Here is a 144,179-nt window from a genome sequence, read left to right as displayed (position 1 = left end):
GGGAAATTCTCAGTATATGACAGTCATTAACATTAATACAGGGTATTCTGTTCTTGCATAGCAAAATTCTTACTGCTAGATGTAGATCAACTTTACGCCAGGTTGAGATTTAGAACTTTTAGGAGGGAAGAAGTTTTGGCAGGTTTTGATTTGTGAATAAATCCTCACATGAAGGAAATTTTATATTTATGATAAAATATATATTTTAAACTATACCTGCCATGTTCTGGATCATCTGGTAACAGCATGGCTGCCAGATACTGTCTTCTCTCGTAATTCTTCTGAATGTCCACCTGGAACGCTTGTGGAATATAAAGAGATAGTATAAATAATAATCTCTTTCATGCAATATTATCTGATACTTAATCTTCCAATTATTGTACACAGTACGCTTACGACTTACTCTTTGTGAAGTTGTAGGCAATAGGGATATTTGCCTGAGGTTTAGGAAGAGAGAATGTCTCAAGTTCCTCTGGATCAATTCCCAGAAATCTGTATGCTACGAACAGTTGTTTTACTTTGTCATTGTCCAGGATTTTTGCACTATTGTTTAATGACAGGTGAGATACTGCAACTTTCACACTGTCAGTCTGTGAAAGGCAAGTGAAGAGAATTACTATGTATTTATTCTGCTTATTTCAAAGACTGAAATATGAACATTTCAAAATAACTTATTTAGAAAGAATATCAATGTAAAACATCATGTTTCAATTAATAAATAAAATTTTACGTACCACTTTACTGACGGTCTTGCCATGACGATTTGGTTTAGGATTCATTGCTACAATGTTTTCGCTGTTTGTCTCCACATCTAACTTTTTTTTACATACAATGTATTCCAATTCGGATGGATTTTTTTTTTGTGTGTTTCTTTTTGATACTCTACTTTCTCACTAATATTCCTCTCTACTTCTCATGTTTAGCAATGTAAAAACTTGGCCCGGTATTAATCATTTTAACGGCGTGTCTCCAGTCAAACCATGCAAAATGCGAAAAATGTCAAGAAACAAGGATTTAAAAAAAAACATTGTTTGATATTTGTTTAAAAACTTTAATCAAAATGTAAAAGTTAATTTACAGACAACATAGTTTAAAGCAAATGCGTTTCAAAGATGTTTTTTTAAATTACCTATTTATTTACCGAGGCCACAAAAATAACAGAGATCAGAACAGTAACAGACCAGGGAACCAATCAGTCTAATAGAAGTCTGAACAATTCATTCTCGCAGACATAGCACGATATATCCGAAAGTCTGTCTACCTGAAATTGAAACTCTATTATAAGAATACATGTATGGACATTCTGAATTTTTTCACCTGATGTAAGCAAGGACTATAGACTGTTTTATAAAATACCTTTTACAATTTATCCGGTAAACAGTTGCAAGGATCAGAAAGATATTTTCTTTGCTTCGTATGTCTCCATCTTACAAGTTCTCTCTCTCTCTCTCTCTCTCTCTCTCTCTCTCTCTCTCAGTATAATGATCGAAACTCTTTTTAAATCCGTTCTTGTCAACATTTAAAGCGTCTTCTACATTGAATTCAGTTTACATGACTCTTTATTAGCTTTCTAGTTATCACGTTTTAACTCACCAAAAATATTTCTGTCTCTCTAAGTCTACATTATCTCATATTTTCACAGTGAACATACAAATCTATTAAAACTGTACAGTTTATTTACAATTATTAGTGAACAACTTCAAGTGCATCTATTCTTATTTATTTTTCGACAAAAATTTGATTGTTTAAAATAAGACTTAAAAGTAAAATAAATATTTCATTTAAGGAAGAAAACATTGAGATAACATTAACTAAATTTACTTACAAAAATATCCATGCATTTACCTCTCCGGGATCTAATTTCCTATTCAGTCTACTTTCGATTTAAATGTTTGTTTCCAACAAACAAATACACGTACAACGAAGTTAGAATATAAATAATGGAGTCACTGTTGTCTGCAGTGTCGACCTAACTCAAAATAAACATAACAACGTGCAGGGTCTTTAAACCTCTGAAATAATCTGCTTTGAACGAACATGCATTAGTATATTATTCTCTGTGCATTGTAAACAAAGCATGACATAGACCCTGTTTACATAGAAAGGTTTGGAGCTCTAAATTTGTCTTGTATCTCGACAACTGAATTCAAATTTTTGATGACCGTTAGAAAGATCTTTGTTAATTATTTGTCAATATGGAAAAATTAATTTGAAATTTAAGCTGAAACTGTGTCTACGCCCCTTTAAGGACAAAACTACAAAAAAAAATGTATATTATCATTATAATGATTTATAAACTGAATAAAATTGTGAGGAATTGAACAAGTACAGATGCTATAATATCTTTTAATGCAAAACAAAAACAAAAAGACTAGCAGGAATCACGTGATTGGCAGCAATAATTATTGCCTGGCGTCACGGCGTCAGGCACTACTAAGGATCAATATTTCCTAGGTGCGAAGCTAAGAGGTCACAGTTAGTCAGCAAAATTTTGTGCATACTGATTATCATTGGATTTTGTTACATGCATTTCAGCAACAACAGTTAACAGAAAATAACCATATTGCTGATACAATACATTGATGTATTCATTTCCTTTAGCTTTTTGCTAGCAGCTATTAATTTCATGCGAGTTCTTATACGGCCATGTCAGTTTGACCTTTTTTTTCTGCGTTTCTATACTACTAGATTAGTCCATTTGTCTTCTAGGTAAGGGGTGACACAATCATTTCGCGCCAAAATGTCACGTGTATGTTTTTGCGCCCTTTCCCTGGACTATTCTATTGAATGGAAATAAAAACTGCATGAATTATATAAAGTCTTTTTTTTTTTTTGTCGGAATCCTGGTCGAGTTTTGGAACAAAAAACATATCGGTGATATTGTGAAGTGAGTTAGAAGTTACATCTTTTAAAGTAATAAAAACGAAATTAACAAAAACTTTTAAAGAGGATGAACTGACCAAATATACTTCTGATCATAACCCCCACCCCCACCCCTTCCAGGGGGTTTCCTCCACAGAGTAAAGACTTATGAAAGTGTCCTCTCACATTTCAGGACTGAGAAAACATGAACTGACAAATATTTTTGATGTGGACCCCTCATTCTTGGGAAAAACTTCCTGAATCCGCACCTGTCGCCGTAAGGTTTGTCGGGTCATTTAAGCATATATAGGGCTTTAATTATTTATCCCACGTTTCCAACAATCTTTGATGCTCTGGCATACCCAAGAAACTATTAAACATATTCTGCATGTCAGTCATAACCGTTGCAATTCCCAATTTCTTGTAGTTATCATATTTTCGGCTGTCTTCTTCAAAGCCTGTGTTGTATGCAGTTAAATCTAATCAATGCAACCTTTACATGTAGCCATGCTTTCCAGCATTAATCAATTACATTAGTGTTTTCCCTTATTTACTTCATCCTCTAAAACCATTTTAAGACTTGCGGAGTGAGGCATTCATCTTTACGTCGCGGATTCGAATCTACAGTGGGACATGTACACATGATTTCATTTTTTTAATTTGAGATACAAACAATACAAGGGGTGATCAAAAAGTTCGCGAACAAATTGAATAACATCCATAAAACAAATAAAATTAGGTTTCAGTGTTCATTATTTTTTAAAGTAGCCCTCTCTGATTTTAATGCATATCTGCCACCGTTCTACACATGCGCGAATCACGTGATCCAGGCGGTCACGTGACATGCCCTGAAGCATTCTGTTCATAGACGCTAAAATATTTTTACGAGTCTATTATTTCGTATCATGCAAGAACGGTCCATTTGTCAGAAATGACCAAATCTCGGAGATAGGAAGGTTGGATAAGGATATCCTTTCCCAGAAAAAACATGGTGATCATCACAACCCGAGATCTCGGTCTTAGGAACGTCGTTTATCAAATATGGATATAGCTGTTGGGGCCTTCTTTTGATCATGTTTAATATGTTAAAAGTCCAAATAAAAAGATATTTTAGGGATTTAATAATGATAGTATTGTTAAGATATTCAGCCATTTTTCAAACTGTAATTTCGCGATCTTTCATAACAAATTACCTAACAAAGGACACATATCTTCCTCAGCTTGCTTTCGCTGGGGGTACAAAACAGACGTCATTTTTAACCATCTGCCTCTCTTCACTAAAACAATCAATCCAATTTATGACTGAACGTCTGGAAAGTCTGTTGTCTTCATAAACCTTGTACAAATTATTATAAGATACATGTACTTCAAAGGAATTTCCAAGTCATACGTTAAACTTAACAGCCGTTCGTTGCTCGAGTAAGACTGTGACAACAATTTTTCGTCACGATTGACCTACATATTGACATCCTTTTCACATTGTGACGTCACAATGATGGAGAAAATCATTACTTTGCATATGCTATTTATAGAACATGTGCATGACTATAAGCGTGTCAAATTTCATTCTGATCTGAATCTTGGTTTTGAAAATATAGAGATAGTTCGCGAACTTTGTTTTATGTAAATGTGTTCTTTTTTCATGCTTATAGGTTCTATAGATATTGATGGCATTAGTCAGGCAAGCTTTTTAAAAAGCTGTTACTTGTTTCTTCTTAATATCAAGGAAAAAGGTAATGACTTGATCTGATTTAGCCTCAAATATAAAACGGTCAGATTCAATCTAACTAATACCATCATTTTGTGATATTGTCTTCTTGAATCTATGAAAATTTTATTTTTTAAATACAAGAAATATTAGAAGAATCCCTCTTTAATATTTTGCCAACATCGTTGTATAATGTTTACAGTGAAGATATAATTTTACAGAATAACTCTTTTCATTCCTTTGTAATGCAACTTTTAAATACGGACACATGCCACAACCCAAAGTGCATAAAAAACTACAATGTTTACACAAATCCGTGCTATGTTGAATTGTCGACGGATTTTCCGTTATTTCCCGATCATGACAAGGAGCACACGGCGGGTGTGACCGGTCGACAGGGAACGTCACTCCTCCATGGCACCTGTTCCCACCTCTGACTTTTTTGTAGGTTCGTATTTGCTTTGCTCCTACTTTGTATTGTTTTATGGACTATTGTGCTGAATACTGTTCGTTTTCTTCATTTCATCTCAAGCTATTTGTATAAATGCTGACTGACGTTTTTCATACTAATCGTTAGTCCATTATTTATACACTAAATTGACGACAGATTTTTCCGTTATTACCCGATTATGACAAGGACGATTTTCACATGCATGGTCTCTATTTTGATTTTTTATTCTATGTGAGTGAAACAAAATTGCAAGGTTTATCAGAATAAAAATCAATCAATTTTTCATTTATTGGTAGAAGTGAAATGATTCTTTACAATTTCTTATATTGTGGGTATACATTATAACTTCTCTTGATCGATCGGCTGTTGGATTTGCCGGATTAGATGGTGGCTGGTTAATTGAAAATTTGTCATAATGTAATGGTTTTTCATGAGAAAACATGATGGTGATTTTAATATACTAATATGATTCAGTTTTCATGAAGAATTTTACATTTGTAGCAATAAAAAAATTCACACAAACGTCTGCAGAGTAAATTTAGAATTAATTATCTGTGGGTTAGATTTTGAAGAAAAAGTTTTGTTCGAAGGATTTTGTGCAGAGCAAAATCTGAAATGAGTGACAAGGAAATTTCCGGCGGAGAAATGTATCGACCTGATGCGTTTTCCTCCACCTATCAATCCGAGGTTTGAATGGAGATTTTTTGAAATCGTGTATAGCTTTTATTAGTAAATAAACTACATAAATTTCCAACCATATTTTAAGTGACGAAAGTTATAGCGTCTAAGCGTATATAACTTTAATTAAATGGTTTATCTTTTTTTAGTTTTCACAAAATAAAAGCCGAGTAAACTCCCTTACGATAGCATTTATTCTACATTACTAACAATTGATGAAAACTTGTGCAGCTGCACTTAGGAATCGAACTAAGCAAAATGATACACTGTACATGTTATTTCCTCCAATGACTTTGAAAATGTTCTGTCTGAATAGCATACTTCAGCAAGATGTTTAAATATATACTGACACGCAAAAGAAACACAACAAGCAGTAATCTACAAATGTTTGATTTTTTTATCTTATGATTTTCAAAAGCGAATAAAGTATGGCTAAACTCATTTTGCAGAACATCAGAGATTTTATAAAAATGTTAAATGTTTATCTGTTTACTTTACTAAGTAAAATATGACTGTTAAAACACCCCCCTTCCAGCCATTCAAGTAAAACGTGCAAGACTGCCCTAAATAACGATTGCAGCTTAACTTCTACGATACAATAGGTTCATTATATCGAGATCTGAGTGAAGGAATAATTCTTTGACATTTTTAAATGCCCGTTTTTCATATGATTAGGTCGAATTTTCTCTAATTTAGGGCAGTGTAGCCACCCTTGGACTTCCGGTAACAGGACTGTCTTTAATGCATATGATACGGAGGACCCTGTTGAGGCGTAATGTAGTGAAATTTCCCATCAGCAACTCTCCATCACCTTTACATTGAAATTTTACAGCTAGAGCAATGGAAATGCGTACATAGGCCATTTTCAAGTAGCTTTAGCATCGTTACGGAAAAGGAAGGAGAGTTTATTTTTTGAAATATTGCTAAATTACTTATGATGAACAGTATAAAACCCTTAAAACTCCATATGATTAAAATGTTTTGTTCAACATGCAATTTTTGATTTCGCTTAAGCAGATCAAAAAGTAAAATAAGAGGTGCACAATGGCACTATGTAGTAAAGAATGTATTATTAAATTTTATTCAGTGATATAGGAATTGTGGATAAGAGATAGCATATAGCATATAATCTACAATACTTACAATCGACGAAAAATTGTGCAGCTGCACTAAGGAACTAGGCAAAATGATAGATGTTATTTCCTCCAATTACTTTGAAAATGTTCCGTCTGAATAGCATATTTCCGCAAAATGTTTAAATATACTTTAAGCAGGGGGAAAGAAAATCAAATCATTTTAGTGCATTCAAGAGATTATTAATAGTGTTGTCAATGCACACTTTATTACGTAGATACACAAACAACTTAAAAATTCTACCGTGCAAAATTTAAACATGGGCGGACAAATTCGGATGTACAAGTTCTACAAATGTATTTTTGAGAAAGATATTGAAACGTTTCGAAAGACGTGGCATCAAGCTGTGGACATAAAACCTAATCAAATTCGCTCTATCGTCCGCGTGGCATCAGATCAAGGATTTGTTCAAGGACTTCGCTTCATAGTACAGGAACAAGGTGCAGATTGTCTAGATCTAGATAAAAGTGATAATATGTTCCATGTTGCATGCAAAGCTGGACAAATTGAGGTCGTGAAGTACCTTATAACTCTGGAGGAATTTGACAAAAGTACGACAGTTTTCAATAATGGATTTTGGTATTTTTTATCCAGTTCGTCAGAGACAAATAATATCGAAGTGGTTAGTGTGTTACTGAGCAGTGGAAAACTTGACATTAATAAAACCTCCACAAAAGGCGTTTCTCTACTTTTTCAAGCAATTGAAAATCGCAAAAAACGATTTTCAGAATATCTCATTGAGCTGGGAGCCAAGGTTACATTTGTTGATACAAGTAAAGGAACGTGGTTAGGAAATATCAGCTGTATTTGCCTCTCAGCCAAAAAAGTACCATCTCTTCTTCCCGCTTTGCTTAAAAGAGGAGGAAATGCTAATGATGTCTACGAAAAAACTGGACAGTCAGTTTTGATGTTGGCATTTGAAAATGACGCAGATCGAAAGACGGTAGAAGAGATTGTTCGTGCTGGAGCAAATTTAAGCTGGAAAGACAAATATGGAAGAACAGTTTTTTCAATGTTAAAATCAATAGGTTTGGTTCATTTGTTTTCCAAGAATATGTCTGATCAGGGTGTTTAATAATAAAGCATTAAGTTTTCAAGTTTATAATTTATACTCAACATTTACTTTTTTTTTAATTTCTCCAGTGCTATTTGTCCGATTTCATTCAATGTTAAAGTAACATTAATTAAAAAGATGCAGGGGGTGTTCACTCCTCTATGGCACCTGATCCCACCTCTAATGTTTTGGAGGTCTGTCTTTGCTCTGATTCTACATGTATTTTGTATTGTTTAATCGACTTTTTAGCTTGAATACTGTTCGTTATCTTCATATTTCATTTCCTCTGTGGGAAAAGTTCATAGATGTTCAAAAATATTATTATTATTGACTTTCTATGGAACCAATGAAGTAACGCAATCGCAAAACATCCAGCAAGATTTTTTTCATATAGGAAATGAACGAGGAAAAATTTAAAATTCCGAGCAATATAAAAAAACAATATTTTACGAATGGTATCAGCACAGATACTTATATTCATGTACATACAAAACACACGCTCTTGTCGAACGTTAAAAGAAATTCATAATAACGTATTGAACAGGGAAGTCTGAAAAAATTTCTATGAAAGTCTTGAAACCGTTTCAAAGAGCTCTATCAATTCACTCTATATTCAAATATTGAATATAAAATTATTTAAAATGACAAAAAACATTAACACAATTGTCCACAAGGCAAAACTCAAACATCACAATAAATCGACGAGCTAAACAATGTGAAGAACTGTAGAAAATAGAATTAACAACCACTTTCTTAAATATCTTCAGTATTACTTTATTACTATCTAACATTCACAGCTATGCATTTTTTTCACAGGTCAGTTATATGGGGTATTGGATGCAGGGATCACCGTAGATGATATTGAAAAACAATATCATTTTTCTACGTTGGATTTCACTTTGTGCCGCAATAATGCAAAGAAAGATCTTTTACTACTTTTAGAGAAAGGCGCCAATCCTAACTTTTACTGTGACGGTGAAACTTCCTTGCTTACAAATGCATGCAAAGGTTTTTCTCGATCTGAAGAGAACGTTCGAATTCTTTTGCAGCACGGCGCAAATCCAAATCATGTTGATGAGAAAGGATTTTCAGTTCTTCAAAACATTTTGAAACTGGGTAATTATTTTCTTTACTTATTTCACATGTAAACAAAATTGTTATTGCATGCATTTATATATTATCATTAAACGTGTATAAAAATATAAACAGAAAACAGATAGTAAAACAATTTTGACTTAATAAGCAATATTCTTTCTGTAAGGTTTACTCTAATTTGGAAAGAAACCCACTGACTTCATATTAAAATCTTGGTGCATTTGATTGCACGTCAATAAACATTATAAGAACTTCTTCAATTTGCATGAAACTTGCTATATTGATGATCTTTGTAATTTTTATTTCCTAGAAATGTTAAAACTGGTATTATCAAACAAACTTTTAAAATTCTGGAAGATTTTTTTATCGATCTTGATCTCGGCAAAATTACAACTTACTAGGGATGGCAATTTGTAACTGGCTGATCGATTAATCGGTTGAAACGATGCTAATTGGTTAGAAAATCCGCAATCGGTTAGTTGGAATTCCTTCTGGGTTTTTTTAGAAAGGAAAACGCTGCATAGATTTTTTATGTAGTGTTTTCAAACATCTCATAATTAAATTTTTTGAGGTAATTATAGCTCTCCAGATTGAGGTCGCAGGGATATTGGTCAATTCGTAAAGTGTTAATTACTGTTTTAAAAGAACATGATATTAGCCGATAATCCTGTGGATTTTCAATGATATTAAAACATCCCCGTTAAGCACTTTTAATTATAGTATGTTTATATTTGCCGTTATCTATCAAATTATATTATTATAAAGAAAGTTGTATTTTAAATAAAGTTAGAGTTCAGACATAGTTCTAATTATGTTGACAATGCAGAATTAACTTCTTTAACACTCGATCAAAGGGGTATATTTAATCATGTTTTGGAGGTCTGTGTTTGCTCTGCTCCCATTTTGTATTGTTTTATGGACTTTTGATCTTGAATATATACTGTTCGTTATCTCCATATGTTTCATTCATGAAATCAAAATGTATAATATAGTGATAATTACGTACTTTAAAAAGTTCTTCAAATACAATTTTGTCAAACATTGATATTTTGTTTTGAGATACAAATTATATATTTATGTGTAATTTATAGGAAACTAAGGCACACACTAATTGGAATATATAGAATGGAAATTATCTAGGCAATCGCATGTTAATATGTAACAATATGTTATGAACCACCTGTGAAAGTTGTGCATTCAAATTTGATAACAATACCTATGGATATTGATTTAAACCGTAATGAATTCATGTATGAGCAAGATGATTTAGATATTCAGTGTGCTTTACAGTTGCTTAAACCACTTTTTTATGTCCAAAGGTACGAGTAGCAAAGCTGCTCTCCTACTTCTTGACTTTGGAGCAAAACCAGATGATAACTGTCTATGGACTATGGTGCAGGAAGCCTCAAACGATGACATGTGGCTTAGTTTAGGAAAGCGATTGTTAGAGGAGGGTGCAGATCCAAACGAAAAGTCAGAAGACAAACAATCTATTCTGTCAACTGCTATCGAAAGAAAATGCTTTGATTTGGCAGAAGAACTAGTAAAATACGGCGCCATTATCAACTATATTGACTATTCTGGTAGGTCTCCGTTGGATTATGCTTGTATATTAGGTAAGAATTTATATCTTAGACCATCTCAATTAATTGCTTACTAAAGAAGCAAACAAAATTAATTTTATTACCATAGATGATATATATGAAGTAGCTTTAGAAAATGATAATGTCTATGATATAGTTGTTTGAAGTCAAATTAATTTTATGTTGTTTTTTTTTTACACTTTATAACGTAGAAATAGCAAGATGTTTTATTAAAACACTGATGCCCTTGTACAATTTATGGTAGCTTATGGCAAGGGTTAAAATTACTGAAATGCAAGTCAAACTCAAAGATGAAGGTCAAAATTGTTGTTATCCAAAGGAAGGTCTTGTCACAAGGAAGACATCTATGAAAAATGAAAGCCCCAGTGCTTACCATTCAAAAGTAATGGTCAAGGTTAAAGTTAAAAAAAATGTTTACCTAACTTTAAGGTCAAGGTCAAAAGGTCAAAAATATTTATATCAAATAAAAGGTGAAGTATGAAAGTCCTAGCTCAAACTGTTCAAAATTTATGGCAAAAATAAAACCCTTTGGTACCAAAAGAAAAATCCCGACACAAGAAATACACCTGTAAAATATGAAAGCCATAGCCCCACCCAGTCAAAAGTTATGGGCAATGTTAAAGTTTTCAGACAATCAGACAGAAAGCTAGACAGACGAACAGACGGGGCAAAAACGATATACCCCTTCGTGAACTTCGTTTACGGGGGTATAAAAGTATATATAACAAAGTACAATATAAAAAATTTAAATGTATTTTGACGCCCTTAGACCACACGAGATTAAAACTTAAATTAATGATGTTATAATTCAATTTTCTGTATATTTCAAAAGTGAATACGTCAAGTGCATGTGTACGAATATTTATTTACAGGTATAGGGTTTAGAGAATTAAGATATTTAGGCACGGTCCTAAAATATCCAGTAAAGCTGGAGATTGGACACGTTTTCGAGCACATTGGTGTTCTGGGGAAAACTAGTGACAAAGCATACACTAGCAATAACCAACACATTCTAACTTTTGACGTAAAGGGTGTTTTCCAACTTTTCATCGCCGGCGCTGATTTGATGAATAAACGACCTGGGTAATAAAATATTATTATTGATTTTTAATATTTTATAAGGAACGAAGTGAAGTTTGTCTCAATTTACATGTATTTCTGTCACTTTATTCAGGATAAATCCAGTTTTAGATGACTTTGAGCGGGTTGCATACGTCATCATATTCTATGAGCGATGGATGGTTTTAGAAATTATTATAGTTATCTTATTATATACTAGTATGTTGTTTATTGCGATGAACCTATAGAGACCATAAATAAACATATTTTACTTTTTTTATTTTCTTTTTTTTTGCCTGAAAGAAACAGTCAGTTTTGAAAGAAAATGATTTGATAATAGACTCAGGTGACACACATGTTTCCTTTCCTCTAATTTATAGAACACATATTGTTATTTTGTATTTCAAATAACATGATCCCGAGAATCCCTTACTGTTTTTGTTTGATTTGATCTTAATTTTTATGATAATTTTGAACAATTGACATTTTTTGTATTCATAATGATAGCATTATTACAACGCAAAATGTAATAACAACGCGAAATGCAATAAACCTGGATTATTACATTTTGCGTCGAGATCAACGCAAAATGTAAAAAAGCAAAATGTAATAAGACAATTTTTATATAATTATTTTTAGCGTTATAACATTATGCGTCCAGATCAACGCAAAATGTAAAAATGTACTTTTTTGTTGTTACATTTTATTATTTTATTTTTGCACTGAAGACAAGGCAAAATGTAATAAAACAAAATACATTTGTTTGATTGTGTTTAACAAAAACGATCATAAAACTGATACAAATATATACATGTACCCAGCATGGGAAACACGCTGTACAAAATATTTAGAACTAAAACAATGAAACCAATGTTAGAGCTTTTACGGATATAAATACATCTAAATGTATCGTTTTTCTTACTAAGTTTAAGTGACTTGGTTATATTGAATACACTGTACTTAATCATAAAGCATTAATTTAACTTTGATTGGCATATTTGTTTTTGTTTGTCTACAATACTGCATGGAACAGTATGGTATCGTAATTGTCAATAAACCCCTTCCCGCTATATTTACACCTGCCAGTACAAACGAATAGTTTTTTTAAAGATTCATTGCATTTGTCTATATAAAAAAGCACACTGGTCAATATCCCCCCTCCCCCAAAACAACAATCCCACCCTCATGTACACGTTTCTAATTTGCAACACCTATACTTTAAATACATTTATTGAACTGATTTTAACTACATGTAGCTAATTAAATCCATATATTATAAAATTCATGAATTGTAAGAAATTGCATATATCTATCTTTATACCCCCACTTGAAAAGGGGAGGGTATATACTAGTAATCGGTATGTCCGTTCGTCCGTCTGTCTGTTACGCTTTGAGGTACTCATCTCTTATCCACAACTCTTCTCATACCACCGAATGCAATTTGATGAAAATTTCACAGAATCTTTGTTACATATTGCCATTGTGCACCTCCTATTTTACTTTTTGATCTGTCACATAGTTTTGGTTTCCAACAACAAAACATACTCCCACTATATTCATATTGGAGGCGGGGTTATCATTTAGTGAGCTCAGTGCTCACAGTACCTCTAGTTTTCCATTTCTTTTTGTCCCCCGCTTGAAAAGTGGGGGATATTAATTTGGGTCTGTCCGTCCGTCCGTCTCGAGATCTCTTTAAGCTTTTGCAATGAAATTTTGCATATCAACTCCCTATGGACTAAAGAAGAACCCTATTGATTTTAGGTCCAAAGGTCAAGGTCATAAATTCGCAAATTCTGTCTGTTATAACACTCTTGATTCCGCGCGATATCTCGAGAACCCTTTGAGCTTTTTACATAATTTTACATAACAACTCCCTGTGGCCTAATTATTTTGAGGTCAAAAGGTCAAAGTTCAAGGTCGTAAATTTATACATTATGTCTGTGTGTAACACTATTTTTTCCGGGCTATATTTCAAGAGGATTTTGAGCTTTTGCAAAGTAATTTTAGACCAAAACTCCCTAGGACCTCTCTCACCCCTCTCAAAGTGTCCCGTCCCGTTTGTTTTATTAGTATTTATTGTATTACATGTCGCTATTTTTAGCTCAGGGGCATGAGGGGAGTTATTACGTATAAAACAGATTCTCGGCGGACTTTATATTCTTATTACATTAGAACTGTTTAATAAAGGTTAAATTAGACACCATGCATTGTGTAAAATTTTGACAATATCGAACGTGAATATGTAAATACATGTATGTAACTTCATCTTTGCATATAATTTTTGCCAGCGTAAAGCAGTTCAGTGGTCTAGTGGTTTGTCTCTCGCTTCACATGTGAGAGGTCCATGGTTCGAATCCCGGACAATCCGTTTTCTTTTTTTTTCGAAATACTTTTTTTTACTAAATGATAGTATTCAATATGTGAAATGAAAAATTTATGAGGTTTGGCTTGTACAAACTCATAAAATCATCATCAGTGTGATAAATATTACATATAAAAAGAATCTTCTATACACATAATAAAGAATAAGCAATCAAATCTTTGTATGCATATTGACATACATGTATTTTATTTGCTTTAGTATACATGAATATATTTAATAATTCTACAAATTCAGTCAGGGGATCCGACTTTTTCCCTAAGCGGGGGACACGAATTCTCTGAATTAGCCAGTATTTTCTTTTCATCGGCCACTACTCTGTTGAAAATTGTACTCAATCTGGCTGACCAAAAAGTGTGTGATTATATTTTGCGTTCTTGCCTTTTGCTTAATCTCGACGCAAAATGTAACAACACAAAATATAATAATCCAAAAATGGTGTTATTACATTTTGCGTTGTTCTCGACGCAAAATGTATAACGCGAAATTTAATAATCCTAGAAAGAGTGTTGTTACATTTTGCGTTATTACATTCTGCTTTGATTTCGACGCAAAATGTAATAATGCAGGTTTATTATATTTTGCGTTGTTATTACATTTCGCGTTGTAACATAGCATTCCTTTCTTTTTTAGTTTGTTTCCCTTAGAATGTCTTAGAAGTCTCGCAATTTATGGATTATTTGAATCTATAAAATTTTTGATGCGTTGTGGCTGGAACATAGACACAGAAAAAAGTTGGATCAGAGGATTTGAAAATGAAGAAAATTTTAAATGTTCTTTTATCGTTGACGAATGCAACTACACAGCAGGAGTCAGTGTCGAAGACAGGGCTGCTCTTACAGCTGTTTTAACAGAAATCGAGAATGAACCAACAACTCTACAAATCCTTTGCAGATGTAGAATTCGAAAACAGCTTTCATCTCATGGTCAGAGTATTTTGCCATTAATTGAGGATTTACCAATTCCAACAAAACTGAAATCTTTTCTTAAATTTGAAGATCATGAAAATCCCAAAGAGGAGGAAGTGACAGTAAATGTTCAAAGAAACTACAGGTAAGTCGGACAACCGTCGCTTGATTGAGCACTGTGCACTAGCTTGATTTACTAACATCCGACATTTACGAAAACACACTACCTAAATGACGATAGACTGTCGACCGACTTAACAAATTGTCTTCCGATGGTCGGACGATGAGGTAGCAGAGGATAGTTTTTTGGCAATCAAAACGTTTGACTGACGGTTCACTTAATATTGAGCTGCTTTTAAAATATGCATTGGAAAATTTTAAATTCTCTCTACATGTAATAATTTTATGATCTAGTCCCTTGGGTAATTTGAAGCTTTTAGGAATAAAACATGTCCAACTTACACCATGAGCCCTAATAATGGCACACTGACAATCTCAAAAATTCATGTAATTCAATCCTATTTTCACTATTTCGCCGGAGCCGCAACTGTTTCCAGGCCCGTGCTAATGATCTAAGCTACCATACAAATTGCAGAACAACATTGTACATACCATTGAACAGCAAGGGATAATGGCTCAACCATCTTGCTTTCAAGCTACAATTCATCCTATGAACCCACCCCGCTTTTCTGGTAAAATACCGTAAGAGTGATTTTTATCTTAGTTTCGTATTTCTAGTCCACATCCCATAAACAGTAGTATAGTGACACTAAAGTGTCATATTTCAATAAAATATACAAGACCACCAATTGCTACCATAAAATATTATAATAGCTATAAAATTACCTATAATATACATTAAAACCTTACATTTCTCTATTTTTTATAAGTTTTTGCCGGTACTTAATCCTAAACTTTCCTCTGCCACCTGATCTCGTGTTAGTCGACGGATTATTCAACGACTGTTTAAATTGAGGGAATATATAATCGACGCAGAAAAGTTATAACTGGGCTAGGTCTATTGCATAGACCTCTCATAAATGTAACCTTAGGGTTTTCAAGGTATAGCCAATGCAATAGGAAAAAGATGTGATTTATAATCATAAAACATTAACTATTCCTTTTCAGCAGCTACCGTTATGATGATTATGATGACTATGACGATTATTACGATAATGATGACAATTATTACGATAGTGACCGCCAGGAGATGATTTTTGATACCGAATCAGATGAATGGATACCAATATGGTGGTATGTCATTGAATTAAAATCAATTTGATTTAAATAAATAAATATACACGCCCTTTTAAAAGAAAGTTCGTGCACGTCTGTCTATATGTACGTCTCTCTGTTACATCTGTGACTTGTTTTTTTAAACTCAAACTAATTTAAGCATTAGCCGACTAATATTTTGGGACATGTCTGGTGATGCGTACTTATATTGGTCCTAAAAATCGTAAGACGTGGTCTGGGAACCAGGATATCATCTTCCCAAGTCAAGTGTTCTTGATCTGCTCCGCTCCACATAAACACTTGACCGTCAAGGGTTTATGTAGAGCGGAGCAGATCAAAAACACTTGACTTTGGAAGAGGCCAGGATATGTATAAAAAAACTGTGAACTCATTTGTTCCCCATGGTAATACTTTATTGTATATTGTCAATAGAACATATCAACCAATCATTTCGAAAATTATGAACTAGCTACTACCAAAAATATAGGAAAAATTCAGGGAAGCAGGGTTTGGGAGAAAAAAGACTGTTTTAAATGCCCATTTATGTCGCAGAGTGGAAATAAATAATTCTATAAAATTATAATTCTGTACGTGCTCAAGGGACCCACAATCATATATTCCAAAAGTTTAGTTATCTACTGTCTAAAATGTAAGGAGAAGAAGAAGAAAGTATATCTAACAGAAATGGATTGTTGCAACCACTATTGAAATATGACCACTACTGAAATTATTATTTCAATAGTGATTGAGAGTCCATTTCAAAATAACAAACACAGATTGCAACTACTATTGAAATACGACCATTATTAAAGTAATTACATGTATTTCAAGAGTGGATGAGAGTGCATGTAAACACAATACACAGGTAGTAACCACTATTGAAATAATTATTCCACTATTGAAATAATTAGTGGTTGAGTGCATTTCAATAACAAACATAGATTGCAACCACTATTGAAATACGACCACTATTGACATAATTATTTCAAACTGGAGGCGATTTCCCAGTTTTAGTAATGGAGCCAGATCTGACGTTTTCCTGGCACGTAACTTATCAAAATCATAAAAAAGGCCTGGGAAATATCAGATATTTCGGATTATCGTTATACTTGCGTTATTCAAAAGAATCACAGTAATCAATAGTAATTGCAATGATAATTTACAGTTAAATCGTGATAATTATAAATTGTAACTCAAAGTTTAAAATCTTGTAGAGCACATTATTGTTTGTGATAATTATTTAATGAAATCATGTAATTTAACAACATACAATGTAGTAATTATCTATTTTTGGAGACTTCTTCATTTCACATAAAATATTTTGATATGTCATGTATGTACAACTTTTCCATTATCTTTGTCTGCAATATTTAATTCTTATTTGGTCACTTGAGTTATACTCAGTTTCGAGTTCTCAAAGACATGCACTCACGACAGTATCATGTTGATCTTTATAATAAAAGTTTTGAAAGTGAACAAAAGTGTGAAAGTTATCAATATAGTTAATTATAGTTAATTATAGTTTTCAATATTTCAAACTTGTCGCTTTAGAGTTGACGATATAGTTTACTTTGTTATCTACAGTTTTCCACATGTACATGTATATTTTAGCCGGGGCTTAGACTTCAAAATGCGTGAATGTACTGCAAGGTCGAAAGTTAATACCGTCAGGAGGCATTCAATATTTTACATACTCATGAACTACGAACAAAATGAAACACTTTTGGACAATTTTGTTTTACATCCAGTTGCAATAATTCGAGAGCCTGAAGTGAGAGCCTTTGCGAGTAGAAGTTTGTGTCAGGAGTGGGGTTGGTTTCACTGAAAATAGTATGTATGTTTAACCGCTATTATATGCACAAAAATATTTATTCATGAAACTTAAATATGATTTTGATATGAATATGTTTCAGGTAGAAGGACACAGGCAATATTATGAACGGATTCAATGAATGAAAAAGACTATACACCTGTAAAAAAGTAACGTTTTTGCTGTGGGGTAAAAACTTCAATGTTTTGATTCTGTTTGTAGTTTACTCTGGTAGCTGTGTTTACAATTATCACAGAATTATTAGTAAAAAGAATCGTATACATTATATGTAATTGTGTATTTTTATTAGCCCACATTAACTAAAAGCTCAAATGGGTTTTATACCGATATAACATGAACCTTTTACATTTACATCGAAGTGAAATCCAGACAACTTTGGCATTTTATTTATTATTAAGAGCTATTCCCTGTAACCACTTCAACTTTTTTGCTACGCATTGTCACTGATTTTGCTGAAACTTAGTCCTTGATACAAGAAACATATATCAAATAATATTTTTGCTATGGTAAACGCCGGAAAAAAAATGAAAATTGAGATTTTCAGCTACTTTAAATCTTAACTGAGCTTTAAAAACAATAAAAAGCAAACAAACTATTCTCATAAAAACATGACACCTTGTTGCCACTTATACAGTAAAGAATTCGAAACTGCTTGAAATATATCTTTAATTATGTGGTAACCAAGGGTACATTTGGAATGCATGTAAAATGCTAAAGTATGCTGAATAACGCTCGGTATTCAATAATGGAAAGTGTTACGAGCTCAAACTCAATCAACAACTAAAAAAATGAAAATGTATATATATACTAGGTATAAGCAATATTATTCAATAATTAACTTTTATGGTTGACATGGTAACACAGTGTAACCATGCAATATCAGTGACTAAGCTTGGTTTAATACTACTTTCTTAAGGAAAAACATGAAAAGTCAAGACTAGCAAATATGCATCCTATGAACCTTTTAATACCAACACCATAAGAAAAATTGGGATTAACCGCTACTTTGTGGTGTTATCGTGGAAACAATGTACCGATGGCTAAAAGTTTTTTTCTCCATTAAGAATTAACATTTAATTTAATCAAGAAACACATTATATGATTCACCTTAAATAGTACTTATCTGGTAGAACTAAAGTTAAATATCAAATATTGATAAAATTTTATGTAGAAAACCACACTGTAGCAAGAAGTCAACAATGATCGATTTTGTAAACTTTAATGTTAAACCCTATTGTAGCTTCTTGCATCCACTTAAAGATTGGATGATAGTCAAAATTAAAAGTCAGGTTAAGCGTTAATAAATATCAATCATAAAAGTTTTGGAAATTTTCATTTAAGGTACGTATAAGAAAAAACAATATATTTTTCTGATTTTTAAGCATATATTTTCTGCTTATTTTCTTAGCAACGCTCTACATAAAAATCTGATTAAAATTTTTTTAAAGGGAAAATTAGACCGCACCAAATCTTTCAAAATTGATCATCAGTCTGTTTAATATAAGATACTTTGAAGAAAATTTCTCTCACATCACAGGCAATGAGTGCCAGTCCCCTATTTTGAGAAAAAAAAATTGCTGAAAAAACATGTAGTTATGTATTGTTATAGTTTGCAATATGCTTGATTAAAAGTTGATTAATAGAGTATCAGTGCATGTGGATTTAGATAAATGTGATGTTCATGGTATATTATTGGTGGTGTATGCATTTGTTATATATTTATCTGAAAGCTTATTAAGTGTGACATTCACATGTGTATGAAACTTCTTTTTCAACTGTGGCATAATATTTCTGTAAAACTGGTTTTTTTTTTGTAATGTACATTCATGTAATAAATATTCTTTTCAATAATAGATATAGAAGTCACCTTTTCTTTCTTACTGAACGACGATTCTGAATTCGCATTTATTCTATATTTCATTTATTCAAAAAAGATGTTATCTTATAACATGGGTTTCCAAAAACCATTTGCTCCTGTTTTAGCTCACCTGAGTCACTCAGGTTTAAATTTTGAAACTATTTCAAAAACTCGTTTGGTTAAGCAAAAGGGTTTTTAGATAGTTAGAATATTGAACTAATATTCAAAATTCAAATCGTGGAATTTGATATTTTAAATATTTAAAGTAAAATTCTAAATTCTCAGTGTTTTGGGTATTTGAAATTGGAACATTTGAATAAAAATTCTAAATTTCTTAAGATCTACAACGTTTCAAACTTGAAATTTATAAGTTCGAAGTTAATTTTTAATATATTAACATTCTAAAATGTTATTTTAGAATTTTGAATAGTTAAGTGATACACGGACTGAGCTGATATGCTTATTTCTTTAACCTCTAAAGAGAAAATGTTGAAACTGAAATATTTTATTATGTAAGTTATCTAAAATTAGAATTTTATTTCTTGTAGTTATCACACAATAAAACCCGAGTGGGTTCTCTAAGATAGAATATACAATACAAACAATCGATGAAAATTGACATGATGCACACCAAGCAAAATGATATTTTCCTTCAATGACTCTGAAAATGGTCAGACTGAATAACATATTTCTACACAAAGTTTTTACTTAAACTTTTGAAATCAATATGCATTCAAGAGATTATATTACAGTGTTGTTAATGTGCACATGTTTACGCAGATACATGTACAAAAATATTATACCATCCAAAGTTTAAACATGAATGGTAAGATGTAAAAATGCTTTGTTCAAATAGTGTTATATAAGGGCAAACATTTAAAAATATAAATATATAACTTTAATTAGTTTCTCTACTGTAATTTTTTACAAAATAAAACCCGCGTCAACTCCCTTTAGATAGCAAATAATCTACATTACTATCAATCGATGAAAATTTGTTCAGCTGCACTAAGGAACTGAATAAAAATGATACATGTTAATTCCTCCATTTACTTGGAAATGTTCTCTCTGAATAGCATATTTCAACGAGACGTTTAAATATATTTTAAGCAGGGGGTAAGAAAATCATTGTCCAAGTGCATTCAAGAGATTATATAATAGTGTTGTCAATTTACACATGTTTGCGTAGATACACGTAAACAATTTAAATTTTCTATCGTGCAAAATTTAATTATGGGCGAACAAATTCGGATGGATATATTCTACAAATGTATTTTTGAGAAAGATATCAACACGTTTCGAAAGACATGGTATCAGAGAGTGGACATAAAACCTTACCAAATTTGCTCAATTGTTCGTAAGGCATCAGAACAAGGATTTGTTAAAGGACTTCGCTTCATAGTACAGGAACAAGGTGCAGATTGTCTAGATGTAGATAAAAGTGATAATATGTTCCATGTTGCATGCAAAGCTGGACAAATTGAGGTCGTGAAGTACCTTATAACTCTGGAGGAATTTGACAAAAGTACGACAGTTTTCAATAGTGAATTTTGGTATTTTTTTATCCAGTTCGTCAGAGACGACTAATATCAAAGTGGTCAGTGTGTTACTGGGCAGTGGAAGTCTTGACATTAATAAAATCTCTCCAGAAGGCGTTTCTCTACTTTTCAGAGCAATTGAAAATCGCAAAAAACGACTTTCGGATTATCTTATTGAGCAGGGAGCCAAGGTTACATTTGTTAGTACAAGTAAAAGTACTCGGTTAGGAAATATCAGCTGTATTTGCCTCTCAGCAATGAAAATACCAAATCTTCTCCCCGCTTTGATTGAAAGAGGAGGAAATGCTAATGATGTCTACGAAAAAAATGGACAGTCAGTTTTGATGTTGGCATTTGAAAATAATGCAGATCGAAAGACAGTAGAAGTAATTGTACGTGCTGGAGCAAATTTAAGCTGGAAAGACAAATATGGAAGAACGGTTTTTTCAATGTTAAAATCAAAAGGTTTGGTTTATTTATTCTACAAGAATATGTTTGATCAGGCTGTTTAATTAAGTACATTGTATTAAGTTTTCAAGTTCATAATTACTTAACAATTATCTTTCTTGAATTTCTAACATGCTACTTATCCGATTTCATCCAAAGTTAAAGCAATTGACCTGATCCCATCTCTAATGTTTTAGAGGTCAGTCTTTGCTCTGCTTCTATTTTGTATTGACTTAAACGACTTTTGAGCTTGAAAAATGTTCGTTATCTTCATACATTTCATTTCTTCTGTGGTAAGAGTTCAAATATTAGATATTCAAAAATATGATTATAACTGACTATCTATTGAACCAAAGAAGTAGTGCAATCGCATAGGGTTCAGCAAGATCTTTTTCATATAGAAAATGAACGAGTAAATATTTAAAAATCATAGTAATAAAGTAACAATATCTTTCGTATGGTATCAGAACAAATACTTTCCTTTCATATACATACCAAACACATGCTCCAGTCAAATGTTAGATGAAATTCATAGTTAATTAATAACGTATTGAATATCTTTAAGATTTCAATTAAAGTCCTGAAAATCTTTCAAAGAGCTCTGTGAATTCACTCTATATTTAAATATTTATTTGAATTAAAATATTCAAAATGACAATAAAAGAAAACCCAACACAATTGCGAACAAGCCAAAACTTAAAGCATCACAATAGACAACTGGGCTCAAAAATCTTAAGAATTGTAAAAATAAAATTAAAAGTCGCTTTTTTAAATATCTTCAATATTACTTGTTTACTATTTCACACTCTCAGCCATGTATTTTTTCACAGCTCAGTTATATGGGGTATTGGATGCAGGGATCGTGATAGATGATATTGAAAAACAATATAATTTTTCTACGTTGGATTTCATTTTGAAGTGCCGTGATAATGAAAAGAAAGATCTTTTACTCCTTTTAGAGAAAGGCTCCAATCCTAATTTTTACAGTAACGGTGAAACTTCCCTGCTTACAAATGCATGCACATGTTCATATCGAGCATTAGAGAATGTTCGAATTCTTTTGCAGCACGGCGCAAATCCAAATCATGTTGATGAGAAAGGATTTTCAGTTCTTCAAAACGTTTTGAAAAAGAGTAATTATTTCATTTACTTATTACACTTATCAGCAGAATTGTTTTGTATGCATTCATATATCATTGATTAAACGTGTATAACTACAGAAAATGATCATTGTCACAGTTTTGACTTTAGATAATAAATTTTTCTCGATTTTCTTCTAATTTGGAAAGAAACCCAGTGTCTTCAAATTAAATTTAAAAAAAAAAAAATTTAAAAAATGCAAAAATAAATTAGAAAATTTTTATCTGAAACTGTGTCCATGACTCTTTTAAGGTTGTAATTTTTCCTTCAAATTCAATTTTATTAAACTCTGATATTTTTTATAAGATGTTTTATGTGTGATATAAGAAAAATATAGGAAATGAAGGCACACATTTTTGCCCACACTATATGAAACACAATAAGCGAGGCCTAGCTAGCAGATCGTTGTAAGAAAAGGGTTTATCAAATACTATGTACATGTATTCCACACTTTGATGTGCATTTTTTTTTTTAATCTTTCTACCTGATATATAAGAAATGTGTTAGCTGCAGATCTTTAAGTTGTTGGTCTGGAAATTAAAATAAAATAAGATGGACGACCAGAGAGCTACAGTGTCATACATGAAAAAAGTGTATATTTGTTGTGCATCGAAAAATGCCTTCTTTCTCAGTTTATCTCTCCATATATTTAGGGTACTTTGATCTTCAACTGGGAAGGACAGCTCTTTAATTTATGATTTAATTTTTTTTTTTTAAAGTCCCAAAACGAAGCTTGAAAATTAAATCTTTTCAAGTAGCAATTTTCATTTTTATACCTCTGAATGTACCTCTATGTCCTTTAAAATTCTCTAAAAGGTATTTTGAAAAGTGAGAATTTTTTCAACAAGAGATTGTTTTAAAATAACACATTTTAAGAAATTGATTTTCTTTTAAATCTAGCTGTAGATACCAATGTTTATTAACATGATATGAAATTAGAAGTGATTTATGGTGTTTTGCAACGATAAGAAAATCTTTATACATATGCATTGTAAAATAATGGAAGTAAATAGAAGAAACTTAAATACAACTGCACCTTATAAATATAAAAATTGTGCAATTTTTTCAAAAGTCTGGATACCTAGATGATTTTTATATGTAAAATATGTTTGTTGATCAAAATTGAATCGGAAAATGCATAGTAAGTATTTTAATTCGCATTTCCTGAAAAGTTATTTGAGATTTACTAATTTTCCCTATGATATATTTTTTCTTTTATTAAAGTCATAACAAGTCACAAACATATCATAATATCAATATTAACACACATCAGATATTTGTCTTAAATAACGAAAAATCAGCTAAATCATGATAAATATTACTGCTAATCTGTCCAATTTTCCTAAGGACATCATTTTGAATATAAAGCATGGATTTCAGTCTATGTAAGAGATTTTTCTCAGAGAATTTTTCATTTTGTAGTCTACATTTCTTCTCATATTTGTACATTTTTTGAGTACACTGGGATGTGAAGAAAGAGGATCCGCCCATAGATTTTGAATTACCTATCACATGTTAATACGTTACACGTGTACAATAAGTTATTAAACACGTGTAAAAGTTGTGCATTGACATTTTTATTTTTATTCATTGTAACTGTATTGAATGAATTGATATCCAGAAAATGAGCAAGATATCTTAGACGCCATAGTGTGCTTTTCTATCTGTCACTTAAAACCATTTTTACACCAAAAGGTTCGAGTTGCGAAGCCGCTCTGCTTCTTATTGACTTTGGAGCTAAACCAAATGATAACTGTCTATGGACTATGGTACAGGTACCTTCAAACGACGGCATGTGGCTAAATTTAGGAAAACGATTGTTGGAGGCGGGTGCAGATCCAAACGAAAAGTCAGAGGACAAACAATCTATTCTGTCAATTGCTATCGAAAGAAAATGCTTTGAATTGGCGGAAGAACTATTAAGATATGGTGCTAATATTAACTATATCGACTATTCTGGTAGGTCTCCGTTGGATTATGCTTGTAGATTAGGTAAGAATTTAGACCATCTCAATTAATTGTTTATAATAGCAAATAAGATATACTAGTACACTGTAATTCATTTCATCGCTATAGATGATATATGAAGTAGCCTTGGGAATTCATATTTTCAATATACTTGTTTGAAGGCAATTTAATTTTATGTTCTTTTATACTTCATAGTACTAATAAAGAAATAAAATATATTTAATAATATAAAATACATGTATAGAGCATTTTAATGTATTTTAACGCCTAAAATCACATGAGATTAAGACTGAAATAAATGATGACGTAAGTCAATTCTATATACTAGTATATTTCAAAAAGTGAATACGTCAAGTGAATTTTAATTACAGGTATAGGGTGTAGAGAATTAAAATGTTTAGGCACGGTCCTAAAATATCCAGTAAAGCTGGACATTGGACATGTCTTCGAGCACATTGGTGTTCTGGGAAAAACTAGTGGCAAATTATACACTTGCAATTATCAGCACATTCTCAATTTTGACGTCAAGGGTGTTTTTCAACTATTCATCGCAGGGGCTGATTTGATGAATAAACGACCTGGGTAATGAAACATATTATATTGATTTTGAATAAATTATTGAAAACGAAATGATGAAGTTAGTCTCATGTTATTTCTTGCACCTTTTTCAAGACAAATCCAGTTTTATATGAATTTTTTGTGGTTTGCAAACGTCATCATATTTTAACAGCGATGGATTGTTTAAAAAATTATAATATTTATCTCAATATATTTTATGTATTGCAATGAACTTAATGAGTCCATAGATAAACATATATTCACTTTTTACCTTTTAAATTAAAGAATCAAACAATATTCCAACTACTCGTATTATTTCAATTTTGACTGCAAGAAATTTCGTTTGAACACTCTACATTTGTAGATCGCATATTTTTACTTTGGATTTCAAATAATATGCTCTTGAGAATGCCTTACTGTTTTAGTTGATCTATTTTTTATGATGATTTCGAACAATTGATACTTTTATTCATTTTCTGTATTTATAATGATATCATTCCTTTGTTTTAGTTCTTTTCCCCTAGAATGTCTATGAAGTCTCGCAAGTTATGGATTATTTGAATCCATTAAATTTTTGATGCGTTGTGGCTGGAACATAGACAGAGAGAAAGGTTGGATCAGAGGATTTGAAAATGAAGAAAATTTTAAATGTTCTTTTACCGTTGACAATTGCAACTACACAGCAGGAGTAAGTGTTGAAGACAGGGCTGCTCTTACAGCTGTTTTAAACGAATTAGAACATGAACCAACAACTCTACAAATCCTTTGCAGATGTCGAATTCGAAAGCAGCTTTCATCTCATGGTCAGAGTATTTTGCCATTAATTGATGATTTACCAATTCCGACAAAACTGAAATCTTTTCTTAAATTTGAAGATCATGAAGGTCCCAAGGAGGAGGAAGTGATAGTTAATGTTCACAGAAACTACAGGTAAGTGGGACAACCGTCGTCCGACCGAGCGCTAAGCACTAGTTGTTTTTTTTTTACCATCATCCGACCTTTACGAAAACCCAATATCTAAATGACGATCGACTGTCGACCGACTTAACAAATTGGTTTCAGATTGTGGGAAGATAATCTTGTTTTAGTCGACGGATTATTCACGACTGTTTAAATTGAGGGAATAAATCATCGACGCAGAAAAGTTATAACTGGGCTAGGTCTTCATAAATGTAACCTTAGGGTTTCGTAGTAAGACAATTCAATATGAAAAGATGTCATGCATAATCATAAAACATTTACTATTCATTTTCAGCAGCAACCGTTATGATGATGATGATGATTATGATGACTACGACGATTATTACGATAATGATGACAATTATTACGATAATGACCACCAGGAGATGATTTTTGATGCCGAATCAGATGAATGGATACCAATATGGTGGTATGTCACTGACCTAAAATCAATAATTCAATTTAATTTCATAAATAATTATACAAGCACTTTTCATAGAAAGTTGTTCGTGCATGTTGTTATCCTGACCCGTCTGTCTATCTGTACGTCTATCTGTTATATCTGTGACATGTTTTTTTTAACCCAAACTAATTTAAGAATTATAGCCGACTAGTCTTTTGGGAGATGTCTGGGGAACTGTATATGGGTCCTGAAAAAAGTATGACGTGTTCAGGGAACCCGGATATCATCTTCCCAAGTCACAGGTTTGTGATCCGCTCTGCTCCACATAAACACTTGGCGGTAAAGGGTCAATATAGTTAACGATTAATTGATTGTATACTGTTTAACGTCCCTCTCCAGAATATTACACTGATATGGAGACGTCACCATTGACGGTGAAGGGCTGCAAATTTAGGCCTATGCTCGGCACTTACGGCCTTTGAGCAGGCAGGGATCTCTATCGTGCCACACCTGCTGTGACACGGGACCTCGGTTTATACGGTCTCATCCGAAGGACCGCCTCATTTAGTCGCCTTTTACGACAAGCAAGGGGGTACTGAGGACCTATTCTAATCCGGATCCCCACGGGATTATAATTAACGATAGTTTACTTTTGTTATCTACAGTTTACTACATGTAACATATTTTTACTGGGGCTTGGACGTCAAAAATACATATATGTTCAGTTAGGTCGAAAATTAAAACCCCCACAAGACTTTCACTATTTTACATGCTCATGAACTAAACTCAAAGTGATACATTCTGGGAAAACTTTTACATCCAATCATTCTAGAACCTGTAGTGGAAGTTTTGCGTGTACTTGTAAGTTTGTGTCAGGAATGGCCCTAACAAAAAAAACTATAGTTAACTATAGTTATAACTAAAACTTTCACACTTTGATAAACTTTGGCGAAAACTTTGAAAATTTTGATTTACTATAATGATAACTAAAACTTTGATAAACAAGCGAAAACTTTGACACTTTGATAAACTTTGGGCTAAACTTTGAAACTATAATTAAAACTTTAAAAACTTTGATTAACTATAGTGATTACTTTAAAAACTTTGTCGAAAAGTTTGATACTTCGATTTACTAAAGTTAACTGTAGTAAACTAAAGTATTAGTAAACTATTAGTTAACTTTTTTTTTTTGTTGTTAGGGAGGGGACGTCTCAGTGCAAGGATATATATAGTTAAACTATTTGTATATGCACAATAAAATATTTATTCTTTAAAGTTAAATATGATTTTGATATGTACATGTTTCAGGTAGAAGAACACAGGCATTATTGTTATATGAGCGGATTCAAAGAATGAAAAGAAATACATCTGTTGGGAAAAGTAACATTTTTCGCTGACGGTAACAAAACTTAAACGTTTTGATTCTTTTTTTTAGTTTGGTAGCTGTTTTTACAATTATCACAGAAGTATTGGGTGGGGGTGGGGTGGGGTGGGGGGATCATGTACATTATATATATAATTGACCCTATTTGTTATACATGTATTTTTTTATCAGTTCACATTAACTAAAAGCTCAAATGAGTTCAAATTTATATTAATACGAACTTTTTTCATTTTCCTCTTTAAGTAATAAAATCCAAACAACTTTGGCATTTTATTTATTGTAAAAATGTCACTTACATGTATTGTTCAAAGAAAAATGAAGGGCCATGGTTCATTCTATGAGGAGATGTCACAGCAAATGCAAAATTAATATCAAGTCACATATTAATTTGCCCTCATTTAAAATCTTTCACAGAATGAAATACATTTTTTTTGAAGTCGTACTTCATGTATTTGTTTTTATCGTTTTCGATTTTATCGAGATGTTTAATATTAGATAATAAAAAAAATATATTTGGTGTAAAAACATGTAGTTATGTATTGAAATAATTTGTGATGTGTCTGTGCTTGATTATAAAGTTGAGTAAAAAGTATCAGTGTTTGTAGATTTAGAAATAAATTCATGGTAAAGCATTGGTGGTGTATGAAATTTTTATATATTTATATATTGACGCCTTCGGCGTTTATGCAGATTATCACGCAAGCCAATGGATTGATCAGATCATGAAATCGAAAAATTAGACACTTATTTCTTAAATAAAAGCTTATTAAACGTTGCATTCACATGTGATGTGAGAAACTTCTTTTCAACTATGAGAATATAATGTTTTTCTAATGTACATTCATGTGATATACATGTATATTTTTTTCACCAATGGCTAGAATTCATATTTTCTTTCTCATTGAACGATGATTATGAATTCGTATATACTCTATATTTCAATTATTCAAGAAAAACTATGTCATATTATATTAACATGGGTTTTCAAAAAAACATTTGCACTTGTATTTTCCTTAATAGATAAAATAACTTTTATCTTATTTTCGGTTTAGTATTTGGCAAAGCTTAAAATCTTGATTGGCTAGATAGCCTCGTCTTACGTTTAACTAAAAAATCTTATGCTAAGGTAAGATGTCCAACCATCTGTCTATATGATGAACATGTATGTACATGTAATTTTTCGGGTCATTTTGGGTGATTTCATTGTAACGGGAACGAACAAAAGAAATCATAACAACTGTGCATATATTCATGCACGATGAAAGTGCAAGATGCGTAAATCAAACCCGTCCAGAAAGTCGAAGTTTCAATAACTTCGAGATGAAAAAAAGATATTAATATTTTTTTCGTGTGAAATGCAATTGATATATATAAGTCGTGATATTGTATAGAATTTGAGAAAATATTAACTTCAAATCTGTGTCTATGCAATTTTAAAGACAAGGCTTTGAGTCCGACCAGGTTTTAGAACATGCGACGACGAGGAACTAGTTTTCCAAAAACTGCACGTGCTCTTTGAAAAACTGGACCTCGAGGTAAGATATACTGTTGATCTTTTTTATATTTAAGAGAAAAAAAATGAACTGTATTTGATTTCGAAGGAACAAAAATCGGGGATCAACTTTAATTTATACATTAATTGTTAATTAACATCGTTTTGTTTGATTTAATGTGTGTATTATACGTAGTAAATATTTCCCTTTATCATAATCCTGCTCTTTGTGAACACCTTTATATCAATTACCTGTACAAGTTACAAGATGGAGATTTGAACGACCACAGAAAAAATTAAAACATCAGGTTTGAATTCTTGTATGCATGATCCTGGGCTTCCTTTTTTTAATTTATCCAAAAAAAGTGCGGCTTTCATTAAATCATGTAACCGTCCTACCGACACTGTTGTACAGGGACAAAGCGGTTGTTTAAACTCTTTTTTTGCAATATCTTTTAGCCTAACGATGCAAACATTTAAACATCGATTTTTCGGATAAGATATGCCAAACATTACATACACCGGCGTGACGAGTGTTGTAGATCCTACGCCCCATTTATATATATAGAGTGACTTCCCCTGGAATTCTGGGAATGTATCACGATTATTAAATCCATTCTTTCTCATCTCCCTAGCCATATACTCCACTCCCCGAAAGTCTGATAACAAAGTAAGTCGTTTAAGGGGGGGGGGGGTCTCAAGAGCCTTTACTTCCTGCATCAATGAGGATTCTCTATGTAGAGTGTTACTACGATTCCTTTGTGGGAAGGCTCCCTCTAGATAGACTTTATCTCTGTTTGGTGAATTCTACATTTGACATACTTGATCACTTGTAACAATCAAAACATCAGCGGTCACCGTGTATATCCCAACATGCGGGGTGTATACTATGTTGTGCGCGGGGTGTATGCTTCCGAAGCGAGAGAAAAGGGGTCAATGTACGTTCTTTGTTCATTTTCTCAACTTACGGATATTTTTCGCCAGAAATCATATGCCTACGGAATGAAGCATTGTCTAAGAAGTATATGGATACCTGTGAATCCACTGGACACCTTCTAGTTTTATCAAACACCTCAACACAATTCCGAGGATCGGAGCAAGATTGACGCTACACTGTGTTTATGATCAAATATCAGGACAAAGTTTTCCTTTATAATCACTTTTATATTATTGTTAAATACATGTTTACAATATAAACGTTTGTACAAATTGTCTGTAAATAAAACAGTTCGTATATAAAGATATTAACGAAAAATCAATGTTGTGTCCGGGGTGTATGCAACATGTTGTACGCGGGGTGTATACCCCTCTTTTTACTCTATAGTATCATTGTCTGAAATGTCATTAAAAAATTGTTAACAACTGACTTTTGTAAAATTTCTATTAATTTATTTTTTAAATTATTCACCAGTTTTGTAATAGCACAACTTTAGGTTCATGAATTCGATTTACTGGAAATAAAATTGATACACGTTCGTCGTATTTTTGGCTTTGCATGCACATGGAAGTAAATGTACAGGGTACTTTGTTTAACTGTTTAATGTGATGACCAACAATTCATCCCTTCTTTCGATTTAAAGGCACCTTATTCAGACCCTTTCTTAATAAATGCTTCACACATGCATCATTTTGAACATTTAACATTTCCTCATAATTTCTGTTTAATTTTTTTTAATACTTTTTAAATGAGTTTGAAAATATTTAGCTTTTTGTAATGTCATAAACACCAGAAAAATGTTCTCATTCATGTAGTATTTATATGTTGTGTACTTTGCCCACAGGAGCCCATATCTGGCAGTTAACTATTTGTTTTGTATTTAGGCATTGTATTTTACTGAGTACATACTTTCTAGGAATGGGCCCGAGGAGGGTGTGTTTATGTCTTAGGTCATTTTTTTTGGGGGGGGGGGGTAACCTTACTACGTGTATATACGATAATAAATTAGAGGAGGGTGAACATAATTGATATTACTTAAACATCAACATAAAATTGTAATTGTACCAAAAACTTTTTTTTTCAATTGAGCATGCCCTCGGAAAATTGTCGTCTCTTATTACAAATATACATGTGCATTTTTATAGCCGGCTTTACAAGTTTATTGTGATTTGTAAAATATGAAATCTTTTCAGATAAGGAAAAATGAGTCCAATGGTCACATATTGCGAAAATTGAAAGGAAAATTAAAATACATGTATCATACAGACACGTAGTATCACCCCCCTTTTTGTTCCACTCACAACTTTTCACTACAGAAAATGTTCATCGAAAGTCAGGTTGCACCCCCCCCTTTTTTTTGTTGCAACATAGTCAAAAAATGGTTATGTAGTATGTTTAAGAAAAAAAAAGGAGAACTGGTACTGAAAAAGGATGGGACCTACAACCCCATCTGAAATAGGAGTTTGAGTTTCGATAAGCCCCCCCCCCCCTTTTTTTTATAGCAAGTCAACTTATGTCGAGGATTTTTTTTTCAGGTACCCCCCTTTCAAAAAAAGTTCTACGTCACTGTCATAAATGCTTAAGAATACATGTATTGAAAACATAAATGTTGCAGAAACCAAAAAAAAAAAAAAAAAAAAAAAAAAAAAAAGATTTATTCATAATACACCATTCATATAGAGTTTCTATTATTTTTAACAGGTGAAATATTTAGATTAAAACGAGCCAAAGAAAGGGCAAATTGTCCTCGATGCACGAATTGGGGGGGGGGGGGACGAGGGACCCTTTGGAGAGATTTTATGATTACGCAGATTTAGATCATTGCACCATCTACAATGTACCATTTAGTCAGATAACAATCGCTCCTTGCACATCTAGCGCCTTTTATGTTTGAATATGATAGTTTGTTTTTTATTCTTTTTTAAATTTAGTTGATTTGTTTTTTATTTCATTTATGGAAATTACTCTTTGGTTCGGCATTAGTATTAAGGTCTTTTATCAACACTATCTGTCGCTTTTAAACCTGTGTGAATATAATATCTCTATTGATTCTTTGCACTACACAATCATAAGAAAAATATGGGGTATACACCCCGCGTACAACATGTTTCATACACCCCGGACACAACATTGATTTTTCATTAATATCTTTATATACGAACTGTTTTATTTACAGACAATTTGTACAAACGTTTATATTGTAAACATGTATTTAACATAGAGAATAATACATACCCTTTTCCATATCACATCCTGTATCAGCCCGAGACACCAATATCAGCCAGAGGGCCGAAGGCCCGAGGGCTGATATTGGTCGAGGGCTGATACAGGATGTGATGTGGAAAAGGGTATGTTTTATTATATTTATTACATACTTAGTAATAAAATACAGAACACATTCAGTTGAGAGGAAAATAAGTAAATAATCATGCATGTACTTCTTACATACATGTACATAGTCTAATGTTTCATACGATTTGGGTTTGTTTCTACTTCTATTTCAATGCACTTGATCCGTAATAATTTGAAAAAAAAATCTATAGTATTACATGTATTTGTAAATTAAGATTAACCTTATTTTCAAAGAGTTAAAATCAATAGAATATGAACCCACCAAAAATTGTGTATGATCACAAGTACTGTTATTGTGGTTTAATTTACTAAGGGTGTGATATTGACGTCACAATAGTCGTATCAGCCCTGCAGGGCTGATATCGCATATGCAAAAAACCTGTATTTATTACTAAGTGTGTAATAAAAATAATATAAAAGTGATGATAAAGGAAAACTTTGTCCTGATATTTGATCATAAACACAGTGTAGCGTCAATCTTGCTCCGATCCTCGGAATTGTGTTGAGGTGTTTGATAAAACTAGAAGGTGTCCAGTGGATTCAAAGGCATCCATATACTCCTTAGACAATGCTTCTTTCCGTAGGCATATGTTTTCTGGCGAAAAATATCCGTAAGTTGAGAAAATGGACAAAGAACGTACATTGACCCTTTTTCTCTCGCTTCGGAAGCATACACCCCGCGCACAACATAGTATACACCCCGCATGTTGGGATATACACGGTGAGCGGTGGGATCAAGTGCTATGGTGGAGTGGGCATCCCCTGCTGACCGGTCACATCCGCCGTGTGCTCCTTCACCCCTTCTAATGTTATTGTGATTTAAATTCAAGACACGTGGTTTAGGTTTACCTATTCAAAGGTTATAGGGTAGATCCGGGTTTATAAATAAAATTGGCAGTAAACAGGAAATTGCTATAGTCTGTTTCTTCTGAAACATGTCCTGTGAAAAATGTGTTTGCACACCTTTCTGAAAGACTTTCATGATTTTCAACAGAAATGGATGGCGTAAGGAGGGGTGGTAAATAATAATTAATACATCTTATAGTTAACTGCAAAAACTTATAGCTCACTAGCAACCGATACGCTGGTAAAAAAAAAGTGTAATATCATCTTCACTGACAAACCTTTGTCTGCCCTACATGGCTATTGCTATTAATGCGCACAGAGGATCTTACCACGAGCAACTGACCAATTGTTGATTGAATACGTTTACGCCAAAAACATGTTTACATGTGGTTTAGGTCAATCTATGATCATGTAAATGGAGTGCAAAAAAAATGTTCTTATGAACAAAATGCATACATTAGAAACTATGAAAAATATCACGGGCGTTTTTAATTTGTTGTTAACTAGAGAAAAAAATGTTTAATAAAATGTATATGTAGTTCGTGTCAAGTTCAGAACACCAGAACTTCAAGGGTAAAGAAAACGAGCAGCTTCTCGTATGCATTTAAATGGACAAAACATTTTTTACATAACTATACTCGTGATCACGTGTGTTGGCCAGGGAATCCACCTGGCAACTGTATTCACCGATAGTACAATAAAGGAATTTATCAAGCGTAAAATTCCTGTAGTATTCGTATAGTAACCCATAATGTAATTCTCATTCATCTGATTTGTCAGTTAAAGTCACATTGCATGGTGCCTCAGATCATTTGCTAATCTGGCGCCAAAAAATATAGTCCCGGTTCCCATGCAAAATATTTGTCCAAAAAGACATTTTAATTCATGACAGCAGAAAATTGTATCATAGAGAATACTTAAAAATTATTCAACTTGAATGAATTCAAGAAAGATCGACTGAAGTACATTTCTACAGAATGATATTATACGGTGGTGAAAACTAAAACGCAACATAACTTTTCTGTTTACCATGTCTCCATGTGATAGTCACTTCTTAGCCACATTTCCGTGAATAATTTACCCTATCTCGCTGAAGTCTCGCTAGCTCTCGCCAGAGCCACTGTCAGAGCTACTCTGAACTCATCGGGTTTTATAATGTGCGGAACACCGAAAAATAAAAGGTTCCGAACACATTAGTAGGGGTGTCCTTGTCATGATCGAAAAATAAAGGAAAAAATCTGTCTTTAATATTATTCAGTGTATAAATAATTAACAATTAGTATGAAAAAGGTTGATATTTGACTCAATGATAAATAATATTTGCTGACAAGGTCATTGTATATCGACACTAGAACTTACGAAATGATGACTTTAAACACGAATTCGAATTCTTGATATAAAAAAAAATGGATTTCTTGATATCAAGAAATCTTGTTTCTTTTTAGCCGGGCTTATTGCTCAAAGAGCAATTGCCGGCTTATGTGATCCTGTTCAAGGCAGGATGTTAACCCAATAGTCGCCATTTTAAAGTTACGTGCAAAAATATAGTTCTTAAAGTTTTATCTATATAAAATAAACATTTGTAGTAATGACTTTGAAAACTTCATAAGTCAAAGAACATAGTTCATTAGCGTAAGGATTTTTGATAATCAGTGTTACCGTAGTTCTCTACACGAGGTAAAGCAGGAGAGGGAACCAGACTGGCCTGTTTGTTTACATTCAGCTGTGGTACCAGATTAATTCTGATTCTTACAAAATCGGACCTTGGTATTAGGATTGAAAAACTCACTGTCAGTGTCTTATCATTTATATTGATAGTTTTAAAATAATTTTTTCATCAGAATATAAACGTGATTCATGTAAGAAATCCATTCTACTCTGTAAATGAGCCCGGCTCTCTGTACTTCTGAGTACTTTGATTTAGCTCTACTGGTCAGACACCAGAAGAGCTTATGCGATAGTAATGCGTCCGGCGTCCGTCCGTCTGTCTGTCTGTAAACAATTTTTCAAAATGCTACTTTTCCTACAGATTTGGTCCGATTTCAATAAAACTTTGCACACAAGTAGACTACACTAAGATACATAATTCTGTGCATCGGTTTTTGATTTCAATGAACGGTTTTGCCATGGTTACTAAAAATAGAAATTTCTTTGAAATTCTTTCAAAATGCTCCTCCTCCTACAGTTTTGGTTCTATTTCAATATAACTTGGCATACAAGTAGACTACACTAAAATATATAATTCTTTGCATCGGTTTTTGAATTCAATGAACGGTGTTGCTATGGTTACTAAAAATAGAAATTTCTTTGAAATTATTTCAAAATGCTACTCCTCCTACAGTTTTGGTTCTATTTCAATATAACTTGGCACACAAGTAAACTAAACTAAGATGCATTATTCTGTGCATCGGTTTTTAATTTTGATGAACGATGTTGCCATGGTTACTAAAAATAGAAATTTCTTTATAATTCTTTCAAAATACTACGCCTCCTACAGGTTTGATCTGATTTCAGTATAACTTGGCACACAAGTAGACTACACTAAGATACATAATTCTAAGCATCGGTTTTTGATTTCGATGAACGGTGTTGCCGTGGTTACTAAAAATAGAAATTTCTGTGAAATTCTTTCAAAATGTTAGTCCTTCTACAGTTTTGGCCTGATTTCAATATAACTTTGCACACAAGTAGACTACACTAAGATACATAATTCTCTGCATCGGTTTTTGCTTTGATGGGTGGCAAGGATCATTTTTCTATTTATTTCTGTTTTTTAAGTTTCAAGTCGCAACTGCTACTTTTCTCTTCCTTTGTTTTAAGTATAAACCAGTAGAGCTACAGTCTCGACAGAGACTTCTGGTTTGATATCAGAAAATGATGTTCTGATATCAAAAATTCGAATAATTGATATCAAAAAATCATTTTCTGAAATCAGAAATTCGAAATTTTGATATCAGAAAATAAACAACATTTTTTTTATATCAAAAGTTCGAATTTCTGATATCAGAAAATCATTTTTTGATATCAGAAATTGGAACTTTTGATATCAGAAAATCATTTTCTGATATCAAAAAATCTATTTTTTGATATCAAAAAATCTATTTTTTGATATCAAGAATTATTTTTGATATCAAAAAATATTTTTTGATATGAAGAATTTGAATTATTGATATCAATGTTATTTTTTTTTGATATCAGAAAATACTTCAAAAATATTAAAACGGCTCCTCATCGAAAACAACGTGGTCAGGTAAACTTTTCTTGATAACTACAGACCCATTTATAAATTGATTTCTTCCTTTGTATTTTGATAATTTATGAATTATTAGCTGTCAGGGCGTGGCCAGTGAACATTGATTTTTAAGCAACTTTCATATTATGCATTTTGCATGCTGTGTCGAATAAATTTATAGTTTTCAGGCCTGAATATAAGAAAGAGTTATAAAATAGTTAAATCAATAAATGTTATGTTTGAAAGATTAGGAAGTTCCACCCCACCCCCACCAACCCCCGATATTACGTGCCTAAATTGGTCTACCTGAGTTCCTCGCTCGGTTGCTTGGGAGTAATAAATTCTATATATTGCAAAATTCACGTCATAATTTTGACAGAAATCGATTGCATCACTCTTGGATAAGATTTTTGATACCATAACAAAGAACGTGGGCGCTTTTGATGGGCATTCGGCAGGAATCTGGGCGTACTTGAAAAATGAAAATGTTATCGACATGTCACATGAAATTTTAACATTTTTTTAATTTATCGGGTTCCTGTGCAACAGGAAAGGAAAATGTTTTCCTGAAATTGAGCTCTGATTAGCTAAACCAGAAGTCTGTGTCGAGACTGTAGCTCTACTGGTTTATACTTAAAACAAAGGAAGAGAAAAGTAGCAGTTGGGACTTGAGACTTTAAATCAGCAATAAATAGAAAAATGATCCTTGCCACTCATCAAAATAAAAACCAATGCATAGAATTATGTATCTTAGTATAGTCTACTTGTGTGCCAAGTTATACTGAAATCAGACCAAAACTGCAGGAGGAGTAGCATTTTGAAAGAATTTCACAGAAATTTCTATTTTTAGTAACCATGGCAACATTGTTCATTGAAATCAAAAACCGATGCACAGAATTATGTATCTTAGTGTAGTCTACTTGTATGCCAAGTTATATCAAAATCAGACCAAAACTGTAGGAGGAGTAGCATTTTGAAAGAATTTCACAGAAATTTCTATTTTTAGTAACCACTGCAACACCGTTTATCGAAATCAAAAACCGATGCAGAGAATTATGTATCTTAGTGTAGTCTACTTGTGTGCCAAGTTATACTGAAATCGGACCAAATCTGTAGGAGGAGTAGCATTTTGAAAGAATTTCAAAGAAATTTCTATTTTTAGTAACCACGGCAACACCGTTTATCGAAATCAAAAACCGATGCACAGAATTATGTATCTTAGTGTAGTCTACTTGTGTGCCAAGTTATAATGAAATTGGACCAAAACTGTAGGAGGAGTAGCATGTTGAAAGAATTTCACAGAAATTTCTATTTTCAGTAACCACGGCAACACCGTTTATCGAAATCAAAAACCGATGCATAGAATTATGTATCTTAGTGTAGTCTACTTGTGTGCCAAGTTATACTGAAATCGGACCAAAACTGTAGGAGGAGTAGCATTTTGAAAGAATTTCAAAGAAATTTCTATCTTTAGTAACCATGGCAACACCGTTCATCAAAATCAAAAACCTATGCACAGAATTAGTGTAGTCTACTTTTGTGCCAAGTTATATTGAAATCAGACCAAAACTGTAGGAGGAGTAGCATTTTGAAAGAATTTCAAAGAAATTTCTATTTTTAGTAACCACGACAACACCGTTCATCGAAATCAAAAACCGATGCGCAGAATTATGTATCTTAGTGTAGTCTACTTTTGTGCCAAGTTATATTGAAATCAGACCAAAACTGTAGGAGGAGTAGCATTTTGAAAGAATTTCAAAGAAATTTCTATTTTTAGTACCCACGGCAACATCGTTCATCGAAATCAAAAACCGATGCACAAAATTATGTATCTTAGTGCAGTCTACTTGTACTGTAGGAGGAGTAGCATTTTAAAAAATTGTTTACAGACAGACAGACAGACAGACGGACGGACGGACGACGGACGCATTACTATCGCATAAGCTCTTCTGGTCTCGGACCAGTAGAGGTAAAAATAACTTGAAAATTAGCCAGATCAGACATTTGGTACAAAAAGGTAAATTTTTAGCTCTACTGGTCAGAGACCAGAAGAGGCTTATGCGATAGTAATGCGTCCGTCATCCGTCCGTCTGTCTGTCTGTTTGTAAACAATTTTTCAAAATGCTACTCCTCCTACAGTTTTGGTCTGATTTCAATATAACTTGGCACACAAATAGACTACACTAAAATACATAATTCTGTGGATCGGTTTTTGATTTCGATAAACCGTGTTGCCTTGGTTACTAAAAATAAAAATTTCTGTGAAATTCTTTCAAAATGCTACTCCTCCTGCAGTTTTGGTCTGATTTCATTATAACTTGGCACACAAGTAGACTATACTAAGATACATAATTCTGTGCATTGGTTTTTATTTTGATGAGTGGCAAGGATCATTTTTCTATTTATTGCTGATTTAAAGTCTCAAGTCCCAACTGCTAATTTTCTCTTCCTTTGTTTTTAGTATAAATAAACCAGTAGAGCTACAGTCTCGACAGAGACTTCTGGTTAAACACGTTTTTTTCTAAATTTTTCTATCTCTGGGTCTTCTCTCCATGATTTTGAAACGTTATTCGTGTGTACATGTATTTAAATTCACAGAAACGAATACACTTTTTTCAAAAATGGAGAGAAGTAGACCCAGAGACCACGAAAAATTAAGTTTTCCCAAAAAAATCCAAATGTGTGAATGTGGTGCTTCTTTGTCCTTTTAAAATTGTAGCGGTGATAGCTCAGTAAGTTGGGCTACCTGTTTACTGCACTCGAAGCGAAAAGTTTTTGGTTCGAGTCTGGCATTGGGCGTTAATTTTTTTTTTCATGCAAACAACCATTTATTTTGTCAGTTTCATTTCATGTACTTATGTATTAAAATTTTGAATTAGATAAATTTTGGTTCAGTTTGGTTCTCTAGCGAAATCAATTCAGAATCTAATCCTTTATTCTATAATGTACATGTATCATGCATCTATGCATTAAATATTTTATGTGTTTATTTTTTGTGAAACATTAATATGTTACAGTACCCCCAGGAAAAACGGACATAAATGTTACAACTTCACACGGTCTTTCAAACTAAATGAAAAAAAAACTTATGGACGTGCTTGAAAAATCTGACCAGCTATGTTCAGCCAACCAAATGGTGGACATTTAAACCATAAATGTTTCGTACAAAATGCGCCCATCTTCTTAAAGCAACACTATTGAAAACACAGTTAAATCAATATGATGTAATTAAATGCTTGAGTTTTATAATGCTAGGCTGATCATGATAGGTGCCAAATTTCCTAAAACGAAGAAGACGGTTATGCATAAAATTATCATGCAAACAGACTGGTTGAAACATCATTTAAAAATAGCAAAGATGCTTTATTTCTATGATTAAAATATGCTACAACAAAAAAGGGGATTGGGGCATGCCTTTCAATGAAGTTCTGACAACAGTTACCGTTACTCGGTAGACAAAAAGGTTTGGGCAATTAAAGTAGGTGAATATTATATTTGTGATTTCCTGAAAAGTTCACTTCCTTTGATGACCTTGTTGTGTCGAATGTACAAAAAATGTCATTTTTGTCTTTCACATTTGCAAACAATTTTGCTCCGTTTCAAATTCCCCCACTCATATTTTTATTACAAACTTCGTGCTGTTTTCTTTGAAATCACCCAATTTCAATTAAATTGACCAACTGTAAGCCGAAAGCGTGTATACATAAAATTATTATGCAAGACAATAGGATTATCGTAATGAAAACAAAAATTCTCACAGAAAGTTATTTCTTTTTGATTCCGTAAATTCACGTGCTACAAGCCCCGTCCCGCACGCACAGATTGTTCTTAAACTTTAAAGGCACGAAGCATCGCGGAAAAAATACTAGAAAATACTACGATTTATAATAACTATAGTAAATCAAAGTTTCAAAGTTATCACTATAGTAAATCAAAGTTTCCAAAGTGATCACTTAAGTGTCAAAGTTATCAATATAGTAAATCAAAGTTTTCAAAGTGATCACTTAAGTGTCAAAGTTATCAATGTGGTAAATTAAAGTTTTCAAAGTAATCTCTATCGTAAATCAAAATTTTTACCATTATAGTACATTTAAGTTTTCATAGTGATTGCTATGGTAAAAAAAACAGTTTTCATAGTGATTACTATAGAAAATTAAAGTTTTCACTAATAAAAGAAAATAAAATAATCACCATAGTAAATAAAATTGTCAAAGTGTCAAAGTTTTGACTACAGTTAACTTCAGTTAACTATTAAAGAAACTATATAACTGAAGCATTGTATTTTTTTGGGGGGGGGGGGGGCTTTGCCTTCCCCTGAAATGATCTTTGAATAAAAAAAACGTCCTTACTGAAAGTCCAGTAGCCCTTTCTTGTTGAAGTAAAGTCAACGAAAGTGAAAGATGATTATGTGTGAGGGGAAAAAAATTGGTACTAAAAGTTGACGCCTACCCACCCAGCCATCCCCACGGGATAAGATTTTCGAGTTTGGACAATTTTACTTTTATCTGTTTTCAAGATTTTTTTTTTTTTTTTTTTTGGTAAGTTGATTTTTTTCCTCCACCCTTGCAAAATCGATTCTACGTCACTACTTTGTAGAAAAAACATAGAAATCGATCATTTTGTTTACTTGAACCCTGTAAAATTATTGAATAGAAGATATGGCTTAGTTATGACCAAGCAAAATAAATCAAAACAAATCACATTGACATTAATCCAGCACTAGGGTACACTGGTGGACAGATGTAGCCTACGTAAATATTCATCATATTGCATGGACATTATTCTTTCATTTTTGTTGGTCATCAGCGAGGCGCAGTGGTCAGAGCGTCTGCTCTAGAGTAGCAGAGTATTAGGGATAGATCCTTACGTCGCAGGTTCGAATCCCAATATGGGACGCGGAGACCGTTCCTTTAGATGAAACCGTATAAACCGAGGTACCGAGTTGCAGTACATTCTGGCACTAAAAAAGATGCCTCACTGCTCAATTGCCGCGTTAATACAAAGAAAAGATCAGAATTTTTTATACTTCCATCGGCAAGTGATGACCAGTGTCTCTATGTAATGGTACGAGTGAAAAATTTTCGAGAGAGACGTTAAACAACAAACAATAAATCAAAATAATTTTTTTTATGAAAATGATACGCCAACAAAATTTGGGGAAAAGATCACGAAGTAGACAAAAAGAGATGCGATTGCATGTCGACGACTTTGTGATTGACCCGATCATGATCCAATTATGAAATAAATTTATTAGGCAGTCTGGAGTAACCAGGGGAAAATTTTTCTATCGAGCAATCTAGCTTTTTATTTAAAAGTGTTATCATCAACACGCGACCGAAGATTGATTCTTCTGAATATAAATTAATAATATAAATTTTAACATATTCCAGTTTCCATTTTGGATGACAATTTCAAATGTTTTTCTGAAAAATCATTTACAGCATGGAGAACACAACGGCGCAGGAAAATACAACTCAAACAAACCAAGAATGTACGGAACTTATAGTAGCGCTCTACATTTACCAAGGAATGGCTTTATATGCGGTAAATATTTAGCTTTTCAAAGTTAAAAGTCGGTCTATACTCTGCAGTGTGACGTCTGCAAACTACACTGTAAGTATTCATCGCATATAACAGTTTTAAGAGAGTTAAGGAGTTGTTCAAACACGTAGATTTTTGTCATTGCAAACTATTGTGAAATCAGGATACCAATTTCATAGCAGTAATATTGATGAAAAATAAAACTATAGCCGTGCGAAAACATAAAATTGTAATCATTGATTCGTGAATACGTGTACAAGACGATAAGACTTTAAAATTAACGAAAAAAAAATCTCTAAAATATTGTCTGAATGTAGGTAAAATTTCCAATATTGTTGTTAAAATTCAGTATTAAATACTGTCCATCCTTTAAACTTTTATCCTAACAGATCGTGGCCACAATTATTATAACCTTTGTCGAAAAAAGACGATGTAAAGCAGAGGTTTGCCATGGTAGACCAGGACTTCCACTGTAAGTAAAATATTGTGAAAATGATAGAATCGAACCTGTTTTGATAATATACATTCATTACATCTTTTCACTTTCATTACTGGTGTTTTCTTTAAATTCTTCAAAACACTAGTTCAGTTGACTTGGCTTCGGTTTGTAATAATAACTAAGGAACATAAAACATTATGATAATCATTTATCAATAGTTACAAAATAGATGTATACATTATTATTTCTGTTCAAGTGGACATTTTAGCAGATATAATAAAACTCTAGCTTTTAATGAAAAAAATGTTGAATGATTTTACTTGTAAAATTCTCCTTTTTCTCTTCAGACCAATAAATTTCCTTGATGGCACCACAAATTCGATCGCCAATGCTGCAGCTTTTGGATGCATGCTGCAACACCTATTTATTCTTATTTTCTTTGGAAGCAGCTTCTACGCAGCTACGAAATGGTTGATGGGTATGCATCATCTCCTCAGCAAAATTCTCCTCTGGTCATCAACAGATTTCTTATTTGTGTTTGACCCAAATGGTTAAAAAAATGCCCGTGTATTCGAAGATTCAAGCGATTATCGTTTTTGCCCTTTCTGTCCGTCTGCCCCAACATTAACTTTAACTTTACCAGTACTATTGATTGCTAAAAGATGTGGCCTTAATAATTCGCATGTGTATTCCTTTTGACAAGATGTTTTAGTTTCAATTTATTTGCTAAAATGTTTCTTTGATCATAACTTTTCCCTTTTTGACCAATTTTGATCATTTGACATTGACCTTTGACCTTGGAATTTGACTTACAATTGAAAAAAAAATTATCCTTGACAATAAAGCTTTAATTGAAGTTAGAAGTAAGGTTTTCACCTTCAACTGGTGTTTTTCTTGTATAGAAAAAAACAACAGCAAGAACCATTGGATACTAAAGACTGTATTGATTGTGGTGTTTTTACCTTGAAGTTTTGACTTTCCTTTTAAAAATTTAAATGACCCTAATCAAAATTGGTGGTATGATTACGGCTTATATATTTCACCTGTGTGAATCGCTCTTTGGGTACCAACAATTTTGACCTTTGGCTTGCCCTGAGAGTTGAATTACTTTTGTAAAACTATAACTTTGGCCTTAACTTTTGAAATCTGTATGCTGATACTTTCATGTTTCACTTTGTCTTAAGTGTAGTACGATATTTTTATTTTACTTTCTGACCTTGACATAAGAGTTTGACCTTATTTTGATGTTTATAAATTATTAAATATCTGTATATAACGAAGCAGACTGGGTAAGATGAAATAGAAATCATGATATTGTTAATCATTTATATTTATATAAATCAGAAATTACTCCTTATCCTACAGGTATTTCAAGAGTAGATGTTTCTAAAGCATGATTCTATGTTTAGAAATTTGAAATAAAAGTGAAATACAAAAGTACATGTATGAACTACAATTTAAACTGTTGATTGTAATAAAAAACTTACGTATAATTAAAATGACAAAACATATTTTTGTTGTATTTTAAGCACCTATATTTTTTCTTGCCTGCTTTTTGATGTCTATGGTATATTACCCTATATTTGCTTGCTTGAATTCATCGTCTCGACTGGTCGGATCTATCATTGGATTTCTGTATACCTTATTTTTGTAAGTATTTAAGAAATTATATTTGTCAAAATCTTGAATTAGAATTGTTTCCTTACTAGACTTAATTTTATCTTCAATTTTGCCTGTCTGGTTATATAGTAGGTGTTTCTCTATTTCAACAGGTTTTTGGTTGTTTTTGGTCAAAATTACCTCTGTAACAATGCAGGCTGGGTAAGATAGTATAGAACTCACGATATTCGTTAATCAAATATAATACTTAACCGATTCTAAAGAGAAGATTTTTACAATACATAATTACCGCATATTTTCATTAAAGGTATGGGCTATCTACGGCATTGTTTTTATTTCTGAAATATATCTACTGATGCTTTTCATTTACCGAATTGTAACTGCACTGTGCAAGAAATCCACAAATGTAAGTAAACAAGGCACAATACTAAATACACATTAAAAACATTGCATGAAATCTCCAAGTTAGTCGAAAAGTGGAAGTAAAAATAGACCTTTACTTTGAATTTCATGTATATTTTATAGTTGAAGGAACCTCTAGTGAAGATTGACCAGTTGATGCACGTCAAAGATCTACTTCAGAAACCCAAAAACGGTGCCGAAGAAATAAAGATAAAGTAAACATATAGTTAATTTATATTTTAATATGTTTGTATTATTGTAAATTCCAATACTTTAAACATAGTGCAAAGAAAAGTGCTATATATTGAAAATATATACTTGCTTATTTCCTGTTCTGAAGAGCAGTTCAAAATTTACTGTTTAATATCAAAGGACTCAGACCTTTGAACTTGTGGAAAAAATTGTAGTAAAATCTTTGTAGTACTAATCTCACATACACTACTGGATCTGACTTTGATTAGTTATTCAAGAAAAAGAAAATATTATCTTAAGTGTATAATTTTTAGGGAGAGGATAATTAAGCATGCAGATGCTGTTGTGGCTGAAGCTAAGCTTTGCTGTCTTCATAAAAGTCTATACAGATGCACCACCAGAACACTTGCCATCAACACCATAGTCCTGCTTGTTTTCTATTATGTAATTTTTTTAAATTATAATATACTCAGTTTGAATTCAAAGTTGTAGATGAATTAAAGTAACGTACGTTGTATTGATTTTTGGTCATTTCAATTTTTCTGGTTTGCTCATGAAACAGGTTATTATTTTACAGGAATTTCTCTTGACCATATATGCAATCAACCTTTTTGGACAAATATATGACCATCTTGCTTCAAACAAATACATGTACATATCCTTGATTGGGATAAAAATTCCAGAGTCAGCACTTCGCTATTTACAGACTGCAATACAAGTCATCAGAGGCATGTAAACATAAAAGTTGGAGCACATATATGCAAAAATTCTTTTAAGATTCAAACTTTTAAAAAATAAAAACCTCTCTCTCTTTCTCTTTCTTTCTCTCCCTCGACACAGGCAAAAGATTCGTTCATTTATTCATGCCTTTGCTCTGATATTGATGTCAGGGTTTATTTTTAATTTTTAGTATTAACTGCTACATGTAACAGTATATTTTTACATTTCAGTCTCCCTTATCATCACCAATATCCTATCAGCTGTTTATCTAATCGCAAATATGGTCCTCATCTATCGTTCTCAGAGACAACATATCATTCAGATATGGAGAGGAGACAGGTCTTTCATTCCCAAAAATTGCACTCAAACACATAGTGACATGCTGGTTTGTACATATGTTTTGTGTATTTTTAGTTGTTGATGTTTAAAAAAAAAAACTTTTTTATATAAATGTCTCACTATAATGCATTCCTATTTCCCGAAAAACAGTTCATGAATAAAATTTTTACGCCATGACTCCTTTTTGTTCAAAATTTAAACTGACATCAATCGATCTTTATTTAAATATCTGATTTGTTTTGATTTAAAAAAAATTATCATCTCTTCCAGGTGAAAAATTTGATGTACGCAGGAAACCAAGTTTCTCATCTTCTTGGAGGTTTATCTTTTTTTAATACTTTTAAGCAGACGTTGACATGTATAATCTTAATGGAAATTACGGTGCTTTATTAAATTTTCTAAAACCATTGACATAGAATTTCTCTTTTCAAATTTGCAAGTCTAAAAATGTCTATAAGAATTTTTTTCCTGTTCCAATCTAGGTTATTTAATTTCACAGATAGTTGTGTTCCTTGTCTGTGTTGTCGTGGCGTATTGTGTTGTTTTACCTCTCATGAAAGAGATTCCTGATTTTTTTCTATCACCATTGGAGGCTATATTGTAAGTATGGTCACATAATATTTCTGTTTTTGGTAATTTATTAACATTCACTTTTAACTACAGGGCATAATTGTCAAAAATCTAATTTTAATACTGTAATAAAACTCGTATTTACTTCTAGACCTGGAGTGGTATTCATGTTCATTTTCCGAGTTGTACTTCGAATCATCAGTCGTAAAGCTTTCCTACAAAATCATTACATCAGTTCCGACAACGGGGAACACTGGGAGAAAGTACTGGCTTTAGATAATAGGTAAGTATAGTCAAATGGATTAAGCTTTTCTTCTTCTAAAGCTATCAATTGATCATTTTTTGGCATGAATTTCTTCGAAAAATTACTATCATTATTTTTTACAAATCTAAAATGACTTTTACTCTTTTTAGGCGGGTGTACCAGAATCTGTCCTATTTCCTGTTTTTCTACTATATACTGATTGGTTTATTCAGATGTGTGTACCGGGTATTAGTGTCCATGTGTTTAGGAATATTAAACATAGCACGTATGGATAGATCCTTGTTGTTTCCTGGATATGAACATTTTGATATCAGTGAGTGAATCAATAAGTAATAATCATATTTAGCCCATCCGTGACGTACAAAATGAAACAACTTTCTCTTACTTGATGTTAATCTTTTGAAATATGATAGGGTCTAAATAGATAAAAGTATATTTTTCCATAAATGAATTAATTTTCATATAGTTTTCATTACCTAAGTATGTTTCTTCTGTTCAAGGTTATATGACATATCTTGGGTTTCTGGAGGTTGAACTTCACCACTGTCACCCAGTCGTTGTTGTCTTCTGTGACCAATTGATCAAAACTGTGAAAATTATCTCTACTAAATCTGTGCAGAGCCTTAATTCCTCGGATGATCTTGTTTATGAAAACAGGATTTGTGGTCTCTCCAGTGTTTACACACGAAAAGTAAGGAATAGGTGGCAAAAGATGAAAACCATAATCTGTAACCAGTCTCTTTGCAAAGCTTCGAAAACAAACATTTCTTTTGAGCATCCTATTACTGCAAAGAAAACTTTGGTGGGATCCACAATTATTTAATCTCTAGGTAAAGTGTAAAGTGAAAGTAAACCAAAATTCTGGATAATTATGTAGTTTTGTAGGATAAATCTTTGATCTACATAAAGAGCTCTAAATCCAAAGTTTTTCTTGAGCCTAATACTTAGGATATGAAATAAGAATCTCTGGATGTTATTCCTAGTTGTTTTTTTTTTTTTATTATTTCATTATTAATTTTAGGAATAGTGTACCTATTAGAAAAAAAATATCCAGATATGTCAAATATACCTCTTTTAAATAATGATATACAGAAAAATAAAGGCTAGTTCTTGTGCTTAGTTTTTTCCAACTCTATTCTGGATATTAGAATCTCCCTACATTAATTTTATCACAGCGAAAGATTTGATTACAATGATGGCAATGAAATCTAATATGTCCAACTGTGAGATATTAAAAATGCACTTATCCTGTTATAACTGTTTTATTTTGTTGTGATTATGAATATCAAAAGTATGTATTCTTTCTTGTTTTTTTCTAAGAATTATAAAAACGCATTTTTTACTTTTGTATTTCTTTCTTCCAATGTGATGTAAACATTTGAATGACTACTTGTGTCATATATCATCTTAAATAAAATGAGTTAATGGTATTTTTCTTGAAAGAAGATGAGCGCATTTGGCGTGTGATCTGCAGGAATCATTTGTACGAAACACTTATGGTTTAAATGTCCATGATTTGGTTGGCTGAACATAGCTTGTCAAAGTTTACAAATACGTCCATAGTTTTTTAGCTCACCTGAGCTGAAAGCTCAAGTGAGCTTTTCTGATCACATTTTGTCCGGCGTCCGTCTGTCTGTCTGTCCGTCTGTCTGTCTGTCTGTCTGTCTGTAAACTTTTCACATTTTCGACTTCTTCTCAAGAACCGCTGGGCCAATTTCAACCAAACTTGCCACAAAGTATCCTTGGGTGAAGGGCATTCAAGTTTGTTCAAATGAAGGGTCATGCCCTCATTCAAGGGGAGATAATTGGGAATTAATGAAAATTTGATGACATATTTTAAAAATCTTCTTCTCAAGAACCACTGTGCCAGGAAAGATGAAACTTATGGGGAAACATTCTCAGGTAGTGTAGATTCAAGTTTGTTCAAATCATGACCCCCGGGGGTAGGGCGGGGCCAAAATGGCCGACCAAAGTTTTACATAGAAATATATCGGAAAATTCTTTAAAAATCTTCTTCTGAAGAATGACAAAGCCATAATTCATCATATTTATATGGAAGCATGCTCAAATAGTGTAGATTCAGATTCATTCAAATCATGACCCCCAGGGGTAGGGCGGGGCCAAAATGACCGACCAAAGTTTTTAGCTTACCTGAGCCGAAGGCTCAAGTGAGCTTTTCTGATCACATTTTGTCCGTCGTCCGTCCGTCTGTCTGTCCGTCTGTCCGTCTGTAACCTTTTCACATTTTCGACTTCTTCTCAAGAACCATTGGGCCAATTTTGACCAAACTTGGTACAAAGCATCCTTTGGTAAAGGGGAATTGAAATTGTTAAAATGAAGGGACATATCCCCTTGCAAGGGGAGATAATCAAGAAAAGACAAAAATAGGGTGGGGTCGTTAAAAAATCTTCTTCTCAAGAACTACTGGGCCTCAAAAGCTGAAACTTATACGGAAGCATCCTTTGGTAGTGTGGATATCAAATTGTTAAAATCATGACCCCCAGGGTTTGGACAGGGCCACAATAGGGAATCCAAGTTTTACATAGAAATATATAGAACAAATCTTTAAAAATCTTCTTCTCAAGACCTACTGGGCCAGGAAAGCTAAAACTTTTGTGAAAGCATCCTAGGGTAGTGTAGATATTAAATTGTTCAAATCATGACCCCCGGGGGAAGGGCGGGGCCACAATGGGGAATCAAAGTTTTACATAGAAATATATTGGAAAAATCTTTGAAAATCTTCTTCTCAAGAACTACTGGGCCAGAAAAGCTGAAACTTATGTGAAAGCATCCTAGGGTAGTGTAGATATTAAATTGTTCAAATCATGACCCCCGGGGAAAGGGCGGGGCCACAATGGGAAATCAAAGTTTTACATAGAAATATATAGGAAAAATCTTTGAAAATCTTCTTCTCAAGAACTACTGGGCCAGAAAAGCTGAAACTTATGTGGAAACATCCTAGGGTAGTGTAGATATTAAATTGTTCAAATCATGACCCCCGGGGGCAGGGCGGGGCCACAATGGAAAATACAAGTTTTACATTAAAATATATAGAACAAATCTTTAAAAATCTTCTTCTCAAGAACTACTGGGCCAGAAAAGCTGAAACTTATGTGGAAGCATTCTTGGGTAGTGTAGATTCTTAATTGTTCAAATCATGACCCCCGGGGAAAGAGCGAGGCCACAATGGGGAATCAAAGTTTTACATAGAAATATATAGGAAAAATCTTTGAAAATCTTCTTCTCAAGAACCACTGGGCCAGAAAACCTGAAACTTAGGTGGAAGCATCCTGGTATAGTGTAGATTCTAAATGAAATCATGACCCCCGGGGGAAGGGTGGGGCCACAATTGGTAATCAAAGTTCTACATAGAAATATATAGGAAAAATCTTTGAAAATCTTCTTCTCAAGAACCACCGGGCCAGAAAAGTTGAAACTTATGTGGAAGCATTCTTGGGTAATGTAGATTTTAAATTGTTCAAATCATGACCCCCAGGGGAAGGGTGGAACCACAATGGGGGGATCAAAGTTTTACTTAAAAATATATAGGAAAAATCTTTGAAAATCTTCTTCTCAAGAACCACTGGGCCAGAAAAGCTGAAACTTATTTGCACATGGAAGGATCCTGGGGTAGTTGATTTCAAAATGTCTTAATTATGATCAGTGGGGTAGGGTGGGGATACATAATTTATTACAAGGGGGAAATCTGGTAAAGAACAGAATGGTCAAAGTTCTCAGGTGAGCGATGTGGCCCATGGGCCTCTTGTTTTTCAATTAGTTTGAAAGTGTGAGATTGTAACATTTTTGTCTGTTTTTCGTAGGGGGTACTATAGTAATGTTTCACAAAAAATAAACACCTAAAATATTTAATGCATATATATGCATGATAGGTGTACATGTACATTATACCGGTATATACAGTATAGAATAGAAGATTAGAACCAAACTGAATCAAAATTAATCTAATTCAAAATTTTAATATATCTGCACATACATGTAAAACGAAACTGAGAAAATAAATGGTTGTTTGCATGAAAAAAAATAATTAACGCCCCATGCCAGGCTCAAACTAAAAACTTTTCGCTTCTAGTGCACTGACCACGTAGCCCAACTTATTGAGCTATTACCGCTACACATACGCAGATGATTTTAAAAGGAAAAAGAAGCACCACACTCTCACATTTGGATTTTTTTGGGGAAAGTTCGTTTTTCATGGTCTCTGGGTCTTCTTTTATAAATCGTTTGTACAATTTGTTTATTAAATCGTTTGTACAATTTATTAAATCGTTTGTACAATTTATTAAATCGTTTGTACGATTTATTAAATCGTTTGTACGATTTAATAAATCGTTTGTACGATTTAATAAATCGTTTGTACAATTTAGTAAATCGTTTGTACAATTTAATAAATCGTTTGTACAATTTGTTTGTTAAATCGTTTGTACAATTTATTAAATCGTTTGTACGATTTATTAAATCGTTTGTACGATTTAATAAATCGTTTGTACAATTTAGTAAATCGTTTGTACAATTTAATAAATCGTACAAACGATTTATTAAATCGTGCAAACGATTTATTAAATTGTACAAACGATTTATTAAATCGTACAAACGATTAAAAAAAAATTTACATTGTTAAAATGGCACTAATACGCCGTCGTAGATTTTAACATACATCATGCAATTTTCATTCGTCTTATAAAAAATGAAAAGAAAATTGGAGGTAGCCTTTATTGCAGTGAAAAGGGGGCATGTCAAAACACAAAATTTAGATTTATTCTGTCCAACTACGTATTTTATATGTCGCAATGGGTTTACATAACACCAACAAACGATTGCAATACTGTATAAGTTTCTAAAAAATAAATAATTCTTACATCATGAAATAATTTTCTCGCCGTGCTTTATTTTTCTCTTAACACGAGACGTTGTTTTACGTGGAAAAAATGGGTAGAGGGAGGAGGGGGGGGGGGGGGGGGGAAAGGTGACAAAATTGCGATTTTTACTAATATCATGTAATATATAGAAAAATAAAATATTTCGGGGATTTAATTTAAATGATTTATAGACTTATTTTATTTTTTAAAACTGAAAATAATCCATGCATATTTAAGTCCGCAATAAAAAGAGTGTGTATAAACACTTCAACATGTTCAAAGCGAAAGACTTAAATCGTTTACTTTTAGTTGCAGTGTTTGTTTGTTTAAACTCACAAATTGAAGTAAAACAGGATAAAATTAATGAATCTGTCAAAATTAATTAGGTTCCAAAGTTGTTTATTAATTTAAATATTTAAAAGAATAATAATAGAAATGCCAGCTTTCAATGCATAATCAAGATCAGCGAAACATTTTAGCGCAATTTGACGTCATTTTAATTGTGACGTTATTGTGTTCAATTGTGACGGCAGTCAACAATATTGTGACGTGCCTGAGTCGACGCTGCGTTAAAACCTATGCGCAGATCAACTAGATCGGGCCTCGTTAATTTAGCCAACCTTTTTTTTTTTTTAAATATTTCTGCTATCATCAAATATGTATTATTATTTACCCTGGCCATGAGGATTTCCCTCACATCTCCTGCCTCAAAATGTTTTACCGTCTAGGCCACGGAAGTTGTGGACTGCACGGCCTTGTACCCTTGTACCTGGCGATCGACCACTAATGGACGACCGCCTAGATTGGCAGATTGGGTATCGCGCCCGCGTCTAACGGTACATACTGTGCCTCGGTTATTAACATAGGGAATATCTAAAGGTCTTTACCATCGAAATTGGTAGGAAAGTTAAAGTTTAAGATGGAGTTCTGTTGATTATTTCTTCTTTTGTCTTTTTTTTTCAAAAACCACTCCCAGCTCTTCTGCTAACCGCTGTAACGAATTTTTTTTTAAGTTTGTTCAAATTTTCCCGGGTCGCCATCTAACATTATGTAAACATTGCTGTAACCATTTAAGGAATGTTTTCAAGTTTTCTGTGAGTTATTGGTGTGTAAATTACACAGACTTGTCACGTGGGCATATTTCATGTAGCGCGCAATCGCTTCATGAAAAATATGCCTACGTGCATTTCTGTGTGATTCACACATCAAGAATTCACACAAAACTTTAAAATACCCCTTTTATTTATATTTTACATGCTTGGAAGCACCAACAATATACTCAATATTTGAATTTCTCGCTGCCCTAACGTTATACTTTTACTAACGTCGCTGTACATAGCCTTGTCATTGGCGTCGGAAGCAAATTGAAAAGGGGGGGGGGCTAAGTGTCTAAAAAAATTTATACCTTCAAAAAAACCTGACAAGCAAAAAAAAAAGGGGGGGGATGTCCATTTCCCAAACACGAAAATCCTATTTCGGAGGGGGGGGGGGTAGGTTAGGTTTGAACTTCAGTATCAAATTTTTTTTTCCATACGCCACTACTTTATCCATTTTTACCCTTTTTTAACCTATACTACGACGTGTCTGTGGAAAGTGGGGGGGGGGGGGGGGGGGCTAAACCTACGAAGCAATATTCAATGTCTATACTAAGTATATATTTGGAAAAAAAGTGCCCCCCCCCCTAGCCCCCCCCCCCGGTTCCAACGCCTATGCTTGTTGTGACGTCACGTTATGAATGAATCGTAGCCAATAAAATAGACAGTCTACATGAATACCAAATAAGCACGTGTTCGATTGAACTCCAATAGATATGTAGTAACGGAAGCGATTGGAAGCGAGGGGAGGTAGGGGCCTAATACATGTATTTACATTTGCTGTGTTTTTTTCTACTTAGCTAACACAGTGAAATTGATTTTTTGAATACCATTTTAATGTATATATATACTCACAAAAGAAAAGATAAAGTAGACTGTGATTTTTAACCCCTATCCACCCCTTTCTGTTTGAATTCGTAAAAATCATTCAGAAAGGTCTTGAAACACATTTTTCGTAGAATATGTTTCTTAAAGAAAACAGACCATAGTAATTTTCTGCTAACAATTTTATTTTAAAACTGTTTCTACCATATATCTTTAAATGGGTAAGCTTCAACCATATTTCTTGAACTTAACTTATAATTAGCAGGGGCGATATTATCAAACATAGTTTCCAAAAACCATTTGGGCCTGTTCTTTCTAAATCGATAAGCATAATATAACATTTATCTTGCTTTCGGTTTAGTATTTGGCAAAGCTTAAAATCTTGATTGGCTATATCTGACATCGGCTTACGTTTAAGAAAAACGTCTGTGTACAATCAGAGGCGTAGTCACAAACTTGATAGTGGGGGGGGGGGGGGGGGGGGGGGGGGGGGCTCAACTCCAGAAATTCTTTTACAAGCAAAAAAAAAACACTTAAAATTGGGGGGGGGCTCAACTCCAGAAATTCTTTGACAAGCAAAAAAAAAAAAAATTCCCCAAACTCGAAAATCCTATTTCGGGGGGGGGGGGGGGGGGGGGGGGGGAGTAATGGCCAACTTTTTCAAAGGCAACTTACTTTCAAATCAAATTTTTTTCCACAATTCTTCGATATAACTATACAAGGGGTCAAAAAGTGGGGGGGGGGGGGATCCATTCAATGAATATTTCCTATAGTAAAGGTTATGTTGGGGAAAAATAGCTCTGATTTTGCTCTTCATTAAAAAAGTGGGGGGGGGGGGCACAGACATACTCTTGCCCCCTCAGATCTGAAAGTGGGGGGGGGCTAGTGCCGCCGCGGCCCCCCCCCCCCCCCTATGACTACGCCTATGTACAAGTACTATCAATCCAACAATACCCCGATAACACTGACCAATCGTATTGAATGATTGTTTTCCAGCGCGACATTTGTAGTCATCGGCAACACATGGTCAGTCAAAACTGTATATGGAAAACAATCATTCAATACGATTGGTCAGTGTTATCGGGGTATTGTTGGATTCTGTTTTTTTATGCAAAGTAGATTGATTTCATTCAAATCAAACATCCAATCGATGAATGATATGGTAATCAATTTGTAAAATTTTTACCACGGTCGATCAAGCAAATTGACACGCTGTTATTGGAATGATAGTAATTCTTATAAACAGTTTAGGAAACAAAAACAATCATACTCGGTCAGAATGTATTGTCTTGATTTACATAATTTATTTAAACGTACTTACAATAAAATATAGAATATTTTAAACAAAACAATGTTTGGAATATTCTCAGTTTCGTGTTTTTTTAATTGCAATTCGTAAGGACAAGGCTTTGAGTCCGGCCAGGTTTTAGAACATGCGACAACGAGGAGCTAGTTTTCTGAAAACTACACGTGCTCTTTGAAAAACTGGAACTCGAATGCAAGGTAAGTTTTTTTTTGTTGAAATAATGCCCTGTTGGGTCTTTTTTTTTATTTTGGAGAAAGAAAATGGATTGTTTGGAATCAATATAATTCAATTTATCCAAAAAGTGCGCCGACTTTAATTGAAATCTAACCGTCCCACCGACACTATTGTTCAGGGACAAAGCGGATGTTTAAAATACACTTATAAACGTTATCTTTTTGCAAAATCTTTTATTCTGACAATGCAAACATTTAAACATCGGTTATAGGGATGAGTTATGCTACACATAACATACATGTACACCCGGTGGCCGTCGTGGCAATGTAGATTCTTCCCCCATAGTAAGACTTTCCCAGAAAGAGGGTTGTATGACGATAAAGCCATACTTTAAATTCCCATCTATCTCTAGCCATATACTCAATCTCTTAACAGATGGCGCGCTCCGCAAGCTCCATTGTTAAAGCGGAGCGTAAAACGCCCTATTGTGAAAGATTGGCCATAAATCCAAGCTCTGGAATGAGCTGATGAGCCACCTTCCCTTTATCGTCTTAATTCATATTTCGCCGCCCGTTTATAAAGCTCTGGTGGGAAAGGGTCGTGCATTTTGGCCGTGGGTTGCGATGATGCCTCACTTTGGACGACGTACCCTTGTTACGAGAGTTCCGGGGAATGGACAGAGTATCAACCGGCAATCCTCGGCTGACTCCGCTACGCTCCATTCAAACCTGCGAGGTTATGTGCAAATGGAGTTATATGAGGAAGAGTCGGGGGGGGGGGGGGGGGGGGGGGCTTCTTTGTACTTTTAGTCTGTACGTTATTATTTAAATTTATCAGTATTGCTATATCAGTATTACTATTATCAGTGAGACTGCGGGCATTTTAATTCATTATAATTCAATTTCTTTGCTTATGCCTGAGTTTTGAGATAGATATTTGCTTAACTAGCCTAATCCTGAATTATTAATTGAATTTGAAACAATCCTGCAAATATCACGTTTTATGCGTTATGTCAAAAATCTTGACCTGCATGGAGATTGGCATAGACGTTTCAAATTGAATTCGGAAATGACGAGAGATAAGTATATAAAAAGGGTTGTAAATTTTACAAGTAAGAAGACGTGCATATTGTTTTAGCTCACCAGAAGTAGCTCGTGTGAGCTATTCAGATCTCATAATGTGTGGAGTTTTGAAATTACAAAACCTTGACATTGAGAGGATGGTGTCCAGCGTCCATCCTTGTCTCAAGCTGTCTGTCCGTCGTACGTTTGTAAACTTTGCAATTGACATTTTCAATAGTAATTTCTTCTTAAAAAATCACTTGGCCAATTTTAACCTAAATTGGTACTAAGCATCGCTCCAGGTGAAAGAAAATCTAAATTTTTAAATAAAGGGCCAAACCGATTTCAAAGTGGAGATAAATAAGAAGATGTAAAAGTAGGATGGTGTCATTAAATAACTTTCTAAAGAACCACTTGGTCAGAAGATTAACTTATCAAGCATCCTGGGGCACATCTTTGCAAGCCAAGGGTTTTCGATCCGAAATGTAGAGAAGATTACGGATCGAAAACCCTTGGCTTGCGGAGGTGTTTGGCAGTGTAGATTCTAAATAAATCTTCTCAAGAACCACTGGGTCAGAAAAGATGAAACTTCATGCATTGGAAGCATCCTTGGGAAGGGTAGATTCTAAATTGTTCAAATCATGGCCTGGGGGGGGGGTTAAGATGAGGCTAAAACAAGAAAAATTGTTGAAATCATGACGTACCCAGGAGGCAGGGTGGGGAACAATAGCGAATCAAAACTTTACATTGAAATATATAGGAAAAATCTTCTTAAATTCTCAACAATCACTGCGCCAGAAAAGACTAAACTTAGTGGAAGAATCCTGGAAAGCATAGATTCTAAATTCTTGAAATAATAGCCCGCGGGGATAGGGTGGGACAACAAAGGGGAAGAGGGGATTTAAATGAGTTTGACTTACTTCTTGAAAGAATAACTTTTACATGTACATCATATTACACCAATCGCCCTTTATGCTTTAGAAAACACGTAACAATATGATGCATCATTTTGGCCTATATGCACTCAGGTATTTCCTTGATAACTATACAGACCCCCTCCCACCAACCCACCCCCGCATAATTTGTCTATATATGGAATACAAAAGAAAACGCAGCTACTTTTTAGGTCAAGTTGTGCCCATTCAATAAAAAAAAAGGACGATGACCTTATTTTTTTTTTGGCTTGCTTGATTGTGAAGGGATTCCAATCTCTCACCAGAGGGCGTACTACGCAAGCTTCGTTGTTGGAGCGGAACGTAAAACGCCCTCTGAGAATGAAGGCATTTTCCAACTGAAAAATAGGTTGTACTCCGTCCCCTTCCCTTAAAATTGCTCCCTCTGAGCTTGTTGTTTTCCATTTGGTTATTTTTTTCAGTGAACATTTTCCGTAGTAAACATAAGCGTCGGAAGCAAATTGAAATTGGGGTGGCTAATTTAATGTAGGGGTGGGGTGGGGTGGCGAGCCTCCCCCCCCCCCATTTTTTCCCAACCTTACTTATACTAAAAGAAACGCTCATTGAAAGGTTGGTTGGTCCCCCAACTTTTTATGTTGAGGGAAATGTGGTATTTAAAAAATGGTACTGAAAGAAGTTGGCATTGGAAAAAATTTGGCTTCTAGTATAGAAAGTGTTTACTGATAGTTCGTCCCCCCCCCCCCCCCCCCCCCCCCCCGCTTTTTGTTGAAATTTAGTCAGTGAGGCAAAAAAAGCGTGTGTTAATGGTGAACCGTGTGAATAAATTTGATACTGAATGTAGAAGTCTAATTACCCCCCTTCACCTCCACCCCCTATGAGGTATGATTTTCTAGCTTGGACAATTTTTATTTTATCCTTTTGCTTCTCAAGATTTTGTTCTTTCTTTTCATGCAGGTAATTTAATTTTTTTTTCTCCGGTCGTCCCTTTCAAAAACCATGCTATGTCACTGCCATATAGAAATTCAGAAAAATAGAAATCGTTCCCGTTGTTTTCTTGAACCCTGTAAAATAGTAGATATGGCTTAATTTTTATTATTCACCCGGGATAGGAAATCATAATTAGACCAAGTCGACGACTTCGTTATTAAGCTGGAAATTATTCATTATTGTGAACCAGATTAAGCAGAAGAAAAAAATATTCTATCGGGCAATTCTATTAGCGAAACAAACCCTGCAATGTATGTGAAGCTGAACATTTAACCATTAAATATCATCATCACACGACCAATGACTAATCGTTTCAATTATTAAGTAATTAATTATATACATTAAAAAAGATTACACCTTCCATTTCGGATGACTAAATTGCAAATGTTTCTCTGAAAAATCTTTTACAGCATGGAGAACACGACGTCTCAGGAAAACACTACAACTCAAACGAACCAAAGGTGTTTGGAACTCACATTAGCGCTCTACAATTACCAAGGAATGGCTTTATGTGCGGTAAATATTCATATCTTCAAATTATTTAATGTGCATCATGACTGCAAACTACACAGTTAGTATTAATCGCAAAAAAATTAAATAATGGGCAATTAAACAAGTAATCATATTCAAACTTTGTTTTTCTTTGCAATTTGGTGTTGGACACCAATTCTGAAAAGTGAAAACGATGAAAAGTAAAACTAACCAAAAAGAACATTTCTTCTCATTGTATCACTACCCAACACTAATAAGACTGATAATTGGTTATGCCCCCGTAAACAAATATTCTGGAGTAAATATTTTTGCCCTGTCCGCCTGTCAAGTTTCTGTTTGTCTAAACCTTGCCCATATAACTTTTGATTGGAGCATGCACTTGTATTTCTTGTGACAAGAACTTTCTTTGAGTATTAATCTCTTTATGACCTCGGAAGTTTACTCACGTTTGCAGAAAATTGTGTCAAATCAATAAAACCTCGAGAAAGGACATGTCACCAAAAAAAAACATTTTAAATAAAACTTTTGAACATTTAGCACCAGGGCGTTCATATTTCATAGATGTATGCCTTGTGACAAGACCCCCTGAATACCAACAATTTTGAAGTTTGACTTGCATTAGAAAAAACTTCAACCTTTGCCATAAGCTGCCATACAGGGGCATCAGTGTTTCACAAACACAACTTGTTTATTAAAGAAATCATTTTCCTTTTGACGAAGTATTTGAATTTTTGCTGGTGAAAATTCTGTTGTTGTAGTTTAAACAATCCATCCTTTCTAAAATGTTGTTACACTTTTTTCGAACAGATCGTGGCCACAATTATTATAACTTTTGTCGAAAAAAGACGATGTAAAGCAGAGGTTTGCCATGGTAGACCAGGACTTCCACTGTAAGTTAATTATTGTTCTTAGAATTATGAAATCGGACCTAATTGATAATACATGTTTATCTTTATTTAGTGATCAATGCCTTGTTGATTAAATATTTATGGAATAATAAAAATGATTTTAATATGTTTGTTTAAATCGACATTTCAGCAGATATTAAAATACTTGTAAATGACATAAAAGGAATTTTCTATCATAAATTTTTCATTTAAGCTTAACAGAGCTGAAATATTCAAGTGTTTTTTTTTAATCACCCGTTGTCCTACGTCCGAAGCTCGTCTGTCTACCTGTCTGTCTGCCCGTCTACCCGTCATAAATTGGGAATATATAGACAAATATCATTTTCGTTCAAATCATAGCCCGTGGTAATAGGATTGTGGCCACAAAAGGGAATCGATAAAACACGGAAATACAAATATTTGCGATGGGGGATTAAATGCAGAATAGCAAAGCTTGAATGACTAAGAAGAGTGTTGTGGCCTATGGCCTCTTTTTCTTTCTTTATTCAGCCCCATTAATTTCCTTGATGGCACCGCCAATTCCATCGCCAATACTGCAGCTTTTGGATGCACCCTTGAACATATCGTTTTTTTCATTTTGAATGGATCTAGATTCTACAATATTTCGAGATGGCTGATAGGTATGTATCATCGTTTCAGCAATATTCGCGTCGGTTCCTCAACAGAAATATTTTTTTATGTTTGACTGATTAATTTTATGCCCCCGTTATCGACGATTCGGTTACATATAGGTTTTGCTCTTTCTGTCCGTCTGTCTGCAAAAATTTAAACCTTGCCCGTACCTATTGTTTGGTTAAAGCTAGGGCATTAATAATTTGAAACTGTATTCCTTGAGACAAGACTTTGGGTTATCAGCTTACTACCTTATCTTTAATTGACTTAAACTTCTGAAGAGTTTGCGGGATTTAATACGCTTTAGTATAAACAATTTTGACATTTGACCCTGACTTTGAAATTTGACGTAGTTTTCATAATGTTATTCCTTGATAATAAGTTTTGAATGTTGTAGCAAGTATTTTTTATATTCCACAGGTGTATTCCTTTATAAAAAGCAAATTATTAGTTACTAAATTGTGGTTTTTTAATTCATCTTGAACTCACCTGTAGGAATAAAACATTACCTTAACATAACTTTTGAATGGTTGTTGATTAAGTCTTCCTCGTGACAAAGTCTATTTTCATAAGAACAATATAAAATTTTTATAACTCATGGCTTAGACATTAGAGTGAAAACTTTTTGGAAAAATTAAACCTTCACAAGATCTTTTGAATGGTTGCTATTTCACTAGTATATTTTCTGTGACAAGTCCTCTTTTTGGATACAAACATTTTCGTAGCTCAAGACCGCAGTCTTGCAGTTTGACTTACATTATCAAAAAAAGTTAACCTGATTGGGGGCATCAGCGTGTCACATACATATCCTGTTTTTATCATGTGTTAAAATATTATTATAAATAGTGAAAAGGCAAATTTGGTTGGGCTAAGTACATGATATAAGTACAAGATACCCTGTGGTTTTCAAGTATTAATCTGTTTGAAAACTTGAAATGAAAAATGCAACACAAAAATATACATTACAATATAAACTAATCTCTGTTGAGATTCTGCTGGGCTAGATATTTGGACTGACGCCCGCATAATCTCTGGCCAGCCATTAATATTTCATGTCTGGAAATCAAGTCCCAACTTCGGCCGACTTTAGCAAGAATAATTCACCTAAGCCACACAGCTGCTCGCTTCATTTAAGTCAATTGGTTGTTTATTTGACTTACCCTAATTGATGTCCAATAGCCACAGAAGACATTGGTTCAGATTCACCAAGGGTAAAAACAGACTATAAGAACTCTCTTATTTGAGGAGGTAAACAATTTCATTACAGGAGCCATATTTCAAAACTGAAATTTCAGTGAATATTTTTATGTTAGGATTTACATGCCTAAAAGGTAAGCGATGTAGAAATAAAAGTGACAGAGAGTCAAATAAACAACCAAATGACTTAAATGAAGCGAGCAGCTGTGTGGCTTAGGTGAATTATTCTTGCTATAGTCGGCCGAAGTTGGGACTTGATTTCCAGACATGAAATATTAATGGCTGTCCAGAGATTATGCGAGCGTCAGTCCAAATATCTAGCCCAGCAGAATCTCAACAGAGATTAAATATAAACTAACTACGAGGGCCGTTCAAAAATTACGCGGACTTGTTGCACAGAAAAAATATTTGACGATATAATCGGACAAAATGTCACACATAATATAAAAGAATCTTTACTACATATGGTCTTCAAAATTTCATATCGAAATGTTGTAAATTGGTATCAATTATGAGTGATTTATCAGGACATATCATTAAGTTACGGAGCAGCAAAATCACAGGCATTATAAAAAGATATATGTGATTGAGCTTTCATTTTCTCAACATTTTCCCAAGAGTACCTGTACAGTTTGAGTTGCCTTATCTACTCAACATCCAAACGCCATTTCTTAATTGTCAAGCTTACAATCTATAAAAGAAGTAAACAATATTCTTTTTCTGTTTTAAAACCAAAAACTGCAGGTTGTTATGAGATATAGTGTGATATTGGTGATGCTCAATCACGTTCTTTACAGTCCGGATAAAGTTTTCGTCGATAATCTTCTTCCCGTCCTCCCGTATAGCCTTTTTACAGAGGACTAACGGTCTAAAATTTCAGTTTGCTATTTGTGGACGAGTGTCAGGTATACCCTAGTTTACCACATGTTTTTATGCATATTTTAGATCTATGTTGGCGATATCCCGAGCATTACACATAATTTAACAAAAGTGTGGTGCGCCGTCAAATCAGGAGACGTCATTTTCACAGTCGTTTTCACGGGAATCGCATTGGAGAATCAAAGTACTAGTACTCAGAAGTACAGAGAGTCGGGCTCATTTACAGAGTAGAATGAATTTCTTACATGAATTATAGGTTTATATTCTGATGGAAAAAATTATTTAAAAACTATCAATATAAATGATAAGACACTGACAGTTAGTTTTCGATCCTAATACAACGATCCAGTTTTGTCAGAATCAGAATTAATCTGGCGACCGTTTCACTAACAGGTCGTAGCTCGTAAACGTAGAAGTAAACGTGAACGTAGCACGTAAGTGCGTTTCACTAAGAGTTACGACTTGCGAGTTACGATTAAAGATGATCGTAACTCTACGAGTGGTCCTAATTGCTCCCGTAGATAACCTCGCGTACTCGTAAACTGAATGTAAACAAACAGACCAGTCTGGTTCCCTCTCCTGCTTTACCTCGTATGTGTAGTGAACTACGATAATACTTATTATCAAAAATCCTTACGGTAATGAACTATATGTTCTTTGACTTAGGACTGAAGTTTACAAGGTCATTACTACTAATGTTTTATATAGATAAAACTTCGTTTTAATTTTGTTGCTTTATTTAGCGTTTGTATTATCTCAAAAGCGGTCCCAGGTTGAGAGTAAGAACTATATATTTACTCGTAACTTTAAAATGGCGACTATGGGGTGGACTTCCTGCCTTGAACAGGATGGCATAAGCCGGCAATTGCTCTTTGAGCAATAAGCCCGGCTAAAAATCACTATATTTCTGTTAGCACTTCAAATATCACGTCAGAAATCTAAATACATAATAATAGAACAATTACATTTGAGAAAATTGTCGAAAAATATCGCAAATTATAGAAAATTAATGAGTTAAATTTTGGATTCCGCATGCTTTTGCTTCAATTTTTTTTGTCGTGCTCCGTACCTCTTTATCAGCGATATTAACATACCGATTATTTTCGTAGAATTTTTTTAAAATACAGAAAATTTGCACAAAATTTATTGGAATCTTTAAGATACATATTTCTGTGAAATTTCATAACTATATGACGTCTGTAAAAGTAAATACATGTAATAGCACAGTCCGCGTAATTTTTGAACGGCCCTCGTAATTGTATTAATAATCGCATTCAATTAAAATCAGAAATATGTTTAGCTATTTTTTTAAGCACCTACACTTTTCCTTGTTTGCTTTTTGATGTCCATGGTATATTATCCTATATTTGCTTGCTTGAATTCATCGTCTCGCCTGGTTGGATCAATCATTGGGTTTCTCTATACCTTGGTCTTGTGAGTATTAAAGAAATAAAATTGCTAACTCGTTTGGTACGATATTTACTCGATTTGACTGTATGGTTATACAATGGGTGTCTCTATTTCGACAGGTTCTTGGTTGTTTTGACTTACAATTACCTCTGCTATGAGACTGACTGGGTAAGATATAGGCATCGTGATATTTTGAAGTATATTTGTATAAAACTTATCTAATGCTAGCTGTAGTAATCTATAGTAGATTTTTACAATACCTATATTCAAGATATAGGCATCGTGATATTTTGAAGTATATTTGTATAAAACTTATCTAATGCTAGCTGTAGTAATCTATAGTAGATTTTTACAATACCTATATTCAAATTACAGGAATGGGCTGTCTATGCCATCGTTTTAGTTTCTGAAGTTTACTTGCTGGTGCTCTTCATTTACCGAATTGTAACTGCACTGTGTAAGAAATCTACCAATGTAAGTAAATCAAACAGTATTCTATAGACATGATACATTTTTAAAACGTTGCATTCAAAGTCAGATTATTTTAAAACAATTATCATGTTTTTTACGATTGTATATTTTAGTTGAAGGAACCTCTAGTGAAGATTGACCAGTTGATGCATGTCAAAGATCTACTTCAGAAACCCAAGAACAGTGCTGAAGAAATGAACATGAAGTAGTTTTACATATTTTCCTTTATTGTTAAAACATTGTAGATTATACGTCTGAACGGATCCAAATATTTCATTACAATAGATTACACGAACGTTTTAGGGTATTGCACGTTTCTGAGGGACTTTTCTACCATGTAACGTACATGTACATTGAAAGACCCCGTTTTAAAATGCAGGTTAAAAGAATTGAATATATAGCTTTTCTTTAATTACCCACTAGTTACATACTTTTAATGCTTGATTAACGTGAACCAGAGAGTCAAGTGAGCTTTCCTAAAAAAGTGATATATTCTCGTATGTCAATCATTTGTTAACTTTAAATGTTTTCAAAATCTAAAGAACTATTGGTAGAAGCATCCTTGAAATTTTAAGAATAAAATTACAATTTATAAATGAGAATGATATATTACAAAGGAAAATAATTAGGATAAAGACACGATTTGACTAGAAAAAGCCCATTGTAAAAGCTTCCTTTCATTGTGTTAATTCATGATTGTTAAAAAGCCCAGCAGACTCCAGCTTAAATGGCACAAGAAAGGGATAAAAAGAAATCTCAAGATAATGTTCTGATTCTTAAATTCTGGCCCTGAGGGCTAGAAAAAAGGAGAAAATTTTATGCGGTAATACCGGGTATTTATATGAAAAAATACGAAAAAAAATATTGGGATCACAACCTAGGAGGCTTGAAAATTGGGGTTTACCTTTTTTTGTTGGTTTAGCTCCTCTTTCAATTAGAACCCCCCCCCCCCTAACAAACACACGCACACTTTAGATTTCCTTCATACATAACACGGCCATAACATCATGGATCATCAAAAATAGAATATATTTTTAAAACTTAAGTGTTTCGAGTCTAAGCGCTTCTTTCCATTTCATAGGTCCATGCTGCTTTGCAACAAGAAAAAGTTTTCTTTACTGTATATAAAATGTGCATTTGTGTGGTTCATCAAAATTAGTACGATATAAGATTTACATAAAAGCAATCCTGTATCTGCCCCTGAATGATTACTCAGAAAATTAGTTATTATTTTGAAACGTTATTTTAGAGAGAAGATAATTCAGCGCACAGATGCCGTTGTGGCTGAAGCTAAGCTTTGCTGTCTTCATAAAAGCCTTTACAGATGTACCACAAGGACCCTTGCCATCAACACCATAGTTCTACTTGTCTTATATTATGTAATAACACAAAATTTATAATTATATCTGTAATCAAAAAGTGCTTTTATCTTCTAACAAACTTATGATTTGTTGTTATTTTGGAATATTTATACCCAGCTCCGAAGGAAAGGGGATATGCTGTATTTACCCTTGCGTGTCTCTGTCTGTCCGTAGCTGTCCCTAACATTTTCGTCGCAGTTTTCTTTTGAAACCACTCATTGCAGATGCTTGAAATTTTAGCACACTCTTTTCTGGTCATGCCGTAAGGGAAAGATGTCAATTCCTATATATCTATCCATACCGAATTTTCGCCGCAGTTTTTTTACCAACTTCCCGTTGCTGATGCTTAAAATGCACATTCTTGGTTTTAACATGAAATATGCTTGGTGGGATTCACATTAGAGCGGGGATATTACATGCACTAGTGAAAATTGGCATACAACTTTTAAATTTAATCATATGCATTATTTTGGTAGTTTTTCATTTTTATTGTGGTTTTGACGAACGCCTTCGGGGAAGTGTACGCCAGACTTTCTTCCTTAGACGGTATTGATTTTTATGGTATCAAGATTAGAGGATCAGCTCTTCGGTATATCCGAACTTTCTTTCAAGTTTTTAGAGGTATTACAGGAAACTTTTAAAATTTGAAATCAATTTTTTTCAATTATTTATAATAAAATCAAAACACATATTACAGTAAATACAGTTGATACTTAATATTGTTTTATTTTCAGTCTCCCTCATCATTGCTAATATCCTATCAGCTGTTTATCTCATCGCCAATATGGTCCTCATCTATCGTTCTCAGAGACAGCATATCATACAGATATGGAGAGGAGACAGATCTTTCATTCCCCAAAACTGTATTCAATCAATGGTGATATGGTGGTTTGTAGATCATTAATTGCTTGTTTATTTATATTGAAAATGATCGTAATAATAGATCACAATTACGTATTTTTTACCTTTACCTTCAAACAAGTTTATTATTACATTTTTACACACTTCCCTTTTATTCTTAAAAAAGTATATATATATATATTTATTTAAAGGGAACGTTTGGTCATTTTATTTCTATATATAAAACTATCTCATATATATATATATATATATAACGTTAACATTATATTTTGATTTTGGGGAAAACCTTATCATGACCGCTGTTGACGTAGTGGAAGCAGATTAAATGTCAGATGGCTAGAGTCAATGCGTTTATGATTGCAGAGAAATAAAATTCCTTTCATCAGAAATAAACTAATAAATTCAGGCAATTGTTTAATTATAGAAGAAAAATTAGCATCCTTCTTCGACTCATTTGAACTATTTTAGGAAGTTGGAGTTAAAATTAAGTAAAATATACAACCTTTGCAGCTAAGTTTATAATTAAAGTTTAATCTCCAGTTTACTGCTTTTTATTATTAATTCCTTCTTTTATTTTTCTGAATTCTGAAACACTAGAAACATTAGAATGTGAAAAATATTTTTCCTTTATTACATTTAGATTCAAAATGAAATCTCAAGCTCTTAATTGGCACATTTTCACGACTTGATTCCGACATGATAATGTTTACTCTTAGAGCCAATGTGCCCAGAATACGTCATAAATGTGAGGATTGTGGGAAATACATGTATTTAGCGAGCAATTAAAGATAACTTTATTTCTCAACATGGCAGCCTCCAGCAGTCAGTTCACAAATATTTTAGTAACTTTGGTGTCTATTACTTTATAATAAGGTAAAAACAAATGGCAGCATAAGGTAAAATTCATTCATGATCATTCAATGAATAAAAGTTCAAAAGTTTATTCTAGACACGACGTTTCCTTTAAAAAAAACTGTACTATCAATCCAATCATCAACGTGCCACTTTGTTTGATTGACCATAGTAAAAATTCATAAATTGATAATCATATTATATATCGATTGGATGTTTGATCGGCTACTTTGCATATAAAACACAGTATTCAACAATACACCGATCATGAATACTGTGTTTCCCAGTGCAGCATTTTTAGGCAGCTGTAACAAGTGGTCAGTCTAAGCTGTCCTCAAAATAGCACGTGTCATATTTGTTGTGATTAGGTCTTTAGTTATGGAGTTAATACGTATGAGAAAATTTTAATCATAAGTAAGGCTATGTACTATTATACTACATATACATGTAGCAGTCAATATCATCATTATAATGATTAAAACACGCTTTGCCTGTTAACGTATGACTATTGTTCCTGCATCCACGTGAACAATCATTCAATACGATTGGTCAGAATTGTATATGGTTATGCTGGATTGTGTGCAAAATAGAATTGCCTTCATAAAATCAAACATCCAATCGATGTGTAATGTGGTTATCAAAATGTGAAAGATTATCACGCTCGATCAAGCAAAGTGACACGCTAGTTACTGGAATGACAGGCATATTATTTTTGAGACACTACGTATAAGATGATTATTCATGTAAGAAAGTAGAGTTTGTGAATATGCTCTGAAATACTTATGTGTAGCTGTATGAGCGTTGTTTTTCTATAAAAGATTTGAAGAATAATTCAAAGGTCTATAATACAAAATCATTTTCTCATTTGATGACACTTGTAAGGAATGGCAAAAAATAGGTAACGGTTCCCTCACAATGATCAGTAATTGTTAATGGGCTAACAAGGTTTTAAAAAATAAAATAAAGAAACAATTTTTGGTGGCATTAATTTTAACTTCTAAGATTTCATTTTTTTTTCCAGGCGAAAAGTTTAATGTATGCAGGAAACCAAACATCGCATCTTCTTGGAGGTTTGGTTAATCTATCATGATTATCATTCTCATGTAGACACAAATGTATCAGCTTATTTTAACAGAGAGCATTCATGAATTCAGACTGACTTTAAACATTTTACTTTATTCTTATTTTCCTCTAGGTTATTTCATTTCACAGACAGTGGTCTTCTTACTCTGTGTTGTCTTGGCGTATTGTGTTGTATTACCTATCATGAAAGAGGTTCCTAATTTCTTTCTTTCACCAGTGGAGGCTTTATTGTAAGTTTTAGTTTATTTTCTTCTTCAATTTTAACATTTAGTAAGATTTTTTATTAGATGTTGAAATTTCCAAATCATCCTACTGCTTCTAGACCCGGTGTGGTGTTCATGTTTATTTTCCGACTTGTACTTCGAATCATCAGTCGTAAAGCTTTCTTACAAAACCATTACATCAGTTCTGACAACGGTGAACACTGGGAGAAAGTGTTGGCTTTAGACAATAGGTAAGTTTAGTCAGATGGATTTTAGATTTTGTTCTTCTGCATCTTTCTGTTAATGCTTTTTTGCATGGAATTCTTCGACCATCCGCAATTTCTGTAAAAATCTTAGGTGACTTCGACTCTTTTTTCAGGCGAGTATACCAGAATCTGTCCTATTTCCTGTTTTTCTACTATATACTGATTGGATTATTCAGATGTGTGTACCGGGTCGTAGTGTCCATGTGTTTAGGAATATTTTACATAGCGCGTATGGATAGATCCTTGTTGTTTCCCGGATATGAGCATCGTGATATAGGTGAATGAATCAACATTTTTATACGAATGAAATCCATCTGTGGCATACAAATTAAAATATTTCTAAGTTAACATATGTTAACTTTTCATCCTATTGTAAAGTATAGAGAGTTGAAAGTGATTAAACCACAAATGAATTAATTTTAATTGAGTGTTCCTTACCTTAGTTTGTTTCTTCTGTTCAAGGTTATATGACGTATCTTGGGTTTCTGGAGGTAGAACTTCACCACTGTCACCCAGTAGTTGTTGTTTTTTGTGACCAGATGATCAAGTCTGTGAAAATAATCTCTACTAAATCTGCACAGAGCCTTACTTCCTCAGATGACCTTGATTATGAGAACAGGATGTGTGGTCTATCCAGTGTTTACACACGTAAAGTAAGGAATAGGTGGCAAAAGATGAAAACCCTAATCTCCAACCAGTCTCTTTGCAAAACTTCTAAAACAAACATTTCTTTTGAGCATCCTCTTACTGCCAAGAAAACAGTGATGGGATCCACAATGATCTAAGAGTAAACCAAAAATTCTGGGTAATTGTGTAGTTTTGTAGGTTGAAATTTTAGATCAACATGTAAAAGCTCCAAGTTGTAAGTTTTGAGCCTAATACTTAGGATATGAAATAAGAATCTCTGAATATTATATTTATTTACTAGTTTATTTGTTTTTTTTTTTTGGCAATTCCATTATTAGTTTTAGGAATAGTCTACCTGTAAGAAAAAAATATCCAGGAATGTCAAATAAACCTCATTGAAAATATGACATACAAAAAAAGAAAGAAAGTGAATTCTTACTTGTTTTTAGTTTTTTTCCCACTCTATTCTGGATATTTCCTTCCATTTATCACAAAGAAAGATTTGATTTCAACAGTCAACGAATTTAAATATGTTTAACTGTGTGATAATATTCAAAAAGCACTCATATCGTTACAATTTTTTTTTATTTTGTGGTGGATATGAATATCAAAAGTATGTGTTCTTTGTTATTGTTTTTAAAAGACTTTTAAAAACGCATTTTTTACTTTTGTATTGTTTTCTTCCAATGTGATCCAAGCATTTGAATGACTACATGTATCATCATGATGTATCATTTCAGAAAAAAATGTGTTGGTGTTTTTTTTCTTGAAATTTAGCATTTTGGTTTATCTTTCTCTGACAGAGAATCACTTTATTCTTATTAATGTGGCTCTGTAATTTGTTGTTTTACATTAAGGAAAATGTCGCATAGGATTACGAATTATGTAGTCTTTTATTGTTCAAAAATCTGAAGTTTGACTGTGACATTACAGACCAAATATTGCTTCTTCTAAACTTGTATTGATTTTTTAAACATTATCAGAAATTAAATAATTTGAATATTGGTCCAGATATTGTTCTTTATTAATTTTTAAAATGTTTCTGATCATTGTGTCAAATTAGAAAAATTCACCATGGCTTTAAATTTTTTAAGATTCATTTTTTGTAACTTCTTTGATTCGAATAAGACGAAATAATAATAAAAATCGACGAAAGCAAAACGAACTGGAAGCAGAGGAAGCACGGACCTCTAAAAACTTCAGAGTAGGAATCAGGTGTCATAAAGGAGTTAACATTCTTTGTCAACTGCTCACATCCGACCTGTGCTTTTTATTATTACTATGTAAATGTAAAAAATCGTGAACCAGAGACTATGCTATTGCGTAAAGACCCAAATGCAAAATATAAAAACCACATGTAAGGAATGTCATATTGCTACATACATGTAAGTAAGGGGACTGGACTAAAAAAATTAGAAGAAAAGGTTATCATAAAGCTTTGTTTTTAAGTCTTGAGCCTAATTCTTAGGATATGAAATAAGAATCTCAGAATATTATATTACTAAATGGTCTTTGTTTCTTTCCTTTTTTTATTCCATTATTAGTTTTAGGAATAGTCTACCTGTAAGAAAAAAAATATCCACTTATGTCAAATATACCTCTTTGAAAGTATGACATACAAAAAGGAAAGTGAATTCTTACTTGTTTTTAGTTTTTTCCCACTCTATTCTGGGTATTTCATTCAATTTATCGCAGATAAACATTTGATTTCAACAGTCAACGAATTTAAATATGTTTTACTGTGTGATAATATTCAAAATGCACTTATCCCGTTACATTTTTTTTTATTTTGTGGTGGATATGAATATCAAAAGTATGTGTTCTTTGTTATTGTTTTTAAAAGACTTTTAAAAACGCATTTTTTACTTTTGTATTGTTTTCTTCTTATGTGACCCAAGCATTTGAATGACTACATATATCATGTATCATTTCAGAAAAAAATGTGGTGTTTTTTTTTTTGTTGAAATTTAGCATTTTGGTTTATCTTTCTCTGACAGAGAATCGCTTTTAATTATTCTTATTAATGTGCCTCTGTAATTTGTTGTTTTACATTAAGGAAAATGTTGCATAGGAATACGATTTATGTAGTCTTTTATTGTTCAAAAATCTGTTTGATTATGACATTACAGACCAAATATTGCTTCTTCTAAACTTGTATTGATTGTTTAAACATGATCAGAAATTAAATAATTTTAATATTGGTCCAGATATTGTTCTTTATTAATTTTTAGAATGTTTCTGATTTATGTGTCAAAATTAGGAAAAATCACCATGGCTTTTAATTTTTTAGGGTTCATTTTTCGTAACTTCTTTGATTCGAATAAGACAATTTAAAAATCGACGAAAGCAAAACGAACTGGAAGCAGAGGAAGCACGGACCTCTAAAAACTTCAGAGTAGGAATCAGGTGTCATGTAGGAGTTAACATTCTTTGTCAACTGATCACATCCGCCCTGTTCTTTTTATTATTACTATCCAAATGTAAAAATTCGTGGACCAGAGACTATGTTCTTGCGTAAAGACTCAAATGCAAAATATAAAAACCACATGTAAGTAATGTCATATCGCTACATAATTAAAGGGACTAGACTATAAAAAATTAAATAAAAAGGTTACCTTAAGGCTTTGTTTTTAAGTAACTATTAACGTCTTTTCTGGTGGAGTCTTTAAGAATAAATACTGTAAATATGTCCATTTGTTTTTGGGGTGTTTTCGAGATCAAAGGAATATATCAAATAAAAAAAAAGAAATAGATTTTGTTGATTTAGAAATCGTAGAAAATTTATCTTAATTTTAAATTTAAGGCTATAACCACAGTCTGTTAAATGAAGTTCTGAGGATTTTCATGTTTAACTACCGCGACTCATCATTTCAAATGTTCGTGAACGGAAGTCGTCATTTTTACTATTTCTAGAAGGGGAAAACCCAACAACTGACTTTTACAAAACATGGATATTCAAAAATTGCGATGTTTATACAAATATTTTTAATATTTTTTGGTCGTTTCTGTTCAAGTATGTCGGCAATGTAAACACAGATGCCTTTATATGTGGAATTCTATGGGTAAACATCGGGATTAAAAACTGGAAGGGGGGTACCTCAGTACATATATCTATACTGTAGCAAGCGTAGATCTATGGGCATTTTAAACATGAACCTGCTGAAGCTGCTTTTTTTTTTAGGTACGATGGGATTTAATCCTCCAATGATACGTATAAAAATGTTAAATCAAGACCTATAAAACTTTACAATAACATGACTGACAAAGAATTTATATATCACGTAGTACTACTATAGTATAGTAGTTTAGATAGAAATACTAGATTTTTTTTTTAAATATATTTAAGTAGATCGTTCTGAGTATCATGACTTCTTTAACTGTTTGAAACAATCTCTGTGTTGTTAAGTCTGTTTACTTAATAGATAGAATTAAATAGAATTACTTTTTATTCGTGCATAATTACGTACCGCGGCATACTATGTCACTTGACCACCCTAAGCCCCCCTCACCCCTCTTTTCTTCCGACCTTTATTTTAAAGCAATCTTTAATGTATTTATGCAATACAAGTATAACCTGTTTTACGCATACACACTGTTGTTTTAGCTTCATTTTAGTCCTTAATACGTTAATTAGATTCACAAACTTTGTATCTTTTTTTGGGAGAAACAAATATGGGTTTTCCCCTTCTAGAAATAGTAAAAATGACGACTTCCGTTCACGAACATTTAAAATGATGAGTCGCGGTAGTTAAACATAAAAATCCTCAGGACTGGAAATACAATGGGACACAAATTAGTGATGTATCAATTAAATAATAATCTCTGAAGATATTGAAACCTTTACTTCCAGTCGGTAAGTAGCTTTCATCATAATTTTTTGAGGATTTCCTACCGAGGGGTCGAAAATCGTATGTTGAAGTTGCCAACCTTGTTCTGTTATAGTATCAGTGAGGGTGAATTTTTATAAAGGGCTAGTTTCAGCTTAAATTTAGGATTTTTCAGTTATAATACTTTGAAAATATATCATAGAAAATATTTTATTTAAAAAAAGTCAAAAAATCCTTGGGGGTACGGAACACGGGGGGGGGGGGGGTCCTGTCCCCAAGCACCTGTGCTTTATGGTAGTTGTTTGTACAATCATAATGTTTTCACAAAACAGAATTTGTAATGAAATAGTAAGTTAGTTCACAATTTCGAAATGTATTAAAACAAGATGTGTTTGTGAAACACCATGTGCAAAGTTCGATAAAGCTATTTTTATCAAAGAAGTCAAGGTCAAAAGATCATTGACCTTGATGTCATTTGGAAGAGCTTAATTAGTGCAGACAGGACAAAAACAATATACGCACGCTTCGATCTATCGATCCGGTACATAAAAATTCGCTCTCCTTTATGTGGAAAAGCCTTAACATAAATTACCATGTTCATTCCGAAGCAACTTGCGTAGAAAAAATATACTGTGGTTCTTTTTCTGGATGCGTGTCTGGGTTACTTTTTAGTTGAATTTTACAAGCCTGAAGGTAAGTATAAAACTTTAACGACTAAACCTGCGTGTACCTGTATAATGCATTCTTTAAAATTTATGATCTGTTTCAGATGCTATATTTGGGGTAAATGACGAGTTTATAGAGCATGTCCCACTTTTTAATGAGAACGTTCTAGAGACCTGTGTTGCATAAACGTATCATCTACATACTACGAGGCTTACTTTGGATGCTGTGTCAAATTTTCTTTAACCAAATGATACGTCATGCAGTGACTATTTTAAACGTTTTGGAGTCTATTGAATGATACACATTTCCATAACTTTTGTTAAGCATGTGAAGTGATATAGGTTACCATAGGATTTTTTTTTATCGATTTCCAGTTATGAAACAACAGTTGTAGACAGTCGTTTGTGCTTTCTCTCTCTCTCTCTCTCTCTCTCTCATTTTAGTTAATGAAATCGATATAGAAAAAACACAAAAATTATACCTCATATTTACATGTACATTTATACGTAAGTATTCACGAAAACTTAGTTAAAGAACAACTACGCTTGCTTATTTAATTAATTTAGATAAGTTAATATTAATAGCAGTTTGGCTACAGTATTCATACTATTTGAACAAAAAGAGTTTGTTAATAGTAAGTTTGAAATAAATAAGTGAATAAGTAATGATTTCAAAACAAGAATCAAATATTTACTTCCTTTTACTTTCAATCCTTTTTACACTGATAAAGAAATAGGAGGGATTAATAGTATTGCTACCCCACATATATAAATTAAATGCTTTAAGGATAAATAACACAAACAAACTTTTTTCAGGAATCAGCATTATTTCTGATAGATTTACATTTCAGTTGGTGACCTGAATAACGTTTACCAAGTAGAATTGGAGAATTATTTAAGGTTTTGTCAAAAGGTTAAAACTTTATGCAAAATTTTGTATGGAATTATATAGAAGGCAAAACAAAATCTCATATTTAAGTACCAAGGAAAACCTACGATTTCTTTATATTTCAGGGATTTATTATTTATGTTATTTCAAATCAAAATCAGTCAAAAAATATATATGAACCCGTGCATCCATTTTTTGTTTGTGGTAAGTACCCTTAAATACCACCTTGCAGGTTTCTAAATAAATGCACAAGGATATAGATAATTGACCTGTAAAGCTTTTTCTTTGACTTACTTGTGTAAAAATAAATATATAAGATTGACAACCATCGGCTCTCCATCATGTGAAAAAGCCTTGACCTTAATTATCATGTCCATTCCGAAGTTACTATAAGCCCAGTACTTTGTCCAAACTTGCATAGATGGAACATTGAAGGATATACACTACCAGATTTACTACATTAGAAATTCTCTGACTGGGGTTCTTTTTCTGGGGGAACTTTTACATTAATTTTGATTTAATTCAAAAAGTCTCAAAATGAATCTTAAAAATGAAATCTTTTCGTGAAAGAATTTACATTATATGGGCATCAAAGTGATTCAATATTCTTTGGAGTTAATACAAACAGTCTTATGAAAAGTTCATGTTTTCACCCTCATAAATATATTTGAAACTAGAGCCGAGCTCGTTGCAAAGCAACGAGTATGTCTTCCGTTGGAGCTGTGGACAGGAAGTACAGACCTTGGGTCAAGGTCACTGCACTTTCTTATGTCAACAACAATTCTTCCCGGCATGAGCCTCCAGTAAATTTTAATTATAAAGTTATGCTTAAACATTTTTTTTCTTTGTCAGTGACCTTGATTTGCCAGAAACATATTTGATCAGGCTCATGACAAAACCTCCCATCATAAGTAATGTATGTTTCAAGTAAGAGCCTTTAATGATTTTCATTTACTAATGCATAGCGTAGTAAAGAAAATATTTCTTCTGTCAGTGACATTGATCTTAACAGAATAACCTAGGCTCTGTGTCAAGACAAACACCTTTTAGTGATTAGAAGTTCATATCCCTGACAGGAATTTTACAACTTTTCTGTCATTGGCCGATGAAGATGTTTGAAATTTGCATTATCTCGCACCATTTTGTCATAGGTCAAAAAAACAACATTGAGGTATTTTAAAACATCACCGGATATTAATATTCAAACAACACGGAGTTACTATTTATGAAAGATGGACAGGGTTGAAAGTCCTTTCCATAATACGTGTTTTAGGGTAATAGCTTTACTTTCAATAAAATTTAACTCAAAAGTCCACAAATTAAATATCTTTCCTCATTTATTTCAAAGTTTGGGTAAAGGGGGTGAGGAGCATGGGGATGTCATGATGTATACATAATACATTCGAGGTTATTATTCTGTTAGACAGGAAGGCCCGAGGAGTTGTGATTTGCTGATCATGATCTAAAACACGCTGACAAACCGAAACCACATTCAATCAATTCATTCATAATTATTTTCCTTGAAGGAGGAATGAATGGATAAAGGATTAAAGAAAATTCCCGATGTACAATAACATCCGTGCATGGACTTCATTTTAGTACTACATAATGATATTGTGCTTGACGTTGAATAAAATCAATAAAATCATCAAATGAATTAAATTTAAATAGGAAAGAATAAAATAGAAAATAGAAAGAATAAAAATTAGACAATACTTGATACAGGGACTCGCTGGTAAAAACTTGAATGTACTTGAATAAAATGTCTCTCACTCGTTTTCTCTCGTACGCGTATTTTTTTAAACGAAGGAAAGTAATCTGCGCTAGATATAAGTTCATCATTTTAAAGAAAAAACTGAGTTATATACGGTAAACGATACAAATGGTTTGACTTTGGTGCCGGTTATGATTTTAACAGTTTAATTTAGGTTGTAAAAGCGTTTAATTACAAGAGAAGTCTGTAATATTCAGATAACATTGTTACCCCGGTACATAAGTTCTTAAATTTTCGATTCTGGACATATGCGGGTTTATTACTACTTGAATGTACATTGTATAACCTGCTACTGATATTTAATCACGAAACAAAATTACAATGTTAGCACACTATACTTATCATTTATACAGGTTTTGAATAAATTATAAAACAAATTAAGTTCATTGCTTTAAAATAATTATTTCTTGAACTTTACTATAAAACCTGTAATATAAATTAATAAACAGTGTGCAGCACAGAAGTCACTTATGAAGTTTACACGTGTCGGTGTTACTTATCCGATGTTTAGTCCATTTCATTAAGTATAATTCTATCCTTACGATTCGGAAGATTCTCTTTAAAAGTTTAAAATTGGTATAGCCACGGTGAATATCTGTGATAAAAAAAATGTGTTTCGGAAAACTTGTGTTGAAAACGGATTTATTTGTGTGTGAAAAGAGCAAAGTTTGTGCATTTTAATAAATATTGGTTGAAGTAAAGTAACTGCAGACCGCCAGTCCTTGCGCTATGAATCGTCAAATTACACATGGATCTAACGAATATTTAAGAATTGAAGACTGATTAATGTACATGTAAAATAAATGCCCCAGCGTTTTGTTCTAAAGTCAAACCTAAAACATTTTAAGATATTTTTGAAAGATTTAATTTACTTAAGAGAAAATAATATTTTCTGTTGTAGAATGGTTAGTATATACCAATTATTTGCCTATGACTGCGGGGTCAATGGTTCACCGCGGTGTGTCGCTTTAGAATTTCTCGGCAGCGTGTAATCGAAAGATAGATTACGTAATGGTAAACACACTTTAAAAAACAGAATCTTCGTTCCAGATGAATATGAGAATAGCGCAGTAAATAATTGTGTATTATTTGACTCTTAAAAGTTTTTTTTATGAAATCCGGGCGTATATTGTTTCCGTTCATATTGTTTATGTTCATATTTAAACGAATAAAAGATACTCGTACTTTTTTTCTATAACTCTTTCTCTTGGAAAAATCTTTATTAATAAAAGGAAAAAGATACCATCGAATACTCTGTTGGGAAACAAAGAACACGTTTAAAACCTAATTTAAAAAAGAGATATGATACAGCGTGGTAAAATATTTATTGCTTTCGGCAAGTTTATTTCAATTATACGCATAAAGAGTTCTTCAATATCAAAATCAGAACGGAGCCTTGTTTACGGTTAACGAATCTAGCTTTCTTTCCTACCATACGTAAAACTCAAACAAAATAATATTTTCATGGGATAGAGATAGTAAAAGAAGGAACAATTTTATCAAGAATTAATTTAACCATTCTGTGGTGTTTTTTTTTTTTGTGTATGACTGTGGGTCGCTGGATCACACGCCGTTTTTCCCGGTGACCGACTTTGCCCCGCCGCTATCGAGGGAGGCGCGTTATATAATTGTAAACAAACAAGGTGAATGTTAAAACCGTGCACTTAATGGCTGTGAATAGTATATGTCTTTTTAATTATCTCTCTCTCTCTCTCTCTCTCTCTCTCTCTCTCTCTCTCTCTCTCTCTCTCTCTCTCTCTCTCTTTATACGATTTTTAAAAAAATGAAATAAAAGGGAAAGTTGTCAGTGAATAAACATGATAATTTGTAAGAAAAAAAGCACAAACACTTCGAGAACTTTATTCTGAAGAATATTAGCTTCTAATGTAGCCATGTTTATTATTTATAGTAAGCTTGCTTTGGTTACACGCATGAGGAGCTCTCGTTTACGTGTTGAGTGAAAATAATTACCTGTGCATATATAGGTCATGCACCAGCTCATTTAAAACAAGACTCGAACAAAAAAATAATTTCATTAGATCAATAAGTTGTTAAACACTACTTTATAATCTATAGTCATTTCGAAATATTTACCGTTTTTGAGTTATAAAGCAAAAACTTTCAAGGTCCCTTGATCAAATTATAGGGGCCAGCCCCTTTTGAATATTATCATATGGAAGCCCTTGCAATTATGCACAACTTTTGTTTAGTATGTCTTAACAAAATATTTTTAGTTTTCAAGATAAAAAGGAAAATATGTGTAAATTTTCGCTCTTTTAGGTGTTCTAATTTTTGACCCCTATATAGCGCCATTGTGAATACAGAAATCGAAAAACAAAAACCGATGTGCACAACTTCAATAGTTTGTTACCTAAAATCAGTAAAAATTCTGCTTCAGCTTTTGTGGTCTCTGAGCCTTTATCCGGAAACGAAAGCCAATAAATTTTCGTTTAAAGGGTAATAACTCAAAACCGGAAGTACTTTTTGAAATTTTATTTCAATCTGGTAGAGTTTATAAAACGTTATAATCTCTTAAAATTTGAGCGAAATCAGTTGAGAAATGAGTGAGATATGAGGTTCAAAGTTGTCAAAAGGAAAAAAAAAAAAGAATTTCTTTACCATCAGAATCAAAATTTTGTTGGAAATATAAAAGGAAGACCTTAAAACATTTTAAGAAAACGTTTTTTTTTTAATCTAGCTAGCCGAACATACCGATGTTTATCAACATTATATAGATGAGTTGTGGATTATTGCGTTTTGCAATGATAAGAAGCGCTTAATACACTATGCGTTATAAAATGCCTAAAAATGAATTCTAAAAAGTTAGTAAAGTATGTATATATGAAAAAACGTCCAATTATATTCAAAAGCTTGGATACAATGCATTGTTGATCAGTATTGAATTTGAAAATGCGTTTTGAGATTTTCTAATTTTCTCTAGATAATATAATTAAATTTTAAAGATAAAGTTTGAAGAAATCATTGAGGATACATTGAGAGTTAAGAGGGTCATTCTCAAATTTTGTCCAGATTCCATCAACAGAATTCAGAGAAAATAAATTCTGAAATAAATATATAAGTTTAATGTTAGTAATGAAGCATCAGTGATGCATAAATAATGTTGAAACACTAAGAATTCTATCAACATTTACTATAAAATCCACTATAAGTACATGCATCCAACAATAAATGTCCATGGTGTTACTTACTTAGAAATTGCAATAAAATATTAACTAACGAAAACTTAAGGTTTCTAGAATCATAATCTAAACATCCTAATCAAAAATATTCTATCAAAACAAACTGGGGGTTCTTGAGAGAGAAATTTTAGATGACATGAAGCTGAAAGTTGTTAAAATTATAAAATTTGGTTATTTTTACAAATATAATTAAGCATACGTCATTTTACCTCAAAAACTGTCTTAGCAAATATACTTCGTATTAGAAGACAAAGGCTTGTGTAGCAACTTTTGATAAAATTGTGGAAAGATTTAGAATATAAATATGGTTGAATAACACCAAGGACATTTTCATAACACAAAGGACATAAAAGTAACACATAAGACGTTTTGTTCAAACCTTAAGAATAAATAATAAATTTGTTCCCCTTCCCCCGCAAAAAGCACAACAATGGCATTATCTAATAGATGTTAATGAAAGTATATGATTTTAAGAAAAAATTGCTTGGGATTTCATTTCTTTTTACATTTGGAGTCCGACTAGTAACAACAAGGATTAAAAAGTAACAACATAGACATTATTGTCTAATTATAAAGATACGTGAACATCAACAAAAAATAAAAATAAGTCGTATATGAATAATGCAGGATTACTATCATAGGACCTAGAATCATTGATCGGTGCATGTTCAAGTATTTGTATGTCCAAAAAGAAGTTGTAACACCAAAGACAAAAGATAACACAAAGGACATCTCATTTTATTTGTTTTGTTTTACATACAGCCTCCTTCCCCACTGGGTTATCTATTTAATACTTCCTACCTACAGGATGTGAAGGACGAATTATAACCAAAACATCAGCTATGTTGTAATATTCATCTTTTACAGTTTTTGGTCAAATTTAGTTTTTTTTTTATTTTCATTACTGCTTTGATCATACATGAAGTTCTGATTGTCTCTTTTCCAGTGTTTCAGCAATTTTATCTGGTTTATTTTCCAGGGTCTCAGTGTTTTTTATTCAATTTTTTTTTTTCAGGAACTCTGGTTGCTTCGGTTTTTCTTCATATGTACTCTTTTGTCTGCCCTTCCTTTTTTTTTATATATTATTTGATTTCAAGTTAAGTGTTGATCAATATAAATAATATACCTTTGCCTAATGCCTATTTGTTGTTTGAAATAAATTTCGAGATATGCAGAGAGAAAGATAGAGATCCATTTTACTGCCTCTACTATAATGCCAACTGTTACTTCAGCGCTCTGACTTCTTTCCAAAAGCTTTAATATACTTCTATAGTGTAAGGTTTACAAACAATTTCCAAACTTTACGAGGAAAATCAATTAGACAAATCTGCATGAAGAGTATCTTCATCTACATTCAAACAAAAATTCATGATGTATTGTTCCTCTGAAATATAATCTTTTGATATCGCTTTTGATAGTGATGAAAAATTCGTAACTATTTCATCGTCGGACATACTCATTCCATGCTAGAATAGTCAAATGTTCTATATCTGACGTTACTTTGAAGGTGTCTGGATTCCTTTGATCTTTCACTTGTCTGTCTGTCTCTTTTTTGCAACTTTTGAACTGTTTTGTGCTTCCAATATCTTCATCGAAAGAACATAACATAGAATCAACAGGTTTCAAGGAAAAAAATGTCATATATCATAAAATCCTAATTTTTATTTTATTCCCTTGTGTTTCTATAACTTCAGTTACCACTTTAACCATTCAGTTTTAAGGACTTCATTATATTTAATGTAATCATATTGTACCATCTCCCCACAATTGTTTTCTTTTATACATTGAACACAATTACAACTTCATAGATGGTATTTTTATTTTATTTTTCTATCTTAAATGCTTGTCGTGTCCCTTGTGTAACTGAATTTGTCTATAATGTTACCTTAGTTAAGTATTATAGGGTTAAAAAGGGGGTAAAGATGTATTTCATAAGAAATTTTGATATTTCAATTTACTCAAAATAAATAATTCACTCTACTCTACCGCTGAAGCACGAATAACTACAAAGGTATATTAATAATGAAAATGTTCCATCATTTTGACGTCCATGGAGTTACCAAATTTGTCCTTTGGGTTACGCGTCTCGTTTATTGAATTAATTTGTGGCATGTATAAAATATTATATGTAAAACATATGATCAGATGATACAAATATTATTGATATCCTATTTTCGATAAACTTTACACATTATATTTTATTTTTAAATTGTAAATATTGAAGTTTCTGTACAGATTGTCCATAGAGTAATTAAATATGTCCTTGGAGTAACTTTTCCTAAGTAACAAAATGGACAGTAACGCCAGGGAATTACTACATCAAAAGTTACAAGTATAAAAGCAATGGCTGCATTAAAAAGATAGAGCACAGCTCCCACATCATGTGTATTTCACTTCAAAGTCGCTCATTGCATCACAAACATTATATATTAAATTATCTTAACATTATTTAAGTAACTCCAAGGACCTAAAAATAAATTACTCTCTCAAAAATCACAAACCAAATATTGTGTCTAGGAGGGTGAAACACACATGTTTTGTGTCTTTTTATATTTTGGCGGGTACAATATCTTTAGAAGGCGGCTGATGCTGATTCCTTCAAGAAAAATAACTGTTACAGATAACTTTTATGTCTTGGTTACTCCAAGGACACGGCGAAAATCACAAAGTTTTTTTTAAGGTTTAATGTTTAAAAAATTATATTCTAACTTTTTTCAGTCACCTTTTAGCATATTTTTGAACAATGTTAAGCATAAACAATACATTGAAGGAATTTTATACTCCCAAATTATTTTTACTGTCTCAATAATGAGGGTTGAATATATACCCTCGGCGAAATCACAAGCAATTTTCTTTAATTTAACTCATGTTAAAGGATTTTTTCAGTATTTTTATCAATTTTTAATCGAACTTTAAATCTATTTTCTTACGTTTAGATCATTGTTAAGTTCATGAGCACAAAGAAGTTTTTATTTTATTAAAATATTTACCAGAAAACTTGTATCACTGAAATCTGGACATTTTTTGAGAATGACCCAAGAGATATTTTTATCAGCATTTTTATTTATTCTTTTAGTGCCTAATTTTTGGAACCTGGGTGAAACAACAAAGTTTTGATATGAATTTGCATTCATTATACGTTTTGAAATAAATTTTTGGTTGAAGGGATAAAATGTTACTTAAATAGGCTCGGTTTTTTTCCTATAACCGAAGTAAAATGTAAGATGCACGGATGAATTCTTGCTCAGATTTCTGCATTCTGGATTTCTTTTTCCTTTTTAATTCAACAAAGATTTCAATGAAATAAATGCTTAAAAAATCGTAATTTACCATCAAAGTTTCTAATATAATACAGTCATAGTTCAGAATTAGTCAATTATTAATTTATTGACATTTTCATTTTCCGTATGTTTGTTGTTTAATTAACGTCCCTCTTGAGAGTCCCTCATATGGAGACACTGCCACAAGCTACAAATTTGGACCTACGTTCGGCACGCGGGTCATTGCGCATGCAGTAAGGGATATAGTGTGACATACGATGTGCACTAGTATGACATACGTAATCACACGACACAGATTTTGTCAGAAGCACAGATTAATAATTCCTCAGATTTCTGCATTCATTTTTTTTCTTTGGAAAGTCCTACTTAAAAATATTTATAAATAAAGAAGTATATTTTATTTTCAAAATATCTATTTTCATTCTTTTTCATATCACAAAAAAAAACAAAATATCACACTGGCACCTTAAATTCTGTTATTAGATTCATAGTTACATTAACAGGCATTCAAAAGTAGCATTTCGTACACAAATATACTGATCTAGTAATCATTTTGATAAGAAATGATCATATCAAATATTATTACAGTCACCGTCATAACATTCAAGTAACTAATACATATATGCAACAATAACATAATTATTAACATGTGAAGTATCATACAGCCAAAAACACAGTCATAAACACTCACAGACACATCACTCCAAATGCAGTACATGAGAGGCATTATCTGTATAGTCCATTATCTGGATATCTGCTTGGCGTAGTCTGTCCTTCAAGTCATGAATGCGACGGTCTAATTGTCGATACTTTCTTTTCTTGGGGGTGGACAACACCTCCAGCAGCAAACTAATCATCTTGGCTTCAATGGCTGCCTGTTCCTTCTGAATGAATTGAACAAACATGAGCAAATTTGGATGGTGGTGCCGACACATCCTGTTGAATTTATGATGCCATCCTCCCACTGCATTTGTTGTCCTTGACCCTTCATTTTCATAATGGTTCCAAGTCATCAGATGGCCTTCTACCCAAGCCCCAGTCACATAATCTTTGAAATGTACAGCATCTTAGTTATCACGTTCATTGTACTCCAGTGCCTCAAACCACACGTCTTCCACTTGCTGTTCGTGAACTAAAGGAAGAACAGCCCTCTTCTTACCAGGCAATGAATGCCTTCATCCTCTCGGAATTTTGTCGTCAATCAACATGATTGTACTTTCCTCCATATGCACTGAGTATAGTGAAAAAAAAATTCTTGATGTCCAAGGGAATTTTCCATGAACTGCATTCCTTGTGGCAGTTTTCAAAGTCCAGTAACCAATGCTCGACAGTCAGGAGACTTAGGAAAAGCATCACAGTGCTCTGCTGTTTATTAAATCACTAATTGCATTTTATTTATTCATCGCTAGATCTGGTTTGATGATTGACAACAATTTCTTTTTTCTGTAAAAACTTCATACAAATAATAATTAATAATTGATGAATAACTAAATTAATTATTTCTTCAATATTTCTATATACATGTATATTTTTCATTATTTTTTAATGTAATTTATCAATTAATTTCTTAAGTTTTTTTCTTTCTAACTTTCTATTTATTTTTGAATTGATGGATTCATTTATTTATTTTTTGTTAATATATTTATACGAGTATATAATATATTTCCAGGTCCCCATGTAAGTATCTACTTTACACTGCTTTTATAATAATTATTTTGACAATGTAAGTGTACAGGATAAAAAGAAGCAAAACATTTTTTTTTTACTAAATCTAGTTTTATTGAAGACTATTTAACACAAAATGCAGTAAGGTGGAGGCTCCGTAGAATTTAAAAAATCGCAACGTTTAATACTGCATTCGGAGTCTATTAAAACGAATAAAGAGCAAGACAACTGTTTCTAAACGAGTTCACACTATTAAAGAAAAAAAATCCTTATGGAACGTTTTTCTATGTATTGACTAGATCGTACTCTAGTCATCTAGATTCTGTGGCTGGAAAAGCTGTCTCACTGTACGGCCTGTCTTGTCCCATTCATGGTCTATAGGGTTGATATGACTGGATGACATTGATGCTTACTGAAATTGCCTGTACCTTGCCGAATATTTTAAGCCTACAGTACATGTCTCATTACACGCACTCCACACTTCATTTACACATTGTTGTGTGTACATACACGACATTTTAATCAAGCTTTTTATGGGTTTTTTTTTTTGGTTTTGGTTTTTTGTTTGTTTTTTTTTTTTTTTTTTTTTTTTTTTTTTTTTGTAAACAACTTAAAATGAAGAACACATGGAAATTTAAATAAATGAAAGATACACTTGAAAGCCTACGAAACCTGCACAGTATGTTTTTTGTTAAAAGGGTCATGGTTGAGTAATTACATAAACGATTACAAATTTTTTGCCGTGACAGGTAAGCACTGTGAATTAAAGTCAAAAATGCAAGCAATTGTAAATTGATATTAAGGTTTTTAAATTTTTAAAGTTTAAAAGTGGGTACTTAGAAATTTTGACAAGTGTATATATATGAGTAAATAGGTAAATTTGATTTTATATTTAAGGTGAAAATAACAGGTAATCAGTTGAAAACAGACTATACACAGGTGACTACTCAGGTGTGAAAATCACAATTTGGGTCAAATGGCAATAACCTATGATTGATTATTCCGAATATATAAATGAATAAATTTAAGATTATGTACATTTAAAATAGATTACACTTTCTATTTTGGATGACTGTTTCAAATGTTTATCTAAAAAATCATTTACAGCATGGAAAACACAACAGCTCAGGAAAACTTAACTCAAACGGACCAGGTGTGTTATGAACTTACAGTAGCGCTCTACATTTACCAAGGAATGGCTTTATATGCGGTAAATATTTAGCTCTTCAAAGTTAAAAGTTAGTCTATACTCTACAGTGTGACGTCTGCAAACTACACTTTGAAGTACTTATCGTAAAAAAAAAACAATTTGGGAGTGAGTAGTTGTTTAAACGCGTAGATTTTAATTTTTCATTGCAAACTATTGTGGAATCAGGATGCCAATATCAGAGCAGTAAAATGATAAAAATAATAAAAATAGTCATGCAAAAACTAAGTTTTATATCATTGATTCGCATTATTTACACTTCCAATGTCTTTGTTCAAAATAAAATTACAAATTATGGTTAATCATTTTCTCGAGACCACTAGATTTTCTGACGTCAGCATAGATTTGCGCGTAAATTAGCTATTTGTTTAATTTTCCCACTGATGAATGAGTCGAAATGCATTAATTTAAACAATATCTTATTATGAATGAACATGATCGGACAGAAGGCACTGCCTATATAAGTCCTTTCCACAATACAAAGATCAAAGTCATACACTGAAAACTTTAACAATCTACTGACAAGTAAATATTAGCTATATAACAATGAAAAATATAAATATATGCATTCATATATTCAGTAGAATTGTATATAAAAAGACAAATTAAAAAGAACAAAAAAAAAAATAGGAAATATATGAGCTGATGATATAATTTAAATTGATATTTTAACATATATTACTGGCAATTTTATTAATAATTGTATAAATTTAAAAAAAAAAATAATAAGAAAACATAAATAGGTTTTGGTTCTGTGGTTTGACAATTGAAAAACAAAAGCAGATAAAATATCATGCAAATCGCTTTGTAGTTGCAATAAATGATCTTGAAAAAGTTTAAATATTGCAATATTTTGGTTGTACATGTATGTAAGATTATTGTCTCCATTTAGAATAAGTTGTAAAGATAAAGGCATTGGCAAAGTATTAAAGCTTTGCGTTAGGTTCTGTCTTTGCATACAGTATTTTGGACAATGCATTATGGGCTACTACAAGTACACAGTTTTGTTGTAAATAAATGGCAACTTGAATTGTCCCTCGGAAACTCATTTTAAATTCTATTTTGAGATTAATGAAAGAAATATTTAAAATGATGTACGAGGGTTGTTAAAAAAGTTCGCGGACACATTGATTTACGGAAAATCTAATGTGTACTGTGAAGTATGACCTATATCTGATAAAACTAAAATTGTTTTACGTTCTCCAGTGTAATTAAACTAATTTTACAAGTTCACTGAAGCTTGTTTATTGCAAACACCTATAACCTTATGTAGATCATATCACATCCATAGTAAACCAACACAAACACAAAGTATGGTGGATGAATTTGTCATTTATTATACATGAATAAATGACGAAAGATAATCATAAAATACTCAGATAAAGGGGAGATCACTCTTGAAAAAATGTGTAAATTTGTACAAAACCTTAGTTGATCTCGCCTTGTAACATATTACATCAAGAAAAATCCACATAAACAATCCAGAATGTAAAAAATCACAATCAGCAAAAAAGGTGGCAGACAAAAACTGCCTTGGCAGATAAAAAACTGCCAAAATATAAAAATATCACAATATAACATATATGAATTATAAAAGAGTTTTTATCTATATACTTTTTACATTGCATATGTATTTAGATGTACAAAGGTGGTATAATGATCGGGGTGGTTGGTGGGCAACACTTGGAAAACCCTTCTTACTGTGATCGAATCAAAACAAAAAGAGACGTAGAATCTACACTCAGTGTCTCTTCTGATTGGTTGATAAAATTACTCCCTATCGATCGCTCTAATATTGACATAAAATCAAAACACGGATAAAAACGGATTGATAAATCAAATATCATTACATGAGTACATAAATGCTATTATTCACAATGATGCAGTTTTATGTTCTCTAGTGTAATTAAACTAATTTTACAAGTTCACTGAAGCTAGTTTTTTTCACACACCTATAACCTTATGTAGATCATATCACATCCATATTAAAGTAACACAAACACAAAGTATGATGGATGAATTTGTCATTTATTATACATGTATAAATGATACTGTGAAGTATGACCTATGTCTGATAAAACTAAAATTGTTTATTTTTAGAAATAAGAGGAAAGTGCATGATTATGAAAAGTGGCATATACGAGGGTTGTTCGAAAAGTTCGTGGACAACTGTCATATCTTTTTTATTTGACGTCATATGTTATCCATCCAAATTTGGTAGAAATATTTTACCAATAAATCCAAATGATTTGTATTAAAGTTTTTCGAAATATTACGATTTATTCAAAACGTATCTAGATTATAAAAATGCAAAAATCGGATCGCGGAGCAGGTCAAAATTTGGTAAGTTACAAAAAAACACTAAACAATGTCTGAAGTCATTATCTCTGTAAAATGGAGCAAAAATCAAAAAAAAAAAACTAGAAATTCAAAATAAGAATTGTTACATCGATTCGTAAAAAAAATCATCGTACATAATGAGCAAATAGAAGTTAAGGACAAATTTATGTATCTCTGTGTTCTATTGAACTACAATGGAAGTTTTAACGTATCACAACAATTGGCATGTCAAGGTAGAAAAGCAATATTCTGTCTAAAATCTAACTTAAGGTTAGTTAATTGAGTTTAAATATTGAAACTATGTTCTCAATTTTTGATATATATGTCAGTAGCATACTGAACTATGGCTGTGAAGTTTGGAGAAGCCACAATGCATTTAATATTGATAAGATAGATTTAGAATTCAAGAATGTTTTATGTGTTAGAAAAAACACAAATACGTCTATGATATACATGTATTTCGAAACAGGTAGGCTGCCTATGAAGACTATAAGACTATTTCGAATTTTTAAATTTTGATTCAAAATATTACAAAGTAAGAACTGTATTTTGAGATCATGTTATGAGAATCTGTCAGAGGAAATTGAATAAACCAATGAACAAGATCACGCACTGGGCTTCTAATATTAAAGATATTTTTTAAAAAATATTAAAGATTATTCGAAATTGGGCTAGGATATATGTGGACTGACCAAGAAAGAATTAGTTTTAACAGCCATTTCTCAATTATAAAGCAAAGAATTATTGACTAATATGTACAAAATTTCCTTGCTGTCATCAATAGTTCATCTAGATGTATATTATTTAAGTACATTATTGACCACTTCACACTGTAATATTATTTAGTAAAACCTATTCCTTCCAGTTATAAAAAGCAAATTAGCAAGATAAGACTGTCATCACATAATTTAGCTATTGAAGCCTAAATTTAGCCATAGAAATATCTTGCGCGAAAATCGAATATGTGAAGTTTGTAGTTCTGAAATTGAAGACGAATTCGATTTTGTTTTAAAGTGTCAACGATACAAGGGATTACGAGTAAAATATATTAAAAAATTCTACTGGGAAAAACCATCTATATATGTTTAAATTCATACAGTTGTTATGTGCACATAATGTTAAGGACCTTTGTAATTTGGTAAAGTTTTTGTACCACGCTTTTAACTTACGCAATGAATGTCATACTGCTTTATAAACAAATTTCAAAAAATGGTTCGTACAATCTCCATCATCATGATACTGATTGCTAAATTATAATGCTGACTGTTAAGAAAATACCTGCGCTATCTTTACTGTTTATATGTTATAAATTTATATTGTATACAATAAGATGTATGTCTTACGTAATAAAGTGATTTGAATTGATTAAATCCCTATCTTTCGTTTATTTGTATGTAAAAAATCAGGTCCATTTCTTAAAAGTTTGAAAATTTACAAAGATTCTTACTATGCGGTCATAGGATTCACTGAGCAATCACTTGACGTTAGTGACGTGACAATCAGATTTCAAACCCTTTAAGCTTTTTTATAGTTCTAACTATCATTTTTTAATCTTTAGACTTTTCTTTTGATTTTCTATAATGTCTTTTGTGCGGTTCTGGATATTAGTGAGAACTTAAAATAAATGTCAGCGCAGTTAAATGATTAAGGTATGAAAACAATTGCAAAAATCCATAGTCTGAACGTCCATGCAATAAGTGGGATATTGAGATACCGCAGGATTAATCATTGAAAATGTTCATCCATTTTTATAAATCTACTACCTTTTGAATACTTTTGTCTTTTGTACGTTGGGGCAATTTCCAGCAGTATCTTAAAGCAATTTATTTTCTTTTGAGACATTTTCCTGTCTACACATAATTTTTAGTAACAGGGTGCTCCATGACGTTCAATGACGTTCCCATTTTGGCCTGTTTTTACGCGCTTATTATTTATAATTTGATATAAAACAGTCAGATACTCTCCAATTTAATTCAAAATTTGATCAAGTGTCGTTTCATGAATACTGTAGCAACATGTAAAATATCATAAATCTTTTTGCGCTACAACTGTGCAATTTTTAATATCAATAAAACGCCTATGTAATGTAAACATGTGAGTGATATTGGATTCGTTGATTGATCAGTACCCCCAACCCCCAACGAAAAATGAAAATTCATATACCACTATTAAATAAAGATTTTCATTATCTTCTATTCATGATATGAATAGAGGAATGTTAAAACGTCAAAATTCAACTTTTTATAGTTTTAAATAAATGTATAAAAAGTTAAAACATACAGTGTACATAAGTGATCTTTACCGACTACCTAAGGTTTTTTTAAGATTGCAAATCTAATCATGCTTCTAGTTACGGTCTTAAGTTTAAGACTGTACTCCAGTTCTACAATAGCATGACTTTGGCTTAAGTACTCTGTATGTTACAACCCCCAGGTGTGACAAAACATTTGTTGAAAATTGCATTCCATATAAAGTGTCCCCGACCTGTTCATGTACTCTATTTCTACATAAATGAAATGTTCACCAAATTATTAGGCAAGCCACTCGATTGATCACATCAAGAAATACAAAAATTAGAAGGATATTCCTTGAATAAAAGACGGTATAACATTGGTTTTTGAAACAATTAATACTTTCCTTTAAAACTTTGCAGGAATGTTTGTACGTAAAATTTATGATGTTGTAGTTTCAATTCAGGATTAGATTACTTACAATTTATCCTTTAAACCTTTATCCTAACAGATTGTGGCCACAATTATTATAACTTTTGTCGAAAAAAGACGATGTAAAGCAGAGGTTTGCCATGGTAGACCAGGACTTCCACTGTAAGTAAATATGGTTAGAGTGATAGAAGCGAACTATTTTGATAATATACATGTATCCTTATTTCAGATGTATTTTGATATAAAACATAATTTATCAATAGTCATAAAATGATTTATATATTTTTGTTTATATCGAACATTAGCAAATACATGTATTAAAATTCTAGCTTTAATGACAAAAGTGTTAATTGATTTTAAATATAAAATTATACTTATTTTTTATTCAGGCCAATAAATTTCCTTGATGGTACCATAAATTCGATCGCCAATGCTGCAGCTTTTGGATGCATGCTGCAACACCTATTTATTTTTATTTCCGTTGGATCCATCTACTTCTCAGCTACAAAATGGTTGATAGGTATGTACAGTCGTTTGGCCAGTTCCGAATTAATGTAATGGTGTAAAAATAAATTAATACCTATTGTACGTAGGAGGGCGTATTTATGAGTGTTTGAATTAAGTGAAGCTTTAAATTTTTTTTGCCGTCAGTTTGTGTTCGTTAGCGTACTTGAAACAGTCGACATAATTTTTATTTATTTATTTATTTATTCATACAAAAGTTTATTTACAAATAATTTAATTTTGCTTGTATTCTCGCCATTCATTGGTTGATTTCCAAAAAGGAACGCATAACATTTTGTATAATCTGGTTTGGTATGGGGACACACCCCCTTGACAACCAGCTAAATCATCATATCCATGCAATCCCCTCATTTCCAGTCCTCGGAATCCATGGAAAATTCCAGATTTAATAGATGTACCTTCAACTATAAACAATTACTCGATCTTACCTCATGTAAACAAGCATCATGGCTGCTAGATCTATGTATCAGTTATTACCTCCCCTCGCTTCAAATCACTTCCGTTACTACGGTTGTATTATTGCGCGGTAAATTTGAACTTATAAAAAGCAACACAATTTTACATCAAAAGTTGTTTAATTATTTTAAAATTAAATTATAAGGAATGACTTTAATTCTTGGCCATATTGTCGAGTATAATCTGGTTTGGGTCAGTTTACGCTTTTTTATAATCCGCTTCGCGGATTATAAAGCGTAAACTGACAAAAATAGATTATACTCGATAATATGGCCAAGAATTAGAGTCATTCCTTAAATGAAAGGGAATGGGATCGGGCAGCAGGCAAGGCCTATCTAAGCCCTCTCCCAACACAGCCATGGTGAACACACACATTATATAGGTATTACACTGAATAGACAAACGTAGTCAAAAAAAGGAGAAAAACAAACCTGTGTAGCTTTGACCATGTTATTCTTCACCAGATCTCCCCTGTAGTACATATCGTGACACCACCCTACCCAAATCTACAAAACCTCGGAATGGTTTCATAATAATTTTTTGCGTCGGTTGACAATGGTTTTCCTTGGGGTGTCAATTTCAACTGTTACCCTCCAAAACAGGCACCATTTATATAGTGTCAAATAAAACAATTGGTTGCTGCTATGTTAGCATGTACTGCTTCAAATATTTTAGTAAAAATGCCTAGTTCTTGATTATGAATATTTTTTTTGGCGTGGGATTAATTTCCGCTATTCACGCAAACACAATATTTCCGCGGAAATTTGTCACAGCGCACTGAAGATTCATTAAGGACATATACATGTAACGGCAATCCAAGATATCCGCGTAATTTCATACCCGCGGATTAAATAGAAATTCTGTTTCCGCGGAATTATGACCCGTGCAATTAAATACTTTTACAGAATACAAAAATAAATGAAGTTCATGAATTTGATCACAATCAATAATATTTTTATATGGATTGTTGGGAAAAGTGCATTACTTGGAGAGGTTTATTTTGGACAAGCAAAGAAATAATGATGAGCATCTTCAACAGAGTCAATACAGTGTTCACACATTGGTGTTTCTGATAATAATTGGTTTTATTACATTTTTACCCGTGAAATACTGTAATTTATTCATTGAATAAATATGATATCCTGTCACAGTATGAAAGGATATCGAAATGATATCCTGTCACATTGTGACGAATATCAGAAGTGCGGGAGAACTCTCGATTTCCCTTCGCATAACGAAGATTGTTGTATAAAAATCTTCCTTGACCTAATTTAAGATAGATGGAAATAAATAAACCATACTGACAGCGAATATAACTTTCATAATTACCAAAAATATGTTGCTTAATCCATGTTTACAATGTTTCACCCGATGACGTCTCAACCGCTCAATTATGACGTCACGAGCCTATCAAAGATTTTCTTTTTAAAGAGAATGTTTTGTAGTTGAATATGGAATTTATTTCACTCGTGAGACAAGATTTTGTTTATATTTTTACTCGTGCTTCGCACTTGTGAAAATATAAAAAAAATCCCGTCCCACTCGAAATTCCATATTCAACTACAAAACATTGAATATCCTCTACTTATATTAAGTCTGTTATTAAATTACTTGCATTATTTCGTAACTGACAATGTATATATTGTACTTTCTTATTCTAAAATGAAAAACGTCTTTACATTTTTTTTACAAAAATAAGAAGACCTTTAATTGTAGATATTTCAGGATAATTTCTGATATAATCAGACAAGTTTTTCCCCAATTTAACTGTTGATGGAAGGAAACTTGCTATATGATGTAGGTAGGAGGCACTTTGAATTCTTCAGCATTAGTTCTAAGATTATAGGGGTGGTTTGTAGGACGAAAGTTTCAACCAAATCATATTAATATTGAGATGAATAGCCATTTATGATTTTATTAAAAGTAGCAATTTATGAATATTCCTCCTTGTTTTAAAAGATCCCACCCCAGGTATCAAAGATAAAGTTTGATATGTAAACGTGACTTATTATACTCCCGCTTGAAAATCAGGGGGGTATATAATGATTGGGTGTCCGTCCGTCTGTCTGCACGTCAGTCCGTCTGATACACTTTGGGGCTACCCATCTCTTATCCGCAACTCCTCATAGGCCTATAGGGAATCCCACTGAATGAAATTTAATTATGCTTTTACAGAATCTTTGTTAAACAGTGCCTTGGTGACCTTTTATTTAACGTTTTAATCTTACACGAAATTTGGAATTCCTTAGCAAAACATGTACACTGCCGTTCTTTCTCATATTGAAGGGTAAATCCATCTCTTATCCGCACTCCTCCTATACGGCTGAAAAAAATTGATGATACATTCACAGATTCTTAATTACATAATACCACTGTGCACTTCTTATTTAATTTTTGATCTGAAACTTATTTCTGGTCCCTCTCTTTGGGTACCAACAATTTTGACCTTTTGGACTTGCCCTGGGTGTTTAATTACTATTAAAAAAATAACTTTGGCCTTAACTTTTGAAATCTTTATGCCGTGGCTTTCATGTTTCACAGATGTATTTCTTGTGACAGAACCTTTGTCTTAAAATACATTTTTTTTTACTTACTGGCCTTTACATTAGAATTTGTCCTACTTTTTATGTATATCAAGTATCAAATTAACGTAGCAGACCAGGTAAGATGAAACAGATAACATAATATTCTTAACCATTTTATATTAATCAGATTCACTGCTTAGCCGATTTCAAGTCGATGTTCACATTACATGATTATGAGTTAAGAACTTGAAATAAAAGTGAAATGCAAAAACATATATTACAAAATATTAATTATATTAACACATACGTCTAGTTAAAATCACCAAACATGTTTTTACTGTTTTTAAGCACCTACAATTTTCCTTGCTTGCTTTTTGATGTCAATGGTCTATTACCCTATATTTGCTTGCTTGAATTCATCTTCACGCCTGGCAGGCTCTATCATTGGATTTCTGTATACCTTATTTTTGTAAGTATTATACATTATAAATGTTAATATCTTAAATTGTAATTGTTTCCGTATATGGCGACTCAATTAAACCTTAATTTTACCTGTATGGTTATATAGTACGCGTTTATTTCAACAGGTTTTTGGTTATTTTTGGTGAAAATTACCTCTGTAATAAAAGAAACTGGGTAAGATTATATATAAATCATGATATTCTTTAATCAAATCTGCTGATTAGCGATTTCAAGAGATGTGAACAATACATAATTACCATATATTTTCATTATAGGTATGGGCTATCTACGCCATTGTTTTTATTTCTAAAATATATCTACTGATGCTTTTCATTTACCGAATTGTAACTGCACTGTGCAAGAAATCTACCAATGTAAGTAAAGCACTATTCTAATAACACGTATATAACTTTGCTGGAAATCGCAAATTAAGTTGAAAAGTGGAAGTAAAAACGGGCCTTTTCTTTGAATTTTATGTTTATATTATAGATAAAGGAGCCTCTAGTGAAGATTGATCAGCTGATGCATGTCAAAAATTTACTTCAGAAACCCCAAAACAGTGCCGAAGAAATAAAGATAAAGTACACGTGCAGTTTATTTCTATATGTTGTTATGTTTGTATTATTGAATTCCAATAATTTTAACATACTGCATTTTTAATATAGAGTAGAAAAGTGTTATATATTGAAAATATATACATGTTCATTGCCGGTTTTGATGAGCAGTTGACGAACTACTGTTTTAAACAAAGGATTTGAGATATTTGAACTTCCATCTGCTTTCCATTATTTATTTATTAAAACATTATTTATTTAACTCTGTATTAATCACTCACACACACACACAATTGAATATGAATTTTGAATAGTTATTCGCAAAAAGAAATTATTATTATTTTAAAGTTTTTATTATTTCAAAGTATTAATTTTAGAGAGAGGATAATTAAGCATGCAGATGCTGTCGTGGCTGAAGCTAAGCTTTGCTGTCTTCATAAAAGTCTATACAGATGTGCCACACGGACTCTTGCCATCAACACCATAGTTCTGCTTTTTTTCTATTATGTAATCTTTTGATTGTGATAGATTCAGTCTGAAATAAATCTATAGATGAATTGAAATAACTCATTTCAAATTATTAGGTTTGCTCATAAAACAGGTTATTATTTTACAGGCATTTGTCTTTAACATGTATACAGTCTATGGTATTGGACAAATACATGACTATCTTGCTTCAAACAAATACCTACTTTTGATTGGGCTTAAGGTTCCAGAGCCATTTCTTCGCTATATACAGACTGCAATTCAAGTCATCAGAGGCACGTAATCACAAATGTTGAAGCACATAACATATATAAGAATTCTAATTAAAAATTTTGAAAATTATAATTAAATTAAACCTCTCTCTCTCTCGATCGATCGACATAAGCAAAATGCATACTCATGCTCTGATATCGATGTCTTGGTTTGTTTTCATTTTCAGTAGTATGAACTGCTAACAATGTATTTTTACATTTCAGTCTCGTTCATTATCGCCAATATCATATCAGCTATTTATCTCATCGCCAATATGGTCCTCATCTATCGTTCTCAGAGACAACATATCATACAGATTTGGAGAGGAGACAGGTCTTTCATTCCCAAAAATTGCACTCAAACACATACTGACATGCTGGTTTGTACATCTGTTTTGTGCATTTTATGTTTATTTAAAAAAATGTTTGAATAAATGTCTCACATTAATGCATTTCTGTTTCCCTTAAAACAGTTAATGAATATAAATTTTACTCCATTCCTTTTCACTCAAGATTTGGACTGCAATAAATCTTTATCAAAATGTCTAACTTGTTTTTATTTTATCATTTTTTTTAACTTTTAATTTCTTCCAGGTGAAAAATTTGATGTACGCTGGAAACCAAGTTTCTCATCTTCTTGGAGGTTTATCTTTAATAATAGTCAGAACATTTATCTAATTCGGAAAAATTATGGTGTCCTGTATATTTGTTGAACAAGATATCAAATTAGAGTTGTAATATTGATGTTTAATTTTTGACAGACTTTGATATGTATAAACCTAATGGAAATAATGGTGCTTTATTTTTTTTTTACCAAATATTCTGATATTTAAACAATGCAACATATGCCAAAATTTTGGAGGCACTATTTAATTTACTAAAAGCAGTCACAGAGAAAATCATTTTTCAAATTTGTAAGTCTAGTATAAATCTATAATAACGTATTTTTTCTATTCCAATTTAGGTTATTTAATTTCACAGATAGTTGTGTTCCTTTTCTGTGTTGTCGTGGCGTATTTTGTTGTTTTACCTCTCATGAAGGAGGTGCCCATAATTTTCCTATCACCATTGGAGGCTATTTTGTAAGTACATGTATATGGTCACGTATTTCTGTTTGCTGTGATTTATTAACATTCACTTTTAATTGCAGGATATAGTCGTCATAAATCTGATTTTAATACTGTTATAAAACTCGTATTTACTTTTAGACCTGGAGTGGTATTCATGTTTATTTTCCGAGTTGTACTTCGAATCATTTGTCGTAAAGCCTTCTTACAAAACCATTACATAAGTTCTGACAATGGTGAACACTTAGAGACGGTACTGGCTTTAGATAATAGGTAGGTATAGTCAAATTAATTCAGTTTATTTTCCTCTAAACCTATCAACATATCATTTTGTTAAAACACATTCTGATTGCACATACAAGCACTCTGAAGTTGACATCAAAAAATGCTTGAGTTTCTGATTGACAATATCTGTGTGGTTTTTAGATACCAGGTATTTCAACAGTCTATTGGAATTCCCATGGTACCAATTGCCATCTGTTATAATCAGACCTAATTTTGTATTCTTATGTAGCAGAATTTGTGCAAAATCTTATGCGTGAAAAGAAGAAAACTTTTTTTTTACAATTTATCATTGAATGAAATGAAAACTTTTGCTGTGACCTTTTTTCAATGACAACGAGCACACGGCGGGTGTGTCGACATTTACCTGATATATCGACGATATTGTTTAATGGACGTTGAGATTGAATACTGTTCGTTATTTCATATATATATCGTATTGTCAATTGTAATTTCTGTTCCTACATCGAAACATATATCCTTGTGAGCTTGAGATAAAAAATATACCACAGGGTCTGTCAAATCTCTTTCATACTTGGATAATTTACTTGAAAAAGACGTTAATGGTAATCTAACAACCTAGCTATATGATATACGTGATAACTTTAACTTTTCTATCGTCAGCTTCCCTTTTTTTATGAAGCAATATACCTTCATCACCTGCATACAGAGTGTATATATCTAAGTTGATTCGATACGCAAGAGCATGCTCTACATATGAACAATATCTAAAACGAGGTATATTATTGACAAGCAAGTTGATGAAACAAGAATATCTGCAGTCTCGTTTAAAGTCAACACTTCGTAAGTTCTATGGTCGATACAATGACCTTATCAACAAATATAATTTATCATTGAGTCAAATACTGACTTAAGTTTTTCATACTAATTGTTAGTCCATTATTTTTATACATTGAATTGACGACGGAATTTTCCGTTATTTCCTGATCATGACAGGGAGCTCATGGCGGTTGTGACCGGTCAGCAGGGGATGCTTACTCCTCCATGGCACCTGATCCCTCCCCTGATGTTTTGGAGGTCAGTGTTTGCTCTGCTCTTATTTTGTATTATGGGCTTTGAGATTGAATACCTTTACTCAGATGACCAAAAATCCACTGATAAGAAAACGCAAAAACCACCTATTGCTCATTGTATACCTATGATTCTTGTATTAAATTTCAATTTCAAATAGCCAGGTCAATGACCTACTTTTCATGCTAGTGGCCCCTGAGTATTTCTCAGTTTTTCAGACTATGACCAATATTTTTATCACACACAAAATATTACAAGCAACTAAACTCCTTATAGCAATGGAACGGCGTTGCTTCTTATAAAGAAATGATTGGAGTTTTGGCCATAAATATGATAATTATTACAGTCCGAATTTCCTCTTTCATATTTATATTTTTCCCCATTTATAATCGAATATTTAATCGGGTGCTCTCTCCTTCATGGCACCTGATCCCACCTCTGATGTTTCGGAGGTCCGTGTTTGCTCTGCACCTATTTTGTATTGTTTTATGGACTTTGATATTGAATACTATTCATTATCTCCATATCCTTCTTTTGCATGAAAATCTTTGACAAGTTGCACTTTCTTTACAAATCTATGGTGATTTTGACTCTTTTTCAGGCGAGTATACCAGAATCTGTCCTATTTCCTGTTTTTCTATTATATACTGATTGGTTTATTCAGATGTGTGTACCGTGTAATAGTTTCAATGTGTTTAGGAATATTTTACATAGCGCGTATGGATAGATCTGTGTTATTACCTGGATATGAACATCGTGATATCGGTGAGTGTATCAATAAATTATATTATTATATAGCTAATAAATAGTCTCTAATAAAATATTATCAACAATCTAGAGAATTTTTGCGTTCAATATCACGACGTTTTATTGAACGCTGACTTTGTACACTGTATCACGTATACGAGTATGCCCGAAACATTCCGAATTAGAGTATTCAATATCGAATGCCAATTTGAAAACAAAAAAAGTCGTCTGGTTAAATTTTCATAGCAAAATTAACGAAATGAAGTGACATCTAGGTAATATATGTTTATTTTTCAAACAAAATGAAATTATTTATTAAAACATTAGTACGTATCAGACACATTAAAACCTAAATAAGCAAATCATATCGCTCGATAGAGTCATCGGAATTATGCGATATTGAATGCTTACAGGACAGACGTTAATTTGAATACCGATATTTAAAAAATCCTTAAGTAGCCTTTTTTAAGTTGGATTGATTATTATGAATTATGTGAAAATGTTTAAGATATATTATAAAGGAGTTATTGAATTTATATCGCAAGCTCGTGTATCTGAACAGCCAACTTGTGCCAATATTCACCGATATAAATTCAATGACCCTATAATATAATTTAGCCCATGCGTGACGTACAAAATTAAACAACTTTCATTTACTTGATGCTAACCTTTCGTCTTATAAGAAGGTCTTTTAAGATTTCAAAATTTAATATGTTGACCAATATATTTTTGCTTGCCGTAAGATATTCTCAGCTATTTTAAAATAATTGAATTAAAGTATATTAATCTCTAAATAAATTAATTTTAATTTAGTTTTCATTTCCATTTTATTATAAGCATGTTTCTTCTGTTCAAGGTTATATGACATATCTTGGTTCTCTGGAGGTTGAACTTCACCATTGTCACCCAGTAGTTGTTGTCTTTTGTGACCAGATGATCAAAACTGTGAAAAATATCTCTACTAAATCCGCGCAGAGCCTTAATTCCCCGGATGATCCTGCTTATGAAAACAGGATGTGTGGGCTCTCCAGTGTTTACACAAGTAAAGTAAGGAATAGGTGGCAAAAGATGAAAACCATGATCTTTAACCAGTCTCTTTGCAAAACTTCGAAAACAAACATTTCTTTTGAGCATCTTCTTACTGCCAGGAAAACCTTGGTGGGATCCACAAATCAATCATCTTACCTCTAGGTAAAGGTATAATGAGAGTCTTGAGACTAAACTTAGGATATGAAATTAGAATCTCTGGATGTTATAACTAGTTTTTTAAATCAATTGATATTATTAGGAATAGTGTACCTCTGTTAGAAAAAGAATCTACATGTATTTCAAATATACCTCTGAGAAATTTGTACTTTTTCTTAGTTGTTTTTTATTTAAACTCTATCCTGAAAATATCCTAACATTTATTTGACATAGAGAAAGATAAGATGAAATTTAATGTATCCAACTTTGAGATAAATCAAAATTAAAAACGCACTGATCCCGTTACAATTGTGGATATGAATATCAAAAGTTCCTTGTTGTTATTTTATAAGAATTAAGAAAAAGAAGTTTTTGTTTTTGTATTCGTTTTCCCCCAACGTGATGTAAACATTTGAATGACTTGTCAGTCTATTATGCACATCTACACATGTATCAATTCAGAAAAAATGAGTTGGTGTTTTGTTTTCTTGAAATTTGGCATTTTAGTTTATCTTTCACAGACAGAGAATCGTTTTATGCAATGCTTATTCAAATTAAGTCGATGGAAAATTGTTACTTGTTAAAAGTAATATTATTAATATTTCTCTGTAATTTGTTGTTTTGCATTTAGGAAAATGTCGCATACGCGTATAGGATTATGACTTGTGTGATTTTTTATTGGTAAAAAATCTGCAGCTTAATGACATTAAAATCCAAATTTTATTTTTTTTCTAAAATTGTATTAATTTTTTTTTTACATTTTCAGAAAAAATAATGATAAAATTAAATAATTTGTATATTAGTCTAGATATTGTTTTTTGATAATGTTTAAAATATTTCTGATTCATGTGTCAAAATAAGGTAACATAACCATTGCTTTTTATTTTTAAAGCTTCACTTTTTGTAACTTCTTTGATTCTATGGAACGAGTAAAATCTTGATAATCTAAGAAATCAAGCTATAATTAGATTTAATACAAAAAATCAATTGGATCAAAAGGAATTGGAATTAGAGCAAGCACGGACCTCTAAAAACTTCAGAGTTGGAATCAGGTGTCATGTAGGAGTAAACATTCTTTGTCAACTGATCACACCTGCCCTGTTCTTTTTATTACTATTAATTATTATGCAAATGAAAAAAATCCCTAGACCATTCAGTGTAAAAATACAGTTTGTATAAGAACGTAAATCTTCATTCGACTTAATGATGGATTGAATTTGCTGACAAATGTCATTGCTTCTTTCGACCATAAAATTAGCGAAATATTGAATTTGAACTTAATCTTTGATATCTTTGTTTCATCAATTTATTGTCTGAAGCTTTACCCATTCGAAAATACTGTTCTTATGCTCTTGCGTAATGAAACAATTGCAATATATAAACTCCATATGTAGGGAATAATATCATACTCGTTGCTACATCATTAAATTAAATCAATGGGATTATCATAAGGCTTTGTTTTTAAGTAACTATAACCGTCTTTTCTAGTATAGCATTTAAGAGTAAGATACTGTAAATGTGTCAAGATCAAAGGGATGTGTCTAATCAAAGTAGAAGTTAATTCGCAATTTTAAAATGTATTGTAAAACAGTCCTCTATAATGTCAAAAAGCCTTGACATTGATTTAACAGTCCATTCCGAAGTAACTACTAATATAGGGGTGGTGTAAGGAAATGTTTGAAGCCTTTCCTTTTATGGTCATATTTTGGAGGCCACATATTTTGCCAATTTATATATGTTATGTAATAGTCACATACTGGGAGACCAATTTGTTATCGCATAACTGTTTAATAATTTTTCTCAGGAATTGTGTTTTAATGTTACATTGTCTCTCAGTCTTTTTTATTCAGTTTTATGTATTATATTATATATTGTCATTTCATAATAAATGACAGTTTATGAGACAAATATGTTTTGTGTTATTTGACAAATAAAAAACAAGCTCAATGATGTCAGAGGAGTGTTTAATTAAAGGATTAAAAGCTGTACTTAAACTAATATAAGACCTACTTTGACCAAACATGCATGGATGAAGCATTTATGGATATACACTATCAGATTTACTACATAAGAGATTCTGGGACTGTGGGGTTTTTTTCTGATTGATTGCCTCTGTAAAAGCTTTAGTTGTTTTTTACCAGGTAAGTATAAACTTTTTTACGACCAAACCTGTGTGTTCATGTATAATGCGTCGGAATTTCATAAATATTATGGATTCTGTTGAAAATTACGCCAGACGATGAGCCAGATATCAAAAAGAAGACATTGACACCTTGTCAGAATGGACTAAATGCATTAGATCCATGTTAAAGTCGCGCATTAAAAGATTGTTGGGCAGTATGAAAACCATCTATCCTTCTGTGTAGAACAAACCAGAAGTGAAAAGAATAAGATAGATTACATGATCAATACGCAGGGGCGTAGTATCCGGGGAGGCCAGGGAGGGCCTGCCCCCCCCCCACTTTTTTCCCAACCTAACTTACACTATAGGAAATGTTAATTGAAAGCCTGGTTGGTCCCCCCACTTTTAGAAATGTACCGAAAATGTAGTATAAGAATTGGTACTAAAAGTAGTTGACACTGAGAAAGAGTTTACGTACCTAACACCAACCCCCACCCCCCACCCCCACGAAATAGGACTTCCGACTTTGGGCAACTTTTACCTTTTTTTTTTTTTTTTTTTTTAGCTTGTCAACTTTTTCAGGTAAGTGAAAAAAAAATTTCTCTGCCTGGCCCCCCCCCCACTTTCAAAAACGATGCTACGCCACTGATACGTACTGACCCCTGCCGACAAAGCAGGTTACAACGCTGTCTTTGTTTTTAAGGCTTATTATATAAATTGTATGTTAGAAGAACTTGGATTTAATTCTACAAGTGGTAATCCTACTTATACTCATACAAACGTATTTCCTTTTTAAGGAAGAAATTCTTCAAAATCAAATGTCAGTTTTGAATATTTTTAATATTCCTCAGATCCAAAAGAAATTTGAACTACCCTATATATATTGGATTCCGAAACTTCATAAAAATTCTTACAAACAAAAATAAATTGCGGGTTCCAGTAAATGTTCAACCAAGCCTCTTTTGTTATTCCACTCTAAGATATTAACAGTAGTGAAGGAAAACTTCAGAAGTACTGTGCAACAATATATATTTAAGAAGTGGTGTGAATCAGATGTGGATACTAAAAAATTCCAAAGAACTTTTGGACAATTTGAAATCACAAGATTTTACAAAAATCAACGGCTTAAAAACTTACGATTTTTCAAATTTTATACAACCATTCCCCATGATAAATTAAAGTCCAGGCTTTTTGATATCATTGACAGCTGTTCTTTTAATAAAAATGGAACTCGTAAATTTACTTACATGGTCATTGGTCATTTGCAAAATTATTTTGTTAAAACACATTCTGATTGCACACACAAGAACTCTGGGGTTGACATAGGGGAGATGCTTGAGTTTCTGAGTAACAATATCTACGTGGTTTTTGGAGACCAGGTGTTCCAACAATCTATTGGAATTCCCATGGGTACCAGTTGCACTCTGTTGTTGGCGGACCTATTTTATATTCGAATAAAGCAGAATTTTGTGCAAAATCTTACGCATGAAAACACTGAAAAGAAGAAAACACCTGATGTGGCCTTCAACTCGACATTTAAATATATCGACGACGTATTGTCAATTAAAAATGGTGATTTCAATTTCTACGTCGATACGATATATCCTGGTGAGCTTGAGATAAAAGATACCACAGAGACTGACACATCTGTTTCATACTTGGATATTTTGCTTGGGAAGGACAGTGGTGGTAATCTATCAGCCAAGCAGTATGATAAACGTGATGACTTTTTTCTGTCGTCAACTTCCCTTACTTATGCAGCAGCATACCTTCGTGACCTGCATACAGAGTGTATTCGATACGCAAGAGCATGCTCTACGTATGAACAATATCTAAAACGAGTTATATTATTGACAAGCAAGTTCATAAAACAAGAATATCAGCCGTCTTGATTAAAGTCATCATTTCGTTTTATGGGCGATACACTGACCTTGTTAGCAAATACAATTTATCATTGAGTCATATGCTGACTAACGTTTTTCATACTTATTGGCCCCGTGGGGATCCGGGTTATAGAATAGGTCCTCAGTACCCCCTTGCTTGTCGTAAAAGGCGACTAAATGGGGCGGTCCTTCGGATGAGACCGTATAAACCGAGGCCCCGTGTCACAGCAGGTGTGGCACGATAACATCCCTCCCTGCTAAAAGGCCGTAGGTGCCGAGCATAAGTCTAAATTTGCAGCCCTTCACCGGCAATGGTGACGTCTCCATATCAGTGAAATATTCTGGAGAGGGACGTTAAACAGTATACAATCAATCAATCAATCATACTTATTGTTGGTCAATTATTTATACACTGAATTGACGACGGATTTTTCAATTATTTCCTTATCATGACCAGGAGCACACGTCGGGTGTGACCGGTCAGCAGGGGATGCTTACTCCTCCGTGGCACCTGATCCCACCTCTGCTGTTTTGGAGGTCAGTGTCTCTTATTTTGTAAGTGTCTCTTATTTTGTATTGTTTATGGACTTTGAGATTGAATACCTTTACTCAGATGACCAAAAAATCCACTGATAAGAAAACACAAAAACCACCTATTGCACATTGTACACCTATGATTCTTGTGTTAAATTTCAATTTCAATGACCTACTTTTCATGCTAGTGGCCACTGAGTATTTCTCAGGAAATATCTCAATTTTTCACACTATGACCAATATTTTTATCATACACAAAATATTACAAGCAACTAAACTCTTTATAGCAATGGAACAGCGTAACGGTTGCTTCTTATAAAGAAATGATTGGAGTTTGGGGCATAAATGGGATAATTATTACAGTCCGAATTTCCTCTGTCATATTTATATTTTTCCCCATTTTAATCGAATATTTAAAAAAAAACTTATTGATAAGAACTTTGAATTATTTATAGCCCCAGATTACGTTGGGGTCAATGATCAAATTATTGAGATATGTTGTCTGGAATGATTCTTGTACATATTTTTGAATTTCTTTATTTGACAGTATCAAAATATTTATGAGCTTAAACACATATAATATTTGCAAAATGATGTTTAAAAATACATGTAACCTTTACTTTGTGATTGATATGGCAAGAAATAATTTTTTTGACAAAAATGTAAAATGAAAATATAAGTCCAAATTTCCTCTGCATTGCCATACACTGACTTTTGTCCCTGTATATTTTCTTTAAATAATAAAATATTATTTTTTAAATTGATTTTGATTTAAAACTTGCTTATTTTATACATTTAGAATAATTTTTGATTCAACATATTATATTTTATAAAATTTCCTTTCTGTTTTCTTAAACCTGAGTAAACGTTATCCTTAAAATGCCTGCTTTTTGATTAATGACGGGTTTATAGGGCATGTCTCACTTTATAACGTCCCATACACCTAACTTGCATTAATGACTCATCTACGTTGCGTTGCATCATCTTGCGTTGATGCTGTATCAGATCTTTTACCAAATGATATGACTGACTATTTCGAAGTCTATCGAATAATGCACATTTCCATAACATTTGTTTAGCTTGTAACGTAACACAGATTACCATATGAAATTTTTAAATCGAGTTGTAGTAATGAAAACCACAGCTGTCGACAGTCGCTCGCTCCCTCTTGCATTTCAATGAAAATCGATACCAAAAAAACACAAATATTTACATTTGTTTGTAAGTATTCACGAAGTCTTCACTAAAGAACTACAACTTATTTAATTTAGATAATTTAATGTTAATGACAATTTGGCCATTCATACTTTTCTGAATGAAAAAAAGAGTTCGTTAGTGTTAAATATGAAATAAATATTAAATGAATAAGTAATGATTTCAAAACAACTATCGAATTTTTTTTAATACCTGAAGTAAAATATACAAATCAATAATGAGAGATTGATCTCTTTATATTGTCAAATAATGCATATTTTGTGAAATGTACAAATATCTATAAAGAAATATGCAATCGCTCAAATGTTTACAATTTGAAATAAAAATAGAGGTAGGCGGAAGTTCTTTCTGGATACGTTGCTTTAAAAACTAGTATGACATACATAATCACACAGCATGCTTTTGTTAGAAGCACGGATGAATGCTTCCTCAGATTTCCTCATATTTCTGAATTTTTATTTACTGAGAAGCCTACTTTCTATTTGCAGATGGCAATATTTAAAATAAAGTCTCTGTGCTGCTTTGACTTGGTACCATTAGCTTTGCTCGTTATTTTTGTTATCTGGCATCAACAACAATCTTCATTACTTCATCATTTTCGATATAAACAAATTCAAAAGTTGATTGTTAGATAATAACTACATCGATCTGTTTTAAATATTGGATCTGGACTGACGTTAAAGAAGTCGTTCTAATTTATTTTCTTGAATAACATAATGCAAAAAAAAAACACACACACAGATGATCTGATGATCTGAATAAAAGCATTTTTATAATTTTATAGTTAAACAAAGTTTTCAATTAAATAAATGCTTAAAAAATCGTAATTGACCATCAAATTTTCTAATAAAATACAGTCATTGTTCAGAATTAGCCAATTATCAATTTATTAACATTGACATTTTTCCGTATGTTTGTTGTTTAATTAACGTCCCTCTCGAGAATCGCCATTTGTGAATTACTCACATTTCCCACAAGCTACAAATCTGGACCTATGTTTGGCACGCGGGCCATTGAGCATGCGGTTAGGGATCTATTTCATATCTATGTTGCAGTAAAATGACCCTTGGTTTATACAGTATTATCCCAAGGAACTGGTCTCCACGTTCCACTGTTTTTTTTTTCGTAAAAAATGGGGGAAATAACTCAGAAATGCATTTTAAAAAAAACAGTAACTAATCAACATTGTCATGTAATGAAAAAATAAAGCAACAATGATTAAATACAGGCAAGTTTATGTTAGAATCTTGACCGATAAACTTCAGTTTTTAAATTGACAGTTTAGAAGGTAGCATAGGATTTTCAGCTAGTTCAGATTTTAGACTGTCCTGAAACCGAAAAGAAAACATTTTAGATATTTTTTAAAACAAATCAAGATTGTAAGCAAGGTGAGTTTAATTTTTTGTTTTACATGTAGAAATCTTTTACGAAAAAAGTTTAAACTGTATCTGTCTTGGTATTTTACAAAGATGCATTTTAATGGTGTTTATTGTGTTGTAAAAATGACTCAAATTTCTTGATGTTTATTATTGCACTATATGAAAACTTTCGTTGTATCGAGAACATACCCAATTTGCGGAAATATTCAGAATTTGCTTTTATTTATTCACTTTAGTGGATATGTCCTTGTTTTACAATAAACCATAATTGTTTGGTAATGGTTATTTAATACTTACTGACATTAATGGCTGACACATGAAGCATTTAACCGACATGGCGGAATACTGTTGAAAATTAAAAGATGCTGTGAGGATACATTTAGTAAAAATGCAGTGTGGAAATACGTATATGTACGTAAATAAACTGAACGTTGTTCTATGTATAATTTCAGAAAGAAATACATAGGCATGCATGTACACGTACTAGATTCCAATTGTTACTTATATTGTGGCAGTTTATATTTTTTTCTTATCGAAATATACTAAAAATGTATACATCCATATTAAGTGAATTTTAGAAATTTTTAGTATATTGTACAAAATGAAAAGGGTCTACGTCTTTTTCCTTTATTATTCCAGTAGTCGAAGATTTTGTGGCAAATAATATTAAAATCCTGAGCCTCCCATTTTCAAAACATTACCAGACTTTGATCCTGGTCAGAAATTTTGAATTAATGATGTTTTTTTTTTTTTTTATATTTGATCATGGCTTATTGAACCTTCAACATATTTTCTGATTGCTTGCTGTAGGGACTTTCATATTTCATATATATTTTCCTTGTGACTGGACTTGTTTGTTGATACCAACATCTCCGAGTTTTTGATTTCATATTGTATTATGTTCGACCTATAATTATATAATTAAAAATTATATTAACCTAATATGACCTTGAGCTTCCATACTAGGGCATGCATGTAAGCGTTCCCAAAATTCATTGACAATTTCTTTTATTTGTAATTCTTGTAACATGTACATGTGTGCATAACAGAAAATCACTATTTTAAAATATTTTCAGCTTTATTTACAGAATGGAAAATAAAACAGATCATCCAAACACGACGAACACTCCTACAGATAACCAGGAGTGTTTGAAAATTACCCAGGCTCTCTATTACGACCTGGGGATGCCTATTTATGCGGTACTGTATATTCCTCAATTTAAATTGATGCATAGATATTTTTTCATTGTTAATTACTTCAGATGTGGATACTTAAAAATTCCAAGAAAATTTTGAAACTTTTGGACGATTTGAAATCACATGATTTTAACAAAATCAACAGCTAAAAACTTTTCTAAAGACTTTTCTACTTTATATACAACAATTCCCAACGATAAATTAAAGTCCAGTCTTTTCGATATCATTGAAAGCTGCTTTTTCAATTAAAATGGAACTTACCTTATTATGGTCATTATTTTGGTAAAAAACACAATCGTACATTGTGATTGTACACACATGTACTCTGAAGTTGACATCAAGAGGATGTTTGAGTTTATGATTGAGAATATCTAATTGGTTTTGGGAAACCGGGTCTTCCAACAATCTATTGAAATTCCCATGGGTACAAATTGCGTCCCTTTATTAGCAGACCAATTTTCTATTCATATGAAGCAGAATTTGTGCAAAATTTTATGCGTGGAATGAAGAAAACACTTGCTTTGGCCTTTAACTCGACATTTAGATATATCGACGACGTTTTATCAATTAACAATTGTAATTTCCTTTCTTATGTCGATGCGATATATCCTGGTGAGCTTAAGATAAAAGATACCACAGAGTCTGACACACCTGTTTCATATTTGGATATTTTACTTGAAAAAGACGCTAATAGTAATCTAACAACCAAGATAAACGAGATGACTTTAACTTTTCTATCGTCAACTTCCCTTACTTATGCAGCAATATACCTTCATCACCTTCATACGGAGTGTATATATCTCAGTTGATTCGATACGCAAGAGCATGCTCTACGTATGAACAATTTCTAAAAGGAGGTAAATTATTGACAAACAAGTTGATGAAATAAGAATATCAGCAGTCTCTTTAAAAATCATCATTTCGTAAGTTACATGGTCGATACAAGGACCTTGGCGGCAAATACTATTTATCATTGAGTCAAATGCTGACTGACGGTTTTCAAGTTAGTCCATCATTTATACACTGAATTGACTACGGACCCGATCATGACAAGGAGCACACAGCGGGTGTGAGTGATCGGTAGGGTATGCTCACTCCTCCATGGTACCATTCCACCTCTGATGTTTTGGAGGTCCGTGTTTTTTCTGCTCTGATCTTGAATACTTCTCGTTATCTCCATATGTTTTATTCTGACAATATCATATAAAAACAAACTAACTGCAGAACTGTTGCTCTCTGTATTACAAAATTCGGACAGATAAAGCAGAGAGCTACAGATCCAAGCTTTTGAAAAAAGAAACTTTCGATTTTCGCCGCCGCTTTTTTTTTGTCTCTCACTCCTGTTCGTATTTCTTTCTGTGCTTATATATTTATAAGTTCCATGAAACAACAGCGTCTATGATGCCAAAAAGTCGTGACTTCAATTTATCATCGCAAATAGTTGTATAAAGTTCTTTGAAATACGTTTTAATGTAATTGATTTTTGTAAAAAATTTGTAATTCTAAATAAATGGCCTGAATACCATTATTTTTAATACTAAATGACGATGAAATAAAATAGCATCGTCGGATATCCACGGGTGATCTCATCTTTACTCATACATGTAAGTAAAGACAAAATCGCCCATGGGTTTCCGACGATGATAAAATTGGTGAAGAATGCGTTTTTTTAACACTCTTGTTTGTTTTTGTCTTTTTTAACAACAATTTTATTATAATATCAGATCGTGGCCACAATTATCATAACATTTTTCGAAAAAAGGCGATTCAAGACAGAGTTCTGTTTTGGTAGGCCAGGACTTCCATTGTGAGTATCAATTACATTTAAGAGGAACACTTTCTGTTTATTGATATAAATTATCAATTAATTATATCATGAGAAGAAGGATACCACTTTCTTCTTTTATAGACCAATTAATTTCTTAGATGGAACAACAAATTCGATAGCAAATGCTGCAGCCTTCGGATGTACTCTTGAACACATTATGTACTATGTTTTTATTAGTCATATAACATGGACAGATGAAAAATGGTTATTAGGTGAGTAATTCATGTACAGTGTATATATGCATGTATAAATAATTTTTAAATACAATCATTATATGATACTTTCCCTAAGCGCAAATTAATTATATAAATTATTTTATCTTAGATGATACATTATTGTATGTAATTCGTCTTGTAACGAGTTCACACAACACAAGGTATTCTAGTAATTTTTTACTCATAAAACAAGAATTAGATATAGGTTCTTACCCGAAATATTGTCAAAGTCGCGCTATTTTCTAAGCTGCCGTCACAAAAAACTGTGAAAGTTATTAAGTTATTCGGTTGTACCCGTTTCAAAAAAATTTAAAATTAAAATTGTTCTTACCCGAAATATTGTCAAAGTCGCGCTATTTTCTAAGCTGCCGTCACAAAAAACTGTGAAAGTTGTTAAGTTATTCGGTTGTACCCGTTTCAAAAAAAATTTAAAATTAAAATTGTCCTTCCTAGTAAATAATAAATTTAGATTTCCTTTTTTAAAAAACGACACTCCAGAATGGTTCCTCCTATTGTCTACAGTCGATAACATTTCATCTTACATGAGTAGCCAATATCTTAGTCGCCGAGTCGTACAATAGTGGTATGAGCGTTTGCTCTAGTGTCCCTGGGAAAGGATTTTGAAAGTTACCTTGTGGGTTCGAATCCCATACTACTCTATGGTTTTAATTAAGTGTTTTGAACATATTTTATTGTATAAACAAAAGGATTGGAAATCCTTTAATTAATTGGCGAGTATAGCTCTACAATTCCAGATTTCGACTTCTATGCATCAAATCAATGACGTCGTATTTCCGAAATGGTACTCCCTTATGCCACATTTTTTCCTGAACTGTCAAAGTCATTAACTCAACTTATATTTGAGCCAGTTTCAAAACTTTTTGAAAACATTAAATTTTTAGGGCGTAATCAAGCTAAAACTGTACCTTATTCTTTAGACCTTAACTCAGCACTCGGGGCCAATGAGTAGATTTTTTCGTGCCAGCACTAGTAGTACTGTGGTCGAATCCGAAGGACAGATCTTCACGTCCAACAGTTATATTCGAACCAGTGATACAAGAATCAACTCTTTTCTCTTCACTCTAGAGCAAGCTCTCTACCACTGATTCACGCCGGCGAAATTAGACGTTATTTTATGTAAAACACTAGAGTTGACTACCTTTTTCAATGTCTTTAGAAGGGAAATGTGAAAATTTTATCTCTTTTTTCAGCACTCCAGCTTCTCCTGACCTGCTTCCTCATGTCTTTAGTATTTTACCCTATATTTGCTTGTTTGAATTCACCCTCAAGAATTCTTGGTTCAACTATTGGATTTTTATACACCTTACTATTGTGAGTTTTAAAAACATTTAATGTTTTTTTATATAAATTTCTATGTAAGTCATTCTCAAAACTTGAAATTTAATCAATGAATATTTTTCCCACAGGACTCTGGTTGTATTTGCTCAAAATTACATGTGTATCCAGAGGGCATGGGTAAGATGTTTAAAAAGTTTTCATCAGTAAAAAAATAACTCGTTTGTATCCTTAAATTTATTTTTGAGGGATAATTTATTTTGAATCTATTTAATCAATTCAATTTTAGAGGGGGAGGGGGGTACTAAGGTTGTTCGAACAAATTCTAAGATAGTTCGGTATTTGGTTTTGATTGAAAGTATTATTTTAGCATTCAATATTGTAATTTATTAAATAGCTAATAAATAGTCTCTAATAAAATACTGCCAAAAATCTAGAGAATTTTAGCGTTCAATATCTTGACGTTTTATTGAACGCTAACTTTGTATTACGTATATGAGTTTGCCCGAAACATTCCGAATACGAGCGTTCAATATCGAACGCCCCGTTGTAAACAAAAAAAGTCGTCTGGTCAAATTCTCAGAGCTGAATTAAAGAAAAGAAGTGGCACCTAGGTAAGATGTGTTTATTTTTACCCCCAAAAATGAAATTATGTATTCAAATATAGTACTTATTAGACCCATTAAAGCCTAAATAAGCAAATCATATCGCTCGCGGTAGGGTCATCGGAATGATGCGATATTGAACGCTAACAGGACAGACTAGCTGCAATAATGTAGCCCTCTCCGATTTTTTTTTTTGGGAGAGGGCTACAACTCCTTAGGATCTCTATAATGGCGTAGATGCGGCAGTGGATCACTCCCGCACGGATTTCGGCTCAAATTACTAGTAAACGGCTATTTAATTATCATCTCTTACCTGGAATCCAAATATGTAATTATGCAAAACACAAATCGATCCAAAAATATTCACTACGATCCATATATCGGTTATTTTTCGTGTGTGTCAACAGCTTAACTTGAATTTATCCGCCATGTTTACCGACCTTGATGGATTGTATTTTGGGACAGCCAATGAGAATTTAGGTTCTATAGGAGCGGACCTACTAGGAATCCCCTTATTTTAAGCATACATATCGCTGTTTGCGCAAAAATAACACTTGAAATGGTTTTATTTATCGATGTTTTTGTAATATATTATAGCACAATCGTTTATAAACATCGACATTTGCTTTATTTGGTTGTTCCATATTTCAAGCGAAAGTCTCACTACGTCACGCGTGAACTGTCATGGCTGCTGAATATTGCAGCTGGGAAAGACACAGATTTATTTTACATGGTTTTCGAGTTTAACAGGCTATGTTGTTGACAGTGAATAAAAATTCCGTCTTATAAGAAGTAAGTTTAATGTAAAAATAATTTATTTTGCCTCCAATCACCCGTATCAAAAAAATATATTTGCACCATTACGGAGATGCGATGGAATTGTAGCCCTCTCCAGAAAATATCAGATAAAAAAAATAGGAGAGGGCTACATTATTGCAGCTAAGGACAGACGTTAATTTGAATACCGATAGGCCTACTGAAAAATCATTAATTGGGGGGATTTTTTTTGGAATAATTATGTGGAGATGTTTTAGCTATATAATAAAGAAGTTATTGAACTTATATTGGTGCATATTGGCACTCGTTGGCTGTTAAAATGCACTCGCAAGCTCGTGCATTTGAACAGCCAACTCGTGCCAATATGCACCAATATAAGTTCAATAACCCTATATTATCCTGGCTGCAGCTAGTTAGAATGATCTAACTGTGTCTCGGTACAAGCCCTCACCACAGTTAGAAAACGTCCCATATACTTGCAATGTAGCAAATCGGAGCGGATCCACTCCGAAACGATTTTGAAGAATGTAAAAGGATTTGCACTGAAAATAACTACCAAATTAATCAAAACAAACCTTTTTGAGATTGCTTATGCCATTTATATCAGAAAATAATCTAAAGAAGAAAATCCAATTAATTTTCTCAACGTTTTTCTCTCGCTTTTAATTTACCTGCCATGTTTACTTTAGGAACTCTCTAGATTGTTCGTAGTAAATGCACTGATTTAAAAGAGAATACGAGTTATCGCCCATGCTTTTTCTGCTACATTACGAATATACGGAACGAATTCTATCGTTAAACCGGGTCCGTAGGACAATATCATTTTAACGATAGAACGTTCTATCTAGGCTGCAGCATGCCAAAATATTTATGTTTTTTTTAATTTTATGTTCAAAATGGAAATTTCATGTTTCAATATTGAAAGCTAGCATCGCTCAACAGTTTCAAAAAAAAGCTCTCCAAATTTCATGTTTCAAATTATCAACGAAATGCTTTATGGTAATATTGACTTTATTGTAGAATATATACGAATAGAGCTTACTAATCTTGTTGTTCGTCATCTTTGATGAATCTGATTTTACCATTGTATAATATTTAATATATTAATAATTTCAGGGATGGGCAATTTATGTGGTCGTTTTAGTTTGCGAAACTTATCTGCTGATTATTTTCATTTACCGCTTAGTAACAGCCCTGTCAAAGAAATCGGTCAATGTAAGTATTTAAACTTTTAGAGCCTAATTTAAGCAAAGTTTGAAAAAATACAGTTAACCATTCCTGTGAAATATTTTCTTAGCGCAAAGAACCCCTCGTCAAAGTAGATCAACTGTTACATGTCCGAGATTTGGTGCAGAAACCCAAAAACAGTTCTGAGGAAGATGAAATAAAGTAATGTATATTTAAAAAAAATAATTTTATCAATTTAATCTCGATTTAAAAGATTTATATTTATTGTAAGGTAAGGATTAAATTTTGTCTCTTTAAAAAACTAGTATATTAAGAATCGAAAGGCATTTTCTCAAAAATTGTTTAAAGCACTTTTTCATGTATGTATAAAGTACTTAATTCATCTACTAGTATTTAAACTAAGAATTTTTAAAACTTAATATATCGCAAATACCATAGGAGGTCATCTTTTTACGGAATAAGTAGTACTCGGATTAATATAGGATAAATATAAAATCTGAAGATTTAACAAACAATACTGGTTATCAAGCTCAAAATGCTGCTGGAACAATGAAATAAGGAGCAGAGCAAACACGGACCTCCATAACCATTAGAGGTGGGATCGGGTGTTATGAAAGAGTAACAACCCCCTGTCGACCCTCACAATCACCGTGTATTCCTTGTCATAATCTGACCAATCTGTGGGCAATCAGTGTTCAAAGTAAAATTCAAATAATCTTTAAAAATATCAGTCAACACTGTCATGATTTCGTACTGTATTTGATAACAGGATCATTATATCGACCATAAATTTTGCTCGATGTCTTCAAAGGTAATTGTGGATAAATCTTATTCCATCCATATTTGGTCAACAATTGTTCTCGTACATATAAGATGTACATACATATCAAATCAACTGGGAGACAAAAACTTCAGTAGTAGTGATGAAATGTTGACAATAGAAAAATTGAAGTCGTTAGGTTTATTATTAAATTCTGCAGTTAGTTTCCAATTTATATTTTTGTTGTGTCGTCTTTCGAGTTCATAGAGATCAACGTTAGAATGAAAGTTGATACTTTTTTCTGAAATGGTTAAGAACAATACAAAATATGTGTTTCATACTGTTCTTTTAGAAAGAAGATAAGTAATTATGCACGCGGCATTATGGATGAGGCAAAGCTATGCTGTCTACACAAAAGTCTCTACAGATGTACCACCAGGACTGTAGCCATCAACACAATCGTCTTACTCGTCTTCTATTATGTAATCCCCTTCTCTGAGATATCTAACTACTTTAATATAACAATGATATTATTTACAATAAAACAAAATGTAAAACAACCATAAAAATCAACATTTGTAATCTTGCGTAATATGATTTGTGTATCACACTTTTAGGCATTCATATGGACCGTGATTGTATCCGAGGATTTGGGTCAGTTGTATGATGACCTTTCGAATTCCTCAATTAAATACATTCTCTGGGACTTGATAGAGATTCCAAAGACAGGTCGTCGCTATTTGCAAACTGGAACACAAGTTATAAGAGGCATGTAAACAAAAATGATCTTACCAAATTATATAGTATTTTTATTTTTCTCAGATTTGTTAAGTCAGCATTTTTTCATTTGCTCTCTCTCCCTCTCTCTATCTGTAGTAATTATTCAATCCTAGAAATGTAAAAAAAAATTTAACCGCACGTTTTTATATTTCAGTCTCCCTAATCATCGCCAATATTCTATCAGCTGTTTATCTAATTGCAAATATGATCCTCATATATCGGTCTCAGAGACAACATATCATTCAGATATGGAGAGGAGACAGATCTTTCATTCCCAAAAATTGTATTCAAACGCATGGTGATATGGTGGTTAGTAGATCTACTATTTTATTCGTTTTTATTTCACAAACTTACGAGGACTATAATGCTTATAAATGAGTGACTGATAGGTGTATGTCTATAACGCAAAACTTTACCTGATTGGTTCATTTCCACGACACCGAAATTTCTACATATCCTAATAAAAAGAATTAATATACATTTAAATAAGTCCATGCGATTAAAATTTATTTCTGTTTTAGATGAAAAGTTTGATGTTTGCAGGAAACCAAGTCTCGCATCTTCTTGGAGGTTTCAATTTGTCTCTAATTTTTTAATAATATAATGAAGATCAACACTTCACCAGTTTTATTATGAAAAAATAACAGGATATACTTCTTCAATCGACTGGTCCTGAAGTGTCTTAAATATACAATTAAACATACATTTCTCATCTAGGTTACCTAATTTCACTAATAGTTGTGTTCTCACTCTGTGTTGTCCTGGCGTATTGTGTTGTATTGCCTATCATAAAAGAGGTTCCTGAAAGCTTCCTTTCACCTTTGGAGGCTTTATTGTAAGTATAAGTTTATTATTCCCTTCAGTTTTAACATCTAGTTACATTTTTAAATTAGATTTCAGCATTTTAAACCTATTTCGGTCGTATTTTTGCCGACATATTTCATACTGATTATTAGGCCTCTGTTTTATACTGCATTTGACAACAGAAATTATCGTCTACATAAACAATTTCTAGGACTCAAGGCGGATGCGACCGGTCAATATAGGGATGCTTACTCCTTCTTGGCGTCTGATCCCACCACTGCAATTTGAGGAATCCGCATTTTATACCCTTGTCATTTATAGAAATATATTTTTGAGATCGAACAATATTATGATCACATGTTGAAATTCTTAATCATTCTACAATTTATTATCTTACCGTTTTCAGACCTGGAGTGGTATTCATGTTTATTTTCCGAGTAGTACTTAGAATTATCAGCCGTAAAGCTTTCTTACAAAACCATTACATCAGTTCCGACAACGGGGAACACTGGGAGAAAGTACTGGCTTTGGACAACAGGTGATTACATTATTAGATGGGTTTTCCCCATAGTTTTGTGCATTATTTTTTGTTCAAAATTCTTCAGAGATCGATTCTTTTTTAGTTAAAACACAAAATTGTATAATTTTTTTTCAGGCGAGTGTACCAGAACCTGTCCTATTTCCTGTTTTTCTACTATATACTGATTGGTTTATTCAGATGTGTGTACCGGGTAATAGTGTCCATGTGTTTAGGACTATTTTACGTAGCGCGTATGGATAGATCTGTGTTATTACCTGGATATGAACATCTTGATATCAGTAAGTAAACTGAAAATGTGAGCTAAAATAATGTTAAGAACATTAAATTGATACAAGTCTTATAAAACAAAGTTCATTTAATTGATTTTGACTTTTTTGTAACGATAAGTAAAAAAAAAAAAGAAACGTAGAATTAATGATTTTTTTTAACTTAGAAGTTATAGTTAGGGTGGGAAAATCAAATAAATCAATTTTTTTAAAGGTTACATGACTTACCTTGGCTTCTTGGAGGTAGAACTTCACCATTGCCACCCAGTGGTTGTTGTCTTTTGTGACCAGATGATCAAGGCTGTAAAACTGAACTATTCTGCAACTAGTAATAAACACAATTCAATGCAAAATGCTTGTGAAAGCAGCGAGTATGTCTTTTCTCGAGGCTACGCAACAAAAGCAAGGAATAGGTGGCAAAAGATGAAAACTTTGATTTGCAATCAGGCACTTTGTAAAGATTCTAAAACAAATTGTTCTTTTGAACATCCTCTTTATGCCAAGAAAACAGTGGTGGGGTGCTCAATAGTTGCACCCAAAGACAAAATGTAAATGAGACGAATATTAATTTTTTTGTGATTTATAGTTTTGATATATATTTTGTTAGAAATAAAAGGTTGGTATTTCCATTGTCCATTCCATTGTCCATTCATCTAAAGGAAACTGATATAAACATCTTTATGGACCTTTATTATAATTAAGGTTTTTGTACCAAATATTTTTTTTTATTTCATATAAGCTTTCACTGTAAATATTGATAAAGGAAAAAAAATCATTGTTATATTTTTTTTTATTTCATATGCATATTGAAAAAAATATATGTATAATTTAGACAAGGTCTTCAAATAAATTGCTATTTTCGATCCCTTTTTTCAGTTGTAAAAGTTTTCTTTCGTTATATTTTGTTCATCACATAGCGTAACATTCCATATAATTCTTAATATTTATGACGTTATGACTCCAGTTGAACAATACGTATTCTACATGTATAATTTTAGTCTATTTCAAAATAAGTCATTTAAGGTCCTTCGGCCCGTTTTACAAAAGGTCTTACGACTTAAGACCAAATTTAATTTTTCATATAACTTTTTAATTAAGATTATATCAAAAATTATTTGTTTTACAGAGAAAGTAAATAACGTTGTCATTCAGGACTATTGTAAGTAATAACGTGTCATTCAGGACTATTGTAAGGTTGTAGGTTGGAGAAGAGGATGAACATATAGGAGAATTATGCCTTAAATGTATCTTAATACGATTTTTCTGCAGTTTTAAGTGAGAGAATGCAATCAGCATTTTAATCTTATTCATGTTATGCACTGGAAGAACCCAATTTATATAATGATCAAATAATATTGAAGTTGATAATAACAAGAACAACGCTCTTGATACAAATTGACGAATTTTATTGGACAAGTATTCTTGCTACAGAGGCGTTGGTTAGGAGCTTTCAGATAAACACCAAAAAGTAATAAAATTTAAAAATAAATATACAGGAATGTTTACAGTGTTTGTTTTTTAAATTCAAAATATATACCAATAAAGACTGAATATTTACGATTCACGATAGCTTTAATCTTGGTTGTTCGAAATTTGTGTTTGTCTTTGACGTTTTACACAATGATGTATTCTTACTAAGTGTTATCATTTTCATCCATTTATTGTAGATCTGATTATTATAGGCTCTGGCACTGACGCTCCTGACTGAACTATAGTTCTTTCTGGCTGATTCTGTTTTACTTGAATTCGTTGAATGTAGACTTAAATCAGTTTTCTCAACACGCTCCTTGAGAGCCTTTAACAATTCTTCACAGAAAACACGGAGGGCAGGGTGGCAATGGACCAATTCCACGTGTAAGAGACCTATATATATCATGTATCCTAGAAATGAATAAAGTTATAGCACTTAATTGTTCACTTAATTATTCAGTATAAATAAACATTTAAAAGTTTTATGTAACTTGTCACGTATCTCAAGAAATCCGTTATGTGAATTTTAAAAAAAATCGCTAATATAAGAATTATGAAAAAAAAAACTTTTGATATTAACATTACTAAGTATTTGATATATGATAAAAGCAAACCATTATCGTAATGTTCAAATCCAGACACTAGAACACTTCTGTCAAGTCTCGGGACAAATACCAGACCAATCACGAGAGAGTACATTACCCGACGGAGACATTTAAAAAGTCCAATAAGTATGTAGAAGAAAAATAAAAAGAAGGAAAAATTGTGGTAAATTTTCCTGAAAATGAAAAAAAATTAATATATATGTATCATATTAGTAGTATGAAGGAAAAATACTTTGTCTTTAAAATCAATTCTGTTGATCAATATTTGGTTTCAATTCTTTGATAGCAAATTTTGGTCATAAATAATTTTATTTAATGTTTTTGAAATCTTAAATCGAAATCTTTTGTCAAAAACAGAAAAAGGGAAAATTCTCAATTTCAAATTAATCATAACGTTTTTTTTAAATTGTCATCGAACGAGTGCAAATATAAAACAATAATAATTTTAAGCATTTATGTTATTAGCTCATTCGATCCTCTTTTTATTCAAAATAAATATGCAAACTTATTATATAAAGTTGTCACATTTCAGATTTTAACTTTTTCAAATGCCTTCAAATGAAAAATCATTTATTTTAAACAAAACTTACCTATTATCTAAAGCTAATGTCCTTTCAACCCCTACACCATTCTTTGATGATATCCAGTAATTTTGTAAAAATATCTTCTCTGACAGCTTTTTCAAAGCATAAACAAAGATGAAAGTAACTATCACAGAGGGTCTAAAATAAAATAAAACATTATAAAGACCAAGACTATGTCTGGCATTATTATACTACATCACAGTCAACGAAATAATAAAACCCTTTACTGTTATAAAACTTAACAACACGTCTCAAATAAATATGCAACTTAACTTATGTTTGTAGTAATTTATATAGTTTGATTTATACTTATACATAGCTGCAGGTCATAAACACGTCTGAATTCGAAGCAATATGTAAATATACATATACATGTGTATAGTAACACAATATTTACATAAAACATGCATCTCTTTTCTTACATTAAGAATTTTACTGGTCTAAGAAATGCCTCCGGGACTTTTCCAATGAGAGGAAGAACGACCAAAAACGCAATGATCATACATATAAGGAAAATCACCACGACAGAAATAAGGTATCCTTAAAAGAGAAAATATATTAAAAACAAAGTTAGACAAATTTAAGTCCAGAAAATGTGGCAAGTATTTATTAAATGTCTCTTAATAACTGCCTAAAAATTCTTTCCTGACAAATTAAGTGTAACATCAATTTGTAGTTGTTTTTAGAAGGTGCTTATGGAAAAATGACGTTATATCTTTAAAAGTTTTTTAAAATAATTTGTTAATGATAAATTGAATGAAAACTAATCAAAAAAAATAGTTATCAATATTTTAGAACCTTGTTTAAAGTTATTCTTAATTGTTGCTATGTTTCAATTTTATTTTCATTTCTCATCCAGTCCCAAATGATTTTGATTATTTGATGGACACATTATAATAGTGGTAAAAATGATGAGAGAAATTGAAAATAAAATTATAAAACTTGTAAAATTTGTTTTAAATATTGTGCAGATGCGAATGACACAATGATATTATTTTTGAGTTTGCATTATTGTGTTGTCCATCACCATTTGTTGCGTTCTCGCAAAATTGTCAGGATGAGTGTAGTGCAGAGAAGTCTCCAGAAATCATCGACATTATCACGTGATAAAGATCCAAAGTATCAAAACACTGTTCATTTTTATATTTAAATATCAATCTCGTAAATATCATCATTCTGATGACAGTGAATGTGTATCATTTACGAGGGCTGTTCAATAAATTATGTCCTGAGCTCTATGACATACAATATAGAAATCATATGACATTAATCTTGACTTTCTCTCATGAATGAATCTTTAATGAATTGATTATAAATTATCTGACCACTTTGCATCACATAGTTTCATTGTGAGAAGCTGGAAAACAAGAGCTATTCGAGACACTGCATTAAAAAGAATGGGAAAGAATCAGTAAACAAAAGCGAAATTAAACGCTTCATGAAAGCTACTGTAAAACTCGTTAAGAAAAGGAGGTCGAGAAATGTTGTTTGAGAGATGAAAGCCGAGGCTTTTATATTTCAAACAACATTTCGAGACCGAGGAGGTTATTCTGCATCATTCACGACAACGAGGACTTTATTTCTATTCTACTATATGTAACAAATTGGATAAAAATGTTACGGACATGTATTTCCATTAAAAGAAAATATTTCAGTAAAATCATTCAGGCTTAATCCTTGAAAAGTTTTTTGTTGCTTTCCGAGCATCAAGGACATTATTTATTGAACAGCCCTCGTATCCGTGTTTTATGGTGTCTCTAATTTAAAATATATTTGATGAACAAAAGGAAATCTTTTCAAGTTTCGCGAATTCCGAATTGCTGAGGCGCTGACAAATATTATGACTGTTAAATGTTTCTAATCAACAAAAGATGGACACTTTTGGTTAAATAAGCACATTCGAGCCTTTGACTCAGCTTGAAGCTTGAATTATCTTCAGAATTTACCTCCAAGAAGGTGGGAAACTTGAGTTCCGGCATACATCAATGATTTTGTCTAAAATTGTAAAATATAAAAGCATGTCAAAATAACAACTCTTGCATATATAAAATTTGCTTGTACGAATTTGCTTTGTTAAAAAAACTACACGAATATTTATTACGGTCATGTATACTATACTTGTGCAGCATTCTTAAATAACTAACGAAAATGCATAATATGAATTACACAATTGATCTTTTGATCTTAAGACTACGTGTACATGGTTTAAGAAATGAATTTTTCTGCTAGCACTACAGCCTGCAAGACCGCTCGGCCATCTTGTTAACTCGAAGATATTCTGAACATAATTTTCAGGCAAAGAATATTGCTAGTTATTAAACGGAAGTCATTACCACCATGTCCCGACTGTCCATTTTTAGGCATTTCTTTGGTATGAAGGATCTGTCTCCCCTCCAAACACTGAGGAGATGTTGTCGCTGTGAGAAATACATCATTACCATTGTCGATATCACGTACAAAGCAGACAGGACCTGTGCTACTACAAAGCTCCCTAAAATCAAACAGGTAAGAGAATTACTTTGCTAAAATCATATATAAGTTGGCTACACTGTAAGAATTGTAATTTTGCTGCTTTTGATTTTAAAAACAATTGAAACATTTGAAATAGAAACATTTACTATTGTTCATTTTCTCTAAACATTTATATCTTTTTTACTGATAAATATTACAATTTTGATGCTTTTCTTCCAATTATGACTTTAATGAAGTGTAATAGTATACGATCTCGTTTTTAAAAAAACTTTTTGATACATTTATTAGGTATATATACTTACAGCCTACGGTATCAAGATAAGTTTCTAAAGTATCAGCTGAAATGTTCCATGCCTTTAGTTGTAAAATAAACCCTCTGTTGAGCTTTCTGACCATATTTGAAAGATCCACAAACACTATAAAAAGCTGAGAAAGTTTTGTTGATTAAAATACACGATTGAAAGAGAAAGAAAATACTAGTATAGCATATAGGAAATGGAATCTGCCATGTTTTTATTTGCAAAAGATGATTTCATGAGCAAAAGACTAACATCGGTCAGTTTTAGTATGTAAATAGTTCAATATTCTGACAGGTTTATAAAAGTGCTGGTTTAAAATTTACCTGATAAAAGCTTAACAGCACAATAAAATTAACTGCCACTGTCCGCATTGTGCATTGTTGAATACTTTTGTTTAGACAACAAAGTTTTGCTTCATCAACTATCTGAAGTGCTTTACTCTTCAACCTTTCTCTGATAAAAAGACAAATAAAAACTCAGTAATATGACTTTTATAAGATGAGATAAAAGATACCACAGTGTCTGACACATCTGTTTCATTTTTACTTGATAAGGACGTTAATGGTAATCTATAATACACGTGATACCTATAATTTTTCAATTATCATTAATTCCCTTATTTTTGCAGCAATATACCTTCATTACCTGCATACGGGGTTTATACTAATATCTAATAATACTAATAATTGATTCGATACGCTTGTGCATTGTTGCAACCACTATTGAAATAACGACCACTATTGAAATAATTATTTCAATAGTGGTTGAGGGTGCATTTCAATTACAAACAGAGCATGCTCATTATCAAAATTGCATTGTTTTCTTCGGTTAACTATGTTATGTTAAAATTATCTGAATTTAGTGTTATTAGATGTCAATGTTCAGAATTTTATTACAAAGAGTTTTCACATATAATCTGAGTTGCATTCTTTTAAAAAAACAAAAACAACAAGACTGATTTTAATCTCATTATTTCTTAAAAGTTAACTATGTTAAAGTGAAAATTTCATGTTTATGTATTAATATAGTCAATATTTTAAAATTTTGGTAAAACTTTTTAAGTTAACTACAGCTGTATTCAGTTAAAAATTTTTTAGGAAATGTGCAATTTAGGTATTCAACTCCAACATTATTTTAAATTGTGTAAGGGTGTAACACCCAGGTGTACTTAATTTTTGTCTAATATATTTTGTCCAAATTTATATTTTCAAAATTAATTACTACCATTATATACCAGCTTACATATGTATCTATTAACATAAAACACGATCCACTTTAGGAAACATTGTTATTATATTGATTCATTGCTATAAGAAGTATACGTCTCGTGCAAAAAAGATTACATTTTTTAAAATATATTTTTCTTGTCTCCTTTAATTAAGGTTGCAAACAAATCTTCCAATTTTTTTTAAAGTGATAAAAGTGTATCTTGTTTTAAAATATTTCCGGATTTCAAAAAATTATAATATTAATCAGAATCTAATAATTTGAATACTAATCCGAAATTTTATTATTTGGCGTGAAATATACAATCTACTGAATTGACAAAATTTCGGTAAGAGAGTAAAGTTTTTCCCCATCTTATTTCTGAAGACAAGATGAAAAATACATTACCTTAGTGCTAAGCTTTCTTCATCTTCGTGTTTACTCAAAAGCTCACGAACATGAGCATATTGTGATGATTTGGCAACCAGCTTTGACTTCTGTAGAAATTATTTTTAGAGGTAAGAGTAATTTTTTCACTGATATAAAAGAACTAAAAATTTTCTAAAAACATGTATTTTTTTTGCTTTGACAACAAGATACACTGGTACAATAATACTTTTTTTTCATAAATAGAAGATTAAATTAGGAATTAAAATATTCTCACCCGCCTGGCTTTCCCACTGATGCATTTGTAAATTTGATAAACAAGTCGAAATGCAAAAACACACAAAAGGTATCCCTCACAAATAAAGAACGGTATATATCCACAAAGTTCCTGGAATGAAAAACATTTTTAGAATCAGAATTTGAACTTTTTTAATCCAAATTTAGCTATTTTGGTGTGAAATTCGAGTAATTCTTCAAAAACACTATTCTTCCAGCAGCATTAAGAAAAGATTGAACATTTGCCAAAGATACACACTATAGTGCCTCTCTCTTTGGGGACTTATAGTTTTGAATTTTTAATAATTTTTTTAATGATATGAAATTTAGACAAATTACGAACTTTTATATATTTGTTTAAAATGCATGTTTAACAGAATAAAATGGTAGATACTTACAATAAGATCATCAACACAGCTATTATATTCTGTTAAGGATACCAAAAATCTGTAATGTTAGGTTATCAATATCATTAGGTTTTGTACAATCATCAATAAAATTGCAAAATCATTTAGTTATTTATTTTTTCTTATCTATTTGTAAAGTTAAAGAAATGAATTTATTCAGATAACCACAGGGTTTTGGTGAATATCTTTACCGTGCAACTGGACATTGACATTTAAATCTAAGTTCTCTGATTCTTACAGGAATAGTGTATAAAGAAGTCCAATGATTGGAGCACCGACTTTGGACGGAGAATTCACACAGGCAAACAGCGGGTAATATGATAGTCCCATACAAATCACATTCTTCAGCAGGTAAAACACTGTTTAAAAAATAATTTTACTGAATTTTACAGTTGCATTCTTTCTCACACTAATTTACATTAACATGTATTTGGTAGTGAAGACATTAAGATCAGATGACACGTTCCTCAAAAATATATAATTTTTTCTAAGAATTTGTCATTGAAGTAATGATACTTAAACAAGTCTCCTCACAAAAAATTAGGGCTTACCAGGCATTAAATTTGGACAAGACTGGTACCTCTCAGGAATAGAATATAAAATAAGTAATTTATATAACCCAAAACAGGCTGCAGTAGGTAACACGTTTTTATTGGCCTATATCACAATTTTTGGTCTGTCAAAATAGATAAATAAAAACATTTTGAAAACAACATAGAAATCAGAAATAAATGACAAATATGAATAATTTTTTTTAATAATACCAAGAGATACAAAACATATATTTTATTTCAGAAATTTTGTTGTCTGACCTTTAACACAGAAAAATAAATTGTATCTTTACATGCATGTTCATTTGAAATAAAATGCATTTTAAACATTATATTTGCAAATGAAATTACTTATTTCAATTTTGACCTTTTATAAGCAGGAATTTTTACTTCTTTGAACATTTTTCCTGGAAATATGAATACCTACTATATTAAAATGAATGGTAAATTTAACACTTTAAGCTATATATTTTTTCTCAAGAATTTTTAATATAAAATAAGTAATTTATACAACATCCAAAACAGGCTGCAGTAGGTAACACGTTTTTATTTCCATCCAACAGATTGATTGGTCTGTCAAAATAGATAAATAAAAAGTAAACGTTTCTAAGGGGTTTGGACTCCAATTTCACGTTGATATTTTTTAAAAAAAGCATAGCGACTTTTATGTTTTTTGAGGACCCTATCTATACTGCACCTTTATTTTAGAGTAATTTTGTCATCTTACACTAAGTCCAGGTCTTCCACAGAAAACCTCAATTTCTTTTTTCCATATTGACAATAGAAAAACCTGAAAAGAAAAAAAAGTAATCTTTTTACAAAAAAATCATAACTTAAAATAAATCTAAGTATTGTTAACACTATATTAGACAAAGAAAGAGTACTTCAAACTTTATGTATATTTATTTTCTCCATTTCAGTAAGTAAATGCGATATTTCTTTATTATTTATTTCATTGTCCCTATATTAAAAATGAATTGGTTAATTTTAAAATATCCTGCATTATGCCATATGATTTTATCAGAGTCCAAAAAATGCAGTGTATAGAGGGTCATTAAACACTATAAATTTTATAATGAGTTCGATTGAAATTCAAGAAGTTAAACAGTTGTCTTTAAAATATAAGAGAAATGGATAATTTGTGGTGTATAAATGACAATTGTTCAAACAATATAATAATCCAGGAAAATTAGTGTCATGTTGGCAAACGTTTCAAATTAATTACACCATGCTAATCATTAACAAAAGCAAAGCTAGTGCCCATTTTTAAAACATAGATGTTTGGCTTATATAACGTCATGAAGTTTTAAATAGAAATAGATATAAAAAATTGCAAACAATAAAGCAGTTAAAATGTGGCCAGTCCCCTCAATGATAAATTGATTGTTTATTACAATATGCATGCATGTGTTATATTTCGTCATCTTACACTGGAAGTCCAGGTCTCCCAAAGAAAACATCCTTCTTGTAATTCCTTTTTTCCAAAAATATTAAAACTAATATCGTAAAAACCTAAAATTAAAAAAAAAATCGTTAAGAGGATAAAAAGATTGAATAACAAAAACTTGAATGGCATCCGCTAAAGTAATATATTATACAACATAAATTCATGTTTTTAGAAATATTCTAGAAACTTAATATTTTTCCTCGAAAAGAGCATCCTCACAACATCAGGGGTATTGAGTCAACACGTTACCCTTAGTCTAACGACAGCGTGTTGACTCAAGACCCCTAGCATTGCGAGGATGTAAAAGACGTGTCATAAATACTTAGCTGCAGATCTGTAGCTATCCGAAAAAAATGACAGACCGGAGAGCTACAGAGCCACCCATTAAAAAAATTGTATATTTATTGCGCACAAAAAAGTGCGCTGTTTCTCGATTTATTTCTCTATGTTTTTAAAAATATAATCTCAAAATATTACTAACCCTGTTTTTCTAGCACAATCTTTCACTGCTTCCACAACAAAACATACCTTATACTTGTTGTTTAAAGCCCTCCTGGCCCTGAGATCATCGAGCTTTCGCCAGTTTATACTGCCATTTTGGTTTGTAAGATAATTCGGCCCAACGCGCTTCGTGTAGTAAAATGTAAATTATTGACAAACAAGTTGATGAAACAAGAATTTCAGCTGTTTCGTTTAATATCATTTCGAGAAGGCCGGAATTACCTTGTCAGCAAATACATTTTTTATGTGCAATTGAGGACGTTTTTCATACAATTGTTTGGCCATTATGTACACACTGAGCACTTTTTTGTATTTCACGATCATGACAAATATACAGTTTTTTTCACATAGGTGGCACTGTAGTGACCGGTCTATCAATATATTTTCCGGAGGGCTACTCCTCCATGGCACCTGATAAACCTCTGATGTATTGGAAGGGGGGGGGGTTGTTGGTGTTTTATATTATTTTATGAATTGCTTTAAATGCATTTTTTACAACTGTATTTATTATCAAATGTATTATATATATATTGTGTTTTGGATTTTAAAAAAACCCTTACTCCTAATCCTACGAATTTGCGTTATTATCCAAAGTTAGTAATTGTTAACAGCACACGTTAAGTCACACCGGAAATGTAGAACAATTTTAGAATTGCTGGCCATAAAATAAGATATTTTCTCTGCAAAATTTCTATGGAAGACAGAAACTCAGTTTAAATCTATCTAAAATAAAACACAAATTCAATTTATCATTAAGTTAAATGCTGATTGACATTTTTCATAATATTGTCAGGCCATTATATGCACACTGAATTGTCGACAATTTTTCCGTTATTTCCCAATCATGACAACAACACATGGCGGAAGATTAGACTTTTATTAAATGCAAATTTAATAACTCCTCCAAAGTAAGGCACCTCATACAATACACCTCTGATGTTTTGGAGGTCAATATTTGCTCTGCTCCTAATTTATTATGTTTAATGGACTTTTGAGCTTGAACACTGTTCGCTCTATATATATTTATTTATCACATCTATTATATGTATTAAATGATTAGTAATGCAAAACAACTATTAGCAATGATAAAGGCAATGATAAGGCAATATGTAAATTTAGCACTATCCTAACCCTTTTAAAGCTATGGTCAAGGTTTTTTTTACAGAAAGAAAAACTATCACTAAACTTGATCCATGATGTATTTTTACAGCATTTGATTCCAATCAGAAAATAAAATAGTTTCTATTGCAATAAATTCAACAAGACTAGATAAAAAATTTTATAAAACAGTTTAAATCGCATTTGCAGAAGAATTTTTTTAAAAAAAAGCTTAATACATAACTGAGTATCCAGTGGAACTTTGTAAAGAGTTTCTTACTTCATTTTCAAGTACTGAGTATTCTTTTGTATCAAACCCAGGCTATTAATTATCATCCTTTCCATACAGATGAAGCTACTTGAAATTAATGTCTGGTCCAAGGTTGGTCGCAAAAGTTAATCTTTATAAAGGCGATTTCTACCAACTAGGTGTGATATGCAAATACAGAATAATTTCCCTAATTTACTCGATTCTCTATTTTTAAAAAATACAGATACCAAGTAAATGATCGTTACCATATCAATAAAATTCAGTTCAGGAGGAAATATTTCATATATCAAATCTATCTTTTGCGTAGCTTTGAAACAAACTAAAAAAATGAACGGGAGGGGGAGGGGGGGGCTTCTTCGATGATGACGTATTTTGCTCTGTCACAGATCAACGACAATTTTATTGTATAAACTTTTTGTTGTTATCAAACAAAATGAATTCGTTTGGAATAGGTGTTGCAAATACTTTAATATATTATGTTTTAATAGAGAGAGAAAACTCAAATTCCATAATGCCTGCCCAGTATTAGACGGACACAAAACAATTTCATAAAATGAACATCTATCCGTGATTTTAACCCCTGAATTTCGGTATCCCTAAAGGTTCTAAGTATCGTTCACTAAGCTTCGTCCAGAAACTGAAAAACATACATGTATCCTACTATGTTGTTAAAGAAAGGTGTACTTACGTAGGCATTATCTGCATGGTTTTCAGTCCTTGTCGGTTTATGAAAATGTCGATAGGACAACACTCGACGAGGTTTTATCTAGGTTTATGACCTGAGATTACACAGTATTATTATTCCTTTATCATTATGATGATGAGTTTCAATGCATTTGTTGATTGAAAAAAAAATTGAACGATGGTGAAGTTTCAATAATATAAAGCTTTTACCTTGAAGTCAAATTGATGTCTATTCCGAATCTACACGGAAAAAATGTAAACTCAAAGTTCATTCTTGATAACGTAAAGTACATGTACAGGTCTATTCAATCGCATTTGAAAATGTTAAATAATTTTATTTTTTAGGGAAATGAGTACTTAAAACAAAAGACTAAAGATCGACAAAATCTGATTTGAGTTCTTGGTGTCATAAAGTATTGATCTCTCTCTCTCTCTCTCTCTCTCTCTCTCTCTCTCTCTCTCTCTCTCTCTCTCTCTCTCTCTCTCTCTCTCTCTCTCTCTCGAAATTAATGAGATATATGGAGATAAGGACCAGAATTCAAGCTCAAAAAGCCATTAAACAATACAAATTTTGAAGCAGAGCAAAATCGGATCTCTTAAACATCAGATGTGGGATTAGGTGCCATGAAGGAGAGAGCATTCCCTGCCGATCGGTCACATACGCCGTGTGCTCCTTTTCATGATCAGAAAATAACGGAAAAATCCGTTGACAATTCAGTATGTTAATAATGGCATTACAATTAGCATGAAAAACGCTAACAAGCAATTTTATGATTGTTTATATTTGCAGACATTATATCAACCAAAGAACCAATACGAAATGATGACTGTAAAGGAGACTGCTGATATTCCTGTTTCATCAACTTATTTGTCGAAAACTTACCTCGTGTTAAGACATTTTTCGTACGCAGAACATGCTCTTGCGTATCGAATCATTTGGGAGATATAATGTATGCAGGTGATAAATGCACATTGCTGCATACATATGTAAGTAAGGAAAGTTGACGATTGAAAATTTTAAATCATCATGTTTATCAGAAAGCTTTGTTGTCCGATTACCATCAGGTGTTTTATAGTAAAATGCACAAATATGAAACAGATTTGTCAGACTCTGTAATAAGTCTTATTTCAAGCTCATCGGAATATATCATATCGACAGAAGAATGGAAATAACTATTGTGAATTGACAATACATCGTCGATAAATCTAAATATCGAGTTGAAGGCAACAACAAGTGTTCTTCTTTTTGAACAAATTCTGCTTAACATGAATGAAAAAAGGTCTACTAATAACGGGATGCAATTTGTAACCATGGAAATTCAAGGTAAGTACATTTACGAGTTCCATTTGTAATTAAAAAAAACATATTTAAATGATGTCAAAAAGTTACCTTAATTTATCGTGTGGAATGGTTGTATATGAAATTGAAAACTTTTTGTTGTTGATTTTGGTAAAATTTTGTGATTTCAAGGTATCCATTTCTGATTTACACCACTTCTCGAATCTATTGTTGCACAATGTTGTACTCCCAAAGTTTCTCCTTCGCTACTGTTGATATTATTGTTATGAGTAAAGAAAGAGACTTGGTATAACATTTACTGGAGTCCGCTTTGTATCTTTGTAAAGATTTTTATAAAATTTCAGAATTCAAGATAGATATGGTTATCAAAATTCTCTTTTCAATTCTGAATTATTAGTTTTCATCTTTCCCTAAATCGCTCAATGTGAGATTTTAACAAACATCTGATAAATTTCATCCATTCTAACAATGCCTTCTTTTTTATGTTTGACTCTCCGCCTGACGTAATATTTCATGGAATCCATAATATTTATGAAATAATGACGCCAGTTAAAAAGATCGGGGTTCCCTAAATGTTGGCCCTTTATATATTATAATATTTATTTTAATACCATATAATTTATTATACTTCCATACTAATAAATTGTTAGGCCATTTTTTCGCACTGAATAATCTACGGATTTTCCCCTCCGCCTCACTCCGTGTATGAAATGGAGCACGCGACCAGTGTAACCGGTCGGCAGGGGATATTTACTCTTCCAGGAACCTGACTCCACCGGTCTCTAAATTAAATGTTTTAAAGGCCCTTCCTTCCTCTTCTCCCAATATGTATTGCTTCAATGGTATTTCGAGTTCTGTTTTTAATACTTTTTAGTCCTAATGAAAAGGTGAAGATAATTAGGGACAATGATTGATCTTTTAAAAATTCTTCATATAATACAGATCTGTGAAGAGGACAAAAAGCATGAACCACTGGAAATCCCAGAGGTATCAGGTGTTTTAGTTGAATAAGCATGCATCGGTCACATCCGCTAGGAGCCCTGTATCTATTGATAAGGTAATATAAACAACAAAGGCCCTATTATTGAAACAAGTCATATGTCATAGTAAGTTATCATTGCTAAGCCTATAGGACGCCAGTTTTACTCTTTTATTCACTTCGTAATATCTTCTGATTAATAAACAAAAATAGTTAGGTTTCATAGTACAGTGAACAAGTATTTTATACGGATGTCTCCACTTTTGAGCATTTCCTTTCCGATATGATCTTTTTTTTCATCCAACCAAATGTTTTATTTTGTAAGGATGATTCTACTTCCTTTTAAATAAAAAATGCACATAATGATAATAATTTTATACCTTGAAACATTCAATCACCAGATTCATGTTTTTCACATCTGGAGACGGATATTTTAGAATGGTTCATATTACTCTGTAACTCTCTTTACTAAAATTTATCTTAATCCACAAAGTACTAACACTCAATAATTATCAACACCCTTTTTGTAAAGTTCGACACACTTACACGTTATTATCTAAAGTGTTTGACAAAATGGAGACCTCTTAAGATCGTCATCGAATTTTCCGGTAAAACAAAATAAACTTCCTTCTTCCCGAATATATTTAAATGTTCAGTTTGAATGTATAAGTTTAGGAATAAAAAATCGTGTAGCATCATGGAAGGTAATTTTGGTAAATCGATGTACATGAGGAATCCTAAAATTGTGCTGAATGATGGAAGTGATGACAAGCAAATTAAGCTACAGGCTGCAGAGACTGAAAATACATCAATGTCTGGTTTTGCGGGCAGAGGGTCTCCCCGAACTTCCTTCAATTTTGGAAACATTTCTGTGAAAGACTTGAAGCGGAGTTTGAAAGAACAGCTTTTGGAGAACAACAAGACAAGCAATGAATCTAAACCTTCCACTGACGTAAATGAAACGACACCTTTTCCAAATCACCTTGGAATCCTATCTGATACCCAGATTTCTATGGTTGGCTCCTTGAGTTCTTCGCTGTATTCTAAAGAGAAAAACAAACCCCAGAAGAAAAGCGAACCCGAAAAATCTAAAGCAAACAAAGAAAAGGTCAACTTGAATAAAAGTGTTACGATTAAGAAGCCGTTATTGGATGATCTGGGTAATGTGTCGGTCAAGGATAGATCCGCGCCTTTGGTTAAATTGATCGTCCAGGAGGAAAGAGAGGCAGACAGACCTAAAAGTGATAAAGGTGACGAAGAAGAGATTATATACGAACATGAACACTGTTTAAAATGCTTTGATAAGAACTGCAAAGAAATGAAAGCTTGTCCAGTAGTGAAATGCAAAAACAAATGTGGCGAGGCAATCTTTCATAAATGCAAACAGAGAGAACACAATGAAATGTGTAAGTATACAATAATTCCGTGTATTAACAAAACTATCGGCTGTCCAATGGAAATGCCGAGATGTAAACTTTCGTATCATCTTAAAATATGCTCTAAAATGCAGCAGGATACGAGAGGTAGACTAGTTGCACCGGATACTCCGACCTACAGGCTTTCTGGTGAGTTTCGCCCCCGTCTTTCCACTAAACGAGGTGAAAAGTCTATAGAAACAGTACACGATCACTGTCTGCAGTGTCATAACATGAACTGTTCCGAAAACCATGAATGTAAGATCAAAAGATGTCCGAGCAAAGGCTGTTCAATGAAACTTCATGCGTGTAAAATCAAGGATCACAAAAGAATTTGCCAATTCAAAGAGATCCCATGCATAAATAAAGAGTACGGGTGTCAATACAAACTGTCCAGAATACTTCTTACAGAACATTTACGTGAATGTCCAGTCATGAATTTTGAAGCATTGACAATACCTCCATATAATCTTTACCAGAATATCATTGAGCAAAGTCACCATTGTGATAACTGCTTTCAACTGAACTGTAAAGCTCCGGTTGACATAAACTGCTCACTCAGGGAATGCTATTGCGGAGTTTTTCTTCATAATTGTAAAATGAGAGACCACTACGAAACTATTTGCCCCGCATTTGTCATGCGTTGCATAAATTTTGAATCAGGATGCGAGATGTTTCTTACCCGCTGCATGTTGACAACACATCTTCTTCACTGCCCCGCCATGAATTGGGAAGCACGCAAGATACAGCCAAACATGGATGAAGATGACCAAAATGGCTATTCTACAATCAGTGAAACCACAAAATTGTTATGTAAAGATAATTCTAATGAAGAACATGTATACGAAAAACTCCCAAAACGAGAGAGAAAAAGAAGAAAGAATTGCAAAGTGATGTAGAACAGAAAACGAATTCTGAAAGAGCAGTAAAATAATGAACAAATGTAGAGCGGGGTTTAAAACTGTTTCATGAAATACATTTAAATTTGATAATCAAATTTTCATGTTTATGCCTTACAGTAGAACCTCTCTAAAACATCTCAAATGTATTCAAAGTTTTTGATGATGTTATTGTTCGTACATTTAATTATAATTTGCCAATGTGCATACATAGTAATGTGAATTTAATTTTCTTTGAGTTTAAACGGGGGTGTATTGAACAACATGACTATTAGTCCGAAATATCTCAAGTTTCCAAGGCTTTTTTTACGATTTTGATATTTTCGTGCCATGAAAAATCGACAAGTAAAATATCAAATTCCTGAAGAAAAAAAACCATGGAAAACGTCAGATATGTCGGACTACATGACTAATAGCAAAGAACTGAAATTTTTGAATCATCATTGTTTTACATTTACGTATCTACTTTTAAAATAATTCCCAAAGTTTTGTATTATGTACAAATTATACATGTGAAATAATTATCGGAAAGGTGATCTGTATGTGTAATTAGCATAACAGTTGATTTTCCTTGATGTTTTAATAGTTTTATGCAGCAGTGTGTTTCTTTTACTCATTTTATATTATAAGAAAATGTGAAAGTCTTTACTTTCACCAAAAAAACATTTAATTGAATTGTCTTATTTTTGTGTTTATTTGGTACCTGACTGTGTTTATCACCTGGCGGCGACTCTTCCTTTTCCAGGACGCCAAATGAAATCCATATTAATATCTCATAGTGCATTTTTTTTAAAAATCCATTTTTGTTTCTTCGTTCTGGGGAATTTAAAATTCATATTTTTATGCCCCTATCGAAGAAGGGAGGGCATATTGCTTTGCTGCTAGTCGGTCCGCCAAGTTTCCGTTCATTTTGTTAGCAGCGGTTGCACATACTAAAATGCAATTTTGGTATACAGATTTATCATAAGGATATCTAGATTCATTTTTTTTTTTGGTTACGATCGAGCCATTCTTGACAGAGTTTTACCCCTTGGACTTAGAAATATTTCAACTATTTGCAGTTTCCATTCATTGTCTTCGTTGTGGTTGCACATAATGAAATAAAATTTAGTATACAGATTTATCATAAGAATATCTAGGTCAAGTTTTGTTTTGGGTACGATCGACCCATTTATTGACAGAGTTCCGTCCTATGGACTTGTGGAGAGGGCATAAGTGTTTTACAAACATCTTGTTTCTCTTCGTTCTATACTCAGAAATTCTAAAGATTCAAATTGAGTCAAATGTGATCTCGAAAAACTTTTTTTAAGAATAAAAATGTACGAATAATAACAGAAACATTTTTGGTTATGATTATCCATGCCATGTCACGGGCTTTCTAAGATCATTTCATTTCCACAAAACCAGATTTACAATGCGTACATTCTCAGGAAAGACGTGCCTCCAACGTTAAAACCCACGAGTTCACTGTGTTGAATGCAGTGAAACGGAGAGCACGTGGGTTCCGACGAAGATGTTCCTCCAGACGAATGCCTTTCATAAAATAAAAACATTTGGTAATAACCCAGATCTCTTCTGATGAATTGCATATTTTTAATGTTCACATCGGAAATACTTTTTTTTCAATTTTTGCTGAATATCACATTTAAGGACTAAGATAATCCCGAAGAAATAATTTGAAATGCATATTTCTCATTTGAAGTGTGTTTAAATTAAAAACTTCAAATTTAAATTAATGTCAGTATAATTTTTTAAAATAAATTTTTATTAAAAATAAAACTACGTAATTGTTGCATTTGAAATCCCCCCTAATTTATCCAATTTGTCTAGCTTATCTAAAAAATATAAAGTTACTGAACATTTGCCAACATATCGTTTCTCTGATTGAGATTTTTAAAATTCAAATAGTATAAGGAATTATTTTTGTCTAGTTTCGAGTTCGATGAACGTTAAAATTGTTCATAGCATGTCAGTTGATAAAAAGAAAGGTCATACAGTGAAACTCTGACAGTATTATTAGCAAGAAAATTATACTTAATGTAATATCAATTTGCTTCACAACGCACAATTGTCATGTAATTTTGTAACAACAATTCTTTAAAATAAAGCAATGGTGTGCGCTTGTTTATAAAAAAAAATTCTTCTTAATTCTTCGTCGTGTTTTGGAAGTCAAATCAAAAACAATTAAAAAAAGATTTATTGAAGCCTTTTACGTTCATATCCCATTTTAACTTTCTGAAATTTCTCTGGCGTATTCTAGAAAATTGGACAGGTACTTGACTGCTTACATTACATGTCTCACATTATGACCTTTCGACTTTGCAACAAATATTAATTTAGTACAAAAGTGGGTCTAAATTAATATCTAAGTTTAACAGATTGTTTGAAATTGTCAATTGAAATAGAAATTTATCATATAAAAAGGAACTAAAAAAATTCAAGATACAAGCTCAATATTAACTTTTGTCTTAAATCTTAAATTAAAAAAATCATCAGTCCTTTATCCTTGATCCTTTATCGTTAAAAAAAGTCAATCCTTTATTATATGAGTTATCAAGAAAAATCAGTCCTGAGACAAAGCAGTACGGGGATACTACGTTCACCAATTAAAAAAAGAAAAAAAGAAATTTAAAGCTCTTAAACGTTAACATTGACATGTATAAATAAATTACCGGTAAGCTATAGATTATCAATAAAGTTATGTATGCATGTTAGATTTAAAAATTATATGTTATACATTTAGTTTTACAACAAGTATTGAAAATATGAAATCAAAACCCCCAAGACCACCACAAGGCGAAGGTGAAAGATCTCGAAACAAGAGAAAGAGATACAAAAATATCAAGTTCTGTAAGAGTTACATTGCAGTTGTAGCGAAATTTGGTCCACTTTTTCAAGATGTCAGTTCTATTAATTTCAGAGTCATCTTGATGTCAGATCCTAAATGTTTGGTCATTGTGAAAGTCAGTTTCAAAGTTCTACAAATATATCAAATGTCATTATAAACCTTCACTTATTTCTAATGTAACTCTATAAGATTAAATCTCTTCTACTAGAGTACGTCATTTTCGTCAATTCTCCTGCAGTGTCTTTGGGAACGGTGCAAGAACTTCTGTGACCCTATTTTCTGTCATTTAAATCTTCGATATCTACAGTTGTCAGATTTTTATTAAGAAACATTCCATGAGAATGGGTACCATTAAAAAAATATGACATAAAGAAATTAATTAAGGTTTAAATATGGATGCAGTGGAATTTCTTCTAATTTTGTTCAATGTAATACTGTGTGTGCTTTATTCAGGTAATATTTTTCTTTAATTTTCAATATTGTCTCTTTGGAATATGTTTTTAAGTTTCTTTTGCTTATCGTATCTTTATATGTCAATGTCAGACGTCATTTTCGTCAAATCTATTTTAACTTTTATTCGATCTTTTTTTTTTTTTTTTTTTTTTTTTTTTTTTTTACAATTTTTGAGTCGATTACAAATTTTTTTTTTGCGAGATAGTCTATATTTCAATGGCAATGCATGTAGAAGCTAAACAGTTTGAAGGATTTTTTTTCTATTTCCATTTTTTAAAATAAGTTCTATTTCATTTTATCTTTATTGTATAAATTACAAAAATAACAATGTTTTTTTTTTTTCAAATATATTGTTCCAATAGATGCCGCTTTGACAGACAACACTCTGCAAGCTTGCTATGGTAATGGTTTTGAGGACTATTTAACACCTTCGTGTTCGTCTGGCGAAAAAATATACATTTATGACGTGTTTGTGTATGCCAAACACAGATCACTAAATTGTCCAACTACAGCCACATTCGCTGACAGAAATATCACATACTGCTGCAATTATGTTAACCAAAAAGAGGACTGTGGACAAAGATACTTTGGAACCGCAGGCGAATTTGAACATGCACATTATTCGCGATGCACGGGGTTAGCAACATGCGGAGGAATACAAGTTGCGTGGAACTACACAGAACATTTCTGCAACATAACTGTTTATGCCGATAGGACAAACTATATGAAAATGTGGTATAACTGTATACCAGGTAAGAACATTTTTCTTGATAATTAACGATTAACCTTTTTCTAAGTATATTTTACATAAGTTGTGAAGTAATATTCAAAAACAAAATATATTAATTTATCTCAAATTGATTCTATTTAACTTGAGAAACAATTGATCTGTATATCATATTATGTTCATCCATTTCTTAAAAAAATAATATTCTTAAAATTAAATGAGTTCTAGTTTATTTTATCCGCCTTTATTGATAATGATACCTTATATTCGGTTTTTTCGCGGTGATCTATTTTCCGCTTTTCTGCGATCATTTTTTTTTTATTCGCAAAATATAAAGCATGCAAAAATTATGTCAGCTATAATGTGATCTAAAAACATCACCATTTTTTTCTTAATCTTTCATCGTAATATAAAACTTACGCAAAATAAAAACTGTACAAATCTGCCCCTTTTTCGCAAAATTTCCAACAGATGAAAAAAAACAGATATACGGTATAAGGTAGGGTCAAACCATATAACTTAGGCTTTGTGAAAAAAGTGTTAACATACTTGATCTGTGAAAAATATAATTAATTATTTTTAGATTCCTCTTCACTCTCTATTAATTCGGTGTCTACGCTAACATCAGATGCAGTGTTTCTCCTCAGTGAAAATTATCCATCAATGATGTCCGAGTGTTCGACTACTTCCGGTGCCACGTGTCGAGTACAGACATCAAATGGGTCTCCATTGCAGATCACGGCTCTAGATATCCAGCTTAGTGAAACGTCTGGAGTCTGTCAACAGAGGATTTACATTACTGATGGATCCACAAACAGTGAAATTAACTGTGAGGATAATAATAACTTTGTCAAGAGAGTTGTCTTTACAAGTTCTAGTAGCGCAATTGAAATCAGATTAGATAACACAGCTACAACAACTGCTGGGAAATTTTGGATTCAAATTGAAGGTTAGATTTCTCTTTATTTTGTTCTCTTCATACTCATAGTACAAAATTGCTTGTATGTAAACGCAACATAATCATAATTTAAAAGAGTGAATTCAATATGCAAGTCGACATTGTTTTAAAACAATATTTTCCAAAGATCTTCCCCGAAAACAAATTGCACACTGTTTTGATGTAAAGCTGGTAGTTTGTGAAGGTACATGTAGTCAGCGAGGTTGCAACAACATTATGACATTTCTGTTTTCTTAAAAGAGATGAATGATAAAGAGCGGTATCATATCGCTTTCTATGTTAAAATGGCTATCTTTAGAAGACAATGTCATAGTTATTTTCTAGTTGCATGATTTTTAACTAAAAGAAACACAAATTTAAGCTTTCATTTTTTAAACAGTGTAATCCAAAGGAACATTCTACAGAAACCACACTGACTACACTATATAACTCTTCTAAGATAAAAACAAATTCATAAGGTCTCAGTTCTTTTACATGAATGCAAACAGAGGGAACACAAAACACGGCATCGTCGGTAACCCACGGGTGATTCACGTCGATTCTCTTTTGCGGACTCAAAACCCGTGGTTTGCGACGATGAAAACACGGAAGAAAATAAAATTCTTTTCTTTAAAAGTGCGAGTTCAATTTCAAGAGTTATCTGTTTTAAATGACTATATGCGTCACTTAACATTGCATTCATTGTTCAGTTTGGACATTACTTTTTTTAAGTACATTTATTTCCAATAACATACAACAAATATGGAGGTATAACTTCCACAGAATCCATCAGTTTTATCTCACCTGGGGTGCCAGTACCTCCCTGGATCGATATTATTTTTCAATATTCAATTAACAAAATTATACACAATAGAAAAGAGGAAAAAAATGGTGATTTATCATTGCTGACATTTCATTTTCACACATATGCATAAATATATCATTGAAAAACATTCCTGCAAATGAAATAAATGTGTAGATAAAATATCTATTTAATTACGTATTTATAGTTTTGTACTTATCAAAATATATAGAAAATAGAATATAGTTCGTCTGCTAACTTTTTTTTAAATGTTAATTGGATTTCACACTTTTTGCATTATTTGCTATTTGAAATTACTGATACAAAGATTTGGACATTACTAAATAAATGCATTTCTTTTCAAATGGTTGCGAAAGGTACTTTTTTATATAAAAATTCCATAGTGGAGAATAAGTGCTTTTGTCTGACGTTTTTATTTTTTTTAAGTAAGTGAACAGTGTTAAAATTTTCTAGTAAAGGTTTATTAACTACCCGATTCTGTACTTACAGCAACTCAAAATTCAGGACGTGTGTCAATCGAATGCATAAACGCCACCGCTATGTTTGGTTGCGGGTCTTCCATAGCAATATCCAATGGTACTTCAGTAGCAAATTCCTCATCATCTAATATAACAGACAGCACAACAACGACCACCTCCTCAGTTCAGCTAAACTTTACAAATTCTGAAAACACGAGTACTTCCAGTAGTCTTACTTCTACAGCTAGTGATGCAGGAACTTCCACAACTACAGCGTCATCGGTGGTGACCGAGACATCTACTAATATAACAGATAACACAACAACGACCACTTCCTCAGTTCAGCTAAACTCTATAAATTCTGAAAACACGAGTACTTCCAGTAGTCTTACTTCTACAGCTAGTGATGCAGGAACTTCCACAACTACAGCGTCATCGGTGGTGACCGAGACATCAACGAATTCTTCTTCGAACACGTCCTTAACAAACCAGGACTCGGGCAGATCCCTTGATTTAAGTATTGAAATGACACTTTTGAATATGTATGATTATATATTTTGCATTAAATGTTGTAATGTAATAACCGGAAAACTTTTAAAAGCAATTGCAAGTTTACATGTTTTATTAGTAAATTAAATTTGTTTTTCTTAATTTTTTCATTCTTTTCACATTTTATAGCCTGGGTACTTACTATTTTCCCGGGAGCTTTAGCCAGTGGTGTAATATTTGGATCCATAGCGTACACTTTGTACAGCTGCAAGAAAAGGGTAAAGTTTAAAAATTATCTTTATTTTTCTACATACATGTAGCAGGTTTAACATTACATTTCTTTTTCGAAAATAATATCTAGTTTGGATTGTTATACTGGGTATTAAACTACATTGTACTGGAGGTTTTGATTTTTCTTTCAGTTTTTTCAAGGAAACTTTACGAAAGTAAAGAAATTTAATATGTAAAAGAGTTGAATGGAGTCCAAAGAATGGAGAAAGCCTGGGACCCGTTTTACAAAAGAACTTTCTACTAAGACAAAGAAAAACTTTAAAATTGATTGTAAAATCTTACAAAATTCAACTTGTTGTTATTCATTCTTAAATAAATTTGTTTACTTTGTTATCATTCATACTAACAAATAAATTGTTTTAAGAATTCAAGACTAGTGCTTTGTGTTATGAAAATGTATATCCAGAGTTCTCATGGCTTTGCTTTTGGATAGTGGTGAATGGTGATTTTTGTACCTTTCCGACAAAGATATCAAGCATCGTTTATTAACCTGCGTGGTTCATCAGTTACTGTTTGTAAACATAAACATAAAGTAGAATACAGATATATACAGAGCATGTGTCCTGAGATATTTTAAAAAAACACACACAAAATGAAGCGCAATATATAGAACTACATACCAGTTACACTTGAAAACATTCAGGGCAACAGTGCTTCCTCTTGATTTGGACATAAAAGTAAATGTAATGTAAAGATCATGAATGTCACTTACTTGTCTTTTATCCATGTGTCATGTTGTAAATTTTGAATTTACCTAGTGGCAGTTAATACATAAGTTACAACATGACAATATTTTGTACTTGTACTGCCATCCGGTAAATTCAAAATTTACAACACGACACATGCACGAACTTCTTTATTTCAAGATACATGTACAAAGTCTGAGCTTACCGAAAAATAATTTTCAGTTCAATTCTCTCCTTGCTGACGGTCAAATACTTCATATCTAAAAATATAAAGATTTCATAAAATACAGAAAGTAATAAGATAAGCATGTTTGACAGAACTATAGAAACCTCAGAATCGGCTAAAAACAAGCTGTTTAACCACTGGTCGCTAGGGAGAACAACGAGCTTATAACAGTGATTTTCTCAATATTCTACTCAATAAAGTCTAAAATTGTTGAAGCTGGGAGTTGGATAGCGAAGATGACGATTGACTTCAAAATCTGACTTTAAGGTTTCTTGTCATATTTCTATTTTTCCTCTTGAAAATACTAAAGCTTCTATCAAAAGGTCATTTATCACTGTTTCAATCATAATTTCTTTATTAACATTTTATAATAAGACTTATGTTGCTTCTTAGCCAAAGGTATTTATCTTATACCTCAACAACACGTACTTTTACTATGTTCACTCGTGATCTGATTGATAACAATTTTGTACAATCCAAAGAAAAAATCTTACTTTTGTTAGTTTCCTTTCTTCAGTTGGAAATCTTTGACATGACAAAAAGAATACAGTCCTTTGCACTCTTTAAACGTAATTAGATATTTAAAACCTATTCAGTTGTCACTTAAGGTCATAACCTTGAAGGAAAATACATTAAACTTTGTGTGAGAAATTATTTTCAAGGTTTGTCAAAATGATATATACGGAGGGAAAGGGTTTATTAGCGTCCAATTATTGATATCCAGATCCTTGTTTGAATTGTTTGCTGATTATGCTGTCTATAAAATTGTTTTTATTCATTTTTCTTTCTACTTTCCAAAAGAGTTTTAATTGCGTAACATTCTTTACCAATTACACTAGTAGAATATTTACACTTTTTTAAATTCAACGTTTGTTTCCCACATTTTTACTGAAATGGGGGGAGGGATTATTAATATGGGTCTGTCTGTCCGCACATATGTCAGTTAATCCGTTTAGCTCACTGTCATTTTATTTTGTCTGTGTGTAACACTTGTTTCCGGACATAATCTTAAAAAGTCAACGAGCTTTTTATCACGACTCTTATAGCCTATATAAGCAGACCACTCTAACAAAAAAAGTTATAGTAAACTACATGTATAGATAACTATATTTTATTCTTGTTTTATTGTACTACTAGTATTTTAAATCAAAGTTTCAAAGTTCCAAATTATTTCTTTGCTGTACTTTTTATGTTAAATGTTTACCCTGTTATTCACGATTCAAACATATTATTTTATGAGGAAACAATTGTTTT

General features: G+C 32.2%; 7 protein-coding genes, 1 long non-coding RNA gene and 3 pseudogenes across 10 annotated transcripts; 7 read left to right on the top strand and 4 right to left on the bottom strand.

Moving 5' to 3' along the window:
- LOC134253601 (uncharacterized) overlaps positions 1 to 1,116 on the bottom strand; it is a 13,958-nt pseudogene extending 12,842 nt beyond the window's left edge.
- Positions 1,117 to 7,053: 5,937 nt separating this feature from the next.
- Positions 7,054 to 18,204, top strand: LOC134253074 (putative ankyrin repeat protein RF_0381). Its single transcript, XM_062735589.1, has 7 exons — positions 7,054 to 7,861; positions 8,704 to 9,003; positions 10,302 to 10,598; positions 11,459 to 11,669; positions 14,659 to 15,078; positions 16,062 to 16,187; positions 18,083 to 18,204. Exons 1-7 carry the CDS (start codon positions 7,093 to 7,095, stop codon positions 18,084 to 18,086), a joined length of 2,127 nt encoding a protein of 708 aa, XP_062591573.1. The 5' UTR covers positions 7,054 to 7,092; the 3' UTR covers positions 18,087 to 18,204.
- Positions 18,205 to 30,033: 11,829 nt separating this feature from the next.
- Positions 30,034 to 48,568, top strand: LOC134253593 (stimulated by retinoic acid gene 6 protein-like). Its single transcript, XM_062736148.1, has 16 exons — positions 30,034 to 30,056; positions 42,557 to 42,659; positions 43,046 to 43,128; positions 43,443 to 43,573; positions 44,625 to 44,745; positions 44,868 to 44,916; positions 45,023 to 45,121; positions 45,241 to 45,332; positions 45,624 to 45,753; positions 45,887 to 46,037; positions 46,260 to 46,414; positions 46,639 to 46,687; positions 46,851 to 46,968; positions 47,090 to 47,221; positions 47,353 to 47,516; positions 47,704 to 48,568. The coding sequence occupies exons 2-16, from the start codon at positions 42,558 to 42,560 to the stop codon at positions 48,024 to 48,026; spliced, it is 1,899 nt and encodes a 632-aa protein (XP_062592132.1). The 5' UTR covers positions 30,034 to 30,056; position 42,557; the 3' UTR covers positions 48,027 to 48,568.
- Positions 48,569 to 55,417: 6,849 nt separating this feature from the next.
- On the top strand, positions 55,418 to 69,821 carry LOC134253403 (stimulated by retinoic acid gene 6 protein-like). The gene is made up of 16 exons (XM_062735932.1): positions 55,418 to 55,502; positions 58,852 to 58,957; positions 59,741 to 59,823; positions 60,331 to 60,461; positions 63,843 to 63,963; positions 64,059 to 64,107; positions 64,315 to 64,413; positions 64,524 to 64,615; positions 65,660 to 65,789; positions 66,248 to 66,392; positions 66,506 to 66,648; positions 68,506 to 68,554; positions 68,680 to 68,797; positions 68,890 to 69,021; positions 69,150 to 69,313; positions 69,499 to 69,821. Exons 2-16 carry the CDS (start codon positions 58,853 to 58,855, stop codon positions 69,819 to 69,821), a joined length of 1,884 nt encoding a protein of 627 aa, XP_062591916.1. The 5' UTR covers positions 55,418 to 55,502; position 58,852.
- Positions 69,822 to 83,958: 14,137 nt separating this feature from the next.
- Positions 83,959 to 85,336, bottom strand: LOC134253393 (uncharacterized; annotated as a pseudogene).
- A 736-nt stretch (positions 85,337 to 86,072) lies between these two features.
- Positions 86,073 to 100,752, top strand: LOC134253384 (stimulated by retinoic acid gene 6 protein-like). Its single transcript, XM_062735909.1, has 9 exons — positions 86,073 to 86,117; positions 91,254 to 91,336; positions 91,564 to 91,694; positions 96,659 to 96,813; positions 97,028 to 97,076; positions 97,398 to 97,515; positions 97,642 to 97,773; positions 99,416 to 99,579; positions 100,418 to 100,752. The coding sequence occupies exons 1-9, from the start codon at positions 86,073 to 86,075 to the stop codon at positions 100,750 to 100,752; spliced, it is 1,212 nt and encodes a 403-aa protein (XP_062591893.1).
- Positions 100,753 to 108,959: 8,207 nt separating this feature from the next.
- On the top strand, positions 108,960 to 118,836 carry LOC134253585 (stimulated by retinoic acid gene 6 protein-like). Of its 2 annotated transcripts, none has more exons than XM_062736125.1 (15): positions 108,960 to 109,079; positions 110,801 to 110,883; positions 110,986 to 111,116; positions 112,331 to 112,451; positions 112,547 to 112,595; positions 114,914 to 115,012; positions 115,095 to 115,186; positions 116,098 to 116,227; positions 116,363 to 116,513; positions 116,680 to 116,834; positions 117,047 to 117,095; positions 117,243 to 117,360; positions 117,736 to 117,867; positions 117,985 to 118,148; positions 118,351 to 118,836. In XM_062736125.1, the coding sequence occupies exons 1-15, from the start codon at positions 108,969 to 108,971 to the stop codon at positions 118,686 to 118,688; spliced, it is 1,923 nt and encodes a 640-aa protein (XP_062592109.1). In that variant the 5' UTR covers positions 108,960 to 108,968; the 3' UTR covers positions 118,689 to 118,836. The 2 variants fall into 2 exon arrangements, with proteins under 2 accessions (XP_062592109.1, XP_062592120.1); XM_062736136.1 differs by having other exon boundaries at positions 109,061 to 109,079; positions 111,003 to 111,116; positions 118,351 to 118,835.
- A 691-nt stretch (positions 118,837 to 119,527) lies between these two features.
- LOC134253373 (stimulated by retinoic acid gene 6 protein-like) lies at positions 119,528 to 128,626 on the bottom strand (annotated as a pseudogene).
- A 4,663-nt stretch (positions 128,627 to 133,289) lies between these two features.
- On the top strand, positions 133,290 to 135,662 carry LOC134253580 (uncharacterized). The gene has a single exon (XM_062736110.1). The coding sequence runs from the start codon at positions 133,335 to 133,337 to the stop codon at positions 134,985 to 134,987; it is 1,653 nt and encodes a 550-aa protein (XP_062592094.1). The 5' UTR covers positions 133,290 to 133,334; the 3' UTR covers positions 134,988 to 135,662.
- Positions 135,663 to 138,060: 2,398 nt separating this feature from the next.
- LOC134253052 (uncharacterized protein DDB_G0271670-like) lies at positions 138,061 to 142,472 on the top strand. Its single transcript, XM_062735575.1, has 6 exons — positions 138,061 to 138,288; positions 138,651 to 139,040; positions 139,599 to 139,964; positions 141,265 to 141,750; positions 141,912 to 142,000; positions 142,145 to 142,472. The coding sequence occupies exons 1-6, from the start codon at positions 138,228 to 138,230 to the stop codon at positions 142,187 to 142,189; spliced, it is 1,437 nt and encodes a 478-aa protein (XP_062591559.1). The 5' UTR covers positions 138,061 to 138,227; the 3' UTR covers positions 142,190 to 142,472.
- On the bottom strand, positions 141,612 to 143,068 carry LOC134253062 (uncharacterized). Of its 2 annotated transcripts, XR_009989064.1 has the most exons (4): positions 142,905 to 143,068; positions 142,634 to 142,672; positions 141,925 to 141,987; positions 141,612 to 141,740 (listed from the first exon to the last, which is right to left on the bottom strand). It is a non-coding gene; the product is annotated as an uncharacterized LOC134253062 (long non-coding RNA). The 2 variants fall into 2 exon arrangements; XR_009989065.1 differs by lacking the exons at positions 142,634 to 142,672; positions 142,905 to 143,068 and adding an exon at positions 142,469 to 142,523.
- Positions 143,069 to 144,179: the final 1,111 nt, after the last annotated feature.

The sequence above is a fragment of the Saccostrea cucullata genome, unplaced genomic scaffold (assembly GCF_032062105.1).
Source record: "Saccostrea cucullata isolate Sc308-1 unplaced genomic scaffold, CSIRO_AGI_Scuc_v1 ctg319, whole genome shotgun sequence".
In the NCBI taxonomy this organism is placed as follows: Eukaryota; Metazoa; Mollusca; class Bivalvia; order Ostreida; family Ostreidae; genus Saccostrea; species Saccostrea cuccullata.
This window is presented reverse-complemented; position numbering and strand designations above follow the sequence as displayed.

Excerpts from the sequence above, each read along its gene's own strand:
- LOC134253074 (XM_062735589.1), top strand. The coding sequence starts at position 7,093 with ATGGGCGGACAAATTCGGATGTACAAGTTCTACAAATGTATTTTTGAG. Across the intron at positions 10,599-11,458 it reads GGATTATGCTTGTATATTAG|GTATAGGGTTTAGAGAATTA; the intron begins GTAAGAATTTAT and ends ATTTATTTACAG. Across the intron at positions 11,670-14,658 it reads TTGATGAATAAACGACCTGG|TTTGTTTCCCTTAGAATGTC; the intron begins GTAATAAAATAT and ends TTTCTTTTTTAG.
- LOC134253593 (XM_062736148.1), top strand. The coding sequence starts at position 42,558 with ATGGAGAACACAACGGCGCAGGAAAATACAACTCAAACAAACCAAGAA. Across the intron at positions 42,660-43,045 it reads AAGGAATGGCTTTATATGCG|ATCGTGGCCACAATTATTAT; the intron begins GTAAATATTTAG and ends TTATCCTAACAG. Across the intron at positions 46,038-46,259 it reads TGCAATACAAGTCATCAGAG|TCTCCCTTATCATCACCAAT; the intron begins GCATGTAAACAT and ends TTTACATTTCAG.
- LOC134253403 (XM_062735932.1), top strand. The coding sequence starts at position 58,853 with ATGGAGAACACGACGTCTCAGGAAAACACTACAACTCAAACGAACCAA. Across the intron at positions 66,649-68,505 it reads AAAACTGTATTCAATCAATG|GCGAAAAGTTTAATGTATGC; the intron begins GTGATATGGTGG and ends TTTTTTTTCCAG. Across the intron at positions 68,555-68,679 it reads AACATCGCATCTTCTTGGAG|GTTATTTCATTTCACAGACA; the intron begins GTTTGGTTAATC and ends ATTTTCCTCTAG.
- LOC134253384 (XM_062735909.1), top strand. The coding sequence starts at position 86,073 with ATGGAAAACACAACAGCTCAGGAAAACTTAACTCAAACGGACCAG. Across the intron at positions 86,118-91,253 it reads ACTTAACTCAAACGGACCAG|ATTGTGGCCACAATTATTAT; the intron begins GTGTGTTATGAA and ends TTATCCTAACAG. Across the intron at positions 96,814-97,027 it reads AAACACATACTGACATGCTG|GTGAAAAATTTGATGTACGC; the intron begins GTTTGTACATCT and ends AATTTCTTCCAG.
- LOC134253585 (XM_062736125.1), top strand. The coding sequence starts at position 108,969 with ATGGAAAATAAAACAGATCATCCAAACACGACGAACACTCCTACAGAT. Across the intron at positions 116,228-116,362 it reads TCTTACTCGTCTTCTATTAT|GCATTCATATGGACCGTGAT; the intron begins GTAATCCCCTTC and ends TCACACTTTTAG. Across the intron at positions 117,096-117,242 it reads AGTCTCGCATCTTCTTGGAG|GTTACCTAATTTCACTAATA; the intron begins GTTTCAATTTGT and ends TTTCTCATCTAG.
- LOC134253580 (XM_062736110.1), top strand. The coding sequence starts at position 133,335 with ATGTATAAGTTTAGGAATAAAAAATCGTGTAGCATCATGGAAGGTAAT.
- LOC134253052 (XM_062735575.1), top strand. The coding sequence starts at position 138,228 with ATGGATGCAGTGGAATTTCTTCTAATTTTGTTCAATGTAATACTGTGT. Across the intron at positions 139,041-139,598 it reads GTGGTATAACTGTATACCAG|ATTCCTCTTCACTCTCTATT; the intron begins GTAAGAACATTT and ends AATTATTTTTAG. Across the intron at positions 139,965-141,264 it reads ATTTTGGATTCAAATTGAAG|CAACTCAAAATTCAGGACGT; the intron begins GTTAGATTTCTC and ends CTGTACTTACAG.